The sequence below is a fragment of the Trachypithecus francoisi genome, unplaced genomic scaffold (genome assembly GCF_009764315.1).
Source record: "Trachypithecus francoisi isolate TF-2019V2 unplaced genomic scaffold, Tfra_2.0 Lachesis_group8, whole genome shotgun sequence".
Taxonomy (NCBI): Eukaryota; Metazoa; Chordata; class Mammalia; order Primates; family Cercopithecidae; genus Trachypithecus; species Trachypithecus francoisi.
In genome coordinates, this window is record NW_022681473.1 from 64,626,798 (window position 1) to 64,727,853 (window position 101,056).

General features: G+C 44.0%; 1 protein-coding gene and 1 pseudogene across 2 annotated transcripts; one reads left to right on the forward strand and one right to left on the reverse strand.

The window, feature by feature from the left end:
- The first annotated feature begins 452 nt into the window (after window positions 1–452).
- MRPL48 (mitochondrial ribosomal protein L48) lies at window positions 453–92,998 on the forward strand. 2 transcript variants are annotated; one of them, XM_033207612.1, is made up of 8 exons: window positions 453–1,139; window positions 18,099–18,151; window positions 21,984–22,021; window positions 42,593–42,681; window positions 71,625–71,791; window positions 88,146–88,248; window positions 91,263–91,352; window positions 92,689–92,998. In XM_033207612.1, the coding sequence occupies exons 1-8, from the start codon at window positions 1,119–1,121 to the stop codon at window positions 92,761–92,763; spliced, it is 636 nt and encodes a 211-aa protein (XP_033063503.1). In that variant the 5' UTR covers window positions 453–1,118; the 3' UTR covers window positions 92,764–92,998. The 2 variants fall into 2 exon arrangements, with proteins under 2 accessions (XP_033063503.1, XP_033063504.1); XM_033207613.1 differs by lacking the exons at window positions 71,625–71,791; window positions 88,146–88,248 and having other exon boundaries at window positions 959–1,139.
- On the reverse strand, window positions 77,402–77,882 carry LOC117080506 (annotated as a pseudogene).
- Window positions 92,999–101,056: the final 8,058 nt, after the last annotated feature.

Here is a 101,056-nt window from a genome sequence, read left to right on the forward strand (position 1 = left end):
GGCCTCCCAAAGTGCTGGGATTACAGGCTTGAACCACCGCGCCCGGCTTGATTTTTTTTTTCTTATTTAAAATTTCACTTCTAAAACCCCAGTAGCATTTATTAGGCAACAATCAATCACTGTACTGGAGGAGCTATGGCTGGTCCATTATATTTCCAAGCATAATTAATTGTCATATCTGTGTTACCTCAGTACTTTGCACACAATTCTGGTATTTCACTTACCATACTAGATACTAATTATTTGTTACTAGATACTAATTATTTTTTACTATTATTTTGATTGAGTTTCTCAAGGACTGAGAAACTAATATTTTAATAAATTAATTATTTTTATTATTGATTAATTTATTCCAGCATCTAGCACGGACGTGGAAATCTGACTTCTAACCTCAATTTAAGAGATGATTGGTCCCGCCCGGTGGCTCACGCTTGTAATCCTAGCACTTTGGGAGGCCGAGGCCGGCGGATCACCTGAGGTCGGGAGTTCAAGACCAGCCCGACAAACATGGAGAAACCCCATCTCTACTAAAAATACAAAAATTAGGCGGGCGTGGGGGCGCGCGCCTGTAATCCCAGCTACTTGGAGACAGGAGAATTGCTTGAACCAGAGAGGCGGAGGTTGCGGTGAGCTGAGAGCATGCCACTACACTCCAGCCTGCGCAACAGAGCGAGACTCCGTTTCACAAAAAAAAAAAAAAAAAAAAAAAGATCTGTGCTAGACGCTGAAAGGAATTAATCAGACAGGATCTCAGTCTTTTAAGAACTTTCAAATACAGAGAAGAGGTGGTAACAAATCATTAGTGTATAATATTGTAAGTGAAAAATCAGAAATGTGTGCTAAGTACTGGGGTAACACAGAGATGGTAATTAATTCTGCCTGGAGAAACAGCAGTGAATGTGACAACCTGAGTGAGGGCGGAAAGCAGGAGAATTTCTAGACGCTGAATTTCAGAAGCTTCCGGAACTAAAATGATGCGGAAGTTAAGTGAGTCTCGGTGGGATATTGTTGCTGCACCTGGTCAAGGCCGTTTCGTCAGTGTTTTCAGACGCCCTGGGAACGCGGCTGCAGGTGTGGGTCTTCGGTTTGCACAGCTAGAGGCCGCGCAGTAGCAAAGGATGAGCGGAACCTTGGAAAAGGTAACGTAAATTCTACGCACGCGGGGCTCGGTGAGATGGTGGAGGGTGCATAGCGGGGTGGTGGCGGCGCGGGGACATCCGGGGATGAGACACTGGGGCGCCCAAGGTCCTTCCCAGCAGCACATGCGGCTGCCTGGCGTTGAAGGGACTGAGCAGATTCCTTTCCACCCGGGGCGAACTCTGCGGAGCGGAGCCGTGCCATCCCCACACCACACGCCACTCTCTCCACCCAGTGCCTGGAAAAGGGAGAGCTCTGCGATGGGAATCACACCAGGATACGGTCCCGATTAACTCTATGACCTTGGGCAGGTCATTTTATATTTGCATTTAGTTATCAACTTCCAGAATTTTTTCTAAGAATGCAGTTTTGACTTGCTGAACTGATGAGGATGTGAAGCTACCTGGTAATAAGGAAATAATAGTAATAGGCCGGGCGCGGTGGCTCAAGCCTGTAATCCCAGCACTTTGGGAGGCCGAGACGGGCGGATCACGAGGTCAGGAGATCGAGACCATCCTGGCTAACACGGTGAAACCCCGTCTCTACTAAAAATACAAAAAACTAGCCAGGCGAGGTGGCGGGCGCCTGTAGTCCCAGCTACTCGGGAGGCTGAGGCAGGAGAATGGCATAAACCCGGGAGGCGGAGCTTGCAGTGAGCTGAGATCCGGCCACTGCACTCCAGCCTGGGCGACAGAGCGAGACTCCGTCTCAACAAAAAAAAAAAAAAGGAAATAGTAGTAATAAACTACGTTTTCGTTCCTCCCCTCCCTTCCCTTCGCCTCCCTTCCCCTCCCCTCCCCCCTTCCCCTCCCCTCCCCTCCCCTCCCCTCCCCTCCCCCCCCTTGCCCTTCCCTCCCCTCCCCTCCCCTCCCCCCTCCCTTGCCCTTCCCTCCCCTCCCCTCCCCCCTCCCTTGCCCTTCCCTCCCCTCCCCTCCCCTCCCCTCCCCTCCCCTCCCCTCCTCTCCCCTCTCCCCTCCCTTTTCTTTCTTGCCCAGGCTGCTTGGCTCATCACAACCTTCGCTTTCCGGGTTCAAGCCATTCTGCTGTCTCAGCCTCCCGAGTAGCTGGGACTAAAGGCGCGCGACACCATGCCTGGCTAATTTTTGTATTTTTAGTAGAGACAGAGTTTCACTGTGTTGGCCAGGCTGGTCTGGAACTCCTGACCACGTGATATGCCCGCCTCGGTCTCCCAAAGTGCTGGGATTACAGGCGAGAGCCACTGCACCCCGCAAATTAACTACATTTTCATTTCCAAAACCTTATTTAAGTGACTGTCATAAAACCGTATGAACCACTATAAATGTGTTCCTTGACTTTCTCCTATTCCCTTAAGAGATTCAACAGATTTCATTTGTGCTCTTTCAGTTGTATCATGCTGCTTAGATTAATGGCTCATTTTAGCAATTTATATTAAAATTTTGTTTTGGCATTAATTGTGGAGACTATATTTCCATGATTCATAGATCAGCATGGTCGTTGCAGCTCATGGACCTACCTATGGTTACCTTGGGGCTGCCCTTGAATGTGTAAGGGCCCACGCCTCACTTCATCCTTTATGAAACAATTCACTTGTTCACCTGAGCCAGTTTGTAAGAATTTGGCCAAATATGGTGCCAAGATAATAGAAAAAAAAATTCAGAAAGTTTCAAAATTCCATTGTTAAAGATGGTCACACTGGTGACTACACTCCTTGATTTGCCTTGGTTGCAAGAAATGCTAAAAGGGAGGGAATAAAATAGTATCAAGGAATACTATTTGCAACCATTTGGTTCTCCATGTTTCACCATGTTGCTCAGACTGGTCTGGAACTCCTGGAAAAGAGCCCATGGAAATCTGTCATTAAGGCCAGCATCTGAAATGGGTATATAGGGCCTTTGGACATCTGATGCCACTGTTCTCTTCCCGACTCCTTAGTTACTCCTTAGTTGCTTTAGTCAGCTAACCTCGTCATTATTTGCCAAATGTAAGTCTGTCTCAAAGTGTTAGTTAATACTTTACATTTATAAGGAAGGTCATGGGATTTGTGTCAGACAGTTCTATCTCTTGTTATGACCTTGGGCAAGTTATTTCACTTCACTGCTTGTGTTTCCTATCTGTAAAATGCAGATGATGCCCACCACATGGAATTGTAGAGATTATAGAGAATAATGTAGATAGGAGTATTTTGTAAAGTATGAAGGATGATGCAAATAAGAATATTGATATTATTCTATAGTTAATAAATTTTCATTTACATAATTTCATTTGATCTTCACAATATCACAAGATAATCCTGGCAGATAAGGAAATGGAAGCCTCATGTCTGGTATATAATAGAGACTTCAATGTCATACTGATGCCTTGAATGAATGACTGGAACCTAGGGTTTGTTTTTGTTTAGAGACAGGGTCTCACTTTGTCACCCAGGCTAGAGTGCAATGGTGCAATCATAGTTTACTAAATTCTTGAACTCCTGGCTCAAGTGATTCTCTTCACTCAGCCTCAAGAGTAGCGGGGATTACAGGTACACACCACCATGCTCAGCTAATTTTTTTTTTTTTTTTTTTTTGAGACAGAGTCTTGCTCTGTCACCCAGGCTGGAGTGCAGTGGTGTGATCTCAGCTCACTACAAGCTCCCCCTCCCGGGTTCATGCCATTCTTCTGCCTCAGTCTTCTGAGTAGCTGGGGCTACAGGCACCCGCCACCAAGCCTGGCTAATTTTTTGTATTTTTAGTAGAGGCAGGGTTTCACTGTGTTAGCCAGGATGGCTCGATCTCCTGACCTTGTGATCTGCCCGCCTTGGCCTCCTAAAGTGCTGGCATTACAGGCGTGAGCCACTGTGCCCGGCTGCTCAGCTAATTTTTTTATTTTTAGTAAAGATGGGGTCTTGCCTTGTAGCTCAGGCTAGTCTTGAACTCCTGGTTTCAAGCAATCCTCCCACATTGGCCTCCCAAAGTTCTGGGATTACAGATATGAACCACAACTCCCAGACAAAACCTAGATTAGTTGTACCCCTCCTAAGACCCCACCACCTTTTCTTTTCTTTTCTTTTTTTGAGACAGGGTCTCACTTTATTGCCCAGGCTGTAGTGCAGTAGCACAATCTTGGTTCACTGTAGCCCCGATCTCCCGGGCTCAGGTGATTCTCCCACCTCAGCCTCCCGAGTTGCTGGGGCTGCAGGCACCTGCCACCACGCCTGGCTAATTTTTGTACGTTTTGTAGAGACAGGGTTTCGCCGTTTTGCCCAGGCTGGTCTGGAACTCCTGGGCTCAAGCAATCTGCCCATCTCGGCCTCCCAAAGTGCTGGGATTACAGGCGTGAGCCACCATGCCTGGTCCACTGCTTTTTCTTTTCTGAGTATTTTACATCTCCCTAATATGATAATATTCTTGGTTTTCCTCATCTGTGAAATGCAGGATGAAAACCTTTCCTGTCTTTCCTATGTGTCAGACCTTTCCTTCTTTGTAACCCGTACAGCTTGTTATACTGATCTAACATAGGATAATAAATAATTTGTGCATCTGCTTTCCTCATTAGAAAGTTTTGTGGGTATGCAACTATATTTTCTTTTTTTTTTGTTTTGAGATAGAGTCTCGCTCTGTCACCCAGGCTGGAGTGCAGTGGAGTGATCTCAGTTCACTGCAACCTCTGCCTCCTGGGCTCAAGCGATCCTCTCGCCTCAGCCTCCTGAGTAGCTGGGATTACAGGCATGTGCCACCATGCCTGGCTAATTTTTTGTATTTTTTTTGTAGAGATGGGGTTTTTGCCATGTTGCCCAAGCTGGTCTCAAACTCCTGTGATCCGCCCGCCTCAGCCTCCCAAAGTGCTAGGATAACAGGCGTGAGCCATTGTGCCAGGTTGCAACTGTATTCTTGTCTATATGCACCCACCCTATAGTGTGTTTGGCCTAAAGTAGGTACCTGGTAAATGTCGAATGAATAAGTGGATGAACAAATGTTGATATTACATGGTAAGTACATGGTAGGGCTGGGACTAGAACTTCTAACTCTTAATTCAGTGCTTTTTCCTTGGGACCCTAAGAAGTTTCTGGCTGCAGATAATCTCAAATTTTATTTTATTTTTGAGACAGGGTCTCACTATGTTGCCCAGGGTGGTCTTGAACCTCTGAGCTCAAGTGATCCTCCCACTTCAGCCTCCTGGGTTGCTGAGATAAAGACATGCCCTTCTGTGCCTAACTTCATCTCAAATTTTAGATGAGTGAGAAGCCCAGCTTTGCTAGAATAAAACTGGATAGAGCCAGTACCTCTTTGGGTCAACAGAAGGAGTTCAGCAGGGTGGAACCAGAGAAGGCACTCATGCTGATATTTATCAGATCAGTGTATTGATGATCACGATGGCAGGATGGTATCTGGGGAAGTTAGAATGCACCAAGGAAATGAGTATTGAATCACTTGCACAGAAAATAAATGGCTCACGGGTGTCAAGCTCAGGTCTACATGCCACTCACTCTGAGATCACCACTATTTTCTCAGGGATTACCTTACTCCTGAACCACAAGGGTACGGTTAGGGGAGACGCTGTGATCACTAATAGTGTGCCAAATTATGTCTAATATGTCAGCCCAGAAGGAATATCCTCGGGAACTGATCTCAGAGATAAGATGTTTTCACATTTCAGCATTTGAAGGCTAAAGTGGAACAGAGTTCATATGAACAAAATATCCTCCTAATACATTCAATAGACAAGAATTAGAGGACATTGAAAGACATGAACTAGTAGTACACACATTTTAGAGTATCTAGAAGGGCAGGAAGTGCAAAAGCACAGAATAAGCAAGAAGTTGGCTATTTCCTGGTCACCAGTAGACCACAGGCCCTGGAGGAGCTTTTCTATTTTGTTAATGGTTTTATCATCAGCACCTGTCATACCCTAAGGTACATATTGTTTCACAAATGAGGAACCAAACAATTACCACCACCATTATCATTGTTACCAATTTGACCATTAATAATAATGCAGCTTGTACTTGTTGGCCCTTTTCATGTGTTATCTAATTTAATCATGTCAACAACAAGTCTATGAGGTAAATATTTTTACAAACTCTTCAGAGATAAGGAAATGAGGTTTAGAGAGATTTACTAATTTGATTAGCAGATATTTATTGGGCACTTGCTGTGTGCCAGAGTGTATGCTGGGATGTAGCAGGTTCCTGTCTTCATGATGCTTATGTATTTATTTATTTATTTGGAGACAGAGTTTTGCTCTTGTTGCCCAGGCTTGAGTGTAATGGTGCGATCTCAGCTCACTACAACCCCTGCCTTCCGGATTCTCCTGCCTCAGCCACCTAAGTAGCTGGGATAACAGGCATGCGCTACCACGCCCGTCTAATTTTCTATTTTTAGTAGAGATGGGGTTTCTCCATGTTGGTCAGGCTGGTCTTGAACTCCCGACCTCAGGTGATCTCCCCACCTTGGTCTCCCAAAGTGCTGGGATTACAGGCATGAGCCACTGTGCCCGGCCATGGTGCTTATTAAGAGATGGACTAATTAAACTTATAACTACTTAACTGACTATGATAAATGCTGCAAATGGAAGATTCAGGATACTACATGACTGTGTAGCAGCAGGATCCAAGCAAGTCTGAGCAGTCACGAAAGTTTTCTTGAGGACACTGCATGACTACTAAGATTTAAAGAGTAAGTGGGATTTAGAGAGAGAAAATATATTCCAGATAAGGAGAAGAACATGTGTAAAGGCCCTGAAATGAGAACACACTTGGAGTTCCAGAGGAACTCCTAGAGGAAGTTGGGAGGGAGAGAAGCACTGGGGTGTAGATTAAGGGAGAGTATGCAGATAAGTATTATGGGAGTGAGAACTGAGATAAGGGATTGGATTTATATTTAGGCCAGGCATGGTGGCTGGTAATCCCAGCACTTTGGAAAGCTGAGGTGGGTGGATTGCTTGAGCTCAGGAGTTTGAGACCAGCCTGGGCAACGTGGCAAAACTTTGTTTCGACAAAAAATACAATAATTAGCCAGGTGTGGTGGCATGCTCCTGTAGTCCCAGCTACAGGAGCCTGAGGTAGGAGGATCAGTTGAGCCTGGGAGACCAAGGCTGCAGCGAGCTCTGTGATTGCCCCACAGCACTCCAGCCTGGGTAACAGAGCGAGACCCTATATCTATCCTATCTATCTGTCTATCTATCTATCTATCTATCTATCTATCTATCTATCTGTCTGTCTCTAAATAAATAAAATTAAATAAATCAAGGCTGGGTGTGGTGGCTCACGCCTGTACTCCCAGCACTTTGGGAGGCTGAGGCAGGGGGATCTCCTGAGGTTGGGAGTTTGAGACCAGCCTGACCAACATGGAGAAACCCCATGTCTACTAAAAATACAAAATTAGCCGGGCATGGTGGCGCATGCCTGTAATCCCAGCTACTCAGGAGGCTGAGGCAGGAAAATGACTTGAATGCGGGAGGCGGAGGTTGCAGTGAGCTGAGATCGCAGCATTGCACTCCATCCTGGGCGACAAGAGTGAAACTCCTCAGAAAAAAAAAAAAAAAAACAAATCAGGTCAGACAAACAAACATTTTAGATGGTGACCACAGGATTGTAAAATCGGATTAAGTTCTAGAGAATGTTAGGGAATTGAGTTTAATGGAGCTCAGCTCTGGCTTAGAAGTATCATCCAGCACTTGTGTTATGAGGGCAAGTATTTACTTCTCTTCTTTCTTTTTTTTGAGATGGAGTCTCACTCTGTTGCCCAGGCTGGAGTGCAGTGGCGTGATCTCGGTTCACTGCAACCTCTATCTCCCGAGTTCAAGTGATTCTCCTGCCTCAGCCTCCTCAGTAACTGGGATTACAGGCATGCGCCACGACGCCCAGCTAATTTTTTTTCTTTTTCCTTGGGGGATGGAGTCTTGCTCTGTTGCCCAGGCTGGAGTGCAATAGTGTGATCTCGGCTCACTGCAACCTCCACCTCCGGGTTCAAGCAAATCTCCTGCCTCAGCCTCCTGAGTAGCTGGGACTACAGGGACCTGCCACCACACCCGGCTATTTTTTTTTTGTATTTTTTTTAGTAGAGATGAGGCTTCACGGTGTTGCCCAGGCTAGTTTTGAACTCCTGAGCTCAGCCAGTCCGCCCGCCTCGGCCTCCCAAAGTGCTAGGATTACAGGCATGAGTCACTGCACCTGGCTCATGTCCAGCTAATTTTCGTATTTTTAGTAGAGACAGGGTTTCACCATGTTGGCTAGGCTGGTCTTGACCACCTGGTCTTAGGTGATCCACCCCCCTCCGCCTCCCAAAGTGTTGGGATTACAGGCGTGAGCCACCGTGCCTGTAATTCATTTCTGAATTTTTTTTTTTTTTTAAAGTATAACAGCAGGATCCAAGAAAGTCTGAGCAGTCATAAAAGTTTTCTTGTGACCTTTTTAATAATTAAGAAATATAATTCATGTATTATAATATTCACTCTTTTTTTTTTTTTGAGATGGGGTCTCGCTCTGTCGCCCAGGATGGAGTGCAGTAGCATGATCTCGGCTCACTGCAAGCTCCGCCTCCCGGGTTCACGCCATTCTCCTCCCTCAGCCTTCCGAGTAGCTTGGGACTACAAGCGCCCGCAACCACACCTGGCTAATTTTTTTATATATATATATATTTTTTTTTTTTTTTAGTAGAGACGAGGTTTCACCATGTTAGCCAGGATGGTCTTGATCTTCTGTCCTCGTGATCTGCCCGCCTCGGCCTCCCAAAGTGCTGGGATTACAAGCTTGAGCTACCGCGCCTGGCCTATTCACTCTTTTAAAGTAGATAATTTAATGGTTTTTAGTATATTCACAAACTTGTACAACTGTTCACTATTTAATTCCAAAACATTTTTACCATCCTAAAAGGAAACTCCTTACCCGTAAATAGTCACTCTCCATACTGCCATCTCCCAGCCCTTAGCACCCACTAATCATCTTTACATCTTACGATTTGTCTATTCTAGTCATTTCATATAAATGAAACCATTTAATATTGATGGCAGCAGTGGGCCATCTGCAGTGGCCACTGCCACCACTCTGGCTGCAGCAGGGAGGTGTGGCCAGGGCTGCATGTTTTATGGAGGCAGCCGGAGCCAGGGACAAGTGGGAGCCCTGCCCCTTCCGAGTTGGGGTGGTGCCCAAGTCATGGCTGTGGATCTGGGCCTCCTGCTCCCCGCAGCAAGCAGGAGCCCCGCTCCTCCGAGTGCAGTTATGGCTGCCCAAACTGACTGCAGACCCAGGCATCTGTGCACTCTTGTGGGGCCCAGGAAGGCTGCCCCAGCCATCGCAGGCCATCAGAGGGGTCTGTTTCTGCTGCCTGGCTTCTCCCTGCTGTTGGCACCAGCTCTGATCTTGGAGTAAAACTGGGGCCAAGCCCAGGCCTGTCGCAGCCTGGCCAGGTGTACACACATTTGGGGCAGTGCTGACACGCCAGCCTCTTTCCTCTGTGACCTCCTCTGGACTTTGGGCACCAACAAGCATGGGAGGGAAGCCGAAGGGGAGGCTGAAGGGAGCTCAGCGCTGGCCTGCACGTGCCCCTTGGCACCTACAGGGCACCATGATTGACAGTAGGAGGCAGACGGGTTCTTGGGCAGAAGGGTACAGGTTGCTGGTGAGGCACCACTTTCAGGCCAGGGAGTGCCTGAAGTCTGGGCCTGGGCTGCCAGTCCCGTGGACATGAGTGGGAACTTACGGTGCCTTTTCCAGGCCTGCCCATGGCCACCCATGGACAAATCAACATGTACTTCCTCCCCTCTGAGGCTCATAAAAACTTTGAGGCTGGGTGTGTTGGCTCATGCCTGTAATCCCAGCACTTTGGGAGGCTAAGGCAGGCAGATCGCCTGAGGTCAGGAGTTTGAGGCCTACGTGGACAACATGGTGAGACCCCCATCTCTACTAAAAATACAAAAAAATTAGCTGAGCATGGTGGTGGGCGCCTGTAATCCCAGTTACTTAGGAGGTAGCTGGAGAATCCCTTGAACTAAGGAGACAGAGGTTGCAGTGAGATCATGCTATTATACTTCAGCCTGGGTGAAAAGAGTGAGACTCTGTCAAAAAAACAAACCAACCAACCTTGGGCTCAGCCAGAGCTGAGCAGACATTGGGACAACTGGCTACAGAGAGGAGCTACCCACTCTAGAGCTTTCTCTGCTGAGAACTGGGAAGACATTCAGACGACCTGCCTGCAGAGGGGAGCTGCCCACTCCAAGGGCCTCCTCTGAGCTATTTTGTCACTCAGTAAAGCTCTTCTTTGTCTTGCTCACCCTCTGCTTGTCTGCATACCCCATTTATTCTGGTTGCAGGACAAGAACTTGGGACCCGTTTAATGGCAGGGCTGAAAGAGCTGCAACAGAAACAGGGCTGAGATGTGCCCCTTTTTCACCATGTTGTGGGTGAAGAGAAGGAAAGAAGAGCTGCCGCCCTTCGGGGAGCCCAGACCTGGGAGTTCCCTGAGCCAGGGCTGTGACTCTCTCCTTGGAGCCCTGTGGTTGCTGGCATCTCCAAGCTTCTGAGCACCACATGTTCCCCAGTGCCAGCTGTGAAAGCTGCTTGCGGTGCACCTGGTCCGGCCCCACAGAGAGCAGACACCTGTGCCAGCACCTGGAGTTGCCCTCCCTGCTGCAGCAGCCGGCATGTCTGACGGTGCACATTGGCCAGACCCCATGCTCACTCACACACCCCTCACCAGCCATTGCCTGACTTGCCCTTGGCAGGAGTGGGACCCAGGCTGGTAGCGTGAGCCGAGCACAGCCTGCCAAGACAAGTGGGTGAAACAAGCCCAGCTGACCAGAGCAAAACTTGGGCAAAGATGCCACCGGCCACAGACTTTTCCGGCCAGAAAAATGACATTCCAAAAATCCCGTAACAATATGTGAGGTCAGCTGACTTTCCAAGGATTGTACAGCTAGTAAAATGGAAGTGCTGATATTCAAACACAAATTCGTGTTTGGGTTTGGATATAAAACTTGTGCTCCTAACAGCCATAAGAACCCAATCCAAAGGCAGACTTTGATAGTAAACATAATGTGTTTAGAAGGTTATGGCTAAAGGAAAGACTGGAACCAAAAACATTTTTTTTGTTTTTTGTTTTTTGAGACAGAGTCTGACGCTGTCGCCCAGGCTGGAGTGCAGTGACATAATCTTGGCTCACTGCAACCTCCGCCTCCTGGGTTTAAGCAATTCTCTTGCCTCAGCCTCCCGTGTAGCTGGGATTACAGGCGCCCACCACTGCGCCTGGCTAATTTTTGTATTTTTAGTAGAGACAGGGTTTCACCATGCTGGCCAGACTGGTTTCAAACTCCTGACCTCAGGTGATCTGCCTGCCTCAGCCTCCCAAAGTGCTGGGATTACATTCGTGTGCCACCTTGCAAGGCCAACAAAAACAATTTTTAAAAGAACTTGAGAAAACCTGGAGGCAATGATTATTGCCTTCAAATACTTGAGGGATTTGACTTCTCGTATGAAAAACAAGAACTGAACTTAGTTTGTATGATCTCAGAATGGGGAACTAGGTACGTAGAAGTTACAAGGAGATGGGTTTGGGCTTTCTGTGTGGGAGAACATTCAGATAGTTAGCAGTGTCTGAAAATGTTTCAGTTTTGACCAGGGAGGTATTTAAGTAGCAGATGGATCGTTACGGACAGAGAGGCTAGTGTTGGTTGTGTACATGGGAAAGGTAGTGGTGAAGCTGGATGCAGTGGCTCACACCTATAATCCCAGCACTTTGGGAGGCCGAGGTGGGTGGATCACGAGGTCAGGAGTTTGAGACCAGCCTGGCCAACATAGTGAAACCATGTCTCTACTAAAAATACAAAAAATTATCCAGGTTTGGTGACGGGCACCTGTAATCCCAGCTACTCAGGAGGCTGAGGCAGGAGAATCGCTTGAACCTGAGAGGCGGAGGTTGTAGTGAGCTGAAATCGCGCCATTGCACTCCAGCCTGGGCAACAGTGCGAGACTCCGTCTTGGAAAAAGAAAAAAAAAAAAGAAAGGAAGGTAGTGCTGGGCACTGAGAGTGGAAAACCAGTAAGAATTTGAAACTTCTGATAAATGAACTCAGGCAGGGACTGGGCTTTCCCAGGATGCCTAAGATGAGAGTAAACTCCATTGTAAGCTTTGGAACGTAGAGCCTGGGCAACATGGCAAAACCCCATCTCTACAAAGAAAAAATAAGCCAAGTGTAGTGGTGCATATCTATAGTCCCAGCTACTTGGGAGGGTGAGGCGGGAGGATGGCTTGAGTCTAGGAGGTCGAGGTTGTAGTGAGCCATGATGACGCCACTGTGCCCCAGCCTGGGTGACAGAGCAAGACCTTGTCTCAAAGAAAAAAAAAAAATTGGAATGTAGATCAAGGTGTTGTTGTTCATCTCGGGGAAGAAAGTAAGAGCTGTCATGTAATAGCTGACTTGCTTTGCAACAGGAGTATAGGATATAGTATATAGTGGTGGAGAGAGCACTGATTGTGGGGTCAGCTAGAACATGACTTATTAGTTGTGTGCATTAGACATGTTAATTCACTTTTCTGAGCTTTGATTTCCTCACTATAAAATGCGGTAGAAATATTTACTTCACAGGAGTGGAATCATAGACATTGGAGACTTGGAAGGGTGGGAAGGTAGGAGGGAGATTAGAGATGAGAAATTACTTAATGGTTACAATGTTCATCATTTGAGTGATGGTTACAATAAAAACACAGATTTCACCAATATGCAATGTATCCATTTAACAAAATGGCACTTGTACTCCCTAAATCTATATTAAAGAAAGTACAAAGAACTATGCCTCACAGAATGGTTGTGAGGATTAAAGGAGATGGTGTTTGGCATATAGCAGGTGCATAGTAAATGGTAGGATTATTGAATGGCTATTATCATTAGCTATGAACTTCATGGCTATTATCATTAGCTATGAAGTTCACTAGTATAAATTGGTATCAGTTTTTTGAGAGGTAGTGTGGAAGAACAGAAAGGATGGACTTTGCATTCAGGCAGACCTGGGTTTGAATTTCTCTTACTAAACCTCTAACTTTGGGCAATTTACATAAACTTCTTTTTTTTTTTCATATGTAAAATAGAGCCAGTTATCTCAATAATGCCCCTGTCAGAGAGGGTTGTAACGATTAATTGAAATAATATGGGCCAGGCCTGCTGGCTCACTCCTGTCTGTAATCCCAGCACTTTGGGAGGCCAAGGCAGAAAGATTGCTTGAGGCCAGGAGTTCGAGACAGCATGGGCAATACGGTGAGATCTGGTCTCTTAAAAAAAAAAAATTAAAAAAACAAAACAAGTAGTATGCGTCAAGTGCCTAGCAAATAGGATGTACTCAATAAATTGTAGTAACAATGCTATTTTAAATAATATTTATTAATACACAAATATATTCTGTCACTTTCATGAAACAGCTCTCAGCTGCTTACATCAGAGACCCCTGACCCACTGCTCTCACCATCCACCCCAGGCTCTGATCTCTTAAGCTACTCACATGCTATAGATTTTGCCCTGTGACTTCAGTTTTTTGGCAGTTATGCAGTCCTTGCTTGGTTCCTGGCTCATGGGAGTATTTTTGTTACCCCACTGCAGCGTCTGTGTCCTCATTCATTCATTAGCTTGCGTCACCACCCTCCTCTTCCACTTGCAGGGCCAGGGTTGCTCTTCATTTCCTGATGGGGGGAGAGGGTAATTGTAGATACAGTCCCAAAATAGATTACTATTGTCCTGATAAATAATGCCAAGCATTGCAGGGGAGAGGAAGCACATTTCCCAGAGCTGACAGGGAGAGTTCATACCACAACTTGAATGTCTTCCAGAAATTTGTCAACTCTTAAGTCTGGCTTTTAGATAATTAAATGCATAGTTATTGTAGAGACTCAGAAATCTGAACAACTCAAATGAGAAAGCAGTCTCAATTTGATTTTTTTTCCCATCCAGTACCTCTTCTATATGAAGTAACCCATTTAAAAATACATTCTGTTCACTCTCATTTCTATTCTGTTTGTTGTGGTTAATAGATCCCAGCCCTGGAGGGACTTTAGAATCATCTGATCTAACTTCAAGGTACATGGCCAGTAGTTGGGGGAGCTGGCCTGACCTCTCCTGGGGCCCCAGTTTCCTACTCTGTCTTTCATGCTGAGTATTAGGTTAAGTATATTGTACACATACTTTACAGAGTCTTTTAGTACCTGATTCAATTGTGCTTTTGGAATCATCTGCACATTTTGCCCTTCTGTCTATTCACATCCTTCCCAATCTTCATCGTCTCACATCCTCTGCAAGACTTTTCCTAAGTTTTATCTTTCCTGCTTCTAATTTCCTAAGCATTAACACCTTCATTTATGTGAGAAAAGGTGTAGAATAGTGGGAAAATTATGGATTTTGGTGTCAGAGAAACCCAAGACCCTATGCTAGCTTCGATAGTAGTTGTGTGACTTTGGGTAGGTTACTTAATCTGTTTCCTCAACTGTAAAGTGGGGATAATAATGCTTATCTTGTAAAGGTATTATGATTTAGACACATGGTAGGTGCTCAGCAAAGTAGATGTGGGTGCTTAATATATGGTAGCAATGATTATCATTTATTCATCAAAACAAACCTTGATTGTCTACAATGTGCCTGAGAGGAAAATGACATGACCCTTGCTCTGAGGATCTCTTGGTCTAGCATAGGGGTTCTTGGGTGATGATAAGAGTTTTGGTGAATCTCCTGAAGTAGTAGGCAAACTCTTTGTATATCCATGCCTATATGCATTTGTCTAGGAAGAGGGCTCATGATTGAGCAGATCCGCAGCAACGTCTGTAACTGCAAAAGCTAAGGATTTCTCCTAGCCATCTCCCCCTGGATTTCCTGCCAGGCATGCTTGTTGTTCACACCACCTATTTTGACTTCCTCATACAATGCCTGCAATATTGCTTAGCTGTTTAATACAAATGTATGTCTGTGTCTCCAGCCATCCAAATGCCTGAAGGACAGAGATTATGCATACATTTTTTGATAGCTTTATTGAAATATAGTTCACATAACCTACAATTCACCTATTTAAAGTGTGCAATTCTGTAGCTTTTATTATATTCACAGAGTTGTACAACCATTGCTACAATCAGTTTGAGGACATCATCCCAAAAAAGAAACTCCAGGCCGGGCGCGGTGGCTCAAGCTTGTAATCCCAGCACTTTGGGAGGCCGAGACGGGCGGATCACGAGGTCAGGAGATCGAGACCATCCTGGCTAACACAGTGAAACCCCGTCTCTACTAAAAAATACAAAAAACCCAGCCAGACGAGGTGGCGGGCGCCTGTAGTCCCAGCTACTCGGGAGGCTGAGGCAGGAGAATGGCGTGAACCTGGGAGGCAGAGTTTGCAGTGAGCTGAGATCCAGCCACTGCACTCCAGCCTGGGCGACAGAGCGAGACTCCGTCTCAAAAAAAAAAAAAAAAAAAAAAAAAAAAAAAAAAAAACTCCATACCCCTTGGCTGTCATCCCCAGCTCTCCAGACCTTCCAGCCCCAGACAGCCACTAATCGACTTCCTTTCTCCATAGATTTGGCTATTCTGCATATTTCACAGAAATGGAATCATATAATATTTGATCCTCTCCAGTTTCTTTTATTTAGTATGATGTTTTCAAGATTCATCCCTGTAGTTACATTTTGTTTTTATATACTCTTTAACATTCAGCATAACAGTTGGCATATAAGCCTTTTTTTTTTTTTTTTTTTAACTTGAGACAGGGTCTCATTCTGTCACCCCAGGCCGGAGTGCAGTGGCACGGTCATGGTTCATTGCAGCCTCAGCCCCCTGGGTCCAAGTGATCCTCCTACCTCAGCCTCCTGAGTAGCTGGGATCACAGGCGTGCACCACCACGCCTGGCTAATTTTTTAATTTTTGTAAAGAAAGGGTCTCCCTATGTTGGCCAGATTGGTCTCAAAATCCTAGGCTCAAGTGATCTTCCCACTTTGGCCTCCGAAAATGCTTGGATTGTAGGCATTAGCCACTACACCTGGCTTATAACAGACTTTTTAAAAATAAGCTTTATTTTAGAATAGTTTTAGATTTACAGAAAACTTGCAAAGACGGTACACAGAATTCTCGTATATCCCAATTTCCTCTATTACTATTATCTTTACATTAGTGTGGTTTATTTATTTATTTTTTGAGACAGAGTCTTGCTCTGTTGCCCAGACTGGAGTGCAGTGGTGTGATCTCTGCTCACTGCAACCTCTGGCCCCCGAGTTCAAGCGATTCTGCTACCTCAGCCTCCCAAGTAGCTGGGATTACAGGCACGCACCACCACCCCTGGCTAATTTTTGTATTTTTAGTAGAGATGGGGTTTCACCATGTTGGCCAGGCTGGTCTTGAACTTCTGGCCTCAAGTGATCCACCTGCCTTGGCCTCCCAAAGTATTGGGATTACAGGCTTGAGCCCCTGCACCCGGCCTAGCATGATTTTTTTTTATAATTAATGAGCTAGTGTTGGTATATTAACTAATGTCCATACTTTATTCAAATTTCCTTAATTTTTCTCTGGTATCCTTTTTCTGTTCCAGATCCCATTCAGGATATTATATTTTATTTAGTTATCATCTTTTCCTTAGGCTCCTCTTGACTGATAGTTTCTCAGATTTTCCTTGTTTTTGCATACTAGACTTTTCATACATCCATGTTGAAAGAATTAAAATTGTTATCCATAGTGGGCATGATTTTCTCTTTATGTTATGGGACCTTAAGAACAGACATTTTTTGTTTCTTTCCTGTAAAACAAACAAACAAAAGAACAGACGTTTGCTTGGGAGGCTGAGGCAAGGGAATTGCTTGAGTCCGGGAGATCGAGGCTGCAATTGCTATCATTATATTTGTTTTTTTGTTTTTTCCTTCATTGTGAAGGATCATTATCACTGTTTTTTTAATTTTATTTTTATTTTTTGAGACGGAGTCTTGCTCTGTTGCCCAGGCTAGAGTGCAGTGGCAAGATCTCGGCTAAATGCAACCTCCTCCTCCTGGATTCAAGCGATTCTCCTGCCTCAGCCTCCTGAATAGCTGGGATTACAGATGCCCACCACCATGCCTGGTTGATTTTTGTATTTTTAGTAGAGACGGGGTTTCACAATCTTGGCCAGGCTGGTCTCGAGCTCCTCACCTCCTGATCCACCCACCTTGGCCTCCCAAAGTTCTGGGATTATAGGCGTGAGCCACCTATCACTGTTATTGAAAGAGACAGTGTGCTGTAATAGAGGCATAGCTTTTGTAGTAAGTCAGTCCTCTTTTTTTTTTTTTGAGACGGTGTCTCATTCTGTGGCCCAGGCTGGAGTAGAATGGCGCAGTCTCGGCTCACTGCAACCTCCGCCTCCTGGGTTCAAGCAATTCTTCTGCCTCAGAATCCTGAGTAGCTGGGATTACAGGCACGCGCCACCACACCTGGCTAATTTTTGTATTTTTAGTACAGACAATACCATGTTCGTCAGGCTGGTCTTGAACTCCTGACCTGGTGATCTGCCCGCCTCTACCTCCCAAAGTGCTGGGATTACAGGCGTGAGCCACCACGCCTGGCCATTAAGTCAGTCCTCTTAGCAGCTTATTAGGTATAATTTTTTGGAATATAACCTCTCTGGGTCTCAGTTGCTTTACTTGTAAAATCGTCTTGCAGTGTTTTGAGAATTAAAGAAGACTTAATAAAGCCCCTCTCGTGATGCTGTGCGTGGCAGATGCATAGTAATTATTGATTGACATTAGAAAAAAAATGGGTTAAGTTGGAAATGGTAAACAGTGAAAAAGCAGTGTGGGAGGGGAACTTCTGTTTCTTGAGCATTTACTGTAGTGGGTAGAATGAGAACGATGACCTTGGTTTGTTTGCATGCTTGGTGTTAATTGTAGGATAGCTTCTTCGCTAGATAAAAGCATTTTTGTCCTCTTTTGGTTTGTGTACTGTGGGTTTCTTGCCTCTCTGAGAAGACATACTTAGAGGTCTATAAATGCTTAAGATTTTCCTAACATGGCTGTTTTGCTGTAGGTGCTGTGCCTGAGGAATAATACCATTTTTAAGCAAGCCTTTTCTCTCTTAAGGTAAGGATATTAATAACAAGAATTAAAGGTAGGTAACATTTGCCTTTGGCTTCATAGTTCACACAGCATTTTTTCATCGTATTTACTTGCATGTCTATAAGTACATCAAGCATCTCCCCTGCTACCTTGCTCCTTCTCAATTCTCAGTTAATAGCATCTCCATTCATCTAGTTGCTGAGGCCAAAATACTTGCAGTTAATCCTTGATGCAGTTAATTCTTTTTTTTTTTTTTTTCCTTTTTGAGATAGAGTTTCACTCTGTCACCCAGGCTGGAGTGCAGTGGTGTGATCTTGGCTCATTGCAACCTCTGCTTCCCAGGTTCAAATGATTCTCCTGCCTCAACCTCCCAAGTAGCTGGGATTACAGGCACTTGCCATCATGCCCGGCTAAATTTTGTATTTTTATAGGGAGGGGGTTTTACCACGTTGGCCAGGCTGGTCTTAAACTCCTGACTGCAAGTGATCTGCCCACCTTGGCCTCCCAAATTGCTGGGATTACAGGTGTGGGCCCCCGCGTCCGGCCAGATGCTGTTAATTCTTCAGCAAAACTTGCTGGCTTTACTTTTGAAATATATACAGAACTTTTTTTTTTTTTTTTTTTTTTGAGACGGAGTCTCACTCTGTCGCCGGGGCTGGAGTGCAGTGGCCGGATCTCAGCTCACTGCAAGCTCCGCCTCCCGGGTTCACGCCATTCTCCTGCCTCAGCCTCCCGAGTAGCTGGGACTACAGGCGCCCGCCACCTCGCCCGGCTAGTTTTTTGTATTTTTTAGTAGAGACGGGGTTTCACAGTGTTCGCCAGGATGGTCTCGATCTCCTGTCCTCGTGATCCGCCCGTCTCGGCCTCCCAAAGTGCTGGGATTACAGGCTTGAGCCACCGCGCCCGGCCTTTTTTTTTTTTTTTTTAATTGAGACTGAGTCTCCCTCTGTTGCCTAGGCTGGAGTGCAGCGGCATGATCACAGCTCACTGCAGGCTTGATCTCCCAGGCTCAAGTGATTCTTCCACCTCAGCCTCCCAAGTAGCTGGGTTTATAGGCGTGTACCAGCATGCACCATTAGTTTTCGTATTTTTTGTAGAGACAGTGTTTTGCCATGTTGCCCAGGTTGGTCTTGAACTCCTGAGCTCAAGTGATCCACCCAAAGTGCTGGGATTACAGGCATGAGCCACTGTGCCGGACCTAGAACCATTTCTTTCTCCAGTTTTTGCCTCATGCTTTCTGTTTTGCTAAACCACTACGGATCAGCTCCTTGTCTTCTCATTGCCTTTACTACCATCACTTTGCCTCCCAACTGGTCTCCCTATGTTTACCTTTGTCTTCAGTTCTTCACAGTAAAGCAGAGTGATTTTTTTTTTTTAAAGATACCTAACATTATGAACATAAGAATGATTCTTTTAAAGCCAAGTTAGCTTATATCACTCCTTTGCTCCAAATTCTCCAGTGGTATCCCATCTTACTGAAAATAAAACCTGCAATCTTTACCATGGCCTATAGGACCTTCCATAACCTGTATCCTCATTTTATACTACTTACTTAGCATTAGCTACACTGTGGTTTCCTATTCCTTGATAATCTAAGCACCTTCCCACCCTAGGACCTTTGCACATTCTTTCCTCAGATATCCATATGGCTTGCTGTGTATTTTATTCAGGTTTCTGCCCAGATGTCATCCCAGCCAAGAGGCCTTCCCTGACTACTCTATGTAAAATATACACCCATCCATCAATCTCTGTTCCCTTGCTTTGCTTTATTTTTCTTTATAGCAGATGTCACCATCTGACACATTTTGTATATATAAAAATGTTTAACTGTCTTTCCTTGCCCCCTAAAAATAAGCATCATGGGGATACGGACTTTTAGTTTTGTGTACTGCCCTATTCCTTTTTTTTTTTTTTTTTTTTTTGAGACGGAGTCTTGCTCTGCCGCCCAGGCTGGAGTGCAGTGGCCTGCTCTCAGCTCACTGCAAGCTCCGCCTCCCGGGTTCACGCCATTCTCCTGTCTCAGCCTCCCGAGTAGCTGGGACTACAGGCGCCCGCCTCGTCGCCCGGCTAGTTTTTTGTATTTTTTAGTAGAGACGGGGTTTCGCCGTATTAGCCAGGATGGTCTCGATCTCCTGACCTCGTGATCCGCCCGTCTCGGCCTCCCAAAGTGCTGGGATTACAGGCTTGAGCCACCGCGCCCGGCCTGCCCTATTCCTAGGCCTAGAATGGTATCTGACACATAGTAGGCATTTAATAAATATGTGTTAAATGTGTGAATTGACCCTCATAGTAACCTGGTAAAACAGATAATATTATCTCAATTTTATATAAATAACTAGGGTCTGTTGTTTTAACGTGATGGAGCTAATTTGGGTTGGAGTTAGGATTCAAATCCAAGTTGTCTTTTTTTTTTTCCCAACTGTTCTGTATATAAAGTGCAACCTCCCCATTGTTTTTCTTTTTTCTTTATTTTTTTGAGACAGAATCTCTTTAGCCCAGGCTGGAGTGTAATGGCACTGTCTCAGTTCACTGCAACCTCTACCTCCCAGGTTTAAGCAATCCTCCTGCCTCAGCCTCCTGAGTAGCTGGGATTACAGGCACCCACCACCATGTCTGGCTAATTTTTCTATTTTTAGTAGAGATGGGGTTTGACCTGGCTGGTTTCAAACTCCTGACCTCAAGTGATCCATGCTCCTCAGCCTCCCAAACTTCTGGTATTACAGGCATGAGCCTCTGTGCCCGGGCTCCCCATTGTTTTTCTCTAGGTGCTGATGAAATACATTTGGTGGTTTATTTCTCTGTTCAGCAGCAAATATGCACCAAGTGTCTTTTGTGTGTGGCAACCACAGGATATAAAATAATGTATCGTATATCTTCCTGAACTACTTGGCACTCATGATCCTGGATGATTTCTTGATTCCTTAACATTTATTGAGGGCTTTCTCCCTTTATTTCCCTTCTAACTTTTATGTGATAGTATCCCCTTCCATCTTAATCTATTATCCTATCTTAATCAGTCAACTGCTATTTGATAAGCACCTCCTATGGCACCATGCTATTTTTCGTTATCTTTAATCTTCACAAAAAACACTACAAGACAAATATAAATATCATTTTACAAAAGAGGAAACTGACTCAGAGTTTAAGATACATTTTCAGTCCCATGAGATTGCAGTATTATTATCTGTATTTTTTTTTTGAGACGGAGTTTCACTCTTGTTGCCCAGGCTGGAGTACAGCAGCACAATCTCGGTTTACTGCAACCTCCGCCTCCCAAGTTCAGGCAATTCTCCTGCCTCAGCCTCCCGATTAGCTGGGATTATAGGTGCCCGCCACCAAACCCGGGTAATTTTTTGTATTTTTAGTAGAGACGGGGTTTTGCCATGTTGGGCAGGCTGGTCTTGAACTGCTGACCTCAGGTCATCTGCCTGCCTCAGCCTCCCAAAGTGCTGGGATTACAGACATGAGCCGCTGTGCCCGGCCACTTTTTTGCTGTTTAAAACTCACATCAAAATAGTTTCACCTCCCTAGTAGAAGTGACAATACTTTCCTTTGTGTCCTATTTAATTTTGAACGTTTCTGTTCCGAATCAATACCATATTGTGGCTCACATTTGTTTACCAGCATCTTTCCCAACTAGACCATGGATAGAGACATCTTACTTATGTTTGCATTCTCAGGATGTGCACTTTGGCACACAGTAGGTGCTTATTAAAGTTTGTGGAAGGAAGAAGGGAAGGAAGGAGTAAGGAAACAGCACTGATGCATCTTTAGTGACAGAATATAAATTTTGAAAACTATGCAAATAAAGTACGGGTTTCTAATTGTATTCAACATACTTTCTCCCTCCTTTTAGGTTTAGAACTTCAAGAGAGAAGCCCATCTATTCTGTAGGTAAGCAGTTTTTACCTGATGTAGTTGGCCTACTTTAAGTGACCCTTCAGCACTCTATAATAATTTTGCATTCTATAATAATTTTGCCCAGAAGGAAGCCTACTATATCTTTGAGAACAGTGGCCTGAACCAAACCCCACCCCTCCATGTGTGCATGGAATAGAACCATGGGTGAGAACGTAAAGTAGTGGTTAAGAGCAAGAGCTCTACAGTAAGTTTGGATTCCAACTGTACTACATATTTATTTGGTGATCTTTGGCTATTTCTCTGTAGCTTGGTTTCCTCACTTTAAAAAATGAGCAGGCTGTGAGGCCAGGCATGGTGGCTCACGCCTGTTATCCCAGCACTTTGGGAGGCCGAGGCGGGCGGATCACCTGAGGTCAGGAGTTTGAGACCAGCCTGACCAACATGGTGAAACCTCGTCTCTACTAAAAATACAAAAAATTAGCTGGGCGTGGTGGCAGGCATCTGTAATCCCAGCTACTCAGGAGGCTGAGGCAGGAGAATCGCTTGAACCCGGGAGGCAGAAGTTGCAGCGAGCATGGTGAGAGACTGTCTTTACAAATTTTTGTTTTTTTTTTTTTTGAGACGGAGTCTTGCTCTGTCGCCCAGGCTGGAGTGCAGTGGCCAGATCTCGGCTCACTGCAAGCTCCGCCTCCCAGGTTCACGCCATTCTCCTGCCTCAGCCTCCCGAGCAGCTGGGACTACAGGCGCCCGCCACCTCGCCCGGCTAATTTTTTTGTCTTTACAAATTTTTTTTTTTTTTTTTTGAGACGGAGTCTCGCTCTGTCGCCCGGGCTGGAATGCAGTGGCCGGATCTCAGCTCACTGCAAGCTCTGCCTCCCGGGTTTATGCCATTCTCCTGCCTCAGCCTCCCGAGTAGCTGGGACTACAGGTGCCCGCCACCTCGCCCGGCTAGTTTTTTGTATTTTTTAGTAGAGACAGGGTTTCACAGTGTTAGCCAGGATGGTCTCGATCTCCTGACCTCGTGATCCGCCCGTCTCGGCCTCCCAAAGTGCTGGGATTACAGGCTTGAGCCACCGCGCCCAGCCTACAAATTTTTTTAAAAAAATTAACCAGGCACGGTGGCACAGGCTTGTGATCCTACCTACTCCGGAGGCTAAGGCAGGAGGATTGCTTGAGCCCAGATTACAGTGAGCTGTGAACATGCCACTGCACTGCATGCAGCCTGGGTGATGGAGCAAGACCCTGTCTCTTAAATAAAAAAAAAAAATTTAACATCACACACTGGGGCCTATCATGGGGAGGGGGGAGGAGGGAGGGATTGCATTGGGGAGTTATACATGATATAAACGTCATGCACATGTACCCTAGAACTTAAAGTATAATAAAAAAAAAAAACTCAAAAAAAAAATAAATAAAATAAACAACAGATATTTATTTCTCACAGGTCTAGGGACTGGGAAAAAAAAATTTAAAAAAATTAAGAAAAGAGGATAATTATAATACAAACTGAAGCGTACCATTTGAAGATTCAGTGAGATAAAAGATATAAAGTGCTTGGCTGGGTACAGTGGCTTATGCCTGTAATGCCAGCACTTTGGGAGGCCAAGGCAGGCGGATCATGAGGTCAGGAGATCAAGACCATCCTGGCTAACACGGTGAAACCCTGTCTCTCTACTAAAAATACAAAAAATTAGCCGGGTGTGGTGGCGGGCACCTGTAGTCCCAGCTACTTGGGAGGCTGAGGCAGGAGAATTGTTTGAATCCCAGAAGTGGAGTTTGCAGTGAGCCAAGATCGCACCACTGCACTCCAACCTGGGCGACAGAGCGAGACTCCGTCTCAAAAAAAAAAAAAAAAAAAGATATAAAATGCTCAAAAAGTAGCAGCTGTAATTGTTATTATTAATACTGCTACTATTCTAGACCTGTCTTGTATGTCCGTCATCAGGCTAGGACTTTTCTCACACTGTTTAATCCAAAATGAATGTCCATTCAGTCTGATTAACTCAATGGATTTCCATCTCTGTTTCAATCCAATTACTTGCCATTTTTGCTTTGTCTATTATGTGAGAAATTTCAATGGAGTTGTTGGATTTTAGTGATGTTTGTCATGTGTCTAACAAGTATCAGAGATAAAGGAATGGAAGTAAGGAAGGGAACTAACATTTTTTACTTGATGCCTACTGTGTGCAAGGAAGTGTGGAAGAGGCTTTACATATGTTAATTATTTTAGAAGGTGGCGGCAATGTGTAGGGAATCACCATTTCTACTGGACCCGAAGCCCAGCATCTCAAAATAATGGACTTCTTTTTATTTATACATTCTCTTGACAGGCATGTATCTTATTAGACCATGTGTTAGATGCTGGGGCTACAAAATTAAGAGGGTATTGTCCTTGCTGTTTAGTAGTTTTAGAAGCTTATTTTTTCTCCAGGAATAACCCAATGAACATTTCTTTTTTTTTTTTTTTTTTTTGAGACGGAGTCTCGCTCTGTCGCCCAGGCTGGAGTGCAGTGGCCGGATCTCAGCTCACTGCAAGCTCCGCCTCCTGGGTTTACGCCATTCTCTCGCCTCAGCCTCCCGAGTAGCTGGGACTACAGGCGCCCGCCATCTCGCCCGGCTAATTTTTTTTTGTATTTTTTTAGTAGAGACGGGGTTTCACCGTGTTAGCCAGGATGGTCTCGATCTCCTGACCTCGTGATCCGCCCGTCTCGGCCTCCCAAAGTGCTGGGATTACAGGCTTGAGCCACCGTGCCCGGCCACCAATGAACATTTCTTTACCCACCATTTAGATTTAACTTTTGTTAGCATTTTGTCATGTTAGCTTTTTTTTTTTTTTTTTTTTTTTTTTTTTGAGGCGGAGTCTCGCTCTGTCGCCCGGGCTGGAGTGCAGTGGCCGGATCTCAGCTCACTGCAAGCTCCGCCTCCCAGGTTTACGCCATTCTCCTGCCTCAGCCTCCCGAGTAGCTGGGACTACAGGCGCCCGCCACCTCGCCCGGCTAGTTTTTGTATTTTTTAGTAGAGACGGGGTTTCACTGTGTTAGCCAGGATGGTCTCAATCTCCTGACCTCGTGATCCGCCCGTCTCGGCCTCCCAAAGTGCTGGGATTACAGGCTTGAGCCACCGCGCCCGGCCTCATGTTAGCTTTTTAAAAATCAGACATCATGATACTTTACCCTTGAATACTTTAGCTTGGGTTTTTAGAAATAAGGATATTTTCTTTCTTCCTTTTTTTTAAAATTATAATTTAAGTTCTGGGTTACATGTGCAGAATGTGCAGCTTTGTTACATAGGCATACACATGCCCTGGTGGTTTACTGCACCCATCAACCCGTCACCTACATTAGGTATTTCTCCTAATGTTATCCCTCCCCTAGCCCCCCACCGCCCAACAGGCCGTGGTATGTGATGCTCTCCTCCCTGTGTCCATGTGTTTTCATTGTTCAACTCCACTTATGAGTGAGAACATATGGTGTTTGGTTTTCTGTGGTTTTTGTGATAGTGGAGTGCCTGCAAAGAATATATTAAGCAACCCATTGGATACACTGATCTTGAGCTAAAAATATAGGTGTGAGTTGAAACTATAAATATGAAAGTTATTATTTTGTCAATTTTAATTGAAGCCATGGGAATGAATGTGATCACTTAAGGAGAAAAGGTGGAGAAGAGACCCAGGGATCATATACTGAGGAATTTCAACCTTAAAAATCTGGGTAGAGGGAGAAAGGCTAATGAAGCTGAGAAAGAGAGACCAAAGTGGAGAAAACCTGATAGTATAGTATCATGGCAAGCAAGAGGAGAGCGTTTCAAGAAGGAAAGAGTGGCCAACCATGTTACGGTTTCAACTGTGCTACTCAGAGATCAGGAAAAACATGAACATGATTGTATACTTGGATTTTAGCAATCTAGAGGTCATTGGTGACCTTGGAGCGTAGTCTAGGTAGGTGGGGTGGATGGGTTGTAGAAATTAACCATGAGGTGACAAGTGAATGAAAGTCCAAGATTTAGGAAAAATCGACTGTAGACAATGCTTTAATAAAGTTTGAGACTGAATGGGTCAAGAAAATATTGGCAGGGACTGACGAGGGATGTAGGGGGCAGGAAAGGTTTTTTAAAAAATTGTTTCTCTCTTAATTATACTTTTTATTTTGAGAGATATAAAAATATAGAAAAGTAAAAGAGTAATATGTCAAATAAACCCAGAATTGGCAACTATTAACATTTTGTCAGACTTTCATTGTCTTTTTGGTATTCAAACAAAAAGGTCTATGTTCAAGTCCTCATTATTGTCTAGCCTTGGTCTTATCCCTTACCCTCCTCAACCATGGGCAAAGTTTATTTTGAATTGGTATATATTCTGAGGAAAGTCTTTTAAAAAAATTATTAGGTTGGTGCAAAAGTAAAAATAATGGCAAAAACTGCACTTACTTTTGCACCAACCTAATACTATTAAAATATTCAACTGTTAAAAATTTGAAATGGATGCATATGGTAAGAATAAACTTAAACTGTACAGAAGGGTATATGATGAAAAGTTAAATTTATTCCCCTTTCCCAGTCTTTTTTTTTTTTTTTTTTTGAGATGGAGTCTTGCTCTGTTGCCCAGACTGGAGTGCGGTGGCCTGATCTCAGCTCACTGCAAGGTCCGCCTCCTGGGTTGATGCCATTCTCCTGCCTCAGCCTCCTAAGTAGCTGGGACTACAGGCACCCACCACCATGGCCCGCTAATTTTGTATATTTTTTAGTAGAGACGGGGTTTCACTATGTTAGCCAGAATGGTCTCGATCTCCTGACCTCGTGATCCACCCTCCTCGGCCTCTCAAAGTGCTGGGATTACAGGCGTGAGCCACCGCTCCCGGCCCTCTTTCCCAATCTTAACTCCACTGATAGCAATTTCTTGTGTATCTTTCAGGAAGATTTTATATATATATGAAGATTTATATTATGTGTGTGTATGACTATATCTTAATGCTGGACATTTAGGTTGTTTTTAGTTTTTTGCTGTTTCAAAAAATGATACACCAGCCATTTTCATATGTCTTTGTAAACTTGTTCCTGTACATTTGTAAGATAAATTCCTGGAATTGAAATTGCTGAGTCAATGCATTATGAATTGGAGATTTTGATAAGTATTGCCAGACTATCCACCAGAGAAGTTGTATTAATTTACATTTCTATTTTCTGGCTCAAACTGAGTTTTATAAAACATTTATTGTTAGCTGGAAGCACTGGCATGGACTTGTAGTTCCAGCTCCACGGAAAGCTGAAGTCCCAGAATGGTCCTTTGAGCCCAGGAGTTTGAGACTGTACTGCACTTTCATTTTGTCTGTGAATAGATGCCACACTCTAGCCTGGGTGACAAAGCAGGATCCCATGTCTATATATATATGTGTATTTTTTTTTTTTTTGAGATGGGGTCTGGCTCTGTCACCCAGGCTGGTGTACAGTGGTGTGATCTCGGCTCACTGCAAGCTCTGCCTCCTGGGTTCATGCCATTCTCCTGCCTCAGCCTCCCGAGTAGCTGGGACTACATGTGCCCACCACCATGCCCAGCTAATTTTTTGTATTTTTAGTAGAGACGGAGTTTCACCGTGTTAGCCAGGATGGTCTCGATCTCCTGACCTTGTGATCCGCCTGCCTCGGCCTTCCAAAGTGCTGGGGTTACAGGTGTGAGCCACCGCGCCCGGCCTTTTTTTTTTTTTTGAGACTGAGACACGTTCTGTCACCCAGCCTGGAGTACAGTGGCACGATCTTGGCTCACTGCAACTTCTACCTCCTGGGTTCAAGAGATTCCCCTGCCTCAGCCTCCCAAGTAGATGGGACTACAGGCATGCACCACCATGCGTGGCTTTTTGTATTTATTAGTAGAGACAGAGTTTCACCATGTTGGCCAGGTTGGTCTCTAACTCCTGACCTCAGGTGATTCACCCACCTCGGCCTCCCATTGTGCTAAAATTACAAGTGTGAGCCATTGCACCTGGCCTAAAAAAATAATTTTTTTTTTTGTTAGTGAAAATTATGTGTCGTTTTAATTTGCGTGTCTTGAGTTTGTCATCTTTTCATATGGTTATTTGCCATTTGTATTTCTTTCCTAAGGAATTGCCTATTTATTTATTTATTTATTTTTGAGAGTCTCACTCTGTCACCCAGGCTAGAGTGCAGTGGCATGATCTCGGCTCACTGCAACCTCTGCCTGTTGGGTTCAAGTGGTTCTCCTGCCTCAGCCTCCTGAGTAGTTGGGACTTTGTGTTTTTTTATTAAACAGAAGCTTTAGATTTTTATATAGTTATATTTATTAATCTTTGATTTCTAGATTTTGTTTCATGCTTAAAAAGATGTTTTCTACTCTGAGATTATTTTGAAAAGTCCTTCATGTTACCTTCTGATGTATATTTTTTCTTTTAAATATGTGGTCCAGACCAGGTGTAATGGCTTACGCCTATAACCTCAGCACTTTGGGAGGTTGAAGGGAAGATCACCTGAACCCAGGAGTTCAAGACCAGCCTGGACAAAGTAGGGAGACCCTATCTCTACAAAAAATAAAATAATGGCTGGGCGCGGTGGCTCAAGCCTGTAATCCCAGCACTTTGGGGGGCCGAGATGGGCGGATCACGAGGTCAAGAGATCGAGACCATCCTGGCTAACATGGTGAAACCCCGTCTCTACTAAAAAATACAAAAAAAACTAACTGGGCGAGGTGGCGGGCACTTGTAGTCCCAGCTACTCCGGAGGCTGAGGCAGAGAATGGCAGGAACCCGGGAGGCGGAGCTTGCAGTGAGCTGAGATCCGGCCACTGCACTCCAGCCTAGGCAACAGAGCCAGACTCCGTCTCAAAAAAAAAAAAAATTAGCCTGGTGGGATAACCAGTGCCTGTGGTCCCAGCTACTCAGAAGAAGAAGACTGAGGTGGGAGGATTGCATGAGTTAGATTGAAGTTGCAGTGAGCTATGATTGTGCCACTGTACTCTAGTCTGGGTGATAGCACAAGATCATGTCTCAAAAAGAAAAAAAAGAGTGAGGCCAGGCACGGTGGCTCACGCCTGTAATCCCAGCACTTTAGGAGGCTGAGGCCGGTGGATCACCTGAGGTCAGGAATTCGAGACCAGCCTGGCCAATATGGTGAAACCCCATCTCAACTAAAAATACAAAAATTAGCCAGGCCCGGGGATGCATGCCGAATCCCAACTGATTTGTTTTATGCGACCACCAGAGCCCGCGCCAGAGGAAAAGGCAAGTAGGCAGATAAAAAAGGAAACTTTATTACATAGCCAATGTAAAGAAAGAGGAAGCGAGGTTCACCGGTCTCCGGCGGCGGAGGCCGAGGAAGTCACTCCAGCGGTCTCGGACGAGGTTCCTGGGTCCCGCCTACGAGGGGCCGAAGAAATTCGCGCCATGCGCCCGCCGGCAGCGGCTTTTATGTCCTGGGCCTGGGAGTGGGAGGGCAGTGAGCGGGACATAGGCGGGTCGGGGGCGGGGCGGTTAGGTGCGGCTAGGTAAGTTTCGATTTTCTCCGTCCGACGTCAGACTGCGACCTGTGTCTTTCCCAGGCGCAGGAAAGTTGACAATGAAGAACCCGGAAATGCGCCATTTTAGTCCCTTTGTTCTTTTGTTCCCTCCCTCCCTCCGTCCAGACACCAACTACTTGGGAGGCTGAGGCAGGAGAATTGCTTGAACCTGGGAGGCGGAGGTTGCAGTGAGCCAAGATGGCGCCATTGCACTCAAGCCTAGGCGACAGGAGAGAGTCTCTGTCTCAAGAAAAAAAAAAAGTGAGGCTGGGCGTGGTGGCTTATGCCTGTAATCCTGGCACTTTGGGAGGCTGAGACGGATGGATCACTTGAGGTCAGGAGTTCCAGACCAGCCTGGTCAAAATGGCGAAACTCTGTCTCTACTAAAAATACAAAAATTAGCCGGGTGTGGTTGCCACACGCCTGTAATCCCAGCTACTCAGGCAGCTGAAGAAGAATCCCTTGAACCTGGGAGGCGGAGGCTGCAGTGAGTCGAGATGTCTTGCCACTGCACGTCAGCCTGGATGGCAGAGCAAGACTTGGTCTAATAAAGAAATAAATAAGTGTTCCATCTGGAATTATAAGTGGGGCATGGATACAGTTTCTCCCCCTTAATGAATGAATGAAGTCAGTTGTTTCAACATTTATTAAAATATCCACGTTTTTGGCTGGGCACTGTGGCTGGTGCTTATAATCCCAGCACTTTGGGAGTTCGAGGTGGGTGGATCACCTGAGGTCAGGAGTTCACGACCAGCCTGACCAACATGGTGAAACCCCATCTCTACTAAAAATAGAAAAATTAGCCGGGTGTGGTGGTGCTCCTGTAATCTCAGCTACTCAGGAGGCTGAGGCAGGAGAATCGCTTGAACCTGAGAGGTGGAGGTTGCGGTGAGCCAAGACCACGCTATTGCACTCCAGCCTGGGCAACAAGAGCGAAACTCCATCTCAAAAAAAGAAAAAAAAAAAATCCATGTTTTTCCAGGAAGTTTGAGAATGTAACCTTTATCATATTCTAAGTTCCTGTATAAATCTGGGATTTAAAAATTTTTTATTTAGAGTCAGGATCTCTCTTTGCTGCCCAGACTTTGATGCCATCACAGTTCACCACAGTCTTGAGTTCCTAGGTTCTAGGGATCCTTCCACCTTGGCCTCCCAAAGTGCTGAGATTACATGTGTGAGCCACAACACCCAGCCGAAGTCTAGGGATATTTTTTGTTTGTTTATTTGTTTGTTTACTTAAAAAATTTTAAACAGAGACTAGGTCTCACTATGTAATCCTCCTGCCTTGGCCTCCCAAAGTGCTGGGACTGCTCACTCTGTCACCCGGGCTGGAGTGTAGTGGCACCATCACAGCTTACTGCAGCTTCAACCTCCCATGTTCGAGCCATCCTCCCACGTCAGCCTCCTCAGTAGCTGGGACTACAGGCCTGTGTGGGACTACCATGCCTGACTTTTAGTTTTTATTGTTTTTATAGAGACAGGGTCTCCCTGTGTTGCCCAGGCTGGTCTTGAAGTCCTGAGCTTAAACAGTCCTCCTGCCTTTGCTTCTCATACCTCTGGGTTCACAGGCATGAGCCACTGGGCCTGGCTTGGAACTACTTTTTAAACTTCATTTTGTTTTATTAATCTGTATATATATTTGATGCCAGTATTGTTATGCCCAGACCGTTTATTCCCCGAAGAAGACCACCAGAGTCCAGAGTCAAAGCCAAGCGGCAAGGATCTTTACTGCAAGTTCGAACTTGGTCCCTCCGTTCCACAACATACAAGAGGGCCCCGAACAATGCGTGCGCTCGCTTTTTATAGCCCGATGTAAATAGGACTTGTAAGGTTACAGAGGAACAAGGGAATTCTTTAGGTTATAGCATTACAATTGGTTAACATATTAAGTTATACATTTAGCGGTGATCTATTGGTTCCCGTGCTTTCAGTAAAACTACAAACAGCTGTGTCGTTATCAGGGATGTTTCCAGGTGGTGTTTTTCTAAAGTTGAGATATATGGTGGGACGTGTTTGTAATGGGCTCAGGAAGTTGAGAGGTATGAGAGATATATGTTGTTTGTACTGGGCCCAGGAAATTGAGAGATATATGGTGTTTGTACTGGGCCCAGGACTGAGGAATGTGCCTGATTTCTTTCAGTATGAAATTGTTTTAAAGCTTTTTGGTTACTATAGTTTTATAGTATATTTTAGTTTTTTATTTTTGAGATGGAGTTTTTCTCTTGTTGACCAGGCTAGAGTGCAATGGCACGATCTTGGCCAGCCTCAACCTCTGCTTCCCGGTTCAAGCAGTTCTCCTGCCTCAGTCTCTTGAGTAGCTGGAATTACAGGCATGGGCCACCATGCCTGGCTAATTTTGTATTTTTAGTAAAGGGTTTCTCCATGTTGGCCAGGCTAGTCTCGAACTCTCCACCTTAGGTGATCTGCCTGCATTGCCTCCCAGATTGCTGGGATTATAGGCGTGAGCCACCGCACCCAACCTGTAGTATATTTTAATATCTGGTAGCTACCTAATTCAGAGGTCATTTTTTATTTATTTTATTTATTTATTTTTTAGATGGAGTATCACTCCATGCTGGAGTGCACTGGTGCCATCTCGGCTCACTGCAACCTCCAGCTCCCAGGTTCAGGTGATTCTCCTGCCTCAGCCTCCTGAGCAGCTGGGATTACAGGTGTGTGCTACCATGCCTGGCTAATTGTTTTTGTATTTTTTTTAATAGAGCCGGGGTTTCACCGTGTTGTCTAGGCTGGTCTGTAACTCCTGACCTCGGGTGATCCACCCGCTTGGGCCTCCCAAAGTGCTGGGATTACAGGCGTGAGCTACCAGGCCCAGCCTGTTTATTTTGTTTTTGAAGTTGGCATCAAATAGGCCATGTTAAATTGCTATTGTAAAAGATGCAATAGGAATCCTTTTGAAAAGATATGTGGGGATAGGAGTATAATTTTTTCAACATTTTTCTATTTGGAGAAATGTAAGTTGTTACCAAGATTTTGCAATGGAAACAACACTGTGATGAACATTCTTGTGCAATAATATTTGTGCCATTGTCTGATTACTTAGGGTACATTTCTGAAAGTAGAACTGTTGGGTCAAAGGAAACACACACTTTTAAAGCTATTGATTGATGTGTGTTACTAAATTGCTGTCCAGAAAGATGGCACCATTTTTTACTCCTCTCTTTGAGAATCCTTTTTTATATACTCATCAACATCAAGTATTGTTTTTAATATTTGCTAATATTGTAGGTTAAAATATACTTTCCCTTGTGTTTGCAGTTTTCATGTCTTTGATTACTAGTTGGTTGAACATATTTTTGTACATTTGCTTGCTATTTATTTATTCTTTTCTTTGCCCATGTTTCAACTGTGGTTGGAGAATACTAGTCCCTAGAAGGTTCCAAGGCCCAGAATAACTCACTAATGTTGGCTCACCAAGATAATTTCCACTTGAAAGCACACAGCTTTGTTGGCATTTTTTATAGGTTCTTTCAGATATATATTTTTGTTGTTGTTTTTGTTTTTGAAAGAGAGAGGGTCTTGCTTGTAGTCCAGGCTTGAGTACAGTGGCATGATCATAGCTCCCTGCAGCCTCGAACTCCTGGGTTCAAGCAGTCCTCCTGCCTCAGCCTTTTGAGTAGCTGGGATTACAGGTATGCGCTACCATGCCCAGCTAATTTTTTATTTTTTCAATTTTTTGTGGAGACAGGGTCTTGCTGTGTTGCCTAGGCTGGTCTTGATTTCCTGGCCTCAAGTAATCCTCCCATCTCAGCCATCCAAAGTGTTGGGATTACAGGTGTCAGCCACTGCACCCAGCCTGAGATAACTTTAAAGTCAGAAATTTCAAAATGGAATTACAATGATACTCAGAAAGCAAGAGTAGGGAAAATGCCCCATTCCTGCCTTCACCTATCCACTCCGTATATGGGCTCTGGGGACCATTCTAGCTGCTCTCTCCAAGGAGGGGCTTGATCGTGGTGACCACCTTTTTCTTATTGATTTAAATATAAATAGACAGAAATAAATATATAAAACTAGATCTAAAGAGACTAGATGAAGGGAACTTAGAGTGCTCTCATTACAGCATGAATAAAAAGGTAGAAGCAGAGAAGCATGGTATATTCAGATCCAAGTAGTTCAGTGTAATTAGAACAGCTGAAAGAAATTTGAAAAGAAATTTTGAAAAATGTGGGCAACTGCCAGGGACAAATCATTGCAGATTGTTTTGGTAAAATATCTTGAGAACCATTTTTGTTTTGTTTTGTTTATAAATATACACTTACCGAGCACATACTGTTTGCCAGGTGATGGCATTTTTTCTGCCCTGGAGGGCCTTACAGTCTGTTGAGTGGAGAGAATAACCTGTAATTAGCTTCTTGGCTGGGGCTACCCCAATTTTTTTCTTTCCCTACCTGCATAGCCCTGCTAAAAAATGCTTATCCCAATTCAGAATGAGAAATAATTAAAACAAAGTTGTTTATCCCCATCCTGGATTGATGGGTTTAGTTCTCAGTTTAATAAACAAGAACACTGAAGGACAGTTGTCTCTGGCATATGTAAAGGAAAGGAGAATGCTGTGCGAAACGTCAGTGCGTGATTATGTCTTACAATTGTGATAACTGAAAGATTTTCTTTTTTTTTTTTTTTTTTTTTGAGACGGAGTCTCGCTCTGTCGCCCGAGCTGGAGTGCAGCGGCGGATCTCAGCTCACTACAAGCTCCGCCTCCCGGGTTTATGCCATTCTCCTGCCTCAGCCTCCAGAGTAGCTGGGACTACAGGCGCCCGCCACCTCGCCCGGCTAGTTTTTTGTATTTTTTTAGTAGAGACGGGGTTTCACCGTGTTAGCCAGGATGGTCTTGATCTCCTGACCTCGTGATCCGCCCGTCTCGGCCTCCCAAAGTGCTGGGATTACAGGCTTGAGCCACCGCGCCCGGCCAAGATTTTCAAAGCCTCCATTTGAAACCCTGGGGTTTTGTGTCTCGTTAGTGAAGAGTTGCGTTTTCTCTCAGGAGGCTGCAATGTTAATGTGATAGCAGGAAACCCACTTATTGGCACGACGCAGGGGAAAGAATTCAGTTGAACTTACTGGAAATCAGAGGCTTTCAAACTTGTAAATTTTATAATTAAAACAACTGGCTAATTAAGCAGTTTAACCACTGGTAATTTGACCAAAACCTTTCATTTAAGGGGAGAATGGTTCATTTAACAGTGGTTTGAACCAGCTTCTTAATTAAGCAGCTGCTCTAATTATAGGAATTACTCCAAACCGAATTTTAAAATGCCTCCTTGCCAAGGAATTCCAGTAGATAAGAGGCTGAGGCAAACATTTGCAGTACTTTCACCTACGATGTGTCATCATCTCAAATATCCTTTTTGGTTCTGCTTTTTGAAATTACAGATAGATGATTGAGTTTCTATGTAATACTTAAAGATGGTGATTGACATATGAGTTTTCTTTTTTATTTACACAAAATGTTTTATTATATAATGGAGGCATGATAGAGCTATCAGTATGATTTAAACTCTTGATCTTTGTGTATTAGGGCAGCAAAAGAGTTTCACAGAGATGGTAACATTTGAGCTGGCTCTGGAGGCTGTGTAGAATTTCACTGTCTAAGAGGTGTAGTCCCAGCAGGGTAAACACCCGAGGAAGGCACAGAGGCATGAGAACTGTGGCAAGAATGGCAAGTGTAGCTCTGTGGCTGGGGAGCAGGGTTTAAAAAATCTAGAGGAGTGGGAGAATGAGATGAAATAGTTAGATCTAGATTATAAAATCAAGATTCTTAAGTGCTTACCTAAGAATTTCAAACTTTGGGCAGCAGAAACCATCAAAATTTTACCTTCTGTCTTGTTCATTGTTGTCTTTAGAGTGCCTGGCATAGTGCCTGACAAATAGTAAATACCTATATTTTAAAACAGTTGTCCAGCCTGGGCAACATGGCAAAACCGCATATCTACAAGAAATCCAAAAATTAACCTGGTGTGGTGGCACGCACCTGTAGTACCAGCTACTCAGGAGGTTGAGATGGGAGGATCACCTGAGCCCAGGGAGGTCAAGGTTACAGTGACCGAGATCGTGCTATTGCCCCCCAGCCTGGGCAACAGAGCAAGATCCTGTCTCAAAACAAGCAAACAAACAATTGTGTGTGTGTAATAAATAAAGAGTTAATGAGAGTAACATGATTAGATTTTTATTTTAAAAGGATTAATCGCCGGGCGCGGTGGCTCAAGCCTGTAATCCCAGCACTTTGGGAGGCCGAGACGGGCGGATCACGAGGTCAGGAGATCGAGACCATCCTGGCGAACACGGTGAAACCCCGTCTCTACTAAAAAAATACAAAAAACTAGCCGGGCGAGGTGGCGGGCGCCCGTAGTCCCAGCTACTCCGGAGGCTGAGGCAGGAGAATGGCGTAAACCCGGGAGGCGGAGCTTGCAGTGAGCTGAGATCCGGCCACTGCACTCCAGCCCGGGCGACAGAGCAAGACTCCGTCTCCAAAAAAATAAAAAATAAAAATAAAAGGATTAATCTGTCAGTTCTCAAGGGAGGAATAGAGGAGAGGGATGTTGGAGGGTGTAGGTGCAGATCAACAACTTAGCAGGGGCTACCAATCTAATCTCCCCACTCCCTTCACATAACAACCAAAATGATCTTTTAAAAACATATATCAGACATGCTTTCCCTGCTTATGACTGTTCGGGATGAAATCCACACCTTTAACAAGGCCCAGCACGGTGGTTGATTCCGACCACTACTCACTCTGGTTTCTTTCTTTTTTGAGACAATGTTTCACTCTGTCACCCAGGCTGGAGTACAGTGGCTCAGTCTCTGCTCACTGCAAACTCCACCTCTCAGGTTCAAGTGATTCTCCTGCCTCAGCTTCCTGAGTAGTAGGGGCTACAGGCATGTACCATCACACCCGGCTAACTTTTGTATTTTTAGTAGAGACAGGGATTCACCATGTTGGCCAGGCTGGTCTCAAACTCATGACCTCAAGTGATCACCCGCCCTAGCCTCCCAAAATGCTGCGATTATAGGTGTCAGCCACTTTGCCCAGCCCACTCTCATATCTTAGGTGCATTCTGTCCCTCTCACTTTGCTTCAGTCACACTGACGGCTTTTCTGTTCCTTGAATGTCCCAAGCTGTGTGTTACATTAGGGCCTTTACACATGCTGTTTCCTCTACCTGAAACACCCCATCCTCCATTTTTTTCATCCAGGACACTTCTGTTTGCCTTTCCAATATCTTACTTTATTTATTTATTTTTGAGTGGATAATACATATATACAAGGAACAGATTTTAAAAGGTGCAAAGGAATAAAGTAACTCTCTTGCCTTTCTAGCCACTTCCCCCCCCCACTATCCCCCCTGGGGATAACCACTATTATAATTTTCTTCTGAATTCTGGTTTCAGTTAAAATCTCATTTTTTCACAGAGGCCTTCCCTGATATTCTGTTCTAAAAATAGGTCTACTTGTTGTATCACCATAGCCATCCCTGTGCTTTTTGTTTTTATCACTTATCTGAATTTGTAATTACTTTTTATAGGAGAGAGGGTCTTGCTCTGTTGCCCACACTGGAGTGCAGCAGCATGATAATAGTTCACTGCAGCCTTGAACTGGGCTCAAGCAATCCTCCCATTGCAGCCTCCTGAGTAGCTAGGGCTATAGGCACATGCCACCATGTGCAGCTAATTTTTTTTTTTTCCTTTTTGTAGAGACAGGGTCTCTTCTATATTGCCCAGCTGGTCTTAAACTCCTGGCCTCAAGTGATCCTCCTGCCTCAGCCTCCCAAAGTGTTGAGATTACAGGCATGAGCTACCACACCTGGCCACAATTTGTAATCTTATATTTACTTTGTGACTGTAAGTCTAATGATTCTCTCCTCCCACTAGACTATAATCTCCATAAGCAGAGTTTTATTGGCCTTGTCCCCAACCCTTTGCACAGTGCCTGGGATATCATTAGTACTCAATAATTAAGCCCTTCCTAAACTTTGCCTTCTCTAAGTTCATCTCTTGCCACCCTGATCCTCATGCTCTACTTTAAAATTCTCTCTGGCTCTTTCTCTGCCTATACCATGTTTTCTCCTAACTCCTACTTATCCTTGAAGTTTTACTTAAAAGCCACCCACTCTAAGAATCCTTTCCTGACACTCAAGTTCTTCGTGTGCCCCTCCCGGGAACAGTGCTTATAGACAGCCTTTATCACCTTGCATTGATATTATTGTCTGTCTCCCTAGGTGGCAGGTTCTGTATTGCAGGGACTTAGCCTTTGTTCATTGTTATAGCCCCAGCTTTTAGGGCAATGCATGTTACCTGTCAAGCCTGCCATGGATATTAGGTTGGTTGTACACTGCACAACTCTGGTGTGTGCCATTCATATGGTTGTGCAGTATAATTTTTGCTGCCTACCTTGATAGGTAATAATAAATATTTGTTGAATGGATGATTATACTTTGGAGAGTTCAGTGCTTTTTAGGAGCTCTTATTTTGAGTCATAATAAAATCTTCTTCGATGAGATTCATTTGCAAGGCCCTGACCTGAGGATCACTGTATACCCATCAAAGAGATTTGGATATCAGCTCCATGGTTGGGTCCTCAGGCTGGAGAGTCTAGAGCCCAAAGTTGCAAAAGGTCAGATTCAGAGAGATGAAACTGGGGCGGCAGTCAGGAAGATACCTTGGTTATATTCTGTGCTCTTTGGGAACTTCTAGCCAAAAATACCTCCCTATTCCTTACATGGTAAACTCTTACTCTGCTTTCAAGAATGCAGCTATTGCCTCTTCTGAACCTATTTCCCTGCACCCTGCAGCCCCACCCCAAAGGCAGAGTTACTTTTTTCTTCCTCTGAGCACCTATGACATTGCTCACATGTCCATTAAAGTACTTAGTACACCGTAAGGTGATTATCTGCTTTCCCATCTTCCTTTCATAGTATACCTTGAGTATCTCAAGGGAAAAGTAGCATATTTTATTTGTAACTGTCTCAGTGTCTATACAGTTATTGGCATGAAATTGTAAATGTGGGCTAATGCATATTGTGGAAGGGATCCATGATATTTCTGGGTTGTCTTGATGAAATAGTGTGGATTGTAAATGTAGGGAAGTTCTCTGAAGCCAGGACTGTCTCTGATAGGCCTCACACACAGCAAACCTGCTTGGAAGCCCATTTCTGAAAAGAGAGGCCTAAGAAAACTTTCACTTGATGTCACTTAGATCAGGAATCCCCAAACCCCAGGCCATGGACCAGTAAGTGGTCTGTGACCTGTTAGGAACCAGGCCACACAGCAGGAAATGAGGGGCAGGTGAGCCAGGGAAGCTTCATCTGTATTTACAGCCACTCCCAGCCTCTCCCCATCACTCAAGTTATCACCTGAGCTCTGTCTCATCTCAGATCAGCTGTGGCATTAGGTTCTCATAGGAGCATGAACTCTATTGTGAACTGCACATATGAGGGATCCAGGTTGAGCACTACTTATGAGAATCTAATGCCTGATGTTCTATCACCGTCTCCCATCATCCCCAGATGGGACCGTCTAGTTGCGGGAAAACAAGCTCAGGGGTCTCACTGATTTCTACATTATGGTGAATTGTATAATTATTTCATTATATATTACAATGTAATAATATAAATAACGTACACAATAAATGTAACACACTTGAATCATCCCAAAACCATTTCCCCACTCCTCACATCTGTGGAAAAATTGTCTTCTGTGAAATTGGTCCCTAGTGCCAAAAAGGTTGGGGACCACTGACTTAGACTTCTTCACACCATCTTGTGTTTAGTCCCCCACAGAGTGGTGACACTGAAGAAATAAGGGCAGGACCACAGCAGCTTGAAGATCCCTCTTCAAGGAAGGACTTGCTGCCCATATCTTGATGCCACATACACATACATATAGATATACACACATACACATGTTATCCTTTAACCCTCTTTGTTATCCTCATTTATAAATAAAGAAGAAACAGTAGCTCAAAAAACTTCGCTGAAAGTAACCAGAAAGTAACAGGTGAGACTTCTATTTAAACTCAGGTCTATCTGACTAAACAGCCTGTGTCCATAACCACTAGGTTATAACACTTGAATTTCTAGAATACAAAAATATAGCGAGACCTGATCTGATTTCAGTTTCTTATCTCTACCCATCTTTTCTTTTCCTTTTTATTTTTATTTTTTTTAATTTAGAGACAGGATCTCCTTATGTTGCCTAGGCTGAAGTGCAGCAGCTATTTGCATTACAGCGTCAAACTTCTGATCTCAAGCAATCCTCCTGCCTCAGCCTCCTGAGTAGCTGGTGAAGGGGTGGCCTGCCCCTCCACACCTGTGGGCATTTCTCATCAGGTGGAACGAGAGACCTGAGAAAAGAGACACAGAGAAAGAAAAGTGGGCCCAAGGGACCGGTCTCTGAGTTCCCTCAGTATTTATTGATCATTATCTTTACCATCTTGAAAAAGGGGAAGTGGCAGGGCTATAGGGTCATAGTAGGGAGAAGGTCAGCAGAAAGCCATATGAATAAAGATCTCTGTGACATGAATAAGTTTAAGGAAAAGTGCTGTGCCTTGATGTGCATATGCAAACATCTCCATAAACATTTTCAGTTCATAAAGAGCAGCATTGCCTCTTGCATGTCCCATCTCCAGACCTAAGGCAGTTTTCTCCCATCTCAGTAAATAGAACATACAATCGGGTTTTACACCGAGACGTTCCAGTTCCATTGCCCAGGGATGAGCAGGAGACAGATGCCTTTCTCTATCTCAACTGCCAAGAGGCCTTCTTTCCTCTTATACTAATCCTCCTCAGCACAGACCCTTCACGGGTGTCTGGCTGGAGGACAATCAGGTCTTTCCCTTCCCACGAGGCCATATTTCAGACTATCACATGGGGGAGAAACCGTGGACAATACCTAGCTTTCCTAGGCAGAGGTCCCTGCAACCTTCCCTTCAGCAGTGTATGTGAATCTGGGTACTTGAGATTAAGAGAATGGTGATGACTTTTCACAAGCATACTGCCTTCAGGCACTTGTTTAACAAAGCACATCCTGCACAGCCCCAAATCCATTAAACCTTGAGTCACCACAGCACATGTCTCTTGCAAGGACAGGGTTGGGGGTAAGGTCACAGATTAACAGCATCTCAAATACAGAACAAAATGGAGTCTCTTATGTCTACTTCTTTCTATATAGACACATTAACAGTCTGATCTCTCTCTCTTTTGCCCATAGCTGGGACTACGGACACATGCTACCACTCTAGCTATCTGGGTCTACCTCCCTGGGTCTACCACAATGTATATGTATGTAAAGACCCCCCCCTTTTTTTTTTGAGAGGAAGCCTCGGTCTGACACCCAGGCTGGAGTGCAGTGGCATGATCTCAACTCACTGCAACCTCCGCCTCCTGGGTTCAAGCAGTTCTCCTGCCTCAGCCTCCTGAGTAGCTGTGTGCCACCATGCCCAACTAATTTTTGTAGTTTTAGTAGAGATGGGGTTTCACCATGTTGGTCAGGTCTTGAACTCCTGACTTCGTGATCCTCCCGCCTTGGCCTCCCAAAGTGCTGGGATTACAGGCGTGAGCCACCGCACCTGGCCAAGACCCAATTTTTTTAATCCATTAGTAGCATACCTATATACTGTCCTACAGTTTCGGTTTGTTTCTTTTGTTGTTCACTTAACGATATTTGTTGGAGGCTGTTTTCAGATCAGCACAAATAAATCAAGTTAGATGTTTTGTAAAACTTTATGGCTGGGCGCGGTGGCTCACGCCTGCAGTGCCAGCACTTTGGGAGGCCAAGGCAGGCGGATCACGAGGTCAGTTCGAGACCAGCCTGACCAACATGCTGAAACCCCGACTCTACTGAAAATAGAAAAATTAGCCGGGTGTGGTGGCACGTGCCTGTAATCCCAGCTACTCAGGAGGCTGAGACAGGAGAATCACTTGAACCTGGGAGGCGGAAGTTGCAGTGAGCTGAGATCGTGCCATTGCACTCCAGCCTGGGTTACAGAACGAGACTCTATCTCAAAAAAAAAAAAACTTTATGGAGCTCTATGCTCTTCCTCTTTGTTGGCTATTTTTGCTGCCTGTCTCTTTCTCTATACAGTCACAGTTAGAAAACTTCAAAAGGGCGGGGAAAAGGATTTTTTTTTCAAAAGAAAAAAAGAAAACCTCAAAAGGATTATTGCCTGTTGAGGAACAAGAAGAGATGAGAACCCTCTGAGAATGTATTTTATCTCCTTACTGCCAGTGGCTTTATCAGGAGAGAATTTCTCAAAGAAAGATTAGTGGGGATTGGGCATATTCTAGGAGCCAAAAGGAGTGAATAAGGGGATAAACTGAGAATCAGTTCAGGATCAATAAATATCTATGGCCCTTTAAACCAACAAGAGGTCAGCTACCACCAAATCTTCCCAGTATTGCAGTGGAGAATTTGTCCCCTCAAATCATCTCTGTGTCCCTAGAGGAGCTTAGAAAGAGGTTTTAATATAGTTTTTGTATGTTAAGGAAATGAGCATTTTTCTGTTACATGTGCTTTGTACTTTTTCTAGTCATCTAACTTTATTTTTTGTTTTTGTTTTTTGTTGAACAGAAGTTTTAACTTTTTATATAGCTAAGTTTATTAATATTTGATTTCTAGATTTTGTTTCATGCTTAGAAAGATTTCTACTCTGAGATTATTTTTAAAAATCCTTACGGTTACCTTGTGTTTTATATATATATATATATATTTTTTTTTTTTTTTTTTTTTTTTAATTTGTAGTCCAGGCTAGGCATGGTAGCTCACACCTGTAATCCTGGCACCCTGGGAGGCTGAGGTGGAAGGAGTTCCAGACCAGCTTGGGCAACATAGCAAGACTCCAGCTCTACAAAAAATAAAAATACTAACTGGGCATGGTAGCACATGCCTGTAGTCCCAGCTACTTGGGGTCAGGGGTTGGGGGGTGGGCCAAGGCAGGAGACTATCTTGTACTTAGGAGTTTGAGGCTGCAATGAGCTATGAGATGGCATTACACCCCAGCTTGGGTGACAGAGCAAGACCCTGTCTCTTAAAAAACAACAATAATAGCAACAACAAAAAAACAGGTTTGTCTTATTTTCTCTCTTTTAGGTGGAATTCTACTAAGTACCAGTCAGCCCTACAAGACAAAGCCCACCCATGGCATTGGAAAATACAAGCACTTAATTAAAGCAGAAGAGGTAAGGGGCAGGGGGAGTCTTTTGGAAAAGGGTAACGTGCAGCTTTTGCAAAAACCTGACGATCAGATATGTATAGTTTGGATAATATTGGAACTAGAAATGATAGAGTTGCCTCCTTAATCCTTGCCAGTTATTGTAAGAAATCAAACATATATCTCAGTCCTGGGCCCAGTACAAACACATTCCTCCATATATCTCAGTCCTGGGCCCAGTGCAAACATTCCCCCATTTGTCTCAACTTCCTGGACCCAGTGCAAACATTCCTCCATTTGTCTCAACTTTAGAAAAACACCACCTGGAGAATCCCCGATAAGGTCACAACCGTTTTACTGAAAGCGCGGGAACCAATAAAAAAACTGCTAAGTGTATAACTTAAAATGTTAACCAATTGTAATGCTGTAACCCAAAGAATTGCCTTGTTTCTCTGTAACCTTACATATCCTGTTTACATCGGGCTATAAAAAGCGAGCACATGCATGGTTCGGGGCCCTCTTGTATGCTGTGGAGCAGAGGGACCAAGTTCGAACTTGCAGTAAAGATCCTTGCCGCTTGGCTTTGACTCTGGACTCTGGTGGTCTTCTTCGGGGAATAAACGGTCTGGGCATAACATTATTAGTTTGGAATTTCCAGACTGGAGATACTTCTACCAACTTCCAATCTTATCCCTAGGCCAGGTTATCATAGTAAAAAGCAAATGGTTTGAAATTTTTTTTTTTTTTTGAGGGTCTTGCTCTGTCACCTAGGCTGGAGTGCAGTGGCATGATCACGGCTCACTGCGGCCTTGATCTCCTAGGCGCAAGGAATCCTCCCACCTCAGCCTCCCAAGTAGCTGGTACTACAGGCTCTCGCCACCATGCCCATCTAATAAAATTTTTTTAATAGAGACAGGGTCTTGCTGTATTGCCCAGGCTGGTCTCAGGCTCCTGGCCTCAAGTGATCCTCCTGCTTCAGCCTCCGGAAGCATTGGGATTATAGGCATGAGCCACTGGGCCCGGCCTGATTTTATTATTTGTAATACTTAAAAAAAATCTTCCTAGTAGTGTACTTAGTTCAGTATGGACTTCATAATGGAAATGATAATTCAGTTTAGTTGAGTGAATGAGTTGTGGCAAGTAGAGGTAGATTGATATTTTCAGCCAAATAACTGATTCTTTTTTTTTTTCTTTTTTCTTTTTTTTTTTTTTATTATACTTTAAGTTCTAGGGTACATGTGCATAACGTGCAGGTTTGTTACATATGTATACTTGTGCCATGTTGGTGTGCTGCACCCGTCAACTCGACAGCACCCATCAATTCATCATTTATATCATGTATAACTCCCAATGCAATCCCTCCCCCCTCCCGCCTCCCCATGATAGGCCCCAGTGTGTGATGTTCCCCTTCCCGAGTCCAAGTGATCTCATTGTTCAGTTCCCACCTATGAGTGAGAACATGCGGTGTTTGGTTTTTTCTGTTCTTGTGATAGTTTGCTAAGAATGATGGTTTCCACCTGCATCCATGTCCCTACAAAGGACGCAAACTCATCCTTTTTTATGGCTGCATAGTATTCCATGGTGTATATGTGCCACATTTTCTTAATCCAGTCTGTCACAGATGGACATTTGGGTAGATTCCAAGTCTTCGCTATTGTGAATAGTGGCGCAATAAACATACGTGTGCATGTGTCTTTGTAGTAGAATAATTTATAATCCTTTGGGTATATACCCAGTAGTGGGATGGCTGGGTCATATGGTACATCTAGTTCTAGATCCTTAAGGAATTGCCATACTGTTTTCCGTAATGGTTGAACTAGTTTACAATCCCACCAACAGTGTAAAAGTGTTCCTATTTCTCCACATCCTCTCCAACACCTGTTGTTTCCTGACTTTTGAATGATTGCCATTCTAACTGGTGTGAGATGGTATCTCATTGTGGTTTTGATTTGCATTTCTCTGATGGCGAGTGATGATGAGCATTGTTTCATGTGTCTGTTGGCTGTATGAATGTCTTCTTTTGAGAAATGTCTGTTCATATCCTTTGTCCACTTTTGATGGGGTTGTTTTTTTTTTTCTTGTATATTTGTTTGAGTTCTTTGTAGGTTCTGGATATGAGCCCTTTGTCAGATGAGTAGATTGCAAAAATTTTCTCCCATTCTGTAGGTTGCCTGTTCACTCTGGTGGTAGTTTTTCTTTTGCTGTGCAGAAGCTCTTTAGTTTAATGAGATCCCATTTGTCAATTTTGGCTTTTGCTGCCGTTGCTTTTGGTGTTTTAGACATGAAGTCCTTGCCCATGCCTATGTCCTGAATGGTACTACCTAGATTTTCTCCTAGGTTTTTATGGTATTAGGTCTAACATTTAAGTCTCTAATCCACCTTGAATTAATCTTCGTATAAGGAGTAAGGAAAGGATCCAGTTTCAGCTTTCTACTTACGGCTAGCCAATTTTCCCAGCACCATTTATTAAATAGGAATCTTTTCCCCATTTCTTGTTTCTCTCAGGTTTGTCAAAGATCAGATGGCTGTAGATGTGTGGTATTATTTCTGAGGACTCTGTTCGGTTCCATTGGTCTATATCTCTGTTTTGGTACCAGTACCATGCTGTTTTGGTTACTGTAGCCTTGTAGTATAGTTTGAAGTCAGGTAGCGTGACGCCTCCAGCTTTGTCCTTTTGACTTAGGATTGTCTTGGCAATGCGGGCTCTTTTTTGGTTCCATATGAACTTTAAAGCAGTTTTTTCCAATTCTGTGAAGAAACTCATTGGTAGCTTGACAGGGATGGCATTGAATCTATAATAACATTGGGCAGTATGCCATTGTCAGGATATGATTCTTCCTATCCATGAGCATGGTATGTTCTTCCATTTGTTTGTGTCCTCTTTGATTTCACTGAGCAGTGATTTGTAGTTCTCCTTGAAGAGGTCCTTTCCATCCCTTGTAAGTTGGATTCTAGGTATTTGATTCTCTTTGAAGCAATTGTGAATGGAAGTTCATTCATGATTTGGCTCTCTGTTTGTCTGTTACTGGTGTATAAGAATGCTTGTGATTTTTGCACATTAATTTTGTATCCTGAGACTTTGCTGAAGTTGCTTATCAGCTTAAGGAGATTTTGGGCTGAGACAATGGGGTTTTCTAAATATACAATCACGTCATCTGCAAACAGGGACAATTTGACTTCTTCTTTTCCTAACTGGATACCCTTGATTTCTTTCTCTCTGCCTATTGCCCTAGCCAGAACTTCCAACACTATGTTGAATAGGAGTGGTGAGAGAGGGCATCCCTGTCTTGTGCCAGTTTTCAAAGGGAATTTTTCCAGTTTTTGCCCATTCAGTATGATATTGGCTGTGGTTTGTCATAAATAGCTCTTATTATTTTGAGGTACGTTCCATCAATACCGAATTTATTGAGCGTTTTTAGCATGAAGGGCTGTTGAATTTTGTCAAAAGCCTTTTCTGCATCTATTGAGATAATCATGTGGTTCTTGTCTTTGGTTCTGTTTATATGCTGGATTACGTTTATTGATTTGCGAATGTTGAACCAGCCTTGCATCCCAGGGATGAAGTCCACTTGATCATGGTGGATAAGCTTTTTGATGTGCTGCTGAATCCGGTTTGCTAGTATTTTATTGAGAATTTTTCCATCGATGTTCATCAGGGATATTGGTCTAAAATTATCTTTTTTTGTTGTGTCTCTGCCAGGCTTTGGTATCAGGATGATGTTGGCCTCATAAAATGAGTTAAGAAGGATTCCCTCTTTTTCTGTTGATTGGAATAGTTTCAGAAGGAATGGTACCAGCTCCTCCTTGTACCTCTGGTAGAATTCAGCTGTGAATCCATCTGGTCCTGGACTTTTTTTGGTGGGTAGGCTATTAATTATTGCCTCAATTTCAGAGCCTGCTATTGGTCTATTCAGGGATTCAACTTCTTCCTGGTTTAGTCTTGGGAGAGTGTAAGTGTCCAGGAAATTATCCATTTCTTCTAGATTTTCTAGTTGATTTGCATAGAGGTTTTATAGTATTCTCTGATGGTATTTGTATTTCTGTGGAGTCAGTGGTGATATCCCCTTTATCATTTTTATTGCGTCTATTTGATTCCTCTCTCTTTTCTTCTTTATTAGTCTTGCTAGCGGTCTGTCAATTTTGTTTATCTTTTCAAAAAACCAACTCCTGGATTCATTGATTTTTTGGAGGGTTTTTTGTGTCTCTATCTCCTTCAGTTCTGCTCTGATCTTAGTTATTTCTTGCGTTCTGCTAGCTTTTGAATGTGTTTGCTCTTGCCTCTCTAGTTCTTTTAATTGTGATGTTAGAGTGTCAATTTTAGATCTTTCCTGCTTTCTCTTGTGGGCATTTAGTGCTATAAATTTCCCTCTACACACTGCTTTAAATGTGTCCCAGAGATTCTGGTATGTTGTATCTTTGTTCTCATTGGTTTCAAAGAACATCTTTATTTCTGCTTTCATTTCGTTATGTACCCAGTAGTCATTCAGGAGCAGGTTGTCAGTTTCCATGTAGTTGAGCGGTTTTGATTGAGTTTCTTAGTCCTGAGTTCTAGTTTGATTGCACTGTGGTCTGAGAGATAGTTTGTTATAATTTCTGTTCTTTTACATTTGCTGAGGAGTGCTTTACTTCCATTATGTGGTCAATTTTGGAATAAGTGTGATGTGGTGCTGAGAAGAATGTATATTCTGTTGATTTGGGGTGGAGAGTTCTATAGATGTCTATTAGGTCCGCTTGGTGCAGAGATGAGTTCAATTCCTGGATATCCTTGTTAACTTTCTGTCTCGTTGATCTGTCTAATGTTGACAGTGGAGTGTGAGAAGTCTCCCATTATTATTGTATGGGAGTCTAAGTCTCTTTGTAAGTCTCTAAGGACTTGCTTTATGAATCTGGGTGCTCCTGTATTGGGTGCATATATATTTAGGAGAGTTAGCTCTTCCTGTTGAATTGATCCCTTTACCATTATGTAATGGCCTTCTTTGTCTCTTTTGATCTTTGATGGTTTAAAGTCTGTTTTATCAGAGACTAGGATTGCAACCCCTGCTTTTTTTTGTTCTCCATTTGCTTGGTAGATCTTCCTCCATCCCTTTATTTTGAGCCTATGTATGTCTCTGCATGTGAGATGGGTCTCCTGAATACAGCAGACTGATGGTCTTGACTCTTTATCCAGTTTGCCAGTCTGTGTCTTTTAATTGGAGCATTTAGTCCATTACATTTAAGGTTAATATTGTTATGTGTGAACTTGATCCTGCCATTATGATATTAACTGGTTATTTTGCTCGTTAGTTGATGCAGTTTCTTCCTAGCCTCGATGGTCTTTACATTTTGGCATGTTTTTGCAATGGCTGGTACCGGTTGTTCCTTTCCATGTTTAGGGCTTCCTTCAGGGTCTCTTGTAAGGCAGGCCTGGTGGTGACAAAATCTCTAAGCATTTGCTTATCGTAAAGGATTTTATTTCTCCTTCACTGATGAAACTTAGTTTGGCTGGATATGAAATTCTGGGTTTAAAATCTTTTCTTTAAGAACGTTGAATATTGGCCCCCACTCTCTTCTGGTTGTAGAGTTTCTGCTGAGAGATCTGCTGTTAGTCTGATGGGCTTCCCTTTGTGGGTAACCCGACCTTTCTCTCTGGCTGCCCTTAAGATTTTTTCCTTCATTTCAACTTTGGTGAATCTGGCAATTATGTGTCTTGGAGTTGCTCTTCTGGAGGAGTATCTTTGTGGCGTTCTCTGTATTTCCTGAATTTGAATGTTGGCCTGCCCTACTAGGTTGGGGAAGTTCTCCTGGATGATATCCTGAAGAGTGTTTTCCAAGTTGGTTCCATTTTCCCCCTCACTTTCAGGCACCCCAATCATACGTAGATTTGGTCTTTTTACATAATCCCATACTTCTTGCAGGCTTTGTTCATTTCTTTTTCTTCTTTTTTCTTTTGGTTTCTCTTCTCGCTTCATTTCATTCATTTGATCCTCAATCGCTGATACTCTTTCTTCCAGTTGATCGAGTCGGTTACTGAAGCTTGTGCATTTGTCACGTATTTCTTGTGTCATGGTTTTCATCTCTGTCATTTCGTTTATGACCTTCTCTGCATTAATTAATCTAGCTGTCAATTCTTCCACTCTTTTTTCAAGATTTTTAGTTTCTTTGCACTGGGTACGTAATTCCTCCTTTAGCTCTGAGAAGTTTGATGGACTGAAGCCTTCTTCTCTCATCTCGTGAAAGTCATTCTCTGACCAGCTTTGATCCGTTGCTGGCGATGGGCTGCGCTACTTTGCAGGGGGAGATGCACTCTTATTTTTTGAATTTCCAGCTTTTCTGCCCTGCTTTTTCCCCATCTTTGTGGTTTTATCTGTCTCTGGTCTTTGATGATGGTGACGTACTGATGGGGTTTTGGTATAGGTGTCCTTCCTGTTGATAGTTTTCCTTCTGACAGTCAGGACCCTCAGCTGTAGGTCTGTTGGAGATTGCTTGAGGTCCACTCCAGACCCTGTTTGCCTGCATATCAGCAGCAGAGGTTGCAGAAGATAGAATATTGCTGAACAGCGAGTGTACCTGTCTGATCTTACTTTGGAAGCTTCCTCTCAGGGGTGTACTCCACCCTGTGAGGTGTGGGGTGTCAGACTGCCCCTAGTGGGGGATGTCTCCCAGTTAGGCTACTCAGGGGTCAGAGACCCACTTGAGCAGGCAGTCTGTCCGTTTTCAGATCTCAACCTCCGTGTTGGGAGATCCACTGCTCTCTTCAAAGCTGTCAGACAGAGTCGTTTGCGTCTGCAGAGGTTCTGCTGCCTTTTTGTTGTTGTTGTTGTTGTTTTAGCTGTGCCCTGTCCCCAGAGGTGGAGTCTACAGAGACAGGCAGGTTTCCTTGAGCTGCTGTGAGCTCCACCCAGTTCGAGCTTCCCAGTGGCTTTGTTTACCTACTTAAGCCTCAGCAATGGCGGGCGCCCCTCCCCCAGCCTCGCTGCTGCCTTGCGGTTAGATCGCAGACTGTTGTGTTAGCAATGAGGGAGGCTCCGTGGGCGTGGGACCCTCCTGGCCAGGTGTGGGATATATTCTCCTGGTGTGCCCGTTTGCTTAAAGCACAATATTGGGGTGGGAGTTACCCAATTTTCCAGGTGTTGTGTGTCTCAGTTCCCCTGGCTAGGAAAAGGGATTCCCTTCCCCCTTGTGCTTCCAGGTGAGGCGATGCCTTGCCCTGCTTCAGCTCTCGCTGGTCGGGCTGCAGCAGCTGACCAGCACCGATTGTCCGGCACTCCCTAGTGAGACGACCCCAGTACCTCAGTTGAAAATGCAGAAATTGGCCGGGCGCGGTGGCTCAAGCCTGTAATCCCAGCACTTTGGGAGGCCGAGACGGGCGGATCACGAGGTCAGGAGTTCGAGACCATCCTGGCTAACATGGTGAAACCCCGTCTCTACTAAAAAATACAAAAAGCTAGCCGGGCGAGGTGGCTGGCACCTGTAGTCCCAGCTATTCGGGAGGCTGAGGCAGGAGAATGGCGTGAACCCGGGAGGCGGGGCTTGTAGTGAGCTGAGATCCGGCCACTGCACTCCAGCCGGGCTGCAGAGCGAGACTCCGTCTCAAAAAAAAAAAAAAAAAAAAAAGAAAATGCAGAAATCACTGGTGTTCTGTGTCGCTCGCGCTGGGAGTTGGAGACTGGAGCTGTTCCTATTCGGCCATCTTCAAATAACTGATTCTTTTTTGTTTGTTAGGTTTTTTTGAGATGGAGTCTCACTCTGTTGCCCAGGCTGGAATGCAGTGGCACGATATCAGCTCACTGTAACCTTTGCCTCCCTGGTTCAAGCTATTCTCGTGCTTCAGCCTCCCAAGTGGCAGGGATTATAGGCGTGTGCCGCCACGCCTGGCTAATTTTTGTATTTTTAGTAGAGGTGGGGTTTTACCATGTTGACCAGGCCAGATCTTGAACTCCTAACCTCAAGTGATCTCCCTGCCTTGACCTCCAAAGTGCTGGGATAACTGATTCTTATTGTATTTTCAAATCTAAAATAGGCCGGGTGTGGTGGCTCACACCTGTAATCCCAGGACTTTGGGAAGCTGAGGCAGGCAGATCTCTTGAGGTCAAGAGTTCCAAGACCAGCCTGACCAACATGGCAGAAACCCCGTCTCTACTAAAAATACAAAAATTAGCCGAGTGTGGTGGCATGTGCCGGTAATCCCAACTGCTCGGAAGGCTGAGGCACGAGAATCCCTTGATCCCAGGAGGTGGAGATTGCAGTGAGCCGAGATCACACCACTGTACTTCAGCCTGGGCAACAGAGCGAGGCTCTGTCTCAAAAATAAATAAATAAATAAATTATGTGCTTCTTGAATCCTTTATCACAGATAAGTGGGTATTAGTTCTAAGCATTATGAAATTATTTAGGCCATTTCTTTGGCTCCAATTAGATTTCTATGTGTGTGTAGAGGATTTTCTTATGGGGTGGAAACAGCATGCAAGGTAGAAGATCTGGCTTTCAATCTGCCTGTCACTTTGTGCAAACAGTACATACGTGGGGGAGATTTTGGGGAGACTTCAGCATCTCTTGGTTCTTTAGCTGATTTTAATGCTTCCACGCAACCACACATATTTCCTATTTACCTCTCTCTTCTTGGCAAGGTCCAATTCCACTGTATTTGGGCCTTAGAAGCCACTAACCTTGCCATGTTCTTCTGAGCTCGTCCTTAGAGTAAGGAATTTCAGGAGAAGAACATTACTACCTGTCAGACCTGTATTAGGCAGGCTCCCAGCAGGAAACAAATGCCCTACTAAAATTGTTCCTTTGTAGTGGGAAGTCTGCTGAATTGGGAACAAGGAAACTTGTATTCTAGGCTTCGTTCTGCCACTTTTCTGCCTTGTGACTTTGGGTAAGTCAACCTTCCCCATCTAGGCATGGCGGGTCCTGAAATTATATGTAAAATATTTGCTGTAGGTGAATTTTTCTGGGAAGACAGTCCATAGTTTTTATCAGACTTTTCACAAAGGTTGAGAAATCTGGATTAGAATATCTCCAAGACTAGAATTTCAACTTGTATGTCATGTAACTTCATGATGTTGTGCAGTATTTATTGAATATCTATTATGTGCTAGGAACTCTTGATGCCTTGCCTATTCAAGAGTGAGTTGTAAAATAATTCTTTTTTTTTTTTTTAATTTTTTTTTTAATAGAATCTGGTGTACAGGCTGGAGTGCAGTGGTGCCACCTCGGCTCACTACAACCTCCGCCTCCTGCGCTCAAGGGATCCTCCCATCTCAGCCTCCTGAGCAGCTGGGACTACAAGCATGCATCACCACACCCGGCTAAGTTTTGTGTTTTTTTGTAGAGGCAGTATTTTGTCATGTTGCCCAGGCTGGTCTCGAACTCCTGAGCTGAAGCGATACACCTGTCTCAGCCTCCCAAAGTACTAGGATTACAGAGATGAGCCATCATGCCTGGCAAAATAGTTTTACAAAATAGATGAACAAGACGTGGTTCATTCTCAGAGGGAGCTGGTAAACCAACAGAGGTAACACACAGACATTGTACTTCCAGGCAGAAAGTGACAAGTGCTAAAAGGAAGATACAAAGTGCTATAAAAATTCGGAAGGAATGATTTGTACCCTTTTGAAGTTGTGACACCTTAGAGTAAATTATTGAAGTTGTATTATTTTGAGACATCCCTTCTTTTTTTTTTTTTTTTAAAGTAATAAGCATCCTTTTATTTGCCGACACCATTACAAAAAATGATTACATTTGCAACAAAAAAGTGTTTTCTTGAGTTGAAGTTAGAGGCAGTTACTTCCCAAAATGTTAAGTAAAACAGTGTACACATCAATGAGCCATCCCCCTTCTAAAAGTCCCACATAACATAGTGGGAAATAAAATTAGTTTTATTTGAGGGGGACTTTTTTGGCTGTTTTAAAAAAATTTCTTAGAATCTTCTCTCGCAAGGTCGGGCGCGGTGGCTCAAGCCTGTAATCCCAGCACTTTGGGAGGCCGAGGCGGGCGGATCACGAGGTCAGGAGATCGAGACCATCCTGGCTAACACGGTGAAACCCCGTCTCTACTAAAAAATACAAAAAACTAGCCGGGCGAGGTGGTGGGCGCCTGTAGTCCCAGCTACTCCGGAGGCTGAGGCAGGAGAATGGCATAAACCCAGGATGCGGAGCTTGCAGTGAGCTAAGATCCGGCCACTGCACTCCAGCCCAGGCGACAGAGCGAGACTCCGTCTTAAAAAAAAAAAAAAAAAAAAAAAGAATCTTCTCTCGCAGATACTTTTCTGCATATGTCATGCTCTGACCCACTCCATTAACGTGGTATAAAAGGAAGCTTAATGCATCTGTCCCGCCATTCCTCTCCAGCCTCTTCTCCACTCTCCTGGATACCATGCTTTAATTGTATTGGGCCTCTTGTTTTTCCTCCAAGTCATTATACTTTTTCAAGGCTCACAAGCTGTTCTGTCTACTTGGAAGATCTCCCCTTCTTCACCTGGCTAATTCCTCTTCAACCTTTAAATCTCAGTGAGAAAGCAGGGTGTGGAGGGACACAAACAAATTTCTCCTTCTAAGAAACCTTCCTGTCCGGGCGCGGTGGCTCAAGCCTGTAATCCCAGCACTTTGGGAGGCCGAGACGGGCGGATCACAAGGTCAGGAGATCGAGACCATCCTGGCTAACACGGTGAAACCCCGTCTCTACTAAAAAATACAAAAAACTAGCCGGGCGAGGTGGCGGGCGCCTGTAGTCCCAGCTACTGGGGAGGCTGAGGCAGGAGAATGGCGTGAACCCGGGAGGTGGAGCTTGCAGTGAGCTGAGATCCGGCCACTGCACTCTAGCCTGGGTGACAGAGCGAGACTCCGTCTCAAAAAAAAAGAAAAAAAAAAAAAAAAAAAGAAACCTTCCTGGATTCCCTGCACTGAGTTACTTGTCTTTCTTTTCTTTCTTTTCCTTTCTTTTTCTTCTCTTCTCTTCTCTTCTCTTTTCTTTCTTTTTTCTTTTTAAAATTTGAGACATGGTCTCACTCTGTTGCCCAGGCTGGAATGCAGTGGTGTGATCATGGCCCACTGCCCCTTGAACTCATAGGTTCAAGCGATCTTTTTGCCTCAGCTTCTCAGTAGCTGGGACTACTTGGTGGCACATGCCACCAAACCTGGCTAATTTTTAGAAATTTTTGTAGAGACAGGGTCTCACTATGGTGCCCATGCTAGTCTTCTAGTCCTGGGCTCAAGTGATCCTCCCACTTTGGCCTCCCAAGTGCTGGGATTACTGGTGGGAACCACCATGCCCAGCCCTGAGTTGCTTTTCTTACCGTGAGCTGTCAGAGTTCCTTGTACTTCCTCTGTTCTAGGAAAACTGCTCTATGTTTTAATCATCTGGGTATTTTTGTTGTTTTTGTTTTTTTTTTTGAGACAGGTTCTTGCTCTGTCACCCAGGCTGGAATGCGCTGGTGGAATGGCTCACTGCAATCTCTGCCTCCCAGGCTCAAATGATTCTCCCTCCTCAGCCTCCTGAGTAGCTTGGACTACAGGAGTATACCACTACTCCCGGCTCATTATATTTTTGTAGAGATGGTGGTCTCGCTATGTTGCCCAGGCTGGTCTCGAACTCCAGGACTTAAGTGATCCGCCTGCCTCAGCCTCCCAAAGTACTAGGATTATAGGAGTGAGCCACCGCACCTGGCCTTAACCATCTATTTTGATGATTATGTTCTCTTTTAGGTTATGAGGTCCCTAAGGGTAGAACTCTCATTTTTCTTTATATCCTCAGTGTCCAGCACAGGGCCTGGCATCAAGAAGAGGACAGTAAATATTGATTGAGCTAAACTGAAATGTGGTTATTGGAGCCGCCCTGTGGTTTTATAAATCACATTTCTCAAATACAACGCACTATCTGCAAACACCTGGCTCCCGATGACCCTGGTTGTTTGAATGGAGTGGATGCTCCCTTTGTTTAGGGCTGTAGGCTTTTCTCTGATGTTTTTGCATGTCCCAGGGTGGCTAGTACTGTAGTGCTGGATACTGGAGTAAGTTGCTCCAGCCTCTTGGCTTCCTGCACGGGACAGCACAGTGGAAGCTTTCATCTACCACTTTACAGAGGCTCTCTCCTGAGTTCCTCTCTCTTATCCCTCTGGGGAACTGGACTAGTTAAACTAGATGGAATCTTTTGTGACCTCCTTTCTTTCTCTCCCTAAGCCTAGAAAAAAAATAAGTTGGCTAGATTCCCATTTTTTCCTCTCTGGGTCTCAGTCTGGCCCCTCTACTCTCGTGAGCCCAACATCCCTAAGACAAGAGTAAATTCTCATGCTCATGCACAAAGTACCCAACCCATGTCCCGTTTCTGCTCCTTCATTCCTCCTTCGAAAGGTCCCACACTCAGTTTTATGACTTCTGCACCTTGGGAAGGAAAGGGGGGTATCTACTTCATCTCAGCTTTCCTTGTTAATACCCATCCTCCCTCCCTTCCTCCCTCCCTTCCTTCCTTCCATTTTTTTTTTTTTTTTTTTTGAGATGAAGTCTCCCTCTGTCGCCCAGGCTGGAGTTCAGTGGTGCCATCTTGGCTTACTGCAATGTCCACCTTCCGAGTTCACGCAATTGTCCTCCCTCAGCCTCCTGAGTAGCTGGGATTACAGGCAGGCACTACAATGCCCAGGTAATTTTTGTATTTTTAGTAGAGATGGGGTTTCATCATGTTGGCCAGGCTGGTCTCAAACTCCTGACCCCAGGTAATCCGCCTTGGCCTCCGTAAGAGCTGGAATTATAGGCATGAGCCACTGCGCCTAGCCTGTTTTTATCTCTTTCTTAACATGGCCCAGTTTATAATACTAAGTAGCTTCCCATCCTTCCATCCCATGTCCTTGTCCTTGATGCTTTTTTGAGGGAGTAGATGAGAGATAAAAATGAGGCTTTTTCTTGGGTGGCAGCAAGGGGGATCACAATAAATGTGGTATTTCAGCTCGCTTACAGTATGGACCTGACCTCCTTCTCAGTGATCTCCCTTTTTGCAGCTTGTATTTCAAGCATGTTTTCTCATACACCCATGCTCTTTCCTGCCTTTCTGCCTTTGCACATGCTCTTTCCTTTGTGTGGGATGATACCCTCCCTTTTTTCTCTATGGTGCTCATCCTGTAAGACCCATCTGGACCTGTGGCAGTGAATGATCACATTTTAGAGCATATCTCCACACCTAGCATCCAGTCTCAATGTGTAGATCTCATTATTCCTTAAAGGCCCTGCATCATTCAGTTGAATTTAAAAGGCTTCAGATATTTGGAGTGACTTATATTTGATAGAAGTAAAAATAAGGCCAGGCGTGGTGGCTCATGCCTATAATCCCAGCATTTTGGGAGGCCAAGGCGTGCGGATCACCTGAGGTCAGGAGTTTGAGACCAGCCTGACCAACATGGTGAAACTCCGTCTCTACTAAAAATGCAAAATTAGCTGGGCATGGTGGTGCATGCCTGTAATCTCAGCTACTTGGGAGGCTAAGGCAGGAGAATCACTTGAGCCAGGGAGGTGGAGGTTGCAGTGAGCCGAGATCATTCCATTGCACTCCAGCCTGGGCAGCAAGAGCAAAACTCTGTCTCAAAAACAAAAAAAAGTAAAAACAATAATAGTCATTCATATTTGTATAGCACCGGGTCATTTTTCCCAAGACCATTTACTTACTTGCCCTCAGCTGTTGTCCAGCTTCCAGTCTTGGGGTAATGGCAGCTTAATCTGAAATTTGCCAAGAGAAAGATATGGAAGGATGAAATGGAGGCAACATGAATTTCTGTCACTTTGTTATATGTTCTCATTTCCAGGCCTTGGAGCAAGAGAGTTAGGTATATCTTCTGTAACTCAGACAATTTTCTTCCTCTTTGCAGAATGGCCCCTAGGAATCAAGATAGCTTTTCTTTTGGAAACTTCATACTGTTTTTAGTATTGACAGAGAAGAGGTGTCTGCCATTTCTGTCACCTATTTATTTTGTTGTGGCACCCATAATAGATCAGCTCTTACAGCCACAAATCTGTGAGGAGATTGGAATCATTCCCAGATAATCAGCAGGTCAGAATCACTTTATGGTTATAGTCTTAGCTTCTTGAGAGCTTGTCTGGAGGTTGTAGCAAGGGAGTGCAGTTAGTTATACACCCTTGACTAAGGACCGGTCCTCCTCTATTGGGGATGGTTGTCCTCTTCAACTGAACTTGCAGCTTCAGGAGGGACGCACATGGAGTGGTAAGGGAGGAAGGTGACACCAGCCTAGCCAGCCAGATCAGCCGAATCAACCCTGGCAATCAGTGGGGTGACAGATGTCGCAGCCAGATCACCCTCACATCTGGTCCTACCTTCTTGATAACAAAACAATTGGTTTTGGTGGTCTAGAAACTGTAGGGCTAGACATGTATTATAGGACTGGCTTAGGGAGAGTTACTTTATATTAGCACCCATGTATTCACTCATTTATTTCTTGTAACTCATTAAAAGAAAAACCATAATTGAGAATCTACTATATGCCACGCATTGTGCTGAGTATCAGTAATGCTCAGGTAAATGGGACATAGTCCTACAAAAAGTATAAAGTCTGCTGGGAAAGTTAGTGCTCAAAAGTGTAATTAAATACCTGTGGCAAGTGCTTTACTAGGGGAATAAAGTAAATATCAAGAGAGCAAAGATAAGCAATTCCTTCATGATGTTTTACATGGTAAATACATACAATTTTTTTTTTTTTTTTTTGAGCTGGAGTCTCGCTCTGTCGCCCAGGCTGGAGTGCAGTGGCCGGATCTCAGCTCACTGCAAGCTCCGCCTCCTGGGTTTACGCCATTCTCCTGCCTCAGCCTCCCTAGTAGCTGGGACTGCATTAGCTGGGACTACAGGCGCCCACCACCTTGCCCGGCTAGATTTTTTTTTGTATTTTTTAGTAGAGACGGGGTTTCACCATGTTAGCCAGGATGGTCTTGATCTCCTGACCTCGTGATCCGCCCATCTCGGCCTCCCAAAGTGCTGGGATTACAGGCTTGAGCCACCGCTCCCGGCCCATACAATTTTAAAAACCAAAATGAAACAATTCTCCCCGAAAGGGTCAGTGAAGGTGTTACGGAGTTTAGCTCAACAAACATTTATTAAATGCCACCTGTATTCTTGGCACTGGGTAGGTAAAGCTGAACTGGACACTCCTCTGGCAGTATCTAGTTGCTTGGGGTAGCTGTTGACACAGGGCTGTAAAGAACATTAAAATGCTCCCCAGGGCTTTTCTAAATACAGGGAGTGACTCCTGTGAAGACCTGACTCTGCCTGTGCCATTAGAGCTCCTGATCTGCAGCCTGCTGGGAGTCTTGCCCCGTGTCACCAAATTACAATGGTGTCTGATTTTTAGAGGAATTCATGTTTGCTATGAATAATAGTAATAACCCTTTTCCATTCTGAAAGTACTTTGGCATCCATTATCTCAGACCCTTGCAAGCCATATTCCCTTGGAACATTGGTAGTACTAGAGCCAAACCCTTCTTCAAGCTGAATAATAATAGTCCTTCCCATTTTAGAAACGTATTAAATGAATGAATAGAATTTTCTAAATTTCATACATTCCTCCTATCAGTTTTACTTGGTGAAAATAAATATTAACAGAGAAACTCAGTTATATTTTTTTTTTTTTTAATTACTATTTTTTTCAGAGACAGGGTCTTGCTCTGTTGCCCAGGTTGGAGTGTAGTGGTGCAGTCATAGCACACTGTACCCTCAACCTCTTAGGCTCAAGTGATCTCACCCCAGCCTCCAGAGTAGCTGGGACTACAGGTGTGTACCACTACGTCTTGCTAATATTTTTATTTTTAATATTGATTAATTAATTTTTTGAGATGGCTCACTCTGTCATCTAGGCTGGAGTGCTGTGGCATGATTATGGCTCACTGCAGCCTTGACCTCTCTGGCTCAGGTAATCCTCCCTCCTCAGCATCCTAATTAACTGGGATTATAGGTGCTCCCCACCACACTCTGTAAAGATAGGGTTTCACCATGTTGCCCAGGCTGGTCTCGAACTCCTGGACTCGAGTGATATGCCTGCCTTGGGCTCCTAAAGTGTTGGGATTACAAGTGTGAGTCACCACAGCTGGCCTAGAATTCATTTCAGTTCAACTCAACATTTAATATTTTGGGGCTCTAGGAATAGAAAGATTAATGAGACATAGTACCTTCCTACATGAATTGTGGTAGTAGTTTAGGTACCATAATAGAGAGACCTACAATACCAGGGGCTTAAGAAAGATGGAAATTTCTTTCTTTCTCACATAAAGGTATAAGCAGATACTTCAGCTTTTTGTTTTGCCATACTTATCATATTGCTTCTATCTCATGGTATGAGATGGCTGCTCCCTCTTTAGCCACTATGTTCACATTTCAGGCAGCAGGAAGGGGAAAGGGGAAACAGTGGTCATCATGTCTCTTTTCTTTCTTTGTTTTTTGTTTTTGTTGTTCTTGTTTTATTTTGTTTGTTTTTGCTATTTTTTTCTTTTTTGTTTTGTTTTTTTGAGATGGAGTCTTGCTCTGTCGCCCAGGCTGGAGTGCAATGGCGTGATCTCAGCTCACTGCAACCTCCACCTCCTGGGTTCAAGTGATTCTCCTGCCTCAGCCTCCCTAGTAGCTGGGACTACAGGTGCGTGTCACCACACCCAGCTAATTTTTTGTATTTTTGGTAGAGACAGGGTTTCACTGTGTTGACCAGGTTGCTCTCGATCTCCTGACCTCAGGTCATCTGCCCACCTTGGCCTCCCAAAGTGCTGGGATTACAGGCATGAGCCACTGTGTCTGGCCTGTTTTGTTTTTTTTTGAGACGGGATCTTATTTTGTCATCCAGCCTGGAGTGTATTTGTGTGATTATAGCTCGTTGCAACCTCAAACTCTTGAGTTTAAGCGATCCTGCAGCCTCAGCCTCCTGAGTAGCTGGGACCACAGGTACATGCCATCACACAGAGTTAATTTTTTAATTTTTTTGTGGAGATAGGGTCTTGCCATATTGCCCAGGCTTGTCTCAAACTTCTGGGCTCAAGCAATCTACCGACCTTGGCCTCCCAAAGTGCTGGGATTACAGGTGTGAGCCACTGTGCCCAGCCATGTTGTCTTTTTTTTTTGAGACGAAGTCTTACTCTATCACCAGACTGGAGTGCTGTGGTGTGATCTCGGCTCACTGCAACCTCCAACTCCCTGGTTCAAGCAATTCTCCTGCCTCAGCCTCCTGAGTAGCTGGGATTACAGGCACGCGCTACCATACCAGGCAGATTTTTGTATTTTTAGTAGAGGCAGAGTTTCACCATGTTGGCTAGGATGGTCTCAATCTCCTGACCTCGTGATCTGCCTGCCTCAGCCTCCCAAAGTGCTGGGATTATAGGCGTGAGCCACCACGCCCAGCCTGTCTTTCTTTAGAGTAATTGAACTAGCGCTTCGTAAACTGCAGGTGCTTAATAAATTCTTCATTTTGTAAAATTTACCAGTTGGAAATTGGGACCATGCTTACCTCCAATATGTAGTAGTAACAGTAATGTCCTATCTATGTACACTACACAACCTCTTTTAAAAATGTCATTTATGGCAGGACTCAGTGACTCACACCTGTAATCCTAGCACTTTAGGAGGTGGAGGCTGGTGGATCACCTGAGTTCAGGAGTTTGAGACCAGCCTGGCCAACAAGGTGAAACACCGTTTCTACTAAAAATACAAAATTGCCCGGACATGGTGGCAAATGCCTGTAACCACAGCTACTCGGAAGGCTGAGGCACGAGAATTGCTTCAACTCTGGAAGTGAAGGTTGCAGTGAGTCGAGATCACGCCGCTACACCCTAGCCTGAGAGACAGAGTGAGACTGTCTCAAAATAATAATAATTTTAACATGCCATTTATTTATTTATTTATTTTTAATTTATTTTTTTGAGACAGGCCCTTGCTGTCACCCAGTTTGGAGTGCAGTGGCATGATCTTGGCTCACTGCAACCTTCTCCCAGGTTCAAGCAATTCTTGTGCCTCGGTTTCCCAAGTAGCCAGAATTACATGTGTGCACCACGCCCAGCTAATTTTTGTAGTTTTATTTTTATTTATTTACTTTTTTTGAGACAGGGTCTCACTCTGTCGCCCAGGGTGGAGCGCAGTGGCACCATCTCGGCTCACTGCAACCTCTAGCTCCCGGGTTCAAGCAATTCTGGTGCCTCAGCCTCCCGAGTAGCTGGGACTACAGGCGCCCGGCTGCAATCTCTACCTCCTGGTTCAAGCGATTCTCCCTGCCTTAACCTCCCAAGTAGATGGGATTACAGGCACTCACCACCACACACCCAGCTAATTTTTTGTATTTTTAGTAGAGACGGGTTTTCACCATGTTGGCCAGTCTGGTCTCAAACTTCTGACCTCAGGTTTTCTTCCCCTCACCTTGCCCTTCTAAAATGCCAGGATTACAGGCATAAGCTACTGCGCCCTGCCAAAAATGCCACTTCTTATTATATACCAGGTGCTATAAGTACTATGTGCCAGGCTGTAAAGACATTATTGCATTTTATAGCCTTTTATTTTGTTTTTTTTTTTTTTTTTTTTTTGAGACGGAGTCTTGCTCTGTCGCCCAGGCTGGAGTGCAGTGGCTGGATCTCAGCTCACTGCAAGTTCCGCCTCCCGGGTTCACGCTATTCTCCTGCTTCAGCCTCCGGAGTAGCTGGGACTACAGGCGCCCGCCACCTCGCCCGGCTAGTATTTTTGTATTTTTTAGTAGAGACGGGGTTTCACCGTGTTAGCCAGGATGGTCTCGATCTTCTGACCTCGTGATCTGCCCGTCTGGGCCTCCCAAAGTGCTGGGATTATAGGCTTGAGCCACCACACCCGGCTGCATTTTATAGCCTTTTAAACCTATTTATTATTTAAGCCTTAGAGTATCATATGGTTATTCAAGACCCTGTTTGAGGAATCCAAGACTCAGAGAAAGATTAAATGATGTGCCCACGTGGCTAGAAGTTTTCAGAGCCGATATTTGGAGTGAGGATGGCCAGAATTCATCTAACATATCTAGTATTTCCATTTCATATAAATTCACTCTATTAAGCTCACAATAACTTTAGCTGTTACAGATGAGGAAACTGAGGCCTAGAGAGATTACACAATGTCATGTAGTGACTAAGCAGATAGTTAGGATTTGAGGTCAGATTTTCTATGGCTTCCATCTAAGTCTAGTGCACTTTATATAGCATCAGGCCATGCCTCCTTGCTACCCCAGTCAGAGCCAGGCCTTTTGTCCACATGTCTCTCAAGTGTATAACACCAGGTTATAAAATACTTGATCGCTGGCCGGGCGTGGTGGCTCAAGCCTGTAATCCCAGTACTTTGGGAGGCCGAGATGGGTGGATCACGAGGTCAGGAGATCGAGACCATCCTGGTCTACACGGTGAAACCACGTCTCTACTAAAAAAGACAAAAAACTAGCCGGGCGAGATGGCGGACACCTGTAGTCCCAGCTACTCGGGAGGCTGAGGCAGGAGAATGGCGGGAACCCGGGAGGCGGAGCTTGCAGTGAGCCAAGATCGCGCCACTGCACTCCAGCCTGGGCTACAGAGCGAGACTCCGTCTCAAAAAAAAAAAAATAATAAAATAAAATAAAATAAAATACTTGATCGCTGTGTACCTCACAGCTCATTATGGACTATTCATGGTACTAACCCCAAATCATTCAAATCCTCGGGTGTAAATTTTGTTATTTTTATCACCATAATTTCTGGAAGCTGAATATGCTGCAGGCATATCAGCCTTTTTGTTTGAGGATTCAGATAATGGATAATTCTTACCCAACTTTCTCACCCTGGAGAGTGTCACTTAACAGCGATAGGTAGATACTATCACTTTAGAGGAGAGAGCCTGGGCTTGGGGCTGCAGACTCGGCTTCCAGTTCTGGATAGACGTAGAGTGGTTACCTTTGTCCTTTTCTTGCTGTTATAACCTTACACAAACCATTTTCCTTTTCTGGGTCTCAACTTCCTCCTTGTGTAGAATTAGGGGGAAGGAGAGACTCAGTTATCTCTAAGATCCTTTCCAGCTGTATTCTAATTTGATTTCTAATTTGATTTCTTTCTTTATCTGCTCTTTCCAGCAAAATTTCTCAGTAACCTTGGGCAAGTAACTTACCTTCAGAGGACCTCAGTTTTCTATCTGTGAAATAGGGGTAATAATGTGAACATTTCTGTACAAAACTTGTTTCATAATTTACCCTATAGTCTATTTGGGGGACCACAGTGCAGTCCTGCAGGGATCTAAGAATGACAATCCTGGGCCATCCCTTAGTGAATCCAGGCCATAGGAGTGTCAACGTTTGATGATGGATAGTAGGCCATCCTCCCTACTACGTTTCTCCTAGCTTCCTTTCCTTTCCTGCCTGGCTGGCCTTCATGTGCAGTCAGGTTGGGCTTCCCAAAACACAGCTTTATTCATGCATATCCTTTGCACAGATTTATTTATTTAGAGACAGAGTCTCGCACTGTTGCCCGGGCTGGAGGGTAGTGGTGTGATCTTGGGTCACTGTAGCCTCCGCCTCCCGGGTCCAAGCGATTCTCCTGCCTCAGCCTCCTGAATAGCTGGAACTACAGGCACCTGCCACCACTCCCGGCTAATTTTTTGTATTTTTAGTAGAGATGGGGTTTCACCATGTTGGCCAGGCTGGTCTTGAACTCCTGACCTCGTGATCTGCCTGCCTTATCCTCCCAAAGTGCTGGGATTACAGGCATGAGCCACTGCTCCTGGCCCACAGAGATATCTTTAATAGCTCCTCATGGCATTCATGAAGGCCTGAACTCAATCAGTAGGAGTAGAGAGAATGGGGATGGATGTGAGAAAAATTGTGTAGATAAAATGACAGAAACTAGCATCTGGTATTATATGCAGTTAAGCTCTTGCTGGCTATGCTGTGCCCTGGCTCAGAACTGAAATATGTACTGTAATATCACAATGGGATCCTGATAATGTGAATTGGTTCAGGTAGATCTAGGCCAACATGGAAAAGCAAGTGAGATGCCAAGAGGGACACTGGGATTAGCTTTCTTTTCTTTGTTCCCCTAAAGCAATACCTTTGGAGAGTCCTGGCATTTTCTGTCGTTAAGAAAAGCCTCCTACAGGCTTCAGAGAAGCTCCTCCCCTCTCTGCTGGAAAATTTCAGCCACCTTCCATTGCATTCTGACTTTAGCATTCTACACAGCTCTTACTGCAGTGCTGCCTGTCACAATGAGAAGTCCTGATTGCTGCATTTGGCCATGAGTGTGTTGGTCTCTGAAGAAGAGAGAGCCGAATGCCTGCATGTTGGTGGTTGGTTTCTAGAGGTTGGCTTCCCACTCACAGCAAGGTCTAGCACCCTGGGGTGGCCACCACTGTTCAGAACTTTAGTAATGCAGAGGAAAAATTCCTGCACTGGGAATCAGGAGGTCTGGATTTTAGTTCCTGGCATCTGTCTTGTCTGGCTCCATGATTCTGGGAAACACATTTATCTGTTTGGGTTTCATATTCTTCCCTTGCAAAGATGAAGAACCAGGACAAAATCGTCTCTTAAATTCCTTCCCATTCTAAAATTTTAAAATAATGACTCATTGTATGTTTTCTCTTTACTGGGCCCTGTGCTAGATATGAGGAATATAAAGTGAAAATAATAGTAAAAGTTAATGTTTAGTGTTTAAATATGTGCCACAGATTGTATTAACCATTTTACATATAGTATTTTGTTCAATTCTCAAAATATTCTTGTGAGATCAGGTCTATCATCAGTATTACTGGCCTTGTAAAAGGACCATTTCTTTCTCTTCTGTATGCTTCTCCAAACTGGGTTCCTGCTCTCTATAGGTTGACCTTCAGAGCAGCAGTGTAAGGGAACCATTCCAGGTGCTCTATTAGGAACAATGCTGCTGTGGAAGCCACTAGACTGTTGGCTATTAGATGGGGTGACTTAAGACATATCAGTAGAGATAGTTTTTTTTTTTTCTTAAAAAAATAATTCTGCCTCATAGCAAGACTTACTACAAATCTCCAATTATTAGGACATGGTGGGTATCATCTCATGGATAGACAGATAGCCCAATGGAACACAAGAGTAGAGAAACAAATGCATATATCTCTGGGTGCTTGTTATATGACATCGGTGGCACTGTAAAGCAGTGTGACTGGGTCATTTCGGCTGGATGATCACGTGAAAACAAAAAATAGGGCCGGGCGCGGTGGCTCAAGCCTGTAATCCCAGCACTTTGGGAGGCCGAGGCGGGCGGATCACGAGGTCAGGAGATCGAGACCATCCTGGCTAACACGGTGAAACCCCGTCTCTACTAAAAAATACAAAAATCTAGCCGGGCGAGGTGGCGGGCGCCTGTAGTCCCAGCTACTCCGGAGGCTGAGGCAGGAGAATGGTGGGAACCAGGGAGGCGGAGCTTGCAGTGAACTGAGATCCGGCCACTGCACTCCAGCCCCGGCGATAGAGCGAGACTCCGTCTCAAAAAAAAGAAAAGAAAAGAAAAGAAAACAAAAAATAACTCTTGACCCTATTTCGCATCACACACAGAAATGACTTAAAGATGGATTATGGAGCTAAATGTAAATATTAAAATAATAAAGCTGCTAGAAGGTAAAATACAAGGGAATCTCCAATTATCTTAAGGTAGGCAAAGATTTCTTTCTTTGACACAAAAATCCCTATAACCATAAAAGATGAATACAGTGGACTACATTAAAAATAAGAACTTGGGCCGGGCGCGGTGGCTCAAGCCTGTAATCCCAGCACTTTGGGAGGCCGAGACGGGCGGATCACGAGGTCAGGAGATCGAGACCATCCTGGCTAATACGGTGAAACCCCGTCTCTATTAAAAATACAAAAACTAGCCGGGCGAGGTGGCGGGCGCCTGTAGTCCCAGCTACTTGGGAGGCTGAGGCAGGAGAATGGCGGAAACCCAGGAGGCGGAGCTTGCAGTGAGCTGAGATCTGGCCACTGCACTGCAGTCCGGGCGACAGAGCGAGACTCCGCCTCAAAAAAAAAAAAAAAAAAAAAAAAATAAGAACTTAAGTTCAATTTCAGGCCTGGTGTGGTAACTCACTCCTATAATCCCAGCACTTTGGGAGGCTGAGGTGGAAGGATCACTTGAGGTCAGGAGTTTGAGACCTGCCTGGGCAACAGAGTGAAACCCCATCTCTACAAAAAATTTTAAGAATTAGTCAGGCATGATAATGTGCACTGTAGTCCCAGCTACTTGGGAGGCTGAGGCGGGAGGATCACTTGAGACCAGGAGTTCCAGGCTGCAGTGAGCTACCATTGTATCACTGCACTCCAACCTGGGCAATATAGTGAGGCCCTGCCCTTAAAAAAAAAAATCTGAGCTCCGTCAGTGACAAGTTAAACCAAAAAGAGAAAATAAATAATAAATAAAAATAAAAAAAGAACTTCTTATCAAAATATACCATTATAAAGTTAAAAGGGGGCTGGAAGCTGTGGCTTATGCCTATAATCCTAATACTTTGGGGGGCCGAGGCTGGCGGATCACTTGAACCCAGGAATTTAAGACCAGTCTGGGCAATGTGGAAAAACCTTGTTTCTATTAAAAAAAAAATGCAAAAATTAGCTGGGCATAATGGCACATACCTGTAATCCTAGCTACTCGGGAGGTTGAGGTGTGAGGATCACTTGAGCGTAGGAGGTCGAGGCTGCAGTAAGCTGTGATTGTGCCACTGAACTCCAGCCTGGGCAACAGAGTAAGACCTTTTTTTTTTTTTTTTTTTTTTTTTTTGAGATGGAGTCTCGCTCTGTCGCCCAGGCTGGAGTGCAGTGGCCGGATCTCAGCTCACTGCCAGCTCCACCTCCCGGGTTCACGCCATTCTCCTGCCTCAGCCTCCCGAGTAGCTGGGATTACAGGCGCCCGCCACCTCGCCCGGCTAGTTTTTTGTATTTTTTTAGTAGAGATGGGGTTTCACCATGTTCGCCAGGATGGTCTCGATCTCCTGACCTCGTGATCCGCCCGTCTCGGCCTCCCAAAGTGCTGGGATTACAGGCTTGAGCCACCGCGCCCGGCCTTTTTTTTTTTTTTTAAGATGGAGTCTCGCTCTGTCACCCAGGCTGGAGTGCAGGGGTGCGATCTCAGCTCACTGCAACCTCTGCCTCCCAGGTTGAAGCGATTCTCCTGCTTCAGCCTCTGGAGTAGCTGGGACTACAGGCAACCACCACCATGCCTGGCCAATTGTATTTTTAGTAGAGATGGGATTTCACCATGTTGGCCAGGCTAGTCTTGAACTCCTGACCTCAGGTGATCCGCCCACTTCTGCCTCCCAAAGCGTTGGGATTGCAGGCATGAGCCACTGCACCCAGCCAACCCTGTCTTACAAAAAATAAAATAAAATAAAATAAAAATAAAGTAAAAAGGGAAGGTACGGAGAGGGAGAAGATATTTGCAGCACGTACAAAGGATCATGTTTAGAATATGTAAAGAGCCTCTACAAATCAGTAAGAGAAAGGCAGACAACCCAATTTTTAAAATGAGCAAAATACTTGAATAGGCAGATTACAAAAGACAATATCCAAATAGCCAATAATCATATGGGAAGGTGCTCAGGCTCAACAGATATAAAGAAAATGTTAGTTAAAACCTCACTGCATTACCACTACATATCCACCAAAATGGCTAAAACAAATCCACAAGAAAACCTGACTATACTGTTTTCTAAGTGTTAGGAAGAACGTAGAACAATTAGAACTCTCATATACTGCTAGTGGAAATCTAAATTGGAAACTACTCTACAAAACTGTTTGAGAGTATCTATTAAAGGTGAACCTATACAAACTGTGTAACTCAGTAGTTCAGCTCCCAGGTATACCCCCAACAGAAATGCATACATATGTTTACTAAAAGATACATACTAGAACATTGGTTGCACTACTACTCATAATGGCCCCATACTGGAAATAACCCAAATTTCCACCAACAGTAGAAAGGATAATTAAATTGTGGCATATTCATACAGTGGATTAGTAGCACATGAGAAGGAAAGAATTGCCATTCCACCTAATACCTGGTGAATCTTATGAACCTAATGAATGAAAGAAGACAGACGCAAAAGAGAATGTATCTATCATTCCATTTTTGTGAATTTCAAAAACATGCAAAATAACTCTATGGTTTCATAAGTCAGGATAGGGGTTACTAATTTGGGGAAAGGAGACATTTTAGGGTACTGGTAATGATCTGTTTCTTGTCTAGGGTACTGATTACAGAGGTACTTTCACTTTGTAAGAATTCATTGAGCTATGTAACTTACTTATATATTTTGGCATATTAATATATTGCAATAAAAATTTACTAAAATTCAAGCATAATAGATTTTAAGATTCTAATTTTAGATTGGTAAAATATTTACACTATTAAAAAATTTTGGGCCGGGCGCGGTGGCTCAAGCCTGTAATCCCAGCACTTTGGGAGGCCGAGACGGGCGGATCACGAGGTCAGGAGATCGAGACCATCCTGGCTAATACGTGAAACCCCGTCTCTACTAAAAAAATACAAAAAACTAGCCGGGCGACGAGGCGGGCGCCTGTAGTCCCAGCTACTCGGGAGGCTGAGACAGGAGAATGGCGTGAACCCAGGAGGTGGAGCTTGCAGTGAGCTGAGATCCGGCCACTGCACTCCAGTCTGGGTGACAGAGTGAGACTCCGTCTCAAAAAAAAAAAAAAAAAAAATTTTGAAAACAGAAGGAAATAGTTTAAAATTCTCATTCCAACCCCCAGGCCCCAGCCACCTAGTTTCCTCACAAGCAGCCAATGATACTAGTTTTTGGGGGTTTTTGTATTTATTTTTGTTTTTGAGACATGATCTCGCTCTATCGCCCAGGCTGGAGTACAGTGGCTTAATCACCACTCACTGCAACCTCTGCCTCCCAGGCTCAAGCAGTCTTCCTGTCTCAAGCCTCCCAAGGTGCTGGGACTACAGGTGTACACCACCACAGTAATTTAATTAGCACAAACACAGGCTAATTTTTGTGTTTTTTGCAGTGCTGGGGTTTTGCCATGTTGCCCAGACTGGTTCTGAACTCCTAGGCTCAGGCAATCTGCCTGTCTCAGCCTCCCAAAGTGCAGGAATTACAGGCATGAGCCACTGTGCCTAGCCAATACTATGTTTGTACATACTTCCAGAGGTTTTTTTTAAAATATGCAAGGAAATAAGTATGTATGTAATTACACACATGCACCCACACATACCTATTCTCTTTCAGCTCCCCCATTTTATATGTGTGGCAACATTTTGAACACATTATTCTACAGTTTGCTTTTATCATTTATTTATCTTAAAGACCTTTCCAGTATCTGTACATAAAGGAGTGGTTATTTATTTATTTATATATTTATTTAGAGATGGAGTCTCGTTTAGTTGCCCAGGTTTGAGTGCAGTGGTGGGATCTCAGCTCATTGCAACCTCTGCCTCCCAGGTTCGAGCGATTCTCCTGCCTCAGCCTCCCGAGCAGTTGGGACTACAGGCGCACACCACCACACCCAGCTAATTTTTGTATTTTTAGTAGAGATGGGCTTTCACCATATTGGCTAGGCTGGTCTCGAACTCCTGACCTCATGATCCACCTGTCTCTGCCTCCCAAAGTGCTGGGATTACAGGCGTGTGCCACCGTGCCCGGCCCCTTATTTCTTTTTACAGCTGCACAATTTACTTAATAAGTCTCCTTTCTTTTCTTTTTTGAAACAGGATCTCATTCTGTTGCACAGGCTAGGGTGCAGTTGTGTGACCACAGCTCACTGCAGCTTCAACCCCTCAGACTCAAGCCATCATCTCACCTCAGCTTCCTGAGTAGCTGGGATTACAGGCACTTGCCACAATGCCCAGCTAATTAAGAAAATTTTTCAGGCCGGGCGTGGTGGCTCACGCCTGTAATCCCAGCACTTTGGGAGGCCGAGGCGGGCGGATCGCGAGGTCAGGAGATCGAGACCATCCTGGCTAACACGGTGAAACCCCGTCTCTACTAAAAATACAAAAAATTAGCCGGGCGTGGTGGTGCGCGCCTGTAGTCCCAGCTACTTGGAGGCTGGGGTAGGAGAATGGCGTGAACCCGGGAGGCGGAGCTTGCAGTGAGCTGAGATTGTGCCACTGCACTCCAGCCTGGGCGACAAAGCGAGACTCCGTCTCAAAAAAAAAAAAAAAAGAAAATTTTCCTTATAGAGTCAGGACATAGCTAATGTCAGGGCTGCTCTTGAACCCCTTGGCTAAAGTGATCCTCCTATCTTGGCCTCAAAGTTCTGGGATTACAGGTGTCAGCCACTGTACCCAGCCATAAGTCCCTCTCTTTATGGGCATTTAGGTTAGATTATTTTCGGTTGAGGTGCTTTCTTCTTTCTGATGTATGTTGTATTAAATATTTTTTCCCAGGCTTCATTTTAACTTTTTTTTTTTTTTTTTTTTTCTTGAGATGGAGTCTTACCCTGTCGCCCAGGCTGGAGTGCAATGGCGCCATCTCGGTTCACTGTAACCTCTACCTCCCGGGTTCAAGTGATTCTCCTGCCTCAGTCTCCTGAGTAGCTGGGATTACAGATGCGTGCCACCATGCCCGGCTAATTTTTTGTATCTTTAGTAGAGATGGGGTTTCACCATGTTGGCCAGGCTGATCTTGAACTCCTGACCTCGTGATCCATCCACCTCAGCCTCCCAAAGTGCTGGGATTACAGGCATGAGCCATCATGCCCAGCCTTCATTTTAGCTTTTTACAGCAGCCTACACAAGTTGATATGTAGTGAAGCAATATTTTGTATGACAAAAAAAGGGAAGAAATCAAATAATTTTTCTACCTCTCAGTTCTCAAAAGGAATGCTGTATAGACAATTGTAGAATTTCGAGCTAGGAGGAGTAGAAGAGAACTAATGCTGAGATTCCTTTCTGTTAATTTTTTTCATGATTCTAATAAAACTCAGGGTTCTCTCCTCAGAAACATGTACATGTAAAATTTTGCATATAAATTTTGGGGCTTGGCCAGTAGCAGTGGCTCACGCCTGTAATCCCAGCACTTGGGGAGGCCAAGGTGGGTGAATCACCTGAGGTCAGAAGTTTGAGACCAGTCTGGCCAACATTGGTAAAACCTCGTCTCTACTAAAATTACAAAAATTAACTGGGTATGGCAGCGGGCACCTGTAATCCCAGCTACTTGGGAGGCTGAGGCAGGAGAGTCGCTTGAACCTGGGAGGTAGAGATTGCAGTGAGCTGAGACTGCACCATTGCACTCCAGCCTGAGCGACAAGAGTGAAACTCCATCTCAAAAACAAAAAAACAAACAAACAAAAAAACTGGGGGACTCATAGACCCCTTAATTCATATATGGGTTAGGAATATTTTAATCTAGACCAGGCGTGGTGCTCACACCTGTAATCCCAGCACTTTGGGAGGCCGAGGCGAGTGGATTGCCTGAGCTCAGGAGTTCGAGACTGCCCTGGGCAGCATGGTGAAACCCCATCTCTATGAAAAATACAAAAAATTAGCTGGGCGTGGTAGTGGGCATCTGTAGTCCCAGCTACTTAGGAGGCTGAGGCATGATAATTACTTGAAGCAGGGAGGAGGAGGTTGCAGTGAGCCAAGATCGTACCACTGCCACTCCAGCCTGGGTGACAGGGTGAGACTGTCTCCAAAAAAAAGAAAAATATTTTAATCTGACATAACCCTATCAATTTACAAATTGAGTAATAGAAGGCCAGAAATGGGAGGTGAATCTCAAAACAAGGTAATAGCAGAAGACAGTTACATGTACTCATGTTCAAATAATTCATGTATTCAAGTAATGACAGCAGTATTCTCTCTCCTTGCATTGGCTGATGTCACAACCCAGACTGACAAGGGAAGCTGCTCATTCCTTCCCAGGAGAACTTCAGTTTGTAGGTAGGGTAACCCAAGAGCAAAATGTGAACAAATTTATTAGAAAGATTGACTTTTTAAAATATCAAGATAGTATTATTAGAATTTCTTGTATAATACTTTGATTATTTTCTTTCTCTTTTTGTTTTCTCTTCAGCCCAAGAAGAAGGGAAAAGTGGAAGTGAGAGTCATTAATTTGGGGACAGATTATGAATATGGGGTTTTAAATATTCATCTGACTGCATATGACATGACCCTGGCAGAGAGTTATGCCCAGTATGTTCACAACCTCTGCAATTCTCTCTCCATTAAAGTCGAGGAAAGGTATGAAGGATGCTTTTGTATGGGATGTTCTTGGTGTGGGTAGAATGCTCTGCTTTTTTGTTAAATTAGGCTTTTGAGATACAGTTTACATGTAGTAAAATTAACTCTTTTTAGGTATATAATTTGCTACAATAAAAATATAAACTAGTTCTATTAACCTGAAAAGTTCCTGGTGCCCTGGTGTAGTCAGTCTTCTCCCTCTTCCCCACTCAAGTCCCTGGCAACCACTGACCAATTTTCTGCCCCTCTTGTTTTAACGTCTCCAGAATATCATATAAATGAAGTCACACGTATGTCGTGTTTGTGGCTGGCCTTTTTCACCTAGCATAATGTGTCTGACATTCATTCATGTTTTTGCAAGTTTTTTTTATTGTAAAATACACATAAGTTACCAGTTTAACTATTTTTAACTGTACAGTTCAGTAATATCAAATGCATTCATAATGTTATATAAGCATCACCACCATCCATCTCCATAATGTTTTTCATCTTATAAAAATGAAACTCTAGCTGGGTGCAGTGGCTCATACCTGTAATCCCAGCACTTTGGGAGGCTAAGGTGGGAGGATCACTTGAGCCCAGGAATTAGAGACCTGCCTGGGCAACATAGCAAGACCTCATCTCTACAAATAACAAAATTAGCTGGGCATGATGGCATGTGCCTGTAGTCCCACCTATTTGGGAGGGTGAGGCAGGAGGATAGCTTGAGTCCAGGAGGTGGAGACTGCAGTGAGCAGTGTTCTTGCCACTGCACTCCAGCCTGGGTGACAGAGTGAGACCCTGTCTCAAAATTGGCCGGTGGACGCGGTGGCTTATGCCTGTAATCCCAGCACTTTGGGAGGCTAAGGTGGGCAGATCGCCAGAGGTCAGGAGTTTTGAGACTAGTTTGGCTAACATGGCGAAACCCCATCTCTACTAAAAATACAAAAATTAACTGGGAGCAGTGGCACGCGCCTGTAGTCCCAGCTACTTGAGAGGCTGAGGCAGGAGAATCACTTGAACCTGGGAAGCGGAGGTTGCAGTGAGCTGAGATCGTGCCACTGCACTCCAGCATGCAAGAGCAAGACTCTGTCTCAAAAAAAAAAAAAAAAAAATTAAAAAAAAAAAAACACTGAAACTCTGTACCCATTAAACAATAACTTCCCATTCCCCTCCCCTCAGCTCCTGGCAACTACCCTTCTACTTTCTGTCCCTGACTTTGACTACTCTCCCTCATGTAAGTGGAATCATATAATATTTGTCTTTGTATGACTGACTTCTTTCACTTAACTTAATATCCTCAAAGGTCATCCATGTGGTAGCATATGTCAAAATTTCCTTTCTTTTTCTTTTTTTGTTTGTTGAGACAGAGTCTCGCTCTGTCACCTGGGCTGGATTGCAGTGGTGCAATCTTAGCTCCCTGCAACCTCCGCCTCATGGCTTTTACCATGTTGGCCAGGCTGGTCTCTACTTCCTGCCTCAAGTGATTCTCCTGCCTCAGCCTCTCGAGTAGCTGGGATTACAGGTGCGCACCACCACACCTGGCTAATTTTTGTATTTTCAGTAGAGATGGGGTTTCACCAACCACGTTGGCCAGGCTGGTCTCGAACTCCTGACCTCAAGTGATCGCCTGCCTCAGCCTCCCAAAGTGCTGGGATCACAAGGCGTGAACCACTGCGCCCCCACCTCCTTTCTTTTTCTTTTTTTCTTTTAGAGATGTGGTCTCTGTCTCCCACCCAGGCTGGTATGCAGTGGTGCAATCGTTGCTTATTGCAGCCTCAACCTCCTAGGCTCAAGCGATCCTCCTCTCTCTCTTCCAAATAGTTGGGACTACAGGCAGACACCACGTTGCCAAGCTGATTTTTTAATTTTCCTGGTATGATCTAGTCTTCTGAATGCCTGGCTAATTTTAAAAATTTTTTGTAGAGATGGGGCCTCACTTTGTTGCCCAGGCTTCTTTCTTTCTTTTTCTTTTTTTTTTTTTTTTTTTTTTGTCTCACTCTGTTGCCCAGGCTGGAGTGCAGTGGCACAATCTCAGCTAACTGCAACCTCTGCCTCCCTCCAGCCTCCAACCTTGCCTCCAATTTCTGGATTGTATAGTAAGTTTACGTTTAACTTTATAAGAAATTGCCAAATTGTTTTCCACAATGGCTGCACCATTTTGTATTCCCACCAGCAATATATGAGAGTTCCAGAAACTCTTCATCCTGGTTAGCAGTTGGTATCATCAATTTTTAAAAAGCTATTAATAGATTTATGGTGGTATCTCATAGTGGTGTTAATTTGCTCTTCACTAATAAATAATGATGTTGAACATCTTTTCATGTGCTTATTTGTCATCTGTGTATCTTCCCTGATGATATGTCTGTTCAAATCTTTTGTCCATTTAAAAAAATGGCTTGTTTTCTTACTGGGTTTTGAAAATTGTTCATCTCTTTTTAGATAGCAGTTCCTTTTTTTTTTTTTTTTGAGACAGAGTCTCGCTTTGTTGCCCAGGCTGGAGTGCAGTGGCACAATCTCAGCTCATTGCAACCTCTGCCTCCCAGGTTGAAGCGATTCTCCCAAATGTCTGCCACCATGTTCCACTAATTTTTATTTATTTATTTATTTATTTTGAGACAGAGTCTTGCTCTGTCACCCAGGCTGGAGTGCAGTGGCACAATCTCAGCTCACTGCAAACACCGCCTCTCGGGTTCATGCCATTCTCCTTCCTCAGCCTCCTAAGTAGCTGGGACTATAGGCGTCCGCCACCACGCCTGGCTAATTTTGTTTTTGTATTTTTAGTAGAGACAGGGTTTCACCGTGTCAGCCAGGATGATTTCTATCTCCTGACCTTGTGATCTGCCCGCTTTGGCCTCCCAAAGTGCTGGGATTACAGGCGTGAGCCACTGGGCCCAGCCTCATTTTTGTACTTTTAATAGAGATATGGTTTCACCATGTTGGCCAGGCTGGTCTCGAACTCCTGACCACAAATGATCCACCTGCCTCGGCCTCCCAAAGTGCTGGGATTACAGGTGTGAGTCACTGCACCTGGCCACCAGTTCCTTTGCAGATATGTGTTTTGCAAATATTTTCTTCCTGTCTATGACTTATCTTGTCCTCTTAACAGTATGTCTTTTGAAGAGCAGAAGTTAAACTTAATGAAGTTCAGTTTATCAATCTTTTTCTCTTATGGTTTCTGCTTTTGCTTTTATATCTAAGAAATCTTTGCCTGACCCAGTCACAAAAAACATTTTCCTATGTTTTCTCCTAGAAGTTCTATAGTTTTAAGTATTGTATTTAGGTCTGTGATCCATTTTGAATTATATTTGTATATAGTGGGTCAAAGGTTTTTTTGTTTGTTTGTTTTTGGCTTATGAATATTCAGTTGTTTCCAGCACCATTTGTTGAGAAGATTTTCTTTCTCCACTGAATTATCTGAGCATCTTTGTTGACAGCCAGTTGACCATGTATATATGGGTCTGTTTCTATGCTCTGTTCTGTTACATATATGCTTACACCTGTACACACTGTCTTGATTAGTGTAGTTTGATTACTGACTCTTTGTTCTTCTTTTTCAAAACTACTTTGGCTATTCTAGGTCCTTTGGTTTTCCATAAAAATTTTTAGAATTAGCTTGTTGATTCTACAGAAAAGAGTCTGGACACGGTGGCTCACGCCTGTAATCCCAGCACTTTGGGAGGCCGAGGTGGGCGGATCACGAGGTCAGGAGATCGAGACCATCCTGGCTAACATGGTGAAACCTCGTCTCTACTAAAAAAAATACAAAAAATTAGCTGGGCATGGTGGCAGGCGCCTATAGTCACAGCCACTTGGGAGGCTGAGACAGGAGAATGGTGTGAACCCGGGAGGCGGAGCTTGCAGTGAGCAGAGACCGTGGGCCACTGCACTCCAGCCTGGGCGACAGAGCAAGACTCGTCTCAAAAAAAAAGAGTCTGATGGGATTTTTTTTTTAGGATTGTGTTGAATCTGTAGATCAATTTGGGAATAATTGAAATCTTAATTGTTTATATTGAGTCTTCTGATTCATTAACATGGTTTATCTCTCCATTTGGATATTCTTTATCTGCTCTGCTTTTATGTATTTTTTGGATTTGTTGAAAAACTGTAGGAGAGGGAAGTAACATTTACTGCCTACCTACCTTCTCTAGTCTGGGCTCTTTACATATCTCAGTATTTCACACAGTATAGGATGCTCTCTGGTTTTCCTTAAGTAACATTAAATCCTATGGGTAGAAATTCCTTCCCTTTGTAATTTTTTGTTGTTGTTGTTGTTAATTTTGAAGACAGAGTCTTGCTCTGTCACCCAGGCTGGAATGAAGTGGCATGATCCCGGCTCACTGCTACCTCCACCTCCTGGGTTCAAGTGATTCTCTTGCCTCAGCCTCCCTGGAATAGCTGGGACTGAGCTGGAGTGCAGTGGCGCAATCTCAGCTCACTGCAACCTCTGTCTCCTGGGTTCAAGCGATTCTCCTGCTTCAGCCTCCCAAGTAGCTGAGATTATAGATGTTCCCCCACTACACCCGGCTATCTTTAGCAGAGATGGGGTTTTGCCGTGTTGGTCAGGCTGGTCTCAGGCTCCCGATCTCAGGAGATCTGCCTGCTTTGGCCTCCGGAAGTGCTGGGATTACGGGTGTGAGCCACTGCGCCTAGGGGCAACTTCTTATCTATGTTCTGTCCTTATAGTTTTGCCTTCTTCAGAATTCCATACAAATAAAATCATGTAGTATTTTTCTTTTTGATTCTTTTGCTTAGCATACTGTATTTGAGATTCAACCACGTTGTTGCCTGCAAGTAGTTTGGTTTTTTTTGTTGCTGAGTAGTGTTTCATTGAAAGGATGTACCACAGTTTATTCCTTTCCTGATTGAAGGACATTTGTGTTGTTTCCAGTTTTTGGCAATTATGAATAAAACCACTATAAATATGTACGGGGTTTTGTGAGAACACACATCTTCATTTCTCTAGGAGTATGATTGTTGGGTCAAATGGTAAGTGAAGTGTATGTTTGATTTTATAAGAAATCAAGACTTGGACACAGTGGCTCACACCTGTAATCCCAGTACTTTGGGAGGCTGAGGAGCACGGACCGCTTGAGCTCAGGTGTTCGAGACCAGCCTGGGCAACATGGTGAAATCCTGTCTCTACATAAAAAATACAAAAATTAGCCTGGCTTGGTGGTGTGCGCCTGTAGTCCCTGCCTCTTGGGAGGCTGAGGCAGGAATATTGCTTAAGCCCGGGAGGCAGAGGTTGCAGTGAGCTGAGATTGTGCCACTGCACTCCAGCCTGGGGGACAAAGTAGAGAGCCTGTCTTAAAAACAACAACAACAAAAATGTAGCTTAGGTAGTCTGTCACTGTGGCAAGGTAGTATATGACATAGTATGTGGGTATGGCAAAGATTACACTTAGTTTTTTTTTTTTACACTGAGTCAGAAAATTATTTTAATAACAAAACTTTTTTTTTTTTTTTTACGGAATCATTATAAAATAGCAGTTGGTTACTCCATAACTGTCAGAATTATTTGTACTTGAGGTCTTGGCTAACGGGCTGAAATCAACAAAAGGTCTTGGACTGTTGGTTCACAGATCATCCTAGGTAGCCTGCCCTCTTGATATCTATCATACTTACCTCTTATGACATGACCCAGTCCTTTAAAAAACAAGTATCTCTCTTTCTTTTTTCATTCTTTGGAGGCTTGAAGTGAATTTGGCACCGTTTATTAAATACCTTCTAGCCTTTGTCTTTTACCACTTCTTCAACATTTGGTTCTGACTGCATCCATTTCAACTTTGTCTGCTCTTTTCCAGGTTGCTTTAATAACGTTAAATAGTCCAAATTATTTTCTCTCTCTTCTCGGAGGTTTTTTTACTACTTCTGAGGTCTGGGCTATACAATTTTTTATGACTCTGTTCCTACTGGCAAGAGCTGCCATCAAAGACCCCTAAATTTGTTTATAGGTTTGGCTGGCATCAGTTTTCCCTACAAAGGAAGCTGTTGGAACCTTAGTGTTTAGTTTATGTACTATTCTGTCATCAGTTGTCCTCATCACTTCGAGTAATTCATGGAACTGGGCAACCTCCTCCCAGTTCACACCGCCACTGGGTGCTGCCATATTTGACAAACAAAAATCATACTTTCTTACTCATTAGATATTAATGTATTCCCATCTAACATATGTGGAAATCAAGGCTTAGAAAGGCCAAAAGCACAGAACCAGTAACTTGCCTGGGTTTAAACCCAGTTCTGCCTGACAAGTATTTTCAGTTATATAGGGTCTTATTTTAAGTCCTTCAGCCACATTTGAACTTTTAAACCTTGATACATTAGAGTACAACTGTGCTAAAAAATGTTCTTTAGAAGGTTTGATAATAAGCTGTGACTTTAGCTCTCATAGTTGACAGTACTTCAATTCTTTTAAACCTAAAAATGTGCTTTATCTCTTTCTGATGCCCCAGAGAGTTGGTTCCTCTTTCAGCACTTGACACATACCTCATGTCACTTAGTGCTCTGGTCTCGGATGATCTATTCCTGTGGCAGTTTCTCTTCCCTCTGACAGTGCGTTCCTTCTGGATGGGGACTGTGTTCTTTATTTCTTTAGCACCCACTACAAGGCCCACCATATGGGAGACATTCAGTCATGATTGAAAGAATGACAGGTTCTTGAATATCACTATACAATCCAGTTGTGTGGTATACATTTCCTAAGTTAATAAAAGGCCTTTTAATGAATTAGTTAAAAAACTATTGATTGTGGCCGGGCACGGTGGCTCAAGCCTGTAATCTCAGCACTTTGGGAGGCCGAGACGGGCGAATCACGAGGTCAGGAGATCGAGACCATCCTGGCTAACACGGTGAAACCCCGTCTCTACTAAAAAATACAAAAAACTAGCCGGGCGAGGTGGCGGGCGCCTATAGTCCCAGCTACTCGGGAGGCTGAGGCAGGAGAATGGCGGGAACCCGGGAGGCGGAGCTTGCAGTGAGCTGAGATCCGGCCACTGCACTCCATCCTGGGTGACACAGCGAGACTCCGTCTCAAAAAAAAAAAAAAAAAAAAAAAAAAAAAGACAAAACGATTGATTGAGCCTCTTCTTGGTATGTGGTAAGCACTGCACTAGACATTCTGGGAGATACTAAGGTGAACCTCCTGGTTTCAGGGAACACACACATACAGAGTGAATGCACACATACATGCATGTACATACATACCAAGAAACATAATTATAACATAATGTGAAAGATAAACTGCAATTACAGCTCAAAGAGGCTGAGTAGCATAGTAATTTAGAGTGGTGCTTCTCAAAGTACCATTCTGAGAAGATGTCAGGAGCTTATGCCAAAATATACATTAATAATTTGTTTCCTTCATTAGGAAAGTCTTGATATTAAGAAAAAACGTGGCTGAACCAAATGGTTTGTTTAGTGACTGGTTGCACATTTCTCGTGGACCAATGACAATTAGGCTGTTCACTGGCAGCTTGTCTATGGACCGTACTTGAAGTAATATGTGGTTACGAGTACAAGCTCGGGCCGGGCGCGGTGGCTCAAGCCTGTAATCCCAGCACTTTGGGAGGCCGAGACGGGCGGATCACGAGGTCAGGAGATCGAGACCATCCTGGCTAACACAGTGAAACCCCGTCTCTACTAAAAAATACAAAAAACTAGCCGGGCGTGGTGGCGGGCGCCTGTAGTCCCAGCTACTCAGGAGGCTGAGGCAGGAGAATGGCGTAAACCCGGGAGGCGGAGCTTGCAGTGAGCTGAGATCCAGCCACTGCACTCCAGCCTGGGCGACACAGCGAGACTCCGTCTCAAAAAAAAAAAAAAGAAAAAAGAGTACAAGCTGTACCCACAGAATGGGAGAAAATATTTGCAAGCTATCTAGCTGACAAGGGATTAATAACCAGAATATATAAGGAGCTCAAACAACTCTATAGCAAAAAATATCTAATAATCTAATTTAAAAATGGGTAAAAGATCTGAATAGACATTTCTTAAAAGAAGATGTACAGGCCGGGCGCGGTGGCTCAAGCCTGTAATCCCAGCACTTTGGGAGGCCGAGACGGACGGATCACGAGGTCAGGAGATCGAGACCATCCTGGCTAACACGGTGAAACCCCGTCTCTACTAAAAATACAAAAAACTAGTCGGGCGAGGTGGCGGCACCTGTAGTCCCAACTACTTGGGAGGCTGAGGCAGGAGAATGGCGTGAACCCGGGAGGTGGAGCTTGCAGTGAGCTGAGATCCGGCCACTGCACTCCAGCCTGGGTGACAGAGTGAGACTCTGTCTCAAAAAAAAAAAAAAAAAAGAAGATGTACAAATGGCAAACAGGCATATGAAAAAGTGCTCACCATCACTGATGGTCAGAGAAATGCAAATCAAAACTACAGTGAGATATCATCTCACCCCAGTTAAAATAGCTTTTATCCAAAAGACAGGCAATAACAAATGTTGACAAGGATGTGGAGAAAAAGGAACCTTTATACACTGTTGATGGGATTGAAAATTAGTACAACCACTATGGAGAACAGTTTGGAAGTTCCTCAAAAAACTAAAAATAGAGCTACCATATGACCTAGCAATCTCACTGCTAGGTATAAATCCCAAAGAAAGGATTTTCAGTATATTGAAAAGGTATCTGCATTCCTGTGTTTCTTGCAGCACCATTGACAATAGCCAAGATTTGGAAGCAACTGAAGTGTCTGTCAACAGGTGTATGGATAAAGAAAATGTACATATACACAATACTATTCACCCATAAAAATGAATGAGATCCTGTCATTTGCAACAACATAGATGGAACTGGAGGTTATTATGTTAAGTGAAATAAGCCAGGCACAAAAAGACAAACATTCATGTTCTCATTTTTTTGTGGGTGCTAAAATGAAAAACAATTGAATTCACAGAGATAGAGAGTAGTATGATAGTTACCAGAGGCTGGGAAGGGCAGTGGGGGCTCGAGGAGAAGTGGGGATGGTTAATGGGTACCAAAAAAATAGAAAGATTGAAAAAGATCTAATATTTGATGGCACAACAGGGTGACTATAGTAGATAATTTAATTGTACATTTACAGATAACTAAAAGAGTATAGTTGGATTGTTTGTAACACAAAGGATAAATGCTTGAGATGATGGATATCCCATTTACCCTGATGTGATTATTATGCATTGTAAGCCTGTATCAAAAATATCCCATATACCCTATAAATATATATACCTGCTATGGACCCACAAAAATTAAACATTAAAAAAAAGAGTACAAGCTCTGGAATCAAACTGTTGGCATTCATATTCTAGTTCTATCAGTTATTAGCAATATGACCTTCGGAATTCTGAGCCTCAGTTTCCTCTTCTATATAATGAGGATGATAATTTTTCTGTTTCTTTTTTTTTTTTTTTTTTGGGCGGAGTCTCGCTCTGTCGCCCGGACTGGAGTGCAGTGGCCAGATCTCAGCTCACTGCAAGCTCCGCCTCTGGGTTTCCGCCATTCTCCTGCCTCAGCCTCCCAAGTAGCTGGGACTACAGGCGCCCGCCACCTCGCCCGGCTAGTTTTTGTATTTTTAGTAGAGACGGGGTTCACCATATTAGCCAGGATGGTCTCGATCTCCTGACCTCGTGATCCGCCCGTCTCGGCCTCCCAAAGTGCTGGGATTACAGGCTTGAGCCACCGCGCCCGGCCAATTTTTTCTGTTTCTTTGAGCTCTGAAAATGAAACAAGATGGTACTTGACAGCACTTAGCACAGACACTGGCACATTGTAAACATTCTGTTACTAATGTTATTGTTGTAATAATTCAGAATTTTTTTCATCTGACAGGAATTAGAGATAGCTTCTTAAAAGTTGGTGGCAAAGAACATTAAATGCCATTCACAGAATGTTACTATCATACCTACAGTGGGGTCAGTTCCTTGGAATAGTGTTTGAAATTTTTAGGACTTTTTTTAGAGATGCTGCTTTTACAGTGAAGGGCACTGAATTTCCTGCTTTTCATCAACTAACCGCGGAAGTGCTGTTTTCCCTTTGGCTTTTACTTTTGCCATGTAGCCAGGTTTCTGGTTCCCCCACAGTTGGTGTGTTCACATAAGATTAGGGTCATTTTAGAGGAAATAGTTTCAATGTTTTGTTTGTTTGTTTGAGTCAGAGTCTTGCTCTGTGGCCCAGGCTGGAGTGCCGTGGCACGATCTCGGCTCATTGCAACCTTTGACTCTTGGGTTCAAGCGATTCTCAAGCCTCAGCTTCCTGAGTAGCTGGGACTACAGGCACCCGCCACCACCACGCCTGGCTAATTTTTGTATTTTTAGTAGAAACGGAGTTTCACTATGTTGGCCAGGCTGGTCTCAAACTCCTGACCTCAAGTGATCTGCCCACCTTGGCCTCCCAAAGTGCTAGGATTACAGGTATGAGCCACCATGCCCAGCGTAGTTGCAATGTTTATAGGGTAGTTGTGGTAAGAAGCTAGTTTATTTTACATCTAGCTAAGTGGTCAGTGCTGCATGGTTGTATACTCCCAGATTATAAATTTTAAAACTATGTAGTCAAAAAAAAAAAAGTTTCTTTAAAAAACTCAGCTGTAAAATGCCCTGGCTGCATTTGAGTGAAAACAGGAAGGCAGTTACATTTGTTGAGCACCTACTGTCAGTGAGGCACCCTGAACAAGCTAAGTACATTTTTTGTGTATTATTTAACTCAAACACCTGGTACATAGTAGATCAAAGTGTCAACGCCGGAGCCAGACTGCCTGAGCTTTACTCTTGCTCCACTGCATTCTTTTTTTTTTTTTTTTTTTTTTTTTTGAGACGGAGTCTCGCTCTGTCGCCCAGGCTGGAGTGCAGTGGCCGGATCTCAGCTCACTGCAAGCTCCGCCTCCTGGGTTCCCGCCATTCTCCTGCCTCAGCCTCCCGAGTAGCTGGGGCTACAGGCGCCCGCCACCTCGCCCGGCTAGTTTTTTGTATTTTTTAGTAGAGACGGGGTTTCACCGTATTAGCCAGGATGGTCTCGATCTTCTGACCTCGTGATCCGCCCGTCTCGGCCTCCCAAAGTGCTGGGATTACAGGCTTGAGCCACCGAGCCTGGCCTCACTGCATTCTTATTGTATGACATTGGGCACTTTGCTTAACTTCTTTGTGTCTTGGTTTCCTCATCTGTAAAATGGGGTCACTAAAAGCACCTACCTTAAAAGGCTACAGTGAAAATTAAGGGAGCTATTATGTATAATGTATCTAGAACTATGTCCAGCAACTGTTGGCTGCTATTATTATTACTATTGCTATTACTATTATTATAGAAGCTTGCCCATAGTCCTACACCTAATAAGTGGCAAGTTCTGGAGTTAAACCTACTTTTTTTCCTGATTCTCTATTCTTCTAACTGGTTCTCCACACAGCATTTAGGGTGATCTTTCTAGATGGAAATATGATTATGTCACTCTTCTGCTTGAAATCCTTTGATGGCTTCCTACTCCCTTAGGATCACAATAAAAGTTTCTCATGTAGCTTCCTAGGTGCTCCAGGGTCTGCCTTGCCTCTTTCATACTTCCCTCCCCACCTCCCTCTACCTCCAGTTACACTGGCTTTGTTTTTGTCCCTTTCCACCTCAGGACCTTTGCATATGCTCTTCCTCTCTTCATCTAACTAGCCTCTACCTTTTTCTTAGATGCCATCTTTTTTTATTTCGAGATGGAGTCTTGCTCTATCGCCCAGGCTGGAATGCAGTGGTGCGATCTTGGCTCACTGCAACCTCTGCTGCCTGGATTCAAGCAATTCTCCTGCCTCAGCCTCCCAAGTAGCTGGGATTACAGGTGCCTGCCACCACACCCAGCTAATTTTTGTATTTTTAGTAGAGATAGGGTTTCACCATCTTGGCCAGGCTGGTCTTGAACTCCTGACCTTGTGATCCACCCGCTTTGGCCTCCCAAAGTGCTGGGATTACAGGCGTGAGCTACCCCGCCTGGCCTCTTTATTTATTTATTATTTATTTTATTTTATTTATTTATTTTTTTAGACAGAGTCTCGCTGTGTTGCCCAGGCTGGAGGGCAGTGGCCGGATCTCAGCTCACTGCAAGCTCCGCCTCCCGGGTTTATGCCATTCTCCTGCCTCAGCCTCCCGAGTAGCTGGGACTACAGGTGCCTGCCACCTCGCCCGGCTAGTTTTTTGTATTTTTTTAGTAGAGACGGGGTTTCACTGTGTTAGCCAGGATGGTCTCGATCTCCTGATCTCGTGATCCACCCGTCTCAGCCTCCCAAAGTGCTGGGATTACAGGCTTGAGCCACCGCGCCCGGCCTATTTATTTATTTTTTATTTTTGTTTGTTTTCTTATGTCTCGAATGTTACTTCTTCAGGGAACCTCATTAAGTTAGGTCTTTATGTTATACATTTAGAAGAAGTAAAAGGTATTTAACTGCCCTTTCATAACATGCACTTCTTGCTCTTATAATTACTTGACTATTATTGGTCTTTTCTATTAGACTCTAAGCTCTGTAAGGCAAGGATTGTTTCTGTCTTCATTAGTGGTCTAACCCTAAGATCTTGCCTAGTACCTGACACAGTAGGCACTGAATAAAGACTTGTTGATTTGGACTGAATTCTAACAGGCATGGCGGACATAATTCCTAGAACAGCAGGATGAATGATGTGCTGCTTTTTGCCTCTTTGCTGGCTCTTTGCTCCAAACAGCTCAGAGCATAAAGAGCTGTTTGTTTTTAGCCACTCAATTCTCTGCATTGATTGAGGTTTTCAGACTATTGTATTGTTACGCAATCTCACTGCTCAGCCTTTCAGAGATGAAATTCTTTTCTTCTGATTTTCATTTCATCTTAATCCATCTTTCCTCGGGGGAGGGTGGGTAGGGATGATGGCCGTGACCTTGAGATAGAATTGGGCTAGACAGCAGGATGCCAGCTTTTGTTCTCTAAATGGTTTGCACTGCTGCAGCTACAACTCACCCAGAAGGAGAGGCAAGGAAGAGGCCTCTCAAGTGGGTCCCTTAATTTGCCTGCATCCTTTGCCTAGCAGCTGCTTGAGGAGATGGAAATCTCACTCATCTGGGAGCAGCTTCCAAGCCTGAAGTTGAACCAGCCCCTGTGTTCTGCTCAGAGTAAAAGCATCATTCAGCATCCCTCGCCATGAGGCTACTCTTCTCTTTTTAAAACATCTACTTACATTTTTAAAAATTGAGATATAACTTGTATAAAGTGAAGCTCCCCAGCACCCCAGCAGACTTTCTTGTGTCCCTTTCTTGGCAATACTCCCCCTAAATAGCATTATTTTATCATGTTAGGTTGACTTCTGAAATTCTTTCATTTATTTCCTTCCATTTTGCTGTCTGATCATCAAAGCAATGTTTATTGCAGAAAATTTGGAAGGTACAAAATAGTGTAGATACTAAAAAATAAAAAATAAAAAAACCCCATATGTACTCTTACATACATAAAGGCCTGTTCTACATCTTGATAAATCACTACCTCCTGTGAGGCTTTCCCTGAGTCCCCCTTTCCTCCCCTTCTTGTCCCTATAGTATTTGGCACAAAGCTATTATTGCCTTTGTCTTACTGTAGTACAATGTTTGTATACTGTATACTTATCTCTTTAAAACACTCACAGTGAGCTCCTTGAAAGCATAGACCTTTTTTTTTTTTTTTCCCCCAAGACTGAGCCTTGCTCTGTCGCCCAGGCTGGAGTGAGGTAGCATGATCTTGGCTCACTGCAACTTCCACTTCCCAGGTTCAAGCGATTCTTCTGCCTCAGCCTCCCGAGTAGCTGGGACTACAGACGCTTGCCACCACACCCAGCTAATTTTTGTATTTTTAGTAGAGACAGGTTTTCACCATGTTAGCCAGGCTGGTTTCGAACTCCTGACCTCAGGTGATCTACCTGCCTCGGCCTCCCAAAGTGCTGGGATTACAGGTGTGAGCTGGGCGGCCGACATTTTTTGTTTTTCTTTAAATAGAGACAGTGTCTCACTAGGTTGCCCAGGCTAGTCTTAAACTTCTGGGCTCAAGCAATCCTCCTGTCTTGGCCTCCCAAAGTGCTCACATTATAGGTGGGAGCTACCATGCCTGGCTGCATAGACTATTTATTTATTTATTTATTTTTTTGAGACGGAATCTTGCTCTGTCGTCCAGGCTGGAGTGCAGTGGCATGATCTCAGCTCACTACAACCTCCACCTCCCAGGTTCAAGCGATTCTCCTGCCTCAGCCTCCTGCATAGCTGGGATTACAGGCGGCTGCCACCACACCAGGCTAATTTTTGTATTTTTAGTAAAGATGGAGTTTCACCATGTTGACGCTGGTCTTGAACTCCTGACCTCAGGTGATGCACCTGCGTCAACCTCCCAAAGGGCTGGGCTTACAGGCGTGAGCCATCACATGCACAGACTTCTTATTGCCCATCAGGGTGCCTAGAACAGAGCAGGCTGTTAGTAAATATTTGTTGAGTGAATGAGTAAACAAATCAATGAAATTTTGCTGAAGTAAGTGTTAAAGAATAAAACCCATTATTAGTGGCAAGAATGGACAATTCTCACTTTAGTCAGTCAGTCCTATCTGCAGAATGCCAAAAAAGAAAAATAGTATTTTAGGGTGTTTTTACTTTTCTGAAACAGAATTATTTCACTTGTACATCCATAAGAAGTCTATGATTGTGTCCCCATTTTTTATGTTGGAAAGTTATTACTGTATTTGAGTCAGAAGAAGAGGAGATCAGAGATAATGCTGAAAAGCAGGAGGGATGTTATTTAGAAAAACTACCTGAAAGAATTTGCAGTACCTTGCATTTACTGGCTGTATTTACTGTATGCCAGGCAATTACTTATGTAATCTCATTTAATCATTGCAACAACTCTATGAATTAGGTATTATTATTTTCAATTTATAGCGGAAGAAATGGAGACTCAGAAACCTGAATTTCCAAATTCAAATAGGTAATAATTGGCCGAGCCAATATTTAACTCCAGGACTGACTGTCATGTCTCTAGTCCATTTACTGTTACTTCTAAACTCCTGATCTCGTGATCCACCCGCGTCAGCCTCCCAAAGTGCTGAGATTACAGGTGTGAGCCACAGCGCCTGGCCTATAACACTAAACTTCTTTTGTAGAGATCCACCTATAGAGGGCCATGCCCCTTGCTATTAAGTGATGATTTTGTGACACATGAAAATTTAGGAATCTTTTTTTCATTTATCTTCAGTTTGATGAACTTTTTGATAAGATGAACACAACACTACTACCATATTTCCATGTAGCCATTAGTCAGGTCTTATCTCATTAACACACCGGTTCTCACAATTCTCTGTTGATATAGGCCTAGATCGTTATCTTGTTTATACATGAAGAAACTGAGGCCTAGAGGGGTAAGTGACTTACCTGAGTAAATATTGCTAATAAGTAGCAGGGCCGACACTTGACTCCTGTTCCATGTTATTTTCACTGCAACATGTAGGCTTGCTGAAGTCGATTTTAGTAAGCAAAACTCTAACCTGGGAGAAGTTGTCCCTCAGGGGAAAATTAATGTCTGGAGGTAGTTTTGACTGTCACCACTTGGGGTATACTACAGATATCCAGTGGGTAGAGGGATATATATGGATATGTAGGTCAGCCCCTACAACAAAGAATTATCTGGTCTAAAATGTCAGTAGCACTGAGGTTGAGAAATCCTGTTCTAGAACAATTAATTTTCATGCCTTATTTCTCCAGAACAGATTAAATACCCAAGGTTAACCTTCAAAGCATACCTAGTGATGAGCTTGATTCTTTTTTTCTTTCTTTCTTTTTTTTTTTTTTTTTTGAGACAAGGTCTCCCTCTGTTGCCCATGTTGGAGTGCAGTCGTGCAATCTTGGCTCACTGCATCCTTGACCTCCTGTGCTTAAACAATCTGCCCACCTCAGCCTCCTGAGTAGCTGGGGCTACAGGTGTGTGCCACCACACCTAGCTAATTTTTGTGTATTTATAGAGACAGAGTTTCACCGTGTTGCCCAGGCTGGTCTTGAATTCCCAAGCTCAAGCCGTCCAGCTGCCCTGGCCTCCCAAATTGCTGGGATTACAGGTGTGTGCCACCACACCTGGCCACTTGATTCTTTTAGAATGGGCTATTCTTCAGTAGCAACAAATTATTTATTAATCACCAGATTTTATTCAGAGTATTGTATTAAGTATGATTAGAGATGCAGAACTGCATTAAACATGGTGTATTTGTTTAGGGAGTTTAGAGACTTTTGAAGGAGATAAGAGGGATCTAGTTACTTTGCTCCTGGTTGCAGATAAGCATCCCCTACATTCCGGGAACTATCACATGCAGTAGTGGCTATACTTATGGACTACTATGATTGAAGTGGCTGCTGGCTTCAGTGAACACTCACTATAGTTGACTCTTCCTTCCCACAGTTATGCGATGCCAACCAAAACCATGGAAGTGTTACATTTGCAGGACCAAGGGAGCAAAATGTTACTGGACTCAGTGCTTACCACCCATGAGCGAGTGGTTCAGGTAGGCACTCCAGGAGAATAAAAAATGTATTTGCTTCTCCTGGTTCTTTTCTCTGTCCACTTTTTCACTTTCTGTTATGCTCTTTGCTTTCTTGAATAATGGGGTATTCTCCAGTGTTCAGTTATTGATGCCTCCATCTCTCCTTTTATAATACCTTCCCCCTATGCAGTCTCATTCATTCTTTAGGCCTCAGTGACCATCATTTAATACTGATAACCCCCAGATGTATACATCTGTTGTCCTGATCTGTTGGCTGAGGCTTGAAACTTGATACCCAGTTGTCTACTGGCCTTCTCGACTTTGATCCACAGGAGTCCTCCCTGCACTTCATCTATGCAAAATTAGTTGTAGAGGGACTGATTTTCCTGTTTTTCTGTAACCCTCCCCACCTTTGAGCCTAATGTGTCACCCTTCTTTGTCCTCTGATACCCATTCATTCACCAAATTCTATAGCTTCTACCTTCTAAAAATCTTTCAGATTCATCCACTTCACTTTACCCCCATACCAAGCGATCATATCATTTTCCTGCTTGAAACCCCTCAGTGGCTGCCTTTCTTTGATCTCTAGTAGTTGTCCTCTTTTCTTCCTGCAGATAATGATGGGTGCCAACCACACCACCATGAGGACACCCAGAGGTATTAAAAATACACAGCTTGCCAGCTTTATCATCATCCCCCTTTTAATAAGAGCATTAATTGATATATAATGGGCACATCATACAATTTACCAATTTGAAGTATACAATAAAAATGGTTTTTAGTATATTCAAAGAGTTATGCAACCATCCCCACAATCAATTTTAGAACATTTTCATCATGCTAAAAGAAACTATGCACCCATTAGCAGTCACTCCTCTTTCTTGGTCACCCTAACCCCTTGCAGCCACCAATCTACTTTCTATCTCTGTGGATTTATCTCTTCATTTAAATGGAATTGTACATTAAATGGCCTTTTGTGTCAGGCTTCTTTCATGTTGAGGAATGTTTTCAAGGTTCATCTCTGTTTTATTGGTACTTCATTCCTTTTTATTGCCAAATAATATTCCATGGTATGGGTGTCACCCTTTTTTTTATCCACTCAAGGAACATACAGCAAGGTAATAAAATGAATGTTAAATTTAAGTCTAAATATGCTAATTTAAAAAATAACTAAGTATAATATTTGGCTTTTAAAATATTATCAGGACTAAATTATTTGTAATATATCCTGTGACAGATCTGACATGCCAGAAGCCCATAGAATAGTTTGAATGCTTTAGGTTGGTACTCAGGTGCCTTCATGATTCTTCTCCTGCTTTTCCTCTTCACAGCCCATTTACTCCAGCCACACATGGAGCTAGGTTTTTTTTGTTTTTGTTTTTTGAGAGACGGAGTTTCACCCTTGTTGCCCAGGCTAGAGTGCAATGGCAAGATCTCGGCTCACTGCAACCTCTGCCTCCTGTGTTCAAGTGAGTCTCCTGCCTCAGCCTCCTGAGTAGCTGGGATTACAGGCATATGCCATCATGCCCAACTAATTTTGTGTTTTTAGTAGAGACAGGATTTCTCCATGTTGGTCAGGCTGGTCTCAAACTATGGACCTCAGGTGATCCACCCACCTCGGCCTCCCAAAGTGCTGGGATTACAGACGTGAACCACTGTGCCCGGCCAATGGAGCTGGTTTTAATTTCCTAACACTCTTATGCCCCCACATTTTACTGAATGTTGTTTCCTCTGCCTTCGAAATCCTCCACATGACTGTTGAATTCTCCTAGTTTACTCCTGTTTTTCTTCAAGATTTCATCAAGATACTAACGCTTCTGGAAGCTTTTTTTGACCTTCCTTGGTTGAGTTGGGTAGGAATTTTTCTTGTGGGTCCTTGCAGCCCCCCTGCCTGCCCTTTCATCATACATCTGATTCACCTTGGTGTTCTTAGCACAGCGTTTGACACCAGTCAGGTCCTGGTATGCGTGGATATGGGCAAAGCTGAGTTGAATCTGAAAGTCAGTGTGCCCAGGCAGGTGATTCATGCCTGTAATCCCAGCACTTTGGGAGAATAAGGCAGGCGGATCACTTGAGGTGAGGAGTTTGAGACCAGCCTGGCCAACATGGTGAAACTCTGTCTCTACTGAAAATACAAAAATTAGCCATGCCAGGCCTGGTGGCGCATGCCTGTAATCCCAGCTACTCAGGAGGCTGAGGCAGGAGAATTGCTTGAACCCGGGAGGTGGAGGTTGCGGTGAGCCAAGATCGTGCCATTGAACTCCAGCCTGGGCAACAAGAGCGAAACTCCGTCTCAAAAACAAAACAAAACAAAAACAAAAATTAGCCAGCTGTTATCTCAGCTGCTTGGGAGGCTGAGGCAGGAGAATTGCTTGAGCCTGGGAGGCGGAGTTTCAGTGCGCAGAGATGGTGCCACTTCACTCCAGCCTGGGTGTAACAGAGCAAGACCCCGTCTCAAAAAAAATAATAATAATAAATAAATAAGAAAGTCAGCCTGCGCTGGGTGCCATGGTTCATGCCTGTAAACCTAGCACTTTTGGAGGCCAAAGTGGGAGGACTGCTCGCAGCCAGGAATTTAACTAGTCTGGGCAACATAGCAAGACCCTGTTTCTACCAAAAACTAAAAATAAAAAATTAGCCGGGACTGGGGGCACGTGCTTATAGTCCCAACTACTCTGGAGGCTGAGGTGGAAGAACCACTTGAACCCAGGAGTTCAAGGCTGCAGTGAGCTATGATTGTTCCGCTGCACTCCAGTCTGGGCAACTGAAAGAGACCCTGAACTTTAAAACCTCTTGGTCCAGTAATGACATCTAATGCCCACAGGAGCAGATATTGGCAGTGACCATCTCAGCACCTTGCAGATGGCAGGAGAAATCCTGTAGAGGCCAGGCTCAGAAACCAGTTTTGGTATTAATCTTCCACCCTTGGGCTCTCCAGACTCTACTGGAGCTGGCATTTGAACTAATACATGTCTGCCCAGTTACCCCCTTTTCAGCTCCTCCCACCTCTTAGAGCACCTTCTTTCATTTTGCAGATCAGCGGTTTGAGTGCTACGTTTGCAGAAATTTTCTTGGAAATAATCCAAAGCAATCTTCCTGAAGGAGTCAGACTGTCAGTGAAGGAGGTAGGTGCTGGTTTGAGAAGAGGCCCCTGCTGGCCTGCATATGCTCAAAATAAGGATAAGAACATCTGGGCTGGGCGCGGTGGCTCAGGTCTGTAATCCCAGCACTTTAGGAGGCTGAGGCGGGTGGATCACGAGGTCAGGAGATTGAGACCATCCTGGCTAACATGGTGAAACCCCGTCTCTACTAAAAATACAAAAATTTGCCAGGCGTGGTGGTGCGCGCCTGTAGTCCCAGCGACTCGGGAGGCTGAGGCAGGAGAATGGTGTGAACCTGGGAGGTGGAGCTTGCAGTGAGCCGAGATTGTGCCACTGCACTCCAGCCTAGGCGACAGAGTGAGACTCCATCTCAAAAAAAGAAAAAAAAAAAAGAACACATCTGGACTGGCTTTAGAAAGAACAGAGAAATGTGGATAATGTGGCCTAAATAATAATCAGAAAAGTTGTATACTCTGATGACACTGTGATCATTAGTCCAGCTTCTGAGGCATCAGGGATGATGCTTTGTGGCCTATGAGTGCTGAGTTTCGACACAGCATCCTGATGTTGGTGGTGAGCCTATGAGGCCCCAGAATTCTCTCCTTTCAGACAGTTGTGTGGAAGAACATGGGTTAAGATAGTATATGGTGTAATAAATCAGAACACAAATAGGAAAATATATGTTAGAGAAAAGGTTCCTGGATCTTCAAGGCTTGACTGTAGCTTGACTAAATATATTTCATAAAGAATGCTAGTCAATAGGATGTTTGGTCAGGCATGGAAAACTTGGAGAACATTAGGAATCTTAGCCTAAATACTGAGTATTTGGGTCCAATTGCCAAGATGATCCTTCTTATGACACAGATGTATAAGGTCATCTTAGATTGGTACCATTTGCTCTATCCAGCTCTGCTTGTTCTGAGTCTATGCTTGTCAAGCTTCTTCTGGTTAGTATTTGGGCTTCATACAGATCTGGGTACAGCTGCCTTAAAACAGTCCAATCCCTGTTTGTTTTATTTCCTATGTAAATAATTTTGGTATTCTCTCTCTCTCTTTTCAATGCTTCTATTGTGATAGTTATAGCATTTTGACATTAAATCTTCATATATCTGTCTTTTCTAACTAGACTGCAAGTTCACTGAAAGCAAAGAGGAAATCTGATTCCAGTTTGAATCCTCTATACTATACTATACTATACATACTATACTATAAGTCTGCTACATAGTAGATAATAAAAGTTACTTGAATCTGAATGATTCTCTACAGAGCTGGTTCATGGTCCCTTTCTGGATGCTGTGCATATCTGGATAGCTAAAAGCTCTGCAGTAATTTCCACTTATTTTCTTTTTCTTCTCCTTAGCACACTGAAGAAGATTTCAAGGGACGATTCAAAGCTCGACCAGAACTGGAAGAACTGTTGGCCAAGTTGAACTAGCTACTGTAGACTCTTTCATGCCTGCAATGGTCATATTGAGTGCCAAGGAGAAGGGCTTACTGGGTAGTCAGAGTTCATCAGGAGACCTGACCCTTAGATTTCATAAGTACCCATTCCCATAGCCAGTAATGTCCTCACTCCTCTGTGGCATGGCTGTACTTGCCATTTGTTACCACTTATCTATGAGGCAACCCTTGTTATCTTCCATCTAATAAAAATCTGCTGCTGATATGTATATGTATGTGTGTGTGAGAGAGAGAAATTGGCCCATCCTGTGGAGTATCTTTAAGAGATTCTATATTCTGGCCAGGCACAGTGGTGCATCCCTCTAATCCCAGCACTTTGTGAGGCTGAGGCAGGAGGACTGCTTGAGGCCAGGAGCTTGAGACCAGCCTGGTAACATTCTGTCTTTACCAAAAACATTTTTTTTTTCAAGACGGAGTCTCGCTCTGTTGCCCAGGCTGGAGTGCAGTGGCATGATCTCGGCTCACTGCAAGCTCTGCCTCCCTTGTTCACGCCATTCTCCTGCCTCAGCCTCCTGAGAAGCTGGGACTACAGGCATCTGCCACCACGCCTGGCTAATTATTTGTATTTTTAGTAGAGACAGGATTTCACCGTGTTACCCAGGATGGTCTCTATCTCCTGTCCTTGTGATCTGCCCGCCTTGGCCTCCCAAAGTGCTGGGATTACAGGCGTGAGCCACAGCGCCCAGCCAAACATTTTTTTTTTAATTAGCTGTACGTGGTGGTATGCACTTGTAGTCCCACTACTCGGGAGGCTGAGGCAGGAGGATTGCTTGAGCCCAGTAGTTCAAGACTGCAGGAACTATGATTTTGCCATTGCACTCTAGCCTAGCTGACAGAGTAAGATCCTTTCTCTTTTTTTTTTTTTTTGAGACGAAGTCTCGCTCTGTCGCCCAGACTGGAGTGCAGTGGCCAGATCTCAGCTCACTGCAAGCTCTGCCTCCCGGGTTCACGCCATTCTCCTGCCTCAGCCTCCCGAGTAGCTGGGACTACAGGCGCCCACCACCTTGCCTGGCTAGTTTTTTGTGTTTTTTAGTAGAGACAGGGTTTCGCCATGTTAGCCAGGATGGTCTCGATCTCCTGACCTTGTGATCCGCCTGTCTCGGCCTCCGAAAGTGCTGGGATTACAGGCTTGAGCCACCGTGCCCGGCCGATCCTTTCTCTTAAAAAAAAAAAAAAAGAGATTCTATTTTCTCTTTGCCTGATGCTTTAGCACAGAAGCATGTTCCCCTTCCATATTTCTCCAGCTAGAGTGAATTCATCCTTTAAAGCAATCTGGCATGGTGTCCTGTAGTGAAGCAGAGGATCATAACATAAGTAAACTCTCTATGGGTGGAAGTTGGAGAGAAGGACATTTTGGCTTTGTACATGAAAAAACTCTCCAGATAGAAACAGATTCTGCCCATAACTGAAATAAAATGCTTTGTGGGGGTAATAAGTGACTTATAAGTGTTCAGGTAGATGTTACATAACTGCTAATTAAGTTACTCTGGATTGAGTTTAAGCAAAGACTTGAAAGTTGATCTTGGTCAGGTGTCAGCAAACTACTGCCCATGAACCAAATCCTACCCACTGCCTGTTTGTGTGTTTTTTTTAAAATAATATATTGAGGTGAAATTCATATATACAAAATTAAACTTTTTTTTTTTTTAAACGGAGTCTGGCTGTGTCACCCAGGCTGGAGTGCAGTGGTGCGATCTTGGCTCACTGCAACCTCCGCCTCCTGGGTCCAAGCAATTCTCCTGCCTCAGCCTCCCAAGTAGCTGGGACTACAGGCGCCCGCCAACACGCCCAGCTTTTTTTATTTTTTTGAGATGAAGTCTTGCTCTTGTTGCCCAGGCTGGAGTGAAATGGCGCGATCTCGACTCACTGCAACCTCTGCCTCCTGTGTTCAAGCAATTCTTCTGCCTCAGCCTCCCGAATAGCTGGGATTACAGGTGCCTGCCACCACGCCCGGCTAATTTTTGTATTTTTAGTAGAGATGGGGTTTTACCATGTTGGCCAGGGTGGCCTTGAACTCTTGACCTCAGGCGATCCGCCCACCTCAGCCTCCCAGAAGGCTGGGATTATAGGCATGAGCTGCCGCCGCACCTGGCCTTAAACATTTTAAACTTGAGTAATTCAGTAGCATTTATTTAGTACATTCACAATGTTGTGCAGTCACCAGCTCTATCTAGTTCCAAAACCCCTCCGTTTTTTTGAAATAAAGGTTTATTGGATCAGAGCCATGCTAATCACTTACATACTGTCTCTGGTTGCTTTAATGCTACAATGGCAGAGTTGGGTAGCTGCATGTGTATTGCCTCTGTATCATATGGGCAATGGGCAGTGTCACATGTCTTCCATTTGGAAACCTGGAAAAAATAGCAGTCTTTTCCAGTTGCTCAGTTGTTATCAATATGTGGAAGCAGGAATCAGGATTTCATAAATTGACAAGATACTGGAGCTTAAGGACTTTAGGATCCAGCCAACCTAATGGTTTCTTTTAGCTAGTACAGGTTAGGAGCCCATAGAGGGCAATTCTTTGCCCAAGGTCATGGGATATGTCACTGGCAGAGGGGCAGCAGGATTCATATCTCTTGATTCCTAATCTGTCTTTTTCTTTCACATCACTCAGGGATGAGTCAGGCTTCTTACACAGGAGGCAGCTGGATTCTGTCACCTTGGAGCTCTTGTGTCACTGACCTAGTTGATGATTTATGCTCTCACCAGAGTCAGAGAGCTTTTGTTGCTCATGGTTAGTTTGCCCTGAGACTAATGGAAGTTACTCTTAATGCCTTATCCTGGTCAGAGGGACTGGAGATATTCTGATTGCCAGAACCTCAGGGTTACAAAACAACTATGAGCTTTGACTCTTCTGGAGGGAGGTCCAGAAGGAAATGGATGTTCTTATGATCACATGGCAGTAAAACCACATGGAATACAAGTCTTCTGGCTCCAGGCTGAAAATGCCTTCCCTTCCCTCCCTGAGACAACCTGCTAAAGGAAAAGAGGCAAACAAACCTGGGTTGTGCCTGGCTTCCACATTTATTCATTTTGAAGCTGAGTTATTCTAGCCTCATTGAACTTCAGATTTCTGATCGGAAGACTGAGCATAATCCCTTTTTAGGGATTTGAGATGGAGATAATATATATAATGAACTAGTAATGCTCAGTAAATGTTATATTTCCTTCCCTTCTAAAACTTCTTTGGCATACTTTTTTAAAAGATTTTTTTCATTGAGGTATAATTTATATATAGTGACATACAGATCTTGAACATATATTTGATCAATTTTGAAAATACATCTACCTACCCATGAAACCCATACTTGTATCAAGATAAAGAACATGTCCATCACCCCAAAAAGTTCCCTCATAATCTTCTTCCCCCAAGATGGAGTCTTGCTCTGTCGCCCAGGCTGGAGTGCAGTGGCACAATCTCGGTTCACTGCAACCTCTGCCTCTTGGGTTCAAGCAGTTCTCCTGCCTCAGCCTCCCAAGTAGCTGGGATTACAGGCATATGCCACCACACCCGGCTAATTTTTGTATTTTTAGTAGAGACAGGGTTTCGCCATATTGGCCAGCCTGGTCTCGAACTGGCTGGTCTCGAACTCCTGACCTCATGATCCGCCTGCCTCAGCCTCCCAAAGTGTTGGGATTACAGGTGTGAGTGACCGCATATGGCCATCTTTCACGTTTTCTCCAAGAAGTAACCACTAACCTCGTTTCTACTGCCATAGATTAGTTTTGCCTATCTAGTACTACATATAAATGAAATACACAGTATGTATTCTTTTCTGTCTGACTTCATCCGTTTAGCATAATGTTTTATCCCTTGTGTTACATGTATCAGTAGTTCATTCCTTCAGCATACTTTTAGTTTTGAATATCCTAGTTGGGGTTAAATTATTCCTAGTAGTGCCATGAAGTCACAAGGGGTAGGCAGGAGAGAAGAAGGAATGTCAGTGGATTGAGAATCAGAATAGGTGGGTTCTAATCCTGGCTCTATCAATACATAACCTTGGGGATAAACTATTTTGGTCTTCATTTTACAAATGTGTTAACTGGCCCAGGGAGAGAAAGAGACTTGTCTAAGGTCACCTAATTAGCCAGTGGCAGAGCCAAGGATGGTTTAAGGTCACACAATTCCTAGTTGAGTGCACATTACTGAGATTTTTAAAAAAGGATTTTTATGTAGATCACTTTTTTTTTTTTTTTTTGAGACAGTTTTGCTTTTATCACCTAGGCTGGAGTGCAATGGTACAATCTCAGCTCACTGCAACCTCTGCCTCCCAGGTTCAATCGATTCTCCTGCCTCAGCCTCCCAAGTAGTTGGGATTAGAGGCACCCGCCACTACACCCAGCTAATTTTTGTATTTTTAGTAGAGACTGGGTTTCACCATGTTGGCCGGGCTGGTCTTGAACTCCTGACCTCAGGTGATCCACCCACCTTGGCCTCCCAAAATGCTGGGATTACAGGTGTGAGCCACCACACCCGGCCAGATCACTAACTTTCAAGGATAGGATGCCTGGGTAAAATGGGCAGTTTTCCTAGTTGAGGCCAGCAGATTCCTCAGCTTCATGTTTTCGTCCCTTTCCTCTGGCTGAGGATGACTTGTTCCTCCACTATGGAAGCCTGGAAATGGCCAGCTGTGGATTCTGAAAAGGTATGTTTTAGACACATTCAAACAAATCTAAGTATTTTGGTCACTCAGATACTAGCAATGCTGAGGCCCTTGGGTCCCCTCTGTTTCTAGTGTACTTAAGGAAAGCTTTCTGAGCCTGTATTGGGTGTGCCTAGAACTAATCCTGATGGAGAGACACGACATAGAGGTAGCCAATGTGTCTTGTGCTTGTTTAATCTATACTTTGATCTCTTTGTGAATTTTTGTTTTCATGTGTCTGATCTTCCCGCAATCTGAAATGATTCATTTGACTATAATAATCCCCCTGGAATAACTTTCATTCTCAGACACTTCAGCTCATTGTAGAAAATCAGCTCACCATTGAGTGTCTAGATCTGAAGAATGAAAACCCTTCAAAAGATAGCTGCTGACAGGGAAGAATCCCTGCTACCTCCTCTGCTTGCTTTAAGTCCTTGCTGAGCGAGAAGACAGCCCCAGCATTTTCTACAGGAAAACATAAGGATTCAATCTGGACTTGCTTCAGTTCTCTTTGGGTTTCTGAAGTCAGCAGCTCAAGGACTTAGTCTGGCAACTCTATGGAGAGAGGGTGGGAGGAGTATCTTCTTAGTCATGTAGTAAAACGCATTGCAGTGCACCTTTGTACCGAGCACAAGGCCAAGTACCCAGCCAAGAACCGTTAAAGGAAGAGCTAAACCATGCGTCTGCCCTAGGCCTAGCCAAGAGAGGCATCAAGTCAAGAGGTCTCTCCACTCGTCCCTGGCACCAAGTCTCTAAGCAGAGGCAACCCAAAGCTGCCAGAGTTAGATCCTATAGGGACAGGTATGAACCACCTTAAAGACCAGCTCCTAGACTGTGGGCTGCAAAGCTGAGACTAAAGAAAAACATACCAATCTATATCACTGTGGGCAACTTGCACTAATTAATTGCAAAAAGTTAATTTCCTTTTTGCAAAGTGCTGACAAAAGCAAAGTAATATTTACACAGTCAATGTGGTTACTCACTACTGTGTGTTAAGCACTGCACTGGGCACCAGATGCTTGTGCGAGTAGAGTAGAAAACAGCCTAGGCTTTAGAGCAAGACACGCTTGGGAGTCTGATCCCCAGTCTGAGCTTTATTTCCTCATCTAAAAGAGAGCACCATGTTCAGAGGATTAGAAATTAGATTAGATAATGTAACTCAGGACAGTCACTAGCACACTTAGTAGTGATGATGGTAATAGCTAATGTTCACTGAAACTTACTATGTGCCAGATGCTGTTCCTAGGCTAAACCAATATTTAACTCAATCTTTCAACAATCCTATGAGGAAGGCCTATATTAGTTTTGAGGCTTGTGAAAAAGGTACTATATTTGCATTTTTACACAGGTAAAAACAGATCCTGAGATGTTAAGTAACTTGTCCAAAGTTACAAAGCTAGTAAGTGGCATAACTAGGATGTGAAGGCAGTACATCATTGGGATTGAGAGCAGGCTCTGGAACCAGACTGTCTTGAGTTAAATGCCCAATAAATTTTAACACTTTTTATTAGCTACATATGTTTCGTTCCCTCATTTATTTGGCTTATGACATAAGAATTATCCCCATTTCCCTGAGGGAACAGGCTTAGATGGCAAGAGTCCTCTTTGCCTGATCAAATACATTCTGTGATCCACCCCGTGCTAACTCCCTATTAGAGCCAGTGTCCTCCAAAACATGCTTGCTCCACTTAGCTAGTTTGGAAGCCATCCTTCCTGCTAAAGAGGCCTTTTATGTTTCTCTCTGTTGCTATCACCCCCTCCTCCATAGCCTACTATTTTTACTCACACAAAATATACACATTCCTGTTGTAAAAGATTTGAATACACAAACAGAGTCCTTACTGATGGAAATTGACATTAGGACCATTTACTAGTATAAACAATGCTGCAATGAACCTTATATATGTCTTATAAAAATACATTTCTGGCCAGGCACAAGGGCTCATACCTGTAATCCCAACACTTTGAGAGGCTGAGGTGGGAGGATCACTTGAGCCCAGGAGTTTGAGACTAGCCTGGGCAACATATTGAGACCTGATCTCTACCAAAAACAAAAACGAAATTTCTTTATCCATGATGTAGAGCATATTTACAGTTTCCTATGTTTTGTGGCTTGTTCACTTTTTTTTGAGATGGAGTCTCGCTCTGTCACCCAGGCTGGAGTGCGGTGGCAGGATCTCAGCTCACTGTAACCTCTGCTGCCTCCCGGGTTCAAGCAATTCTCCTGCCTCAGCCTCCCAAGTAGCTGGGATTACAGGCACATGCCTGGATAATTTTTTTGTTTTTAGTAGAGACAGGATTTCACCATGTTGGCCAGGCTGGTCTCAAACTCCTCATCTCAAGTGATCCACCCAGTTCTGCCTCCCAAAGTGTTGGGATTACAGGCATGAGCCACTGCACCTGCCTTATTTGTTCACTCTTCTATCCAACTATGTGCCTCTGAGTGGCTTCCAGGTACTTTTTATTCTGGATGGTAATCTTTTCTGTTATAATTTACAAATAGGTAATGTCTACTTCATCTTTATTATTTATTTATTTATTGAGACAGTCTCACTCCATCACCCAGGCTGGAATGCAGTGGTGCAATCTTGGCTCACTGCCATCTCCACCTCCCAGGTTCAAGTGATTCTCCTGCCTCAGACTCCCAAGTAGCTGGGATTATACTCAGCATGCACCACCATGCCTGGCTAATTTTTTTGTATTTTTAGCAGAGATGGGGTTTTGCCATGTTGGCCAGGCTGGTCTTGAACTCCTGACCTCAAGTGAGCCACCATGCCTGCCCTATTTCATCTTTAAAAGTTCAACTCAACTCATCCCTTCTCTTCTTTGAGATTCTTGCTGAAAACTCCAGTGCACACTGCTTGTTTTCTCTTATGAATCAGCACGGAGCACACACTCATAGCAATTTGTCTTTATAATTTGCCTGGTTATCCCCTTCAGCCAGAAATAGGATTGTTCTTTAAACTCCTATATTCTCCCCTCTTTTCTCTTTACTTCTTCCCCAGATACTGGCATGAAGGCTCAAAGCAAATTTTAAGGCCTACTATACCTCAGACTTGGGCTTCTAGTAGATAGATCCTGAAGAAATATTTGTTACTGTCTGGGTGTAGTGGCTCACGCCTGTAATCCCAGCACTTTGGGAGGCTGAGGAGGGTGCATCACTTGAGGTCAGGAGTTCGAGACCAGCCTGGCCAACATGGTGAAACCCTGTTCCCTACTAAAAATACAAAAATTAGCCGGGTGTGGTACTGCTTGCCTGTAGTCCCAGCTACCTGGGAGGCTGACGCAGGGGGATCACTTGAATTTGGGAGGCAGAGGTTGCAGTCAGCCGAGACTGCGCTATTGCACTCCAGCCTGGGTGACAGAGCAAGACTCCATCTCAAAAAAAAAAAAATAGAATAGAATAGAAGAGTAGTTCTGTTGAAGAAAAATGAGAATTGATATGCAACTGTTTTGAATGGGAAAACACAACCTACTAAAAGGGGGAGTTATTCAGCTCCAGTAAATTGTTAAGAGGGAATAAAAATCAACGTTAACAGCTTTTCCACTTTTCAAAAGCTGAAAATCTGTATTTTAGTGTTAAATATACTTTAAAAATGTTAGCCCAACTTTGTGTGTTTGTTG

Bases quoted from the DNA above. Each gene is read 5' to 3' on its own strand.
- MRPL48 (XM_033207612.1), top strand. From the start codon at position 1,119: ATGAGCGGAACCTTGGAAAAG. The intron at 1,140-18,098 runs GTAACGTAAATT...GTTTTGCTGTAG, and splicing joins TGAGCGGAACCTTGGAAAAG to GTGCTGTGCCTGAGGAATAA. The intron at 71,792-88,145 runs GTATGAAGGATG...TCCTTCCCACAG, and splicing joins TCCATTAAAGTCGAGGAAAG to TTATGCGATGCCAACCAAAA.